Source organism: Myodes glareolus, chromosome 6, assembly GCF_982192425.1.
Source record: "Myodes glareolus chromosome 6, mMyoGla1.1, whole genome shotgun sequence".
In the NCBI taxonomy this organism is placed as follows: domain Eukaryota; kingdom Metazoa; phylum Chordata; class Mammalia; order Rodentia; family Cricetidae; genus Myodes; species Myodes glareolus.
In genome coordinates this window covers 98,963,094-99,106,653 of record NC_142031.1, presented here as the reverse complement: position 1 = coordinate 99,106,653, position 143,560 = coordinate 98,963,094, and the positions used below count along the sequence as shown (strand labels likewise).

Here is a 143,560-nt window from a genome sequence, read left to right as displayed (position 1 = left end):
AAAAGGCCTCTAAATGGGTCACAATGTTAGATAAATATACATAGGCTTGGGAGAGAAAAAGAAAAAGAGTATAGAGAGTTACAAAAAGAGGTAAATTGTTTTTAAAAAACATAAAACAGTCTTTAAAGAGACAGATTATAGATAGTCATAGATTAAAAGGAGTAAAGAAAAATAAGCCACATAAAGATGAGAAATACACAGAGAGTCTGGATTATATATATTAAATTATTGTGTTTTCTTTGAGTTTTTTGACTGTGAAGGAGCTAAGTACAGAGAGACATTTCATTGTATGGGCTGCTAAGCTAAACCAACCTATTTTATTTAAAGATATCTTGATTTCAAAATTTGGGTCTAAGAATTTTTTGCTTTGGTAAAGAGGTTCTTCTTTTGTTTCCACAGAAGATGAGAACTTGTGGATTAATTCCAGACTAATGTGGTTTGATGGCCCAAGAGCCCCTGAAAGGTTGCCGTTAACATCCCCCAAAATATTTTGCCCAACAAAAAGCAGGACGCAGTTTTAGCCAGGTCTTCCAAGATTGTTCTCACGGGCACTTCTATAGCCAAGGCCAAATTCAGAAGAGACAGAACAAGCTTGTGTGAAGCTCCCACGGGAGTTTTTATCTGTTATTGTTTTGTGTCTTTTGTTTTGTTTTATTTTTCAGGTGGAAAAAGTTGTTGGGACTGGAACATGGAATCTTGGAGGATTCTTAATGGCCTCCAGCCTCCACCCTGCAAGGGACGCTTACCTTTGTGAACAAGCCAGAAGTCTCAGCCTTGCCATAGCCTCAGACTTTGTGAATTATGTCCAATTTTCCTCCCCCTAAATCTCTAAAACTTATTTATCTCTTTACAAAGTCGTGAACAAAAAATGAAGTTTTTGTGTTCCTTCTGAGAGAAAGCATGCAATGAATAAAGTTCTCAAAGAAAAAAATAAAACTTAAAAAAAAAGCAAGCATGTAACGGCAGGTTGTATAGATGCTCATCACAGCAGTTTAATGGTGGCATGGGATCCAGAGAAGTAAACTGAGGCAGAGAGTAATTTGCCTATTGTCTCTGCGCTGGATCACTGACTCTAATGGGGAACCTTTCCAGTACCTTGGGAAAATAAATTGCACCCTGCTCTTACCCATGCCACCCACTCACACACCATCACATATGTTAAGTATTTTTCCGGACTGACAAACCTCTCTGCCGATGCAATAATCCAAATCAAATCAGATTTAGAATTAGAAAAGAGCCAGGTTTAACGGATGGCATCACTCCCAGGTGACCACCAGGAAAACACGGAGAGGGGAGCAGAGAACTGAAAGACCACAGACAACTGGGAGAGGACGTGTTCTTTCTCCGGGGGGGCAGTTTAAATAGCCTGTGGTCTTGACACTGTTTGGTAGGTTTTCTTGGAGGTGGAGTCTGGACTGTGGCCACTCCCAGGGAAGGGAGCTTTGAAATGGAGCTTGCAATCCAACATTCAAAAATGGGTGCCGGGGGGCGAGGATGAAGCCCCCTGCCAAACATTTCAGACTTTTTGTTGGATAAGGATATTAGGAACTGAGATGACACTTTAAACCAACATTCCAGACTCTTTTTTGGATAAAAGGGGCGCTGGCTCGAGTCTGGCTTCCTGCAGGCATAGGGCAACATGGGAAAGGGGAGAGCTGGGAGTTGGTGGGCTCATGCTCAGCAAGAAGTGTGGCTGGAGCAGCATCCAGTTTACTGTCATCCTGGAGACCTCAGGCAGCTGTTCCTTGAGGGAGATGAGAAGGCAGGTGGCTAGGAGAAAAAGTATATTGTTATTATTGGCCCTATGAATGGGGCTAGCCATGGGAGGTCATTAACTGCCAGAAAGAATGGGACAGAGAAGAGCCCTGTCTGTACAAGAGAGGCTCAGGTGAATAAGTGAGACGTGAGAGCAGATATGTCCTTTTAAAACTAGAGTTTAGTTGGCAGGTGTCCTTGATCCAGAAGAGTTGGTACCAATGGTGAAGGCTCAGGAGCTGGTGCAGGTGTTGGTATTGTCTTGAGGGCCCTTTTTGAGTTGGTCTTGGCCCAGACAGCAAGAGTGACCTATAAAATATGCTTGAAAATGGGTGGGGTTAAACTAGGCTCTGGAGACTGTTAGTTTTTACCAGACCTGATTTCTTGATACAGCAGCAGCACTTTTTCAGGAACCTGCAGGTATCTGTAAGACGACTGGAACATGAACACTTTAGAACTTTGGATCATTTTAGATACACCTGTTAATCCTGGACTATGAAGCCTGTGAAAGAGGCACACCCGTCTGTATTTTTAGCAGAAAACTTAACAAATGAGGAAATGAGCTACCAGTACCTTAAGTTATCAAATGCCATTAGACAGATTTAAGAGGGATAAATGAGCAGAAATGAGACAGCTTTTTTAGCTACACAGGCAATCCCAAGTCTCTCCTTAGTCTTTGGAGAACATCAGCCTAGAAGCAGTGCTTGCCATTAGCTGCTGAGTACAAGAGGCCTGAAGATTTTCCTGTGGGGGAGGAAGGATTTAGTCTACCTGTCTTGGCAGGATGAGAAGACAGACCCCTGGTGTAGAATCCAGGAAGCTGATGAGGTAGAGGGCTGCTTTTTGCTGTGTGGGTGGCTTTGCCATATCCAAAGGCAAGCCTTGAGGCAGATCTTCTGTAACCATGCATCTTCTTGGAGGATCTATAGGATGCTGCAGGAGCTGGCATGACTCTGTATTAGAAGCTCTTTTGTTAAATGCCATACTCTCAGATCTGTAAAGGTGCTTGAGAATTGAATACCATTACCTGTTAGTTATATTTAAACTAGACATATAAGTTAAATTTAGACATATATTTTATTCAGTTAGTTACAGCTTACCAATGCTAGTAAATGTAAGAAGATTAAAAGGGATATTTTAATAAGTCAAAGAATACTAACACACATGGGTACTCTTACCCAAGATGGTGGTGAGGTCAAAATGGAGGTTACCCACATGTTTGTATTTTTCCAGAGCTGTTGTAATCTGGAGTGTAAGTTTTACAGATCTTAAAACATGCACACATACACACAGAAACATGAAACAAGCATACTGTGGAAACAAACACACATACTCACACAGACATAAAACAAGCATACTGTGGAAATTATTTAAAATATCAATGAAATGGTTACAAAGCCTCCATTTATATGCAATAATGACAGAGTGTGAGTTCCAAGATGTTTTTAAAAGTCTTCACAAATTAAATAATTAAACCCTGCAGGCATGTGAATTACAAATCATTATCTTCCTGCCCCTTGAATCAACTTCTGGAAAACGGGAGCTGCTATAAAATGCTGTGAGGGTGGACCTTCACCTTTGTGAGCCTATGTGTGCAGTCTCTCTCTCTCTCTCTCTCTCTCTCTCTCTCTCTCTCTCTCTCTCTCTCTCTGTGTGTGTGTGTGTGTGTGTGTGTGTGTGTGTGTAGAGGCCAGAGGAAACCTCAAGTGTTGTCACCCAGATGCTATCCACCATTTTTTTTTGAGACAGTGTCTCTCACTGGTAAAGTTTGCCCAATAGGCTAGACTGAGAGGCCCAAGAATTTGCCAATCTCCACCTACCCAGTTCTAGGGTTACATATGAATGTTACTGCACCCGTTTGTTGGGACCCTTTGGAGTCCTGGCCTTCAACTGATCTTCCCTGCTAGTGATCTTTTCCTGCCCTTTTGATTTGAGCTTCTGAGAGCTGTGCCAAAGTTGTTTACCAACCCTGCTTCCTGAGCACGCATTGCCCTGTCCTTGACTGAGGATCAGGCAATGAGGTCTTCACCTGTTGGCCCACCTGGTTGGGTTAGGTATAAACACCTGTTGGTCCACCTGGCCATGTTAGGTATAAAACCTCGGTGATGCTGTTCAATAAAGGGCTTCTTCTACCAGCAGCTTGAGAGGTGTATACATGTTCAATCCTGACATCCTTCGCTCGGTTTTGGTTCCAGTCCATGCAGGCATGGCACCCGTTTGTGTTTCTTTTCTCATATGGGTTCTTGGAGTTGGTCCTCCTGCATTCAAGGTAAGGCCTTCCCAGAGCTGTCCCCCAGCTCCCAGCTTCCGGTGTGCAGGGTTTCTGAATAAATCTTTGCTGTGAAATGAGCCACCTTGGCCACACTGCGGAGGCATTATTGCTCCTCCAGTTGGATGGAAATCTGAAGTTTTGCTTGGTGAGCAGTATAGTGTGTGGGGCATCATGGCTTCTCCCCCAGCAGCTGCTCCTCCTTTCGTAGTATTGGATACCAGTTTTGATAAATGGGTGTTGAAGATGTGGTCCATGTACACAGTCCCGGTTTTGATGAATGGGTGTTAAAGATGTGGTACATGTACACAGTCCTGGTTTTGATGAATGGGTGTTGAAGATGTGGTCCATGTACACAGTCCCGGTTTTGATGAATGGTTAATGAAGATGTGGTACATGTACACAGTCCCGGTTTTGATGAATGGGTGTTAAAGATGTGGTACATGTACACAGTCCTGGTTTTGATGAATGGGTGTTGAAGATGTGGTACATGTACACAGTCCTGGTTTTGATGAATGGTTAATGAAGATGTGGTACATGTACACAGTCCCAGTTTTGATGAATGGGTGTTGAAGATGTGGTACATGTACATAGTCCCGGTTTTTATGAATGGGTGTTGAAGATGTGGTACATGTACACAGCCCCAGTTTTGATTAATGATTAATGAAGATGTGGCTCTTACCTCAACCTCAGTCTGAAATGGCAATCCTGCCTCCTGGAATCTCAGAATAAGACTGTGTCTGAGAGATGTCTCCCCAATCCCCCTTTTATATTCCTCTCTAGGGATTAAAGGCCAGTACCACTGGGATTAAAGGCATGCACCACCCAATTTTTATGGCAATTAGTGAGGCTACTGGGATTAAAGGTGTGTGTCATTGTGGTTCCTGGGATTAAAGGTGTGTGTTATCATAACCTGGTCTGTAAGGCTGACCAGTGGGACTGTTTTAGCCTCAGATCTTCAGGCAGTCTTTATTTATTAAAATACAATTGAAATGCCACTACATTTGTAGATTAATTTGCATTGAAAATCTAGCTCTGTGAATTTATTTGGGGACCAGAAACTTGGGCATAACATCAGGTGATTGGTTTATGTCTTTGTTCAGGGCAGTTTTATTGAACACTAATCTGAGTCAGTAGATCCTCTCCATTGGGCTGCAGAGAGGCAAAGCTTTCAAGTTAATTAGACCTATGGCCAGCCAAAGAGCAGGGGTAATTGCTGGAGAGGAGAGGGGGAGAAGGGGAGGGGAGGAGAGGGAGAGGAGCATGGGATGTGATGGGGGTTCATCAGAGGAGGGACACTGAGGAGGCTGGGGCATGGCGTATGTTTTTCAAGGATACAGGGTTCATTTACTTATTTGTTGGTTTGTTTCTTTATGTGAAGCTAGTTATCTGGGTGGCAGAAGAAATAGAAAGGAGAGTGTTCTCTGTTGAGAAAAAGAAAGGCTTAAAATGGACAGTGTTCGGACATGAGACTTCGGGGGGTAATGTAGGTAGAGGGTGCCACCCTCTATAATGGACCCCTTTCTAATGGTCCCAGTCTTTGGACCTGCTGGGCTGCCAATGAACACATTCTACTGGGATTCCGACAAGGTAGTCTCCTGAGACTAGGGTTCCCTTTGGTCTGTGGATGTGAATGATACCTCTGCTCAGTCCAACAGACAGGGTCTCTCCAGAAGGAAGAGGGATGCTCCACCTGCCCCATCTTGACCTTTGAGTTCTGTGGACACCTATTGTCACATCTTCTTACCAAGGACAAATAATAGGGGGCAGTTTAGGCCCCCACCTCCCATGTAGGAAGCCTCTAGAACAGTAGTTCTCAACCTTGCCAGTGCTGGGACCCTTTAATACAGTGCCCATGTCGTGATGATTCCCAACCATAAAATTATTTTTGTTGCTACTTCATGACTAATTTTGCCACTGTTGTGAATCATAATGCAAATATCTGTGTTTTCTGATGGTCTTCTGGGAGTCGTGGCCCACAAGTTGAGAACCACTCCTCTAGAAGGTAGACCCCATGTGCAGGAAGTGCCCCAAGTAGCCATCTGTTCATACGAGGACCAACAACATAACCATTTCTAAAGGGCACAGGCAGCTCCCTCTGAGGTCATTCGGTGGAGGGGACACAGGCAGCTCCCTCTGAGGTCATTCGGTGGAGGGGACACAGGCAGCTCCCTCTGAGGTCATTCTGTAGAGGGGACACAGGCAGCTCCCTCTGAGGTCATTCGGTAGAGGGGACACAGGCAGCTCCCTCTGAGGTCATTCGGTGGAGGGGACACAGGCAGCTCCCTCTGAGGTCATTCGGTAGAGGGGACACAGGCAGCTCCCTCTGAGGTCATTCGGTGGAGGGGACACAGGCAGCTCCCTCTGAGGTCATTCGGTAGAGGGGACACAGGCAGCTCCCTCTGAGGTCATTCGGTGGAGGGGACACAGGCAGCTCCCTCTGAGGTCATTCGGTAGAGGGGACACAGGCAGCTCCCTCTGAGGTCATTCGGTGGAGGGGACACAGGCAGCTCCCTCTGAGGTCATTCGGTGGAGGGGACACAGGCAGCTCCCTCTGAGGTCATTCTGTAGAGGGGACACAGGCAGCTCCCTCTGAGGTCATTCAGTAGAGGGGACACAGGCAGCTCCCTCTGAGGTCATTCGGTGGAGGGGACACAGGCAGCTCCCTCTGAGGTCATTCGGTAGAGGGGACACAGGCAGCTCCCTCTGAGGTCATTCGGTGGAGGGGACACAGGCAGCTCCCTCTGAGGTCATTCGGTGGAGGGGACACAGGCAGCTCCCTCTGAGGTCATTCGGTGGAGGAGTCTTGAGAAAGAGATGCTGAGATGGGAGAGGTCCCCCCTCCCAGGTAGTCAGATTCTACTGGAGGGAAGGGCTTTCCTCCTCTTCCTTCCTTAGAGGGTTTCTGGCCTGACAAATGGCAGGCCCTGTCTCAATCATGATGCCAGTTGAACCATGGAATGCCCCTGTAGTCTGATGACACAACCAGGCTCTAGGGCATTGACTGGCCAGTGTTCTGTCAGAGAGGAAGCAAACTGTAGATTACTGCCCCATGCGGAGTAAGTCCCAAGAGAAACCGCAGCAGTGAAAAAGTGGATTTCTGTGGATGCTGAGTCAAAGCTAAAGTTATTTATTTATTTACTTACTGAGACATTTCTTTTTCTTTACTTGCTTTCAAAAGATGTATCTCTTTGGGAACATTTTATTAACACGACATTTGTAAAAAGCCCTCTGCCCCTTGTAACTCATCTCCACTCTTGCTTTTCCGGGATGACCAGAGTTAAAAATAAGAGGACAGCTGGGCTCCGTACAAACAATTCACATGTTTGCTTTTGACTAGCTTTTCACTACTCCTCTTTCTTCTTTCTCTCCGTGTTGTGTGCCGGTGTTTGTGCATTTGTTTGTGTGTTCACACATGTATATATATATATGTGTGTGTGTGTGTATGTATGTGTATATGTGTATATATGTGTATATTTGTATGTGTATATACATATATCTGTATGTGTATGTCTATATGTTTGTATAAGTATATGTGTATTGTGTATATGTATATGTGTATATGTTTGTGTGTGTAGGTCAGAGGTCAACATTAGGAGTGTTCCTCAATCACTCTCCAGCTTATTTTTTAACTGACTTTTATTATTTTTTTCTTTTAGGTGTTTTGAGACAGGGCTTCTCTGTGTAGCCCTGACTGTCTTGGAACTTGCTCTGTAGAGCATGGTGGCCTCAAATTCATAGATTCACCTGCCTCTGCTGGGATTAAAGACACATGCTCTACCACTGTCCAGCATGATATTTTAAAGGATTTCTTTATTTGTGTTGTATGTCCTTGTGTGTTTTTTTCCTGCATGTGCTATGTGTAGTACATGTGTGCAGTGCCCTCAGAGGCCAGAAGAGGCGTCAAAGCCCCCAGGATCTGGGGTTACAGGTGGTTGTGGGTGCTGGGAAGGAACCTGGGTCCTCTGGAAGAGCATCAAGGGTTCTTATGCGTTGAATCATCTCTCTAGCTCTTCCACTTTATTTTTTTGAGACAGGGTCTTTCACTGAACATGGAGCTTGCCCAGTGAGCCTTAGGAATCCCCCGCCTCTGCTTCCACAGCACTGGAATGATTGGCACATGTCGCCCCACTCAGTTTTGTTTTTTAAACCTGGGTTCTGGTGGTTAAGACACTGGTTCTTCCGCTTGCACAGCGAACATCTCACAGGCGAGCCACCCCCCAGCCCTATTTTGCTTTTCGTGATTTAAAAACAAATGAAATCATTCTTTCTGGCAGCTTTCTATCTTGCCTTAGAGAATGAAATGTAAAACCCCAGTAGCCTTACCCCTCACCACGTCAGTCCTTGGAAATCCGCCCCCACAGGATTTGGGCATCATTTGATTTGTATAGTGGAGTGGTCAGGCTGGTGAGGTTGGAGTCATCAATTTCACGGGGTGCAGCTGCCTCTCTGACCTGTTGAGGCTCATCTCTGCTTATCTAGGCCCCTCCCTGTCCATGATCATGCTGAGGAATAGGAGGAAGCAAGGAGAGGCCACATGGCATGAATGTGAGGTAAAGCACTTCAAAGTCTGGAGCAGCTGGCAGAGGCCCTTCGGGGCCTTGGGCACCTCCAGCCACAGCGAAGGGTATGCTTTCTGGACTGGTGGCTCTTCATTTTCCCTAAGAAATACCTTTTGTGTACAAAAGGGGTACAAAGAACGGTCCCTGCCTGCACTAGGGATGGCTAACTTGCATGCTGTCAGAGAGAGGGGAATGTTCTAGAGCAGGGCTCCTCACCCTTTGTTATGCCGCCACCCTTTAATACAGTTCCCCATGTTGTGGTGACCCCCAACCACAAACTTATAGTCTTGCTACTTCATAACTATAATTTTGCTACTGCTAAGAATCATCATGTAACTATCTGTGTTTTCTGATGGTTTTAGGTGACCCCTATGAAAGAGTCATTTAACCCCCCCAAAGGGTCACAACCCACAGGTTGAGAACCACCGCTTTAGATAGAAGTTTTCAAAGGAGGTGAGCCTGCAGGACCTGAAAGCAAAGCCCTGGGGTAAAGGGTCCCTGCAGACTGCAGGAGGCAAGTGTGCACTCGGGACAGCCAGTCGATTGCAGAGCACACCACGCACCTCCATAGGTCGGGAATGGGAATGGGTTCTCTCTATTGTGAAGCTTAGGCAGTGACTTGACTCGGCACTCCCTGAAAAAGGCAAAGCAGAAATCAGGGTCAGAGAGCTGGGGGCTTGCGCCTTAACTGCTTGTCATCTAAAACAGGTGGGACTTGTGGAGATCGTACATGCTGGGAGGGACCTGGTCAGATGCGGTGGAGGAAGGTGTTCTGACCAGGATACAGCTGGGGAGAAGGCAGAGAGAGAGAGAGGTACCAGAATTGCTGGGTTAGGTCAAGGGGAGTTTTTAGTGTCTGAGCCAGAGAGCAAGTCTTGGTCATTGCGGAAGGCTTTAGGCAGAAAGGGGGATTAGAGAGGGTCTTGTGGTCCTACTTAGAAGGTCACGGGAGTCACAAACAGGAAAAGATTCACCTTGTGGGCATTCGGGAACCATGCCTGGATGAAGAGCAAAAAAGGCCAACCGAAGTAAGAAACACTGGGAGGTGATGCGGGAAATGAGGCATGTGGAGATATGGGCGGGGCCAGGAGGCAAAGGGAGGAGGAGCCTGCCTCTGTCACGTGGATAGTGGGGCATCTTCCTGGGAGATGCTGTCTAGAGAAACCTGTGCAGCAGACTGGCCCTCAGAGAGAAAGCAGCAGTGCCCACCACCGAGGAGGGAATCGAGTGGGAAGAGGCAGGTCAAGGTGAGAAATGAGCTTTCATTAAAAGCTTTGCTCTGGGGGATGGGGAAGGTACAGTGTCAGCACCACTCTTTACAGCTCTGTTTGTGATGTGTGGTGAGCCCATGTGTCTAAGTGTCTTTGTCTGTGCTCAAGTGACCCACCTGGGGACCAAGCGCTCACAGAAGATGTGTCCTCTATCACCCTGGCCCTCAGGGCTCCAGTCATATCCTGGCATTGGGTCTGTGGGCCACGCTCCAGCACTGCACCCATGCCAATGGGTCCTGTGCCCCCAGCCGGACCTGCCAGGCAGAGCCCACATCTGTCTGCTCACAGCTGGCTGCCCTGCTTTTGTGCACGTGTCTACAGTCAGATTTCCTCATTTCTTCAAAACTGGGCGTGAAGTTGACGAGCTCTAAGCAACTTCCCCCAGGGCCACCCCTCTCTCTGATCTCAGCAGCCTCTGCCCTTCTCTCTCCTCTTTGGTAAAGTTCCTACACTTTATTGTTGCTTGTGATTTCATCCTATCTCCCAAAGAGATGATGATAAAACCATGGAGGGTGGGGACCACGCCTCTCGTGCCCCCTCCAGGTGACACTAAAGTGGCATTGGTTCCCAGAAATCCCAACATGCACAGAATGTTGAGTGAGTAGGGAATTCTTTCCATTCACTTGGGCCCTGTGCCTTGGGAATGTGACACCAAAGCATACAGATAGGGGACAGGGAGTGTGAGCTGGGAGGAGCTGGAACTGCCCCATTCTCTGGAATGATGGCCAGCTTGGGAGGGACCTGGTGATGATGAGCCAGTCTGCTCCCTCTAGGGATATGCAGACAGGATGCGCAGGTGAGGACAGTTGCCCAGGGGTAGCAAGCTGAATTGAGGCTCTGAGGAATTTCACTGGGCTCAGCAGTGAAATTCCCTTTGTTAAGACTCCATTTTCCAAGCTTTAGATCCTTGACTCTTCTCCGTAACCAAGTCTTTTACATGTGTGTGAGCACACGCATGCGTGCGTGCATATGTGTGAGTACAAGCCTGGCTGTGGTCTGTTGTCTCTACTTCCTATCTCCCTTTAGGAGTCCTGGCCTTACAGACATGTGCTCTTGTGTCTGACTTTAAGGAGGTTCTGGGGACCCAAACCCAGGTCCTCACATTTCTGTGGTGAGCTCTTTACTCCCTGAGCCATGCGGTCAGTTTCTCTTCTGTCAGTATTGTAGATCTTTGCTTCACATCTGGGTCCCAACACAATAGTTCCTTGGGTAGCAGTTCTTGGTGCGTTTTGGTTTGCTCTTGTTTTTCCCCAGACAGAAACCACTGCCTGGATGGCCTCCCAAGGCTCCCAAATTGCTCTAGCCCAGGACACACATGCATGCTCTCTCACGCTGTCTCTCTTTCCCTCTTGAGACGGGCTAGTCTTGAATTCATAACTCCCTGTTTTAACCTTTGCAGTGCTGGAGTTAGAGGCATGAGGCACCACGCCTGGCTTCCAGGGCCCTCTTTTGAATCCCTGGTTTGTGTTCTGACCTGTCCCTGGTACCTCTCAAGGAAGAGTGCATGTCAGTGCCTGAGTCCAAGACTCTGGGGTCCCCACAGCATCCTCTTCAACACCCTCAACCGGTCCTCTGATCCCTACTCAGTCACAAAACGGTGTCCAGGTCAGAAATCTGTCCTCCCCTTGTACAGTGCACCTGTTTCCTGCTTGAACATCTCCACTGTGTCCATCTTCAGCACCGCAAACCTCCTTCGTGTCTTACGTGGTGGCCTCTAGCATCTGTGCTTCTCTTCCCATAGCCATGTGGCCGTCAGAACCCGAGGGGAGGCTGGGTATGTGGCTCAGTTGGTGGAGTGCTTGCCTAACGTTTATCCCAGGAAGCAGTTGTCTTGAAGGTGGCCGAGTCCCAAAGGTGACAGCAGTCTAAAGAGGACGGTTGCCTTTTGATAAAGACTCGGTGGCTCTCTCTTCCCTCCTTATCTCTCATATTACCAAAGAATGAAACTATTTTTTTCCTACAGTTCAAGGCTGAGTCCTGAGGTTTCACTTCTCTCTCCTCCTTGACACCTGATGTTCCAGGTTCACTTGAACCAACGTGCACCTTGCCTGCATAGCTCGGTGTTCTGAACCCATAGGAATCAGTCCGAGAGAGGCACAGAGGCCAGGAGTCAGCACACATTTTTCTCAGCTACCTGTACACCTGACCTGCATGGCCTCTGATCTCATGGAACTTCCATCTAAGCAGGGCAGGGAGACATTCATTAGTGTCATCTGCTTCCTGGGATAATTACACGGAGCTCAATGGCCTTAGAGCAGTTGGGGTCTTACTGACGGAAGAAGCTAGAGGGCCTAGGAGAGGAGCCTTCTACTTTTGAGCTGCACACAGCATGGTTGGAATTTGGTTTTTGAGTTCTTGAAGGAGAGTGGCTTGGGGCTGAGTGCTGCAGTTTTATGGCCTCACAAGCACGTGGGTGTTGTCCTGGACCTGTGAGGTGGACGGCTGCTGCGATGACCTTCTACGACATCTGAGTTCTCAAGTCTTCAAGTGAGATGAGGGAAGGAACCGGTTCAGAGAGGCTGAGCTGCAGCATGAAGCCATCAGAGGTGAGAAAGAGGCCAAGGCTTACCACAGCAGCCTTATGAGATGGAGGATACTAGCCCACCTACCCAGCTAAACAGAGGTAATCGTTGACTCCAAGGAGCTAGGTCTACAACCGAAGCGTGATTTTGACTAGTAAGTGGACGGGATCAATTCTTCCGCATAGGGGCAACTCCCATGTGATAAAATATCAAGCCGGTATGATACTGTGTTAGTTAGGGTTGCCTTTGCTGAGATGAAATGCCATGACCGAAAAGCAACTTGGGGAGGAAAGGGTTTATTCGGCTTATGCTTCTATACATGGCTCTTCATTGAAGGAGATCAGGATGGGAACTCTAACAGGGCAGGATCCTGGAGGCAGGAGCTGATGCAGAGGCCATGGCCGCTTATTGACTTGCCCTCTCCTGGCTTGCTCAGTCTGTTTTCCTTTCCTTTTCTTTCCTTTCCTTTCCTTTCCTTTCCTTTCCTTTCCTTTCCTTTCCTTTTCTTTTCCTTTCTTTTCCTCTCTTTCTTTCCTTCCTTCCTTCCTCCCTTCCTTCCTTCCTTTCTTTGTTTTTTGAGACAGGGTTTCTCTGTGTATCTCTGGCTGTCCTGGAACTTGGTTTGTAGACCCGGCTGGCCTCGAACTCACAGAGATCCACTTGCCTCTGCCTCCCTGAGTGCTAGGATTAAAGGCATATGCCACCACCACCTGGCTTTATTTTGCTTTCTTATAGAACCCAGGACCACCAGCCCAGAGATAGCACTACCCACGATGGGCTGGGTCCTCCCCTATTGATCACTAATTAAGAAAATGCCTTATGGCTGGATTTTATGGTGGCATTTTTTTTCCAATTAAGGTTCCATCCTTACAGATAAGTCTTGTTTGTGTGTTAAGTTGGCATAAAACCAGCCAACACAGAGAACTAAAGGTCCCGCCACTCCACAAGGCTGAGGGACCCTTGGTGCTGAGACACAGACCACTTTTCTCCTGTCCCTCCAGCTAGGGAGCCAGGAGTGGGGATGGGGAGAGCTGGAAGAAGGGGTTGGGAAAGAATGATCCATGTGGGGCGTGCCTGGCACTATTAAGCTTTTCACATAATGATCGGATGGAAGATGAGGAGTCTACTCCCAGGAGGGGGTGTCAGTGGTGGCTTTGGAGTTTCTCATTGCAGCGGTTTGTTGTCCTGTGTTTTTCTGACCCGTATGATGCTTTAGTCAGTTGGTCATGAAGAATCTCTCAGGCTCCTGATTGTCTTCACCCCCACCCTACTGGGCTCTTTCTTCTCCAGGGTCCACATCTTCAGATACGTCCTCATGCTGGCAAACCTCGTAGGTCTGGCCCTAGCCCGTCACTCACCATCACAGGGAGGTTCAGGGCCTTGGTGAGACACCAGTGTCCGTGTTCCTTGATGTCTGGGAAAGGGGTTTGATTCCCACTTTCATCATTTGGAGCATGTATGTGCACACTCATATATGCATACGTGTGTATGTGTGTGTGTGATGTGTGCTTATTATGCATGTGGAAGCCTGAGGTTAGCATTGGGTCCCTTCTTTGATGGTTCTACACCTTTGTTCTCTGAGAAAGGGTCTCTCTCTGAGCATGAAGTTTATCAATTTGTATAAACTAACTGGCCAACAAGATCTACTTATCTTTCCTCCTTAGACCCCCACCACTACTATCTACTATTTCTTCTTCTTCTTCTTCTTCTTCTTCTTCTTCTTCTTCTTCTTCTTCTTCTTCTGCTTCTGCTTCTGCTTCTGCTTCTGCTTCTGCTTCTGCTTCTGCTTCTGCTTCTGCTTCTGCTTCTGCTTCTGCTTCTGCTTCTGCTTCTGCTTCTGCTTCTGCTTCTGCTTCTGCTTCTTCTTCTGCTTCTTCTTCTTCTTCTTCTTCTTCTTCTTCTTCTTCTTCTTCTTCTTCTTCTTCTTCTTCTTCTTCTCCTTCTCCTTCTCCTTCTCCTTCTCCTCCTTTTCTTCTTCTCCTCCTCCTCCTCCTTCTTCTTCCTCTTCTTCTTTTTCTTCTTCCTTTTCTTCTTCCTCTTTATCTCCTCATCCTCCACTTCCTCCTCCCCTTCCTCCTCCTCCTCCTTCAGACTCATGTTTACTTCTAATTGAAGTAAACTAGGCAATCTCTGCTCTGAGACCTGACCGAATGGCTGGACACCTGGGAACTCAGTGAGTGATCTCAGACTCTTACAAGCAGAATGTGTCAGAGAAATAATCTTTCTGAAAGAATCACATTCTCAGGACAAGCCAGCAGGCAGAAAGGACCATTTTCTCTGGGTTTATTTGTCCTGAGGGGAGGGGAGCTAGTCTGAGGAGGTCAGCTGCCGAGAACCATGCTTGCGAACCATGCTTGCGTCCCACTTTATGATCCTCCTCTTGGAGACACAATGACACCGAGGACACAGGGTGAAAGGAAGGGCCAGCAAAGGCAAGTCATCAGGACACAGCTCCAGGGAAGGGTTACCCAAGCACAGATGCCTGGATTCGACAAGTCAGCACAGTAGTCAAGGAGCTCAAGGCAAAGGAAGGGGTTAAGTCTATTAAGCAGGGCCTGCAACCAGTGGAACACCAAGGGCTAGGCGATAAGCAGATGAAGCCCGATCCAAGTCGCGGTGTCAAGATTACAGCAAGAAATCCAGCCAACCACAAGATGATGTTAGCAGGTTAGTGGCGTGGATTTATGATCTTCCAGCCAGGAGGGAACCATCTGCAGTTGCCTCTAGATCTGCGGGAGGTCTAGAGTACCTGAAAAGAGGGGGCAGGGTCTCTACTGACAAGTGTTCTCTTGGGGTGGGAATTTTGGCACTGACCTGGCAGAATATTTGGCAGTCCTGCTGGGCTCGTTACCCACATTTTATAGGACGGGCATGATTACAGGTTTTCTTGGTTTTCAGGGAGACTGCTCGAAGAAATTTCTTTGGAGGACAAAGGGACATATTTGGGTCCAGCAGCTGCCAAGAGTATCTCTTCCCTTATAATGCAATGTATTACAATCGGTCTCAAGGGAATGTCTCTGAGGACTCTGTTTCTAGCTGGGTTGCTATTGTATTAGGAGCTATATGGGAATGGCACTGAAGAACGAAATGCGGATTCAGCCAAGGAGACAGCTCCAACTGGCCAGCTGTTGGCTCCCCATCAAGGCGGAAACAGGTGATGTGAGGGAGCCTCTAGCAAACTGCCAGAGAGAATGGACCAGGGTGGTTATGCCATCAAGAAGTAGAATTTGATTCTGCTTACTGGGGTCCCTGAGGAATGGCTTGAGTGGGGATGGATTTATACAATTAATCAGCAGTGACCGCCATCAGGCCTTATGCCATGTAGTGGGGACACAGCAGCCAATCAGTCTTTGTCCTCTTGGAGCTTAGGGTTGGTCAGACAAGAAAATCTGTGGGCAAACAATCACAGGTTGAAATATAAAAGCTCAGTTGGGTGTGGGGGGGGGAGCGTGTAAAACAAGAAGAGAGTATGGGACTTGAGGCTGAAGAAGAGGCACACAGAGTATTAAGGACCATGCTGAGATAGTTGGGCTTTAACTACAGGGCAATGAGAACTTGTTCAAGGGAGGAGTATTATACAGGATATGACGTTAAGCTTGTACACAGACAAGATTGTTCAGACTGATATAGTTAAAGAAAGGAAAGGGAGGCATAAGAAGCAGAGGTAGGGCTGGAGTCATTTGGCCAGCCCAGTGGGCAGTTGACAGTAGGCTGGGCCCAGCTTGGTCCAGGAACTGTGATCAGTTTAGGATACAGAATTGAGGAGACTCGGCAATTGGTGATCTGCTGGCTGGAGGAGACTCCAGGGACTCCGGGGACATTTCCTGGGTCTGTCTGTCGTGGCCACTGCTGTTTCCTGTAGGGTTGGAAACAATGGAGGAAGAATGATGCCGTCAGTTTTCCCCTCCCAGAGTCTGAAGAACCTACAGACTTCAAAGTGATGGTGTTGAGTCAGTGAAGGAGTTTATGGGGCTTGAAGCTCAGAAGAGAGGTATGGCTGGAAGTGGAAATGTGGGAATGATTGACACTCAAAATCAAGCCATGGGCTCCTTATGATTGTCCTGAGAACCAGCAGAGTGGGAGGGGCCAGGCCGGAGGAGGAGTGGTCAGAAGAAGTCAGAAACCCTAGGCAGGGCAAGTAGCTTAAGAATGTAGCAGAGGCCACCTGTGGAGCTTTGCGGAGATGCCCGGTAAGATAAAGTCTGAAGATCCTTCATTGTCTGGTGGATTTAACAAACTACTGACCTTCAAGAACTTTTGGTGGAGTGGTGGGAACAGAAGCCCAAGGACAGGGACAGGTGAGTGGAAGGTATTTTAGAAATGCCATCTGGCAGTGAATTGGGGCAGTCACCTACAGGGACTCTTCCAGGATTCAGGTAGCAAGTGATCAAAGTGCAAGAATTTGAAGACTCATAAAGATTCGGGAGACACGGGTTTCCGTGGCCAGAGAGAAATGAGGGAAGTTGGCCTGATGTAGCTCTGCTCTGAAGCAAAGAAGAAAGTGAACAGGAACTAGGAGGGTCCATGATTCTCACAAGGAGCACACTGAAAGTCCAGCCACCCTGGAGAAGCATGTCCTTGCATGTTCTTGTTCCCACATACCCTTAAGAGGTCCCCAAATGTCAAGTAAGTGTCAGACCCAAAGGAACAAAAATGAGGAAGTGATATGTCTCAGGTTAAAATAACTGGTCTTTGACGCAGAAACATTAAGACAAAACAAAAACAACCAAGCTTTAAGGCTGGGCACAGTAGCACACCACTGTAATCTCAGTACCCCTGAGTCCAAGGCTGGGAGATCGCATGTTCAAAGCTAATCTGAGATTTATCGTAAGACTATCTCCAAACAGATACAAATAAAATAAAATTTGCTTTTGCCACTCATGATCAGAAAAGCTTCTAAAAGTTCTGCAGATTTAAAGGCAATCCAAAAGGCTGGTGTGGAAGAACAAGGCTGAACCCCCAGTGCTGGGGTGGTAGAGACAGGAGGGTCTTTGAGCTCACTGACCAGCTACTCTAGCCTCCTCAGCAAGTTCCAGGCCAATGAGAGACTCTCTCTCAACCTCTCTCAAAAACAAAGTGCATAGTGCCAAATAAACAACACCTAAGGTTGTTCTCACACAGGTACACAAATACCCACACCCACACAACACACATATACACAGACACACAAACAGACACACGCAATACATACAGCTACACCACACACACTAAGGGGAGGGGATGGAGGGAGGGACGGAGGGAGAGCAGTCTGTTTTCAGAAATGCCTTAGTCTGAAAATAAGCTTAGGATGAAAAAGATGTAGATCTCGGGAATTAAATTTTCTGCAAGGAACAAGTCCTTCCTCCTGCATCTTTAAGGTGAAGACAGGACAGGTGGCAGGCTGATGTCAGTCAGAAGTGCCTGGAGGCAGTGGTGTATGGGCAGTCCCTCAGGAAACAAAACTTGAGGGAATAGCTTCTCCGTGAGCCACCCAGTCCCCAGCTCAGATGTCCTGACAGCTAGGCCGCAGCCCAGCTCTGGCTGGCCCCAGGGACCAGCAGGCCTTCTCCATCAGCACCTCCTCCTCTCTCCACCTACTCTCACACAGCCCTCTCCCCAGGTGGTGCCATCCAAAGTAAACAGGTGGGCAGGTCTGTAACAAGACTGCCAAGGCCGGTAACACCCACAGCTGCCTTGGTGTCCTGGGTGTTGGCCGCCCAGCCCTTGACCAAGCTGCTTACATAAAGTTCAGCAATCCCCTGCCCCACAACCAAAAGCTCAGAGGCCCCATCCTGTATCTGGTGTGCCATGTGGATAGAGGGACTTCCCAGCTGGCAAACCTATCCCAGTCAATCAGCAGGTACTGTTACCAGCATCCGGGTGAGAGACATTTAGGTGCAAGAGCTTCTAATCTTCACTCCTGCCCCCCTCTCTAATCCAAGACCGGGACTTGGATTGTGCTTTCTGGACAGATGTTCTGCTGTGAATGCAGGCAAGGGAGGGAGGTGGGGTCAGCATGGGATGCTTGGGGTTGTGGAATCCAGGGCCTTCTTGACATGGCAGCAAGCAGTGAGGTTCCCAGGGAAACTTTGGGGGTAGAGGGGTCGCGTATTCCTTTGAACTTGAAGGACAGACGACAGCTCCTGCAGGCAGTGAGGTAACGATGGAGCTGCATGGGCAGGGCATCAAACCTCACGCCATCTGGCTTCCTAGCCTTGCTCTGTGGAACCATGGGTACCACATACAGCATCTCAGTTCTGGGAGATCTAGGGAAGAGCTTCCCACACCAACCTTTTCTCAGGGACTCCATTGCTGTGGGACAATGGTTTTTACCCTACAAATATTTCTTTCTTGTACTTGTTTAATAAAATGCTGATTGGTCAGTAGCCAGGCAGGACGTAGAGGCAGAGCAACAAAAATTCAGGGAAGAGGGAAGTTTTGGTCTGCAGTCTTCACCCAGATAGAGAGGTAGTCAGACACAGAGCAAGTAAGATGTGACTACCTTGCCAAAAAAGGTACCAAGTCACATGGCTAACTCAGACAAGAATTATGGGCTAATGTAAGTTATAAGAGTTAATAAGAGGCCTGAGATACTAGACCAATCAGTTTATAATTACTGTAGACCTCTGTGTGATTTCTTTAGGACTTAACGAGTATGGGAACTGGGCAGGACAGAAACCTCAGTCAACACTCCATGCTAAAACAAAGGTGGGGAAGGTGTGGGCCTAAGGCTTTATGTTGGTATTATTTAGCATGGGTTTGTTTGTTTTGTTTTGTTGACACAGGGTTTCTCTGTGTACCCCTGGCTGTCCTGGAACTCTCTCTGTAGACCAGGCTGGCCTTGAACTCAGAGATTCTCCTGCCACTACCTTCTGAGTGCTGGAATTAAAGGTGTGTGTCATCACCATCCGACTTAGCACAGGTTTTGTTCTGAGTCTCCATAGCTTGAATTTGACCACTGCTGGCTGTGGTGGACATACAAGCCTTCTGGGATCTACCCTTAGTAGCTAAGCAACCTTGAGCCAGTAACTAATTCTCTGTGAGTTTTAAATTTCATATTGATAAAACTGGACTAAACTCACAATTGCTGTCATGGTCACAGTGATTCAACCCTGAGCAATTAGTAGGAAACAGCATTGAACTTGGACCTGAGAGTCCAACTCTTGGTGATGCTTACTCATGTCCAGACTTCACAGAAGCTTGTGCCTCAGTTTTCTTCTACATATGGTAGGGGTGGAGAAACCCTGGTCCAGGAAACTGATAAGGACCGAGTGCTTCCTGAACTATTCTTATGGTGTCCCACTTGTCCTCTGGGAGGGGAGAAGGATGGAGCTGGGCACCATCCTTTCTGTGATGGGCTATATGTCAACTTCTCTGATCCTTTTGAAGTAGTGCCAGAGAGGAGTCCTCTGGAGTCAGGAAAGGGGGCGCTGTACCTCCAGGTTCACCAGTACCTAATTTTCGGATTCCGCATCCAGGATAAAAGAATTGCACTGGTCCTCTGCCAAATTTGACGTAAGAGCCAAAGGCAACCCTCCCAGCACACAGGATCAGGAGCCTTCTTCCACTTCCCTCTTGAAGGAGGGCTAGGTGCTGCACTGAGCAGTCTTCCAGTAATACTGGAGAGAAATAAATAGGGAGGAGCCTTAGATCAGAACCCCTTTACTCATCAGGTGACCTTGGACCTGGCTTCTTCTTCTTCTTCTTCTTTTTTTTTTTTTGCGCCGGGAGGATCCCACTAGAACGAAATAAAACATTTATGAACCTGAATTACAAAAGGCTTGCTACTTAGTAGGTGCTCAGCTACTACTGCGTAGGTGTTCAATGGATGCTGTTTAACTCTGAAGCTAGGCATAGGTGCCTTAGTGGGCCCCAGGTGGGCAAAGACATGTTCTGTCTGAACTTACAGGAAGGTGGGTACTGGGTTGGGCTGTTTAAAATACATGACTGATCGTCTCAAGCTCCTTGCTGTAAAAACATCTTCATTTTCTGTGTGATTGGAGGAATACATGCTAGGAAAGCATGGCTCTGATAAATGTTTCTGTCTGTGCCATCAGGATGCTGGAGTCTAGAGGGCCTTCAGAGTCTGAAGGGGTAAGGTGTAGAGAAGGGGGGAAGACCCGTAGTTAGAGCATCCGTGTGATTTGAGGATTGCCAGGGCTCATACTGTGGAGACTCAGTCGCCCCCACTTGTGAATGGAGGTCAGCCAGCCCTAGTACCTTCTCTGCATTAATACCTGGTGTAGAAAGAGGGTCTCCTGCAGGTGTGAAGTGGGTTGGGTCAGCTCACCCCCCTCTTTCAAATACCGTGTGTCATGTGTAACTTGGCGCAGGTGTGTGGGTTCACGCGGGTCTGTGAAATGAAGTCTCAGAGTCACCTTGAGGATAAACAGCCTCTGAGGCTGCAGGGGTTCAGTCTTAACGAACTGAAACGCTTCCCCTTTGCCTCTTGGCATCTTTATTTTTTCCTATGTTTACACTTTAGCTAGTAGATTTCCGTATCTCAAAACAAACAGATGTTTCTGAAATTACAATGCCAGGTGCAAGTACCTGATTCATGAGGTACCACAGTTTTCCGGGTTTCCTCTAAACCAAGTTTTGCATAGGCTTTGTATCCATGGGAAACTCTCAGACAAGATTCACATAGGGCAACAGAAAGTATCTGTTACCCGAAGGATGGATTAGGGGCAGGGTGAAAACTCCAGAGCTAGGCCAGGTATAGTCCAGCACTTCAAGGCCAGTGGAAGTTGCTTGCTATCCCTCCGGCACCAGGCCAACAGGACATTATGCCACAACCATGGATGCTTCTGATGTGCTCACCACGGAACGGAATCCATGCTGTCAAACACCACAGTAAATGAGGAAGAAAAAGAGCCTCCAAGTGACAGCTTGGCGTCAGGCATCATAGCTGACCTGGAACTCCAGCTTACACATCCTGGGGAATCACAGACACAGCGCTTTTTCAAGCACCAACATTCAGCCCTTTTTCCATGTAACCCATGACCTCTGAGAAGTAAGCCCAGAATCTTGCCAGACTGTGTGCGCCAATGAATTTTCTCTCTAGAGGTCAGCATGTTTCGCCAACTGTTAATAGCCCGACCTCTTGCCAGGTGGACCTTTGACTTGTCTGATACAAATCAGAGTCATCTTGTCACTCAGCTGGCTGCCTGGTAGTTCCTTGAAATTCCAAAAGGAAGCCAGGATTGAGAACCACCATGCTGACAAATCATGGCACTGCCTTAGAGAGAAGCCATGATCCACCAACTGCTCCACACACACGGGACACATTCTCTTTGTCCTCAGCTCTCCGTCCTCAATCACGATTTGTATTCCTTTCATCTTTTCTAGTCTGTTCCGTGAGCTGATCTTTTTATAGTAGTCTTGGGCTCTGCTTCTTTCCAACTTTCACCCGTTTATTTATCCGCCCAATATCAAAGGATTGCCTGCTGCAGTAGCCTTGGGCTAGCTTCTGGGGATGTTGTAGAGATCAAAGTAGACCAGATATCCCTTCTCAGGGAATGTCTGTCTATTCTGCAGGGGTTTGCCACGTCAGTCTTTCTCTCCTTAATAAGAATGAGATATTTCAAAAGTGTGGCTTTTCTCCAGAACTATATTGTCGATCCCCTCTTTATCTTGAATGAAGTCTGTGTCTTCAGTATCTTGATCTTAATCAGTCTCTGTTCATGGGTAGCTGAATGACCCTATTTCCTAGCATAGAACAGTGTTTTGCTCACATGGCCTGAGTCTTGTACTGGAAAACAGGCACCAGTAGATCCCCATCAGACACTTCCTATCATATTGTCCCTGGTCACGCCAGTGAATCCGGTTTTTCTTATTGAAGAAATGGAGCAGTTTACCTGAGGTTCTGATCTTCAACATCAAAAGTCTTGACCCCACTTGCCCTTCCTACCAAGGCCCAGAACCGACCTCAGGCCTTGCTTCTAGCTGCTGTGTAACACGGAGGAATTGCGGCTCACTGCGTCGTCAGTCAGAGGACAAAACAGACCTCTATGTTTCCTGCTAAGATAGTGGTTTTCCAGTATTAACTGCGACCAACATTAGGAAACACACTTCACGACATATAGCTGAAACCGATTCCCCAGGTACCATGCTTATGTTCAATACCCTCGAATGGTCTATAGTCGATTGTTTTAAAATGGGATCTTCATTCATCGAATTAAATTCACGAGAATAACAATCACTTATATCCTGTAGTTTGAAAGGATATTAAGGGCTTTTTAATCTGTGTGGGCCTTGAGTCTGCAATTTGGTCTTGCACCTCCTAGTGGAATCTTGGGAAACAGCGACTACTTTGCTTTGTCTACAAGAAGTCTTCCACGCAGGAAAGGAATACAGGCTAACCCCAAAGACATTCATGGGCTTGTTTCTTTCTCAAAGGGCACACCTTAAGGCTTTGGCTGGAACAGGCAATGGGGCGCATTCACTCTTTTAGGACCTGTCTATCCTCTTTACACATTTGATAGCAAAAGCAAATGGGAGAAGGAAAGTTTACGGAGAAGTGACGAGGCTGGCAGCTGCTGGCCTCTGGCTGTAGAAGACTGCTCTTCCCTTGTTTCCTCGGGTGTCCCAGGCCTCACAGACAGCAAGTGCCACACAAGCTACCAGATGCCTTCACAATATTGGCCAGAGTGCCCACACAATGTCGCTTGCCAGTTGAGGGCTGATGGCTCACACCTGTAATCCTGTAACCCAGGAGGCCGAACAAGGCAACTTCTTATGAGTTTAAGGACATCCTCAAGGACACTGCAAATTCTGAGCAGCCTGGAATACAGCGTGAGGCCATGTTTTGCTCCAGCCCTGCACCCCCAAGAAAAACAGAAGAAATAAAAGAAAGGGAGGGAAGGAAGGAAAGAAGGAAGGAAGGAAGGAAGGAAGGAAGGAAGGAAGGAAGGAAGGAAGGAAGACATTTTGCTTCCCTTACCACCACACAGCTAGTGAGGGTTCCTTTGAGACACTGTTGGTACTCCAATATTTTCTCCACTTAAAAGGTCATCCGACTGTCCTATGCTAAAATGTCTCCCAGAGATCAAACTGATTAAGTCTTATCTCATTTTTTTAATGTGAAAGAGGTCATAGGACAGATAATGGCCAGCAACACACTGATGAGATCAGCGATGGGGTCAGATGATTCTGCCCTTGCCCCATCATGTTCCATGCCCTACCTCCTCTTGGCCTACACACGAGCAGAAGCTTATGGACCCTCATTGCCTTCAAGGAAGTTTGGCTATGCTCTTCCAGGCTGCTGGCAGCACAGAGTGGGTGGCTCTGGCATCCTGAGAGGGGCAGCATCTGTGAGTCTGAGGTTGGTTTGTAGGCTGTCTAATGATGGTAACAAGTGTCCAGGGAACATCTGTGCTCAAACAGCCCCTGCTGACCTTGGCACATTGGGTACACTTTCTTCTTCCTTTTCTGAGCACGTCACCCTCTCCCAGGCCGTAGGAGTAGCCCGTGGTCAGCAGGGTTAGTATGACAGTGTCTACACTCCACAACATGGTTCCACACCCATACAAAGTCCGAAGGCTGAGACCATGGTCACCGATGTCACGTTTTTCTGAGCAGATGAGAAGGGATGACAATATTCTAGAATCAGGACTTGATAAATGAGGAGCTACCTACCTCTTTATCACTTTAGATGCAACACAATAAAGTTATATAAGAAAAAAATCTAAGTCAGGTTTGAGTTGGGTCATGGGAACCAGGTCAGGGCTCCTAGCCAGACCCCCGGAAGTTAGCTCTCAGTTATCATCACAGGATGGGGAAGAGGCGAAGGTGTATTTGTGCGTATTATCCAAGGCAACCGTTCCTTGGTATTTGGGGAGAAAGAATGGGGGTATCACCTTCAACAGTTTGTGTCCCTTAGGCTTTAGGCTATAGCTCAGTCTGCCTGGCTTGGCCACAGCCCAGCGTCCCCCACTCCTTGTGCCCATGGAAACTGCTGATGGGTCAGAGTGAGTTCCACGGCTCACCTCTCGGCCTTTTGCCTCTCACCGTTCAGCATGCAGACGATGAGTGTGCCCTGCACTGCCTGCGACTTCTGGCCATCAGTACGTTTGGTAGCGGGGTAGAGACAACAGAAACAAACCTCCCCTCGAGGTCCCAGCTACAGAGCCCAGCGGCTTCTGAGACCTGGTGGCGATGTATTTCCAACTAAGAAAGCTCTGATATGGAGCAGGTCTGATGGATCCACAGTGGTCGTGAAACACTTCCATTCTCTGTGTCCTTATTTCCTGTAAATCAGGAAATAAAGGCAGATGTGGTCAAACTCAGGGATGTGCCCAAGATCCCAGAGTTTGGGCACATAGTGGGCTCCTGGCTCTACACGTGGGAAGCTAAGGTTTATGTTCTCAGTAGCTCTATCTCTGCCACTAGCCATCTCAGGATCCCTGACACCATGGAAGGTAGCAGGGAGGCCACCTAGTTCCCGTCTTTGGGTATCTATGACTAGAGCACGCTACCCTGTTGTCAAGCTTCTGCCTAAATGTTAATATTTATCATTTACAGCCAGTCGCTGCCCCCTTTCAAAGGTGAGCACAGTAAAATTTATGACAGGTGTACTATCAGATCCTGGAGAAGCATAAAAGCAGGAAGGCAAGTGGTAACTCAACCATCTGTGGAAGGAAGCCTCTTACTCAGAGGCCACGGACACCAGTGACATCACAGCATGGAGCTTCGGCCAGGTGTTTCCCTCGTGGGGCTGCTGCTGCTGCTGCTGGGACAAGGTAAGTGTGACTGGTGAGGGGTAAGAGTCACTGGTACTCAGTCCTGTCGGTGCCCTCCATTGCTTAAACAAGACGTCAAGGAGTGGAATGCACCCTTCTGTTGAGACAAAGCTCTGGATGGAAAGGAAAAACCCAAGAAGGCTTGTTTGCCTCTTGTGATGGGAGGCAGACACTGCCTGGTGAACGACTGAGCGTTAGGGACTCTGAAGGCTGGGGTGGGCCTAGGGAGAGGTCCGATGCACCCGTGAGCTGCGGATTCTGGTGGGGGGCAAAGCTGGGACTACAGAGTCAGCAACACGTCTGTTACTGCATGACCCTGGAAAAGTTCCACCCACCTGGACCTCACTTGATTTTTTTTTTCCATCTTTGAAATGAGGTGGTGATGGTTGGAGATGTGGGTCTGTGGTAGAGTGCTTGTTTTTCAGTACAAGGCCCTGGGTTCAATCCCCAAATTTTAATACCGCAAAAAAAAAAAAAAAACCAAAGAGAATAAAATGGGTGTATCAATATTAAGTCATGGTTATGGCTACCTGTGGCCTTTGCGTTTTTCTGTTAAGGACAGATAAATTCAGATGAGTGTGATAAGTCCTAGAGATTCTCATAGGCTTCAGTTGTATGAAGTAAGTAGTGAGCCTTGCTTGGACCACATAGGTCACGAGCAGGGCTTCACACTTCTTCCTTTGCAGTGACTGTGAACAGTGTACTCCTGCCGCACCCTCTCTCTGTCCCATCTTCCGTGGTTTAGGAAGCTGACAAGGGCCTTGAGCATGACCTCATGTCCTTTCCTCAGGAGAGGTTGGTTCTGGAGCCGAAGGCATTTGAGCCACCCAAACAATGCAGGAGGAATAGATAGGACAGAGACCATACTGCCTGGGACCCCAAAGCTCTGCTGGCTCATCTAGAATAAGGGCACGGCCTCAGTGAGCCTCTGAGGAGACCAGTAGTGCCTCCTCTGCCTACTGTACCAGATGACTGTACTTTATGGTTCTGATGAGACCCACGGGAGAATCTCTGGTGCTTAGTGATCACTAGGTTCTTTTCCTGTGCTGGGCCAAGTCCTCTGTTTTTCTGTAGTTTTCTCTTTCCCTTGGATTATTCGAGTTCCCTGTGTGTGCTGTCTACTGGTTCTTTGGTGGGTGTACATATATGGCAACTGTCTTTTCCCACCCAGAAGCTCTCTTTCTGCTCTCTTCATGGAGAGACGCAGAGTTAATATTGTGGGAACAGGTGGTGTGCACTTAGAAGAGACCTACAGGCTGTTTACTCAGAGTTCGCTAGAAGAAGCCATAATTTGCATTTTGTAGAGACTCAGAGGGAGTGGGAAGCTTAATGGTAGAGAACAGGAGGCTTCAGGTCTGCCGTGAGTGTGGGCTGTTGGCTGGAGGCCTGCTAAGAAGTAGGGAATCTTCAGCAATTGACTTGAACATGCTTGGGTTTCTGTAGTGCGGTGGTTCTCAACCTGTGGGTCACAACCCTTTGGCAAACCTCTACCTTCAAAAATATTTACATTATGACTCATTACAGTAGCAAAAATTATAGTTATGAAGTAGCAATGAAAATAATTTTATGATGGGGAGGTCAGCACAACCTGAGGAACTGTCTTAAAGGGTCACAGTGTTAGGAAGGCTGAGAACCTTTGCCCTAGCTGATCCTGAGTTGAAAGCAGTTACAGAACAATACAGACAGAAGGACAGTGTTTTGTGGCTGTAAATGATGGTCAGAGTCCTAATGTCTGTATATACCGTCTCAGTGCCTAAGGTATGAGTTCTTAAGTCTTTTCTATACAATTGACTCTCTGTGTGTCTTGTTTAAGAGTGCCTACCTGGAGGTCATGAAGAACAGCTCACATTTCTTTCTCTATTTGCTGTCCCGTTGTGGTTAATCTTGGTACATCTGGGATTAATTTTTGTTGTGACTAGTGTACAAGCGGAACCCAGTGTTGTGTTTGGTTATTTATTCCTTCATGCAGATATCCGGCTGTCTTACCACCATTTATTGAAAAGTCAATTGTTTCCCACTGCTCCAATAAGCCATTTGTTCCACAGGCTAGGGGTCATTGTGCTTGGCGACCTCCTTTGGCTATTTCTCTGCCTGCAATACATTTTTAACTATGTAGTTCCTTGGCAAGGGCTGTGATTTGACAAAGGAAGTTCCTATTTCTCCTTCCTTGAAGTGTCATGACTTTGAAACCTCCTGTAAGTCTATAAGCTTGTCCATTTTTACCTCAGAAAGCCTGTTGGGATTTTGATAAAGATTGCTTTCAAGGCTATGAATCGAGTTGGGAGAAATAAACACCCCTGCCTGGTGGTGGTGATGCGCCCAGCTTTTTCATGGGTGCTGGGATCTAAACTCAGGTCCTCATGATTACACGGCAGGCCCTTTACCAAAAGAATCATCTCCCCTGTCCCCAAACGATGGCTACGTTGAAAGCATATTTAAAGTCAGATTTTCTGTTTATTTATTTATTTATTTATTTATTTATTTATTTATTGAGACAGGGTTTCTCTGTGTAGCCCTGGCTGTCCTAGAACTCACTCTGTAGACCAGGCTGGTCTCAAACTCAGAGGTCTGCCTGCCTCTGCCTCCCGAGGGCTGGGATTAATGGTGTACATAACACACCCAGCTGTTTACATTTTTAAGTATCTATTTTAAGACCCTCCTTTTAAAATCTGTCATTATTATCATCATGACTCTTGTATATGTGGCGAGAGACAGACAGACAGACACACAGAAACAGAGACACAGACAAAGAAAAAATGTGTGGGTATATACTTGCCAAGGCATAGGTGTGGAGGTCAAAGAACAAACTTTTGAGAATCAACTGTCGCCTCCCACCTTGCTCTTGAAGCAAGTTCCCTCCTCTGTTTCTGCAGTGCTCTGGGGTAGCTGGCCTGGGAGAATCTTTGATCCCTTCCTCCTGTCTCACCCTTGGAGTGCTACATGATACATGTCGACATCATCTTTTTGTGTGAACTCTGGGGAGTAAACTCAGTGGCGGGCTTACATGGCAGGTGCCTTTTCTCACGAGTAGCCTGCCCTCTTATTTTCGGAAAGGGAGTTGACATTGGTTGAGACTTAATCCATGTCTTTTTCCTTGTCTGTTGTCAGTGCTGGGGGTTGAACCCAGGGTCTTGTGTATGTTAAGCATGTATACTTTACCACTGAGCTACATTCCCAAGCAACTCCCTTTCCTTTGATTTGTCTTATCAGAAGTTTGTCCATTCGAATATTTTTGGAGAACTAAGTTTTGGCTGTGCAGCCTTCTGTGTAACGGCTTTTGTTCGTTTTGCTGCGTAGCAGATTGCAGCACACACATCTCAGTGACTTGGTGGATCTGCAGCTTGGGAAGCTCTCATCAAGGACATGCTGTGTCAAGTCCCATAGTACCGTCTGCAGTTGATCTGCAGGGTCTAACATGACACGCCTGGGTACTTGACGCTCTTGGTACATTTCCACATTGCCTGTGTATTCTAATGTGCAGCTTATACTTTACATAGTGGCCCAAGACCCTTCCCCCCAAAGAACACAAATAAAATCTAAAAGAGGTTTCTAGTCTCTGGGCCCTGACATCACTCCTGCTGCTTCTGGGGGCCAAGGAAGATTTCAGAGCTGGTCTTGATTCAAGGAGAGAGAAATCAGCTTTGCAGTTGGGTGGAAGATAAAGTCACATCAACAAAGCAGAGGAAAAATACCATGACCTGAGTGGGGATATGGCTGTCAGTAAATTGCAGTCTGCTCAGGTATGAGGACCTAAGTTAGGGTCCCCAGAACCCACATAAAAAGTCAGGCGTGGTGGTGCTCAGCTGTAATCTTGTACCACTGAGGTAGAGACCTGGAGATTCCCTGGAGACCTGGGGCTTGCTAGCCAGCTAGTACTGGTTAAAAAAAAAATCAGTGAATTCTGGACTCAGTGAGAGACTTTGTCTCAAAATAAATAAAAATAGAATCATAAATAAATAAAAAGAGAAGGTAGAAAATGATAGTGGAAGATACTGGATGGCAATCTCCAATTTCTATATGCATCTACACATATACAAGGAAGTGCACATGTGTACACCACATACAAACAAGGTATGTATATATGCATATACATACTAAACCCATATTGTGTGTGTGTGTTTTCTAGTTCTTTAATTTCATACATTTACCTTGCTTGATCTTCCTGGTATGCCCCAAACTTGTGGCTTGATTGTTTTCATCTGTTTTAAGAATTCTCAGCCAATAATTCTTTCTACTCCTCTTCTGTGCCAATTAGGTGTTTATTTGACTTTCTCCTGGCACATACCATACCTTTTCACCTCTCTTCCAAAACCACCATCCTTTTAGATACTCACCATTGAGCAGTTTATCTCAACACATGTAGGTTTTTCATTCTCTTTCAGTTGTTTCTAACTCACTGTTAGAGCTGATTAAGAAAGATTTTGAAAACTACTGATATTATTTTTCAACTTTAATTTATATTCAGTTCTTCACAAGTTGATTGGGCTTAATACATAGTATGTTATATATGTTATATAATATCTTGTCTATATTATACACATTATTATATTATATATTATACATTATTATACACACATCGCATTATATATTTACATATCACATGCATACATTATATATTATTATATATTACATATTATACATTACTGCATTCATACCACACATATACATTATTATATAAATCATAGTATTACATATTATACATTATTACACATATCACATTATATATACATGTTTGCATATTACACATATATAATCATTATATAGTATTAAAATATTATACATTATATACATATATTACCTATACACACATATACATGTTACATTGCATAGACACATTATTATATGCTATTTAGCGTTATTACATTTACATACATTATATATGAATGTTATATGTTATGTACATAGCATGTTATATATGTTATATGCTATATTATATATAGTATATTAAGCTGTATTTTAATTATTATGTCAATATCACTTGGTAATTTTTGCTACCTATAAAAACCTCAAGTATGTTCTGTTTTCCAAAAAACAGTTGTGTAATTTTGCCTGGTAGTTTCAGCATACAAAGCTTTACGATATCTCTGCTCTATTTTCTCCACGCTAACTGTTACTCATGGGCACTTGTGTCTCTTTGCTTTGGTTATATTTCCTGTACCCTGTAATAGCCTCCTTGAACAGTCTACCTATGATATTCTTTGGGGTCTAGACCGAAGGAGACCAATTCAGAGAAAATATAAGGCTTCAAGCTTTCAGACACTGAGATCATTGCCAATAAAGAATCACTTCAAATTAAATTCACTGTGTGATGTTCCCTAAAAGAGGTTAACCCCATGCCAAGCATTTACACACATTTCTCCCTGGTTCTAGCAGGGAGTGAGTTTCCAGACCCCACTCATTGAAGGATACTCCAATCTGAGAATGCTCAAGTTCCCTGTACAATCCATGTGCAGGTTGATGTGTATAGATAGACATATGAATAGGCTCCAGTGTGCTTTAAGTCATATCTGGGTAGATTTTAATACAGACTAAATTGTAAATGCGGTGCAGATAGTTGGCACACCCGCACATGCTCAGTTCAGATAGTTTTTCAGATATTTGCAACTCGCAGTGGTAAGATCTGTGGACACAGGACATGCAGCTGCAGAAAGCTGGCTGTACACAGCAACCCACATGTAAGATGGACTGTGTCATTGTTCCCATTGTGCCAATGAGAACTCTGAGAGGCTTAGGGGCTTAACAAGAGTCATTCAGCTAGTAAATCAAGGAACCAAAGCCAGTCCCAAGTCCCAAGTCTGAGTTCCTTTGCCACTCATTCGTGTGATGCTAGAACCCAGTGGAGGACAGGAGCTAAATGGCTATTTAACTTGAAAATACCCTCAGCAAACCACACATGTAAGCACAGATCCCTGTTGAAAAACTCCCAAAACAGAAACAGCATTACCTCAAAACTGCCCCAGCAAGCTGGCAGGAAAGCACCATAGATAATAAAATACAGATTTTTGTTAGAGTTTTGTTTTCCTCAATGGATCACATAAGTCCCCAAGAGGCTGTCCGAACTGTGGATAAAATCTCATTTCCTTGGGCAATGTCTCCATGGTACGGTCAGTGCAAAGCCAGGGGTAGTTGAGTTTCCTGACCATGTATGTTCATACCACTGACGTGAGTGGAGTGGTCAACACACAGCTGCAAGACAACACAGTCCCTCTGGGAGTTTGCTTTCCCTGCCTCTTCCGGCCTTCTCTAGAAATATGATCATTACAAATTAAGAGTGAAGGGGGGCTGGAGAGACGGCTCAGTGGTTAAGAGCACTGACTGCTCTTGCAGAGGATCTGGGTTCAATTCCCAGCACCCACATGGCAGATCACCACTGTCTGTAACCCCTGTTCCAGGGGACCCGATACCCTCACATGGGGATACATGCAGGCAAAACACCAATGCACATAAAATAAAAATAAATAATTTTTTAAAAAACGAATAGGAGTGGAAACAGATCTTAGAGAAATTCTGTGGCCCGACTCCTGCAAATTATTGGTGCAAGGGAGAAGGGACTGGCTTCGGTCCCTCATCTGGAGTCAGCAGAGCCATTCCTAAGACCCTGAGGTCACACCCTCCCCTCTATCTCAGCTGTTTCAGTCCCTACCCCCTCCCCACTATCACACACACACACACACACACACACACACACACACACACACACACACACACGTCCCCACATTCCTGCTATGAACAGCCAGCACGGGTGGAGCGGTTTCTTTCAGGACTCGAGAGTCTCCTTTCCTGGAATGTCACCCGTATCTTGTAGATTTTTAGGACTTACTGTCAATCATCATTTTCCTCAAGTTGCAATTTTAGCTGCTGTCAATTAACTGTCTGAGCACCCCTGGGAGAGCCCAAGTCGGACTGAGCCTGGTTGGCAGATACTGAATAATGTGAGGAACCCTCTGGGGAGAGAGAGTGGATCTCACAAGGCACTGGAGGAAAATCAGGCACCAATACAGGCACAAGGAGTCTTGATAGCTGCAGTAGGATTCTGAGAACTGGGGGACAGTTGTGAGCTAGAGAAGTCTTGGGTGGAGTGCGCTAGCAGAACTAGCAACTGGCTTGAAATAAACCCAGAACAGACAAGGGGTGCAAAGGAAGGGAAGTGGACATGCCCACTCTGGGGCAAGGCTCACTGCCTTCCCCAAGCAGGCTGGTTGGGTTGGAGCCTGGTGTCCTGAGAGGAAGTGAGGAGCCAGCACACCTAGTGCTCTCCCACTGAGCTAAGTCCCATCCTGAGCCTGAGGATTGGCGGACTCTGGAAAAGGCCCTGCCTGAGGCTGCCATTCACTCTTGTGTGTGAGGTTTTCCCCTTCACACTCCAACCTTCTCCCTTATCTCTGGGAGGAGACACCCTCCATATCCTCTAAGCACACTTCCTTAAGATTTCTCTCCTCTTGGAGCTCCCTGAGTATCATCCTTTCCCCACACCTGGCCCTGAGAAATCTCCATGGCCTTTTTGTCCTGGCCCCAGTACCTGCCCACCCCCTCCCCCAAAAAATAAAATCAAGAAAAAATATAGGCCAAGGGCAAAACTACAAGTCAACTGTGTACATGCCCTGTCCTGTGAGGAGCGCTGCCATCCCTTAGAGTTCAGGGTGCATGATGTTGGAAGGGGTAGGCAGAAGATGGAGAACGTACTGGTCTCTGTCCTAAGTAGGTGATGTCTTCCTTTAGCCATTGACATTAGACAATGTTGGTTTAGGACTTCTTGAATCATCTCTGATGACTTTCGTGGCCTGTCAACCTAGATGTCTCCCCAAAGGGAATGATATTCTTCATGGTAAGTCATCTCTTGGGACAGCCTGTTGGCAAACCTATGCTGGTCATGAGGACAGTTGGAAGTTGCTGACTTGTAGGCATAGCCACAGGACACATTTCCAAAGGGGGACAATTCGGGGATGGGATTGTTAGTGTTCTTGTTGCTATAACAGAATGCCTACAAGAAGCAATTTAAGGCAGGGCTATTTATCTGGACTCAAGGTCCGAGATGATGCATTGATCGTGTGGAAAAGGGCATGGCAGAGTTTTATAGCAATAGGAATCCAGGGCTTGATCGCCTCACATTTCCATAGACCCGGAAGTAAAGAGCTCTCTCTGAAAGCAAGGTGGGCTCTAACTCTCCTTCCTGTGAGCCCCCTATATCCTCCAACTAGGCCTCACTTCTAAAGGTTCTGGAACTTCTTTTCATAGTCCCACCAGCTGAGGACCAAGTATTCAAATGTAGCCTTATGGGGCACAATTTACATCCAAATCATCATAATACAACCATTTCTTACAATGTTCATTCAAATAGCCTGTGGCCCAGGGCAAGGACACCAGACTCACTTAAAAAGAACTGAACACTATACACTCCTTCACTACTGACTTATTGAATGTCTTTGGCACATTTGCTAACTCATTAGATCACCATTTCCTGAGGCAGCAAATGAAGTAATTATAGTGACTTTCCCTTTCCACTATCCTATAATTCGGAGACAAATATTCAGAAGTCAGCCTCATCAGTCTCTCTACACTTCAATGCCACCATTGACTGACTGGCATTTGGCTCCTCATGTACCATGCTGGCAGAAGGATGCCTGTGCCTCCCAGCATGCCTGGAATTCTGAGGTGGAAGCCACAGTCAGGTGTGACTCATAGTTTCCTGACTCGGTGGGCACAGCTGCTCACAGGCAGTGTCTGTCGGGCCACCACAGCATCCTGTAAGGCCTGTGTACGAATGAGAAGTGCCAATCACCCAGGAGCTTAGAGTCACCCAGAAGATCTGTGTACAGTCAGGGAGATCCCAGAGAGACATTCGCGCTGACCCTTCCTTTTCCAGAGCCTGGCATAGTGTGATACTTAGTGATTGCAGCACAATTCAAGCCTGCATTTCCCTTCCTTGCTGGTCTGCTCTCTGAGCCTGTTTTGTTTTTTTGTTTTTTTTTTTAAAGTCTAGACCAATGATTCTCAACATGTGGGTCATGACCCCTGTCACGGGGCCCCATATCAGATCTCCTGTATATCAAGATATTTACATTATGATTCATAGTGATAACAAAAATGTGGTTATGAAATAGCAACAAAATCATTTTCTTGGGGGTCATCACAACATGAGGAACTGTATTAAAGGGTCGCAGCGTTAGGAAGGTGGAGAACCACTGGTCTAGAGGATCATAAATCCCGCCTCTCGTGTTGCTGTGAGGATATGATGCTTTGCGGAAAACCCAAGAACTTCATGCCCCCCCCCAAGCATGACCCCGGTTCCACTTCTGTTGCCCTAAGCCTGGCTCATTCCCATTTTATAGATGAGGAAGTCCATAGGCAGAAAGACTGAGGGCAGGATCAATGTCAGCACAGGGGGCTGTTTCTCCTCGAGGAAGAGTTCACTGTGGAAAACTGTGCTCCGGAGACTCTCTAAATGGACAGGCATCAAGAGAATCTGTGAATTGGAGCGTGTGCCCTTTAATTTGGCCAGTAAAACCATCCCACCTGCCTGTGGCCAGCTGCTGGACAAGCACCAGTGGGATGTCTCGTACAGTCGGGTTCTGAACCTGGAAGAACATGAGCACCACCCAAGGGGCTTCTGTAGTTGCTGCTGCCTAGCACATCCAGGCCCCATGCAATCTAATGAAACCTGGATCTGGGGAGTCGGATGGGTGGGTGGGTGCGGTGAGGCAGTGTCTAGGTAACGGAGGAGCAATGGAGAGCTGCTGCATTGAAAGGGGGCCCTCTGAAGCAGAAGCCTCCACAAGGCCTGGTGCTATAATGGGCCTTCTTTGGTTCCCAACCCCAAAGGCTGCATTCTAATTTGGCTGACTGACCTCTGCCAGGCCTGTCCTGAGCACACACAGGTAGTTTTCTCTTTCATTCCCAGCAGGGTGGAAAAATACATGTTTTTTCCCTGTCTGACCTTACTGAGGGGGGAGGTTTTCAGGGAGACGAGAGCCCTTTATGGATCCACAAGCCTAATAGTAATACAGACTTTCAGAAGTGAAACATTCCCTTTGGATCCCATGGCTGGGGGTCAGTGATGTCACAGGTGCCTTAATGGTTCCTATCACAACCCCTCAGGCACAGGGGGAACACAGAATTTTCCTTTCCACGTGCCTGACAGAAAGCGAAGGAGAAGACTGAGGCTAAGTCCCTCCCCGAGTCAGTGGGGACAGGACAGAGGGCTGGAACTTTCCATGAGGATCGAGAGGATTGAGTCTTACTATCTCTCAATCCAGGGCACAGCTTCGCTGACAGCCCCCGGCAGTTAGTTACACTGGGGACTCTACCATCACGTTGAAAATGCCAACCATACAACCTTTAGTTACATGGGTGATCTCAGGCTACAGAGTCTGGGGGTAGCTGAAGGGTTATGTATGTGAGGAACCAATCACAGCTGTTCATTGCTGCACCCCTGACTCCTGTCATATACACCTTTAAAAGTTACTTTATTTAGGGGGCTGGACAGATGAATTCCTGGTTAGAGCACTGGCTATTGTTCCAGAGGACGCTGGTTTGATTCCTAGCACCTACATAGGAGTTCCCAGTTATCTCTCACTCCAGTTCCTGGGCATCTGATGCCCTTTCCTGGCTTCTGTGGGTACCAGGCGTGCATATGCTGCAGAGGCATACATGCACGCAAAAGCATAAAATAAAAATAAATATCAAGAATATTTAGATTTATTTTTTCCTTGGCAATTTTATATGTGTATATAATGTATTTGGTCATTTTCATCCCCATTACCTTCTCTCATTCTCCTGCCATGCTCACTAAGCCCCGTTTTACCAACAGCCTACTTTCTGCTTTCCTGTCTGCTTTAGTTTTGTGACCCATTGACTTTAAATAGGCTTTTTGTTTGTTTGTTTGTTTTGTTTCTCGAGACAGGGCTTCTCTGTAGTTTTAGAACTAGCTCTTGTAGACCAGGCTGGCCTTGAACTCACAGAGATCCACCTGCCTCTGCCTCCCAGGTGCTGGGATTAAAGGTTTATGCCACCACCGCCCTGCTTAAATAGGGTTTTTGATGAGTAGGAGTGGGGAGGCTATTTCAAAGAGCATGAGTGGGTACCTTACCAATGTTGAGACCGCTGAAGAAAATGACTTGCCTTCCCAAGCAACCATACCTCTTTGGGCAGGAGGGAAACCTCATGTCCCTACCCTCTTAAATCTTATTACCATCGTACAAGGCAGACATTACCACGTCTATCTTATAGACAGGAAACTAAGGCTTGGGGAGGTAGACAAGACTCAGGGTGTCTAAGCTCCCAACCCTGTCTGAAATTCAAAGCTTCTGCTTGGGCCAGCATTCTGGATTGCCTCTTCTTGTTTGGCTATCTGCAAACTTGTCTCCCAAGGGGTAGCCTGTGTCCTTGTTCTGGTCTTGGTTTGGGAGCGATCTAGGAAGATCAGTTCTGATACCCTGCCCTGAACCTTACTTTGCTTTTTCCTCGTAGACTTCCCTCTGTGATTGAATACAATATCTTGCTGTGTTTCGGGGTACTCTGGCTGTCCTAGGTTCTCTCTCCTTTCTCGCCTCCTTCAATGCAGTATTTCTACTCCCACAGCCTCCACCTTTTTCACCTGGATGACCTCTTTTCAGGCCCAGTGTCGATCATGGATTGGTTGGCAAACTAGCAGCATTAGTCAAATCCAGCCTGCTCTCTGTTTCTGTGTAGCTGATGAGCTACAAGTCATCTGGGGGGAGTGTACCTATGGCCAGCAGGCCCAACATTGCTTTTGAAAAGACTGCAATTTCTCCACCTTGTTGTCTCTGTTTCTTTCTGAAAGAATTGGTTGACTCTATTTATCTGGGCCTCTCTGGCCTTCATTCTGTCCCATGGATCCCAGTGTTTTTGGTAGTGCCACACTGTCTAGATTACTGTGCTCTGCAGTAAGTTTTGATACTGGGTTGTATTGGTCCTCGGTATTGTGTTAGTTATTGGAGGACTTCGGCCTCTCCAGAGAAACTTCAGAATCCGTTTGTTGACACCCACAAACATTTCTGTACTCTTATATGGCTCTAACGTCTAAAAAGGAGAAAAGTATCTATGAGCCGTGAAAGCTACGTAGGATATAAACTGTAGCCTCTGCAGGTGAAGTTAGCGGATATACATACTGCCTGTGGCTGCTTTCCCAGGATTGAAAGCATGACTAGAACGGAATGGTCAGGCCAGAAAAGAGACCCTTGGGTCTACGGATCCTCGAATACGGGCGATCTGACCTCCATTTCCTCAGACCTGCCGTGGGCGTGCAGTTTAGACTCACTGTGTCGCTTCCAAGCACGACTGTGCGTGAGCTAGGCTGCCTGCTTTGAGTCCCTCTGTCACCAGTTGATAGCGGTGTCAACTTGACTGTAAGCTGAGCTGTCTGGATCTCACTCTACTGCACACGAGGTGCGATTGTGTCATTTCTCTCATACAGCGAGGCTGAAAGCGGTTACCTTATGTAAGTGCTCAAACTGGCACGGAGAAGCTCTATGGAGCGGTGACTTTATATTTGCTGACCTGGCCAGGGAAGAACATTGTCTGACGGTCTCAGCTCCCTGCCCTGATAACTCCACTCCTGTCATAACAACACCTTAAAAATCATCCCAGTGTTGGTCAGGGTTCCCAGTCACCCATGTTTAAGCCGGGCATTTGTGACTTTGAAGGCCAGCTCCTTCTGTCTCTCTGTGGCCCACTCCTTCCTTGCCCTCCAGCCACAGACCCTGTGTCCTGGCTTTTCCAGCACTCCATGCTTGTTCACACCTCACTGATTTCCCATCACTGGGCCCTTTCTGCTCAGAAAACCGGCTTCCGGGAATTCCCAGAGTCAATGAGATCTGGATGTGGGTTATAGCCACAGTTCGTGGAAAATGGTGTCTGGTCCCTCGGTGGGTCGGACTGGAAATGTACTGCTTCTCCCCCGTGTGACACTAGATAAATTGTTTTTGGGGTCAAAAGGTAAAGCTGCAGAAGAAGGCTGGGGTGGGAAATTAGTCAAGCTTGCTTTTCACAGTGTCTGCTGTTCTTTAGAGGTAGTTCCCCGGGACCGTACACACTGTGCAGAGAATCGGAAGGAGAAAAGTCAGAGAAAGCAGGAGATGTAAATCCAGGATCAAGTATCAGGCTAGAAATGTCCTGTGGTGCTCTTGAGACAGATCTCAAGATTGTGTTACAATAGGAAAGGTTTGCAGAGGCTGGCATACTGGCATGTGGCTTTAACGTCGACACTTAGGAGGCAGAGTCAGGCAGATCTTTATGAGTTGGAGGCCAGGCTGGTCTATACAGTGAGTTCCAGGCCAACTGGGGCTGGATAGCCAGAAGTATGCTGGGATGAGGAGTAAGCCTCTGTGGTCTCCCTTTCTGTCTTGTCTTCTCCTTTGCCTCAATTAGACAAGACCCCTTGAGAAGTATCAGCTGTGGCTAGGTACATAGCACAGTCGTGGCTGCCACGAGTCCCTGTGATTAACTCATTACAGTCTCATTCCCCTTCAGACCATTCCGGGATGCCTTTTGCCTTCCCTGCCTGGTCCCAGATCCCCAAACAATGGCAGCTATCTGTCCATCATTAAGATTCTAGGGTGTTCTGTTCCTTGGCAAGGAAACAGTGTGACAATCTAATAATGTGCCCATCAGGATATTGGATGATGGTTGCCCCTCTCAGACAACACCCTGTACCTTGATCAGGAGATTCTACCGTAATGCAATCTATTGATGGCATCATGGTGTCCCAAAGGGTGACAGCTAGAGAGACACAGGATACTACTGCTGTGGGCACATAGATAGGGTGGGGGACGGTTGTGGAGGGTACAAACTTGGGTAAGAGTAAATTTCAACTTTAAAGACCATCTCTTATACAGAGGCACATACATAAAACCAAACTATTTCTGCTTACTTGCTTGTATGTTTCTTTTTATTCATTTTCAGGGCCCTCCCAAATTCATGGCTCTGTTGGAGAGAACACATTGGCATGGCAGCCACAGCAAGTGGTAAGATTTCACCCTGGTGGGAGGTGTGTGTGTGTGTGTGTGTGTGTGTGTGTGCGTGTGTGTAGTGGGGCATGGAATGTGAGCTCTTATCTTGTAGGGAAAAATTCAAATTTCAGAGCAGGCTGATGGCCCCTCATTAAGGCCTTAACGGAACAGGCCAAAGGAGCTGTTTCCCCAGGCCAGCCGGGATGCCCGACAGAACATTACTATGGCTCCTGAGATTTGGGTCTCATTATCCTTGCAGACCAAGTGGGTAGTTCCCAGAAGAGTCGGCAAGCATTACAAATGGGTGTGTTATCACTGTGAACCTCGAAGCAGATGTTGTAAGTTATCCTACGGCATCTGGGCGAGGTCTTCCCAGAAGGTCCACAAGATAAGAGATGAGAGTAAAGGCTGTGTGTCTCTTACTGTAATCAGTAGTTCATGAGAAATTAGCTTACATTTGTGAGATGTGATGAGGGTTCCGTGTGCTGCCTGTTTTTCCTGCCAGTGTCCCTCCCCTGGCACTTTCCTTGTCCCAGCAAAACCACTCTGGATTCCTGGCACCAGGATGCTGAGGGGCCCATGGCGCCCTGAGGACTTGCATACTGGTCACCATGTTCCCCCTCTGCTCTCGGCGATCAGTTTGGGCTCGGGAAGCTCCAATCTGGAGGAGATACAGGAGGCTGCTGGGTTCGTGCTTGTCCGGTTTCCACCAGCAAGTGTACACCATGCCTCATGTTCTTTCTCATGTGAAAATAAGAGAGAAAGAATATTTAATAAAAATAAAGGAGGCACTAAATTAATTTTTTTACATTTAGTCTCAATAAACTAGGTCCTTCGAGTATTCCTTTTTTTAAAATTAGAATAAAAGTCCATAGCAAACATTAATATTTTCACTGTGTTTGTGTGACATTGGGAACACTGCCGTTGTGTATCCATGGCTGTCCATCCCCAGAGCATTTCATCATCCCAAGAGTTCATTTTTATTCCCCATCATCTGCTTTCTGTCTCTACCATTCTATTCCAAGACAGACACATGTCACTTGCTAAAATCCTCATTACTATGCCCTCTCTCACCAGGGAAAGTGGGTATGGAGGTAGGAAAATGTGCCCATGGGCAAGTGTTGCTTCTGCATTTTGAGCCTACATAACCCAAGGCAGGGACGTTGCTGCACCGAGTGTTTTAGCAGGTGGGCCTTCTGTGCACAGAAACTGATGTTTTGGGGGTTTGGTTTCAGTTGCGGGCCCTGAAGAATTTCCCATTCCCATGCAAGCCAAGGAAGTTCGGACTGAGTATGACTTCTAAGTCAGGTATGTGCCCACTGGTCATAAGCAGGAGAGCTCTGTGGTTCTTCTACTGCTTGGCCGCTTCATCCTCCCTCAGCCCTTCACCAGGCCATTTCAGTGCTTCTCAACCTGTGGGTTGGAGGGTGGCAAATCAGATTTCCTGCATGTCCGGTGTTTATATTGCAATTTATAACAGTAGCAAAATTACAGCTATGAAGTAGCAATGAAATAATTTATGGTTGGGGGTCACCACGATGTGAGAGACTGTATTAAAGGGTCGAGGCATCAGGGCTGTTGAGAACCACTGCTCTATGTCCTCAGTTATTCCTGTGGAGAGACCGTGACAGCCCACACTTAATGGATGAAACCAACTTGGGGACAAGCTCTAGTATCTTGACTCCCTTGAGGGATACCATGTCCTGGGGATTGTGGGGTGGAAGCTGTCACTCATGTGGCTTCCCCGCTCCTGCCACATAATCACACTTCCCCTTATTATGAGCTGGGTTTCTCTAAGATCTGGATGCCATAAGCCAGCTTTACATGTTAAGTGCCTGGCTGAGTTTAATGGATGTGCATGCTGGTGTGTGTGTGTGTGTGTGTATGTGTGTGTGATTTTGTACTGACTTTATTAGGGTTCCCAATAAGCTTATTTTAAGATAAGTAAACCGATGTACTTTTTAGAAAATGGTATCTTTAGCTGGGCGGTGGTGGTGCACACCTTTAATCCCAGTACTTGGGAGGCAGAGGCAGGCAGATCTCTGTGAGTTCAAGGCCAGCTTGAACTAGTTTCAGAGCTAGTTCCAGAACAGGCTCCAAAGCTACAGAGAAATCCTTTCTTTAAAAAAACAAATTAAAAAAATAAAAGAAAATGATATCTTTTAGAAATTTGTTTATTTATTTAGAACCCATGTGCAAGGCAGGGGTTCTATGTGTAGCTCTGACTGTCTGGAACTCACTCTGTAGACCAGGCTGGCCTCGAACTCACAAAGACCCTTCTGACTCTGCCTCCCGAGTGCTGGCATTAAAGGCATGTGCCACCATTGCCCTGCTTGAAGTTTACATTTAAATCCCCATATAACATGGCCAGGGTGTTTGTCCAGTGGTTTCCAGGGAGACAAACATGTAGGCCAAGGAGATAGGTATCATTCGCATAGAATTTGCATCCAGTGTTTCTATGTGGTCCCTGAGTTTGCGTGCTATTCTCTGTAATCTTCGAGCTACAGTTAAGCATTGTGCACCCAGGTGGCCCTAATTTTAGTTCGTTGGTCTGTTACTTATTAATGGTAATAAGTGCAGAGTCTTGAGTTAGTGAGAGGTGAGAGGTAGGCAGAGGGTCAGGTGAGAAGACACCAAGGGTCATAGGCTTGCAGAGGCCAAGTCCAGGTTTCGAGTGTGGCCTCCAGAGGGGAGGGAGCCTTGAGTATGGGTCCTGGGGTTCCCAGTAAGTGCAGGATCCTGAGCTTGGCAGCAGGCTTGGCCTTACAGGCTGTGTTGGGGCTTTGGGGTGTGGGTCTGCTCTGTGCATCCACATATGGCGTTCTCTGCCTACTTCGTGGGCCTGTCTGTCTGACCTTGCACATGGGTTTTTATCTTCACAGTCCACTCTCTGACCCCATCAGACATTAAACTTGTGGCAGCCATTGGCAACCTGGGAACTGTAAGTATTTCATATAGCTTGGCTTAGGGGATCATTTTGGTATCGGTGACACCATGAATAAGCTCCTAATGTCTTGGCAGAATGTTCCATTTGAGGCCAGGGTTGGTGGCACAAATCTGTTATCTGAGCAATTGGGAGGTAGAGGCAGAAGAACCACAAATTCCAGGTCATCTTCAACTCCCTAATAGTTTGGAGGGCTAGCTGGATGATGGTGGCACACACCTTAAAGGAAGGCAGAATCAGGCGGATCTCTGTGAGTTTGAGGCCAGCCTGGTCTACAGAGTGAGTTTCAGGACTGCCAGGGCTGTTACACAGAGAAACCCTGTCTCGAGAAAGTAATAACAATTTTGGAGACTGGCCTGGGCTGTTAGACTTCTGTCTCAGATAGTGTTCCATTTTGGGGGGAGCCCTGTATGAGTCAAAGACATCCTCAAATTTTAGAAGAAGAACCCAATCTTTGTTTTTTTTAAATCAAATAAATGTCCACAATCACCACAGGAAAGGGAATTTCTGGGTTTCTCATTAATAAGTTAAATCCACTGATAAGTATTGCCCAGAGCCTTTGCCATATGTTTTAAAATTTATTGACTCCATTTTCTACACATACTTACTCTGTTGCGCATATTCCGTTTATGTCGCGTATCTCTTAACATTTATTGTCTCTGTATTTCTCACCTCTCTTCCTGCCATTAGTCACCCTTGCCCCCATTTTCCCTTTTGCTTTCTCTTTCCTGTCATATAGTCATCATGATTTCTGTGTATCTATATAAGATACAGGAACTACAAACAAGAGAAAATATTTGACACTTCTCTTTCTGAAATCGACTTAAATCACTTAGTATGATTGTCTTCAGTTGCTTCCATTTTCTTTCAACAACATGACTTGATTCCTTATGGCGAGAAAGTTCCACTCTGTATAGAAACCACATTTTCCTTGCCCACTCCTCTGCTGTTGGGTACGTAGGCTGGTTCCATAACTGAGTTGTCAGGAACAGTGCCGCAACAGACAGCGATGTGCAAGTGTTTTAGACGCGCTGACTTTGAATCCTTTGGGTAAATACCCAGGAGTGGTGTAGCTGGGTCAGACGGAAAACCTATTTTTAATTGTCAAGAAACCTCCATACTGAATTCCACAGTCGTTACACAGAGTTGATAAGGCCATCTTTCAGGCTTTTGCTTTTATAAGATAAAGAAAATTCCATGTCTATTTGTGTGTGTGTGTGTTTTAAATCCATGGAAGAGCTGGAGAGTTGGTTCAGTGCCTAAGAGCACTTGTTGGACCCAGAAGACCCAGGTTCAATTCCCAGCACCCACTTAGCAGCTCACAACCATCTGTCACTCTGTCCTAGGCACCCTCTTCAGACCTTGACAGATACTTGGACCTTCATGTGATATGCAGACATACATGCTGCAAAATTCTCATAAAATAATTTTAAAATACATCAATATTAATAAAAATGTATAATTGTGATCAATATGAATTTATACAAGTTGCTATCTTAGCCACTTAAATATTTATTTATGACAGCTAATACAATGCAAATGTAGGGAGTGGTGACAAGAAAATATTGGTATTCAGCAGAGACAAGCAGCCCCTTGCATCCTCCTTCACTGTACCCCCCACCCTCCAGCAAGTCCTCCTTCCCCATTCAGATCTCATGTGTTCTCTTGCTTTCCCACCCTTTCTTAAAGCCTCTTTCTCCCCGCTGTAGCTTTCCTGCTGCTCCTCACGCTCTCCTGGACACAAGGAAGCTGCATTCTGCCGCAGAAACACTGCCACAGCCCTGTTCCCTGTTCACACAGTAGCAAGGACCTGGTACTAACCTGCTGTCCATCGACACATGCATGGATGATGGGCATGTGGCACATATACACAATGGAGTTCTCTACTCAGCTCCGAAGAAAAATAAAAATTTGAAATTTGCAGGAAAATGGATGGAACTGGGAACTACTAAGTGAGAGAACCCAGGTCCAGCATGACAGATATTACGTGTTCCTTCACGTACGCAGACCCAAGTTTCCGTATGAGTCATTTTTAAGTGTGCAGCTCAGTAGTATAAAGAATGTTTTCATTGTATAACCAGTCTCCAGAACATTCTTCATCTTACCAAGTAGGAACTCTTCACCCATTAAATAACAACGCATCTTGCTTTTTCCCAGCCCCCGAAAAACCACATTTCCACTTTCAGTGTCCGTGAGTTTGATAGAGACCTCACACCCTTGAAATCATGAAGTGTCTGTCTTTATGGAAACAGCTTATTTTGATCAACATTATTTCCTCCTGTGTCAGGTGCTTCCTTTTTAAAGGTGACTAATATTCCATTGTATGCAAGAACATACCATATTTTGTTTATCTGTTCATATATGGACATGAGGCTGTGTCATCTGGCTGCTATCAATCCTGCGGAAAACATTACATACAAATGATCTCCTCAAGAGCCTACTTTCCATTCTTTTGGAAAGATACTTTTAAATATGACACTAGATTACACAATAATTATACTTCTAATTTTTTTTGAAGAAGTTGAAAGTGATGGTGCATACTTATAATCCCAATTTAGAAACCAAGGCAGGATCCAAGCAAACTTGAAGTCAATCTGTGTTAGATAGCAAGTTCCAGGCCAGGGCAGGCTCAGCTATACTGTAATATTTTGTCTTAAAAAAAAAAGAGGTTAACATTTTTGAGGAGTTGTTGTACTGGTTTTCATAGAAGCTTCTGTACAATTTTCATTCCCATCAGCAATGCACAGGGTTCTAGTGTCCCATATTCTCAACACTTATTTTCTATTATTTTTGTTTGGTGGATTTGTTTCCTTTTTAAGGATTTTTTTTAGACTTTATGTGATGTGTCTGAGTGTGTGTATATACATACATACATGTGTGTGGCCTCAGAGACCAGAAGAGGGAATCATATCCCTTGGAGCTAGAGTTACATGTGGTTGTGAGCAACCCACCATGAGTGCTGGGAATCCAACCCAGGTCCTCTGGAAGAACAGTGAGTGTCCTTAACCATCAAGCCATCTCTCCAGATCCATGTTTGCTTGCCTTTTAACAGTCACGAATTGACATCTTATGGTGGTTTTGACTTTAATTTATCTAACGATTAATGGTGTTGAGTACCTTTTTCTTGCTTCTTATTTGTAAACTTTAAATAGCGTGTTTTATATGGTCACGCAAGTGGGTGGGGAAGGGACTGAGCAGAGAAAACCATCTGGGAGAGCCTAGAGAGTTAAAACACACACACAGGCAAAGCTAATGGGAGACTGAGTTTTTAAAGCCCTCGACGTTCACATTTTTGCTTTGAACTCCTGGGCTGTCTGAAATGAAGACACACTTATTTGGAATTCTCTAAAACTTATTAATTGCTTTAGATTTGGATCCCTCTCAGACATTCAAAACTAAGACTTGCAAATATTTACACAATTTATTTTCAGTTGCACCCGTGAGACATGTTCCATGTAAGAAAAATCCAAATGTACAGTGGAAGAAAAAGGAAAAGGTCCATGCCTAGCTGGTACCTCAGCCTCCCTTAACATGTATGTTCACTTACATGCACACATAATGCAGTACACTTGATGGCGGTATATAGGGACATATGTGACATGTGACGTCTAAATGGTATTATAACACAACAGTACATCTGGAAATCCCTTTTCTCCATGTTAACTATCAAAGACATCTCCATGTCAAACAATGGGAGCTTATGAGCCACTCTGTTGCATTTTTTGTGGGACACCCTATAGCTCTGGCTTGGGACCATGAGGTCATAGTATTGGCCAGGCATTCAGCAAATAAGATTAGGGAGAAAGAACACTGGCTATTCTCATGGTTTCGGGACCTCTGAACTGAGCTTCCTCACATCCTGGCCTGGTCCTCTTCTCTCTTCTTTCCTTCTTCCTTCCCTCGATCCCTACTTCCGCTCTGAGTACAAGATGTGCTCTTCATTAGCTAATTGCAGAAGAAGCAAATGTGTGGTCCTAAAACACTGTGTCTTTAATTCAGTCATCTGCCAACACTGAAATCTGGAGGTTTCAAATATTTTGTGTTTCCAGTGTCTAAAACAGGAGATCTGGCAGCCATAGGTTCCCTGCTCCTCAGGCAGCAATATGTTCAAGTTGGCAGACAGCACCCCCTGTGGTCTGACCCAGACTGTCCAACTTGTAGGGCCCAGGAGGTGTGCTCCCTTGACTAACCTGCAGCTCTGCTTCACAATCCCTGGCTTGCATAGTCCACGGATTTTTTTGTTCAACTTGTCACCTCTTTCTGGATGTTGACCTTCCCAAGTTCCTCTTACTGACAAGTGAGAGACGTGGCCCCCAGGGAGAGGGATTTCATGGTCACCCTACGCTCTCAGAGAGCTTTAAAGTCAGGACCCAGTTCCACGGGCTGGCCAGGTTGGAACTGATGCCTGGGACAGCTGTGCTCCTTAAAGCAGCCAGAGTTGGGACAATGAGGACATAACTATCTACCTGTGGCCACTCTACCTGGCATCCTGTTGTCTAGTAACTTTGACAGATCTAAGCTTAAATGTGTCTGAACTTTGTGTGTGTTTGTGTGTCCAAAACTATGAAACTACTAATACTGATATTTGTAGGATGCTTTCAATGTCCCGACCACAGTTCCTGGTCTGTCTGGGAGCTTGCTAAGCACATGGCCCTGTTCTGGGGGATGGCGGGGAAGGGAGGGTGAAATTGTCTCCCATTCTGCATTGTGATTAGGACTTCCCCAGAAAGAAATGCCCTGTGCTACCCAGTATTTCATCAAGGGGAAAACAGAAGTTTGCTTAATGTGTTACACATTCACCGAATGCTTACAATATTTCCGTCCCTGTTTCTGGGCCCAAGGAATACAGTCGAGTGAACAGATGAAAACACCTACCTTCGGTGGCTCTTACTTTCTAGTCAAAGGGGGAAGAGCTAACAAAGTTACCCCTAGATTTTGAGGGGCTACAGCAAATTAGTCCTTTGACTGTATAGAACATAGCATGTGTCTATATTCTCCGAGGAAAGCTCTCAGCCATTCTGTCGTGGGGTCTGACAGACAAGCTATGGGGAGCAGGGTGTGTCTTCCTCCCCATAGAGTGCACTTGGTCCTCCTGTGGACTTGTCCCTTCCCTGAGTTGTGCTAACTTTCCCTGGCTTACTTACTCACACCAAGTGTCTCTTCCAGCCTCCAGCCTCTGGCGTGGTCAACATGGAGAAAACTCACAGGTATCCATCCTGGCGTCCTGGAACACAGCAGGGCATCCCACACATGTTCTCCTCTAACTTCTTGCCCAACTGATGGGGGACACCAAGGACAAGAGAGTCTAAAGACTTTTGCTTCAGGCACAGGGACAGAGCAGTGGACAGAACCAGCCTCCAGCTTCCCAGCACCCTTCCAGAACCTTCGACTCCCCATGGTTCCTCTGGGTGAATGAGAAGTGAGAGAGGCCAGAAAGATGGAATTCTTGTGTCTGTCCCAAGGCCTCCTCCCTCTGCTCTTGGGTGACCTTGCAGTGTTTGGACCAGAGTCATTTTATACTGAACTGTGTCCCCTTCTGCTTCGGGCAGCACTAGAGAGCTTGGGAAGAGGCCCAGAGCCAGGGCAAACCAAAGCTTGTTAGGAGTGGCCTATGGTGGCCAAGGAAAGGGCTCCCGCGGGTGACAAGTGTAGTCTAATCTGTTTGTGCCCACCTCTTACAGCATCAAGAATGAGTCACAGCAAGCCTGCCTGGCAATCGTGACAGGTGAGTCCTGGGTTTCCGGCCACACTCCAGGTTGTCCCCAACCCTGTGACATGGCAGACATCTTGTTGATAAAGATGGTCTTCTCACCAGTGCCAGGGAAAGGAGGAAGGCGGATAAGGGAGGCAGGGAATGGAAGGTCGCCTATTCTGAATAGAAAGCATGAGCCATGTATGGGTTAAGATTAAGGGATAGGAAAGAGACCGAGATAGCTGGACCAAAGTCTTGTGGGTTCTTGCTCCTCTGGGACCTCAGAGATGGATTCATGGCACTTACCTGATAAAATGTCCTGGATCCTTCCTCCTGCCCAAGGGGAAGACCCTAGTCCAATCTCCCATTTATTTGTAAAAGAAAATCTCCTTCTCTAGTTTCTCTCTCCCTCTTGCTGGTCATAAAAACATATCCTAGGTTCCAGAAAGTATCAGGAATAATTGTGATTAACATGTTGGCCTTTTCTGCAAACAACCATGCGGATGAATCCATTCTCTGTGATCTGGGCTTCTTCGTTTGATGCCAGAGGACCTTTGTAATCCTATCAAGTTCTACCGTGGCGAGTCCCTTGATGCTGCTGAGCTAGGCTGTAGGGTAGGGTAGAGGTTCCCATGCTTGCTGCTTGTGAGATGAGCTGGTCATGCAGATGCTAGGCTGAGCTGCCACCCACTGCAGTGGTGAGCAAGGGGGTGACTGGGTGCCCTGTCAGCTGAGCCTGGGCATCGATATGAAAGACTTGTGATAATATTAGATTCTTAGAAAGGACAGAGATGAGGATCTCATCCCACCTTTGCCCATGGCCCAGCAGGGAAGGGTGAGGCCACTGTCCAGCCCTCCTGTCACCTGATGGACAGATAAGGGGCTAGTGAAAATTAAGGTAGTAAGAAGGTCTCCTGGTCAGGGGTCAGAGTGTTCACTTAGTGGCTGTCATAGAGGTCCCAAAGCCCTGATGTCTTTCCATTCAGTAGGGTATGAGAGAAATAAAATGGTCAATTTGGGAATGCCTGGGGATGTGCTCTGGGCTCTGCTAATTTGCCTGGCTTCTCATTTGCCTCCATTTCTCCCCCTACCCCTGCCAAGCTGAATCACCTCTTTTAGGCACATGGTGATCAGGAATCCTAGCTGGGCATAGGGTGGCAGAGGCGACAGGGAAGGCAGAGCGTGTGTCTGAAACCCTCAGCATCAGAATGTCGGATACCCCAAGTAGGGAGGGGCAGTGCCGTGTCTGAAAGCATTCCTGATAACCATGGCAGGAGTTCCACAGAGAAAGTGGTCCAGGGATGTCCCAGACCCCTTCCGTGTTTGATGGATGATGGGGTTGGTGTGGGCTCAACCTCCTATCCTCTGATTCCAGGGCTTTAGAACACTTTAGTGACCGGCACATCCAGCCACACCCTTGCCTGTCATGAGAGCATTTTTTTCAGGTGGAAAAACTGAATGTCGAGCAGATAGACTTTTCCAGGGTTGTATGTTCAGTAAGTGATAGGTCCCTGGGAAACCAAGGGCATCTACCCCCTTAGCCTTGCCTTTTGTTCTGCCCCCTAACATCATGGGACCCCAAAAGAAAAACTAAATAACAGTAGACTAGAAGCCAGCAGAGGAGAAAAAAATGATAGACAAAGTTGTGTGCAAAGCTTTAAGGTCAAGTTCTTCCAACGACTTTTTCCCGTGACCGTGTTCACGTGTTTTCATCGGCCTTTCGCAGCCATCCTCCCACGCAGAATGGAGTGGCCCCCACGAGCACACATACACCATTCTTACTATGTTGAACTGAGTTCAAAGCTCTGTGTTTCCCACCCATGGCCCTGGGATCTCGCCAGCTTGTCACAGCTGAGAAAACCAGACTTATGCGTCTGGGTTAAGGAGGGCAAAGCCAACTCACATATGAGTTACGCGGTCACCTGAGGTCACGAAGCCGACCAACCAGTTCCCTGGCCTTCAGCTCAGGTTTCCTTTCTCTCACTGCCTGTCACCTGTGGAGTGTGTCCCCTGTACAGAACTCTTCTGAATCCCTCTGGATTCTGCTTCCATGACTCCAAGGCTCTTGGGATGGGGCACAAAGAAAGAGAAGTGGAGAAAGGCATTTCCCTCTGCCTTCTACCCTCCCTGCTCTGCCCTCTCCTCTCTCAGGAGCAAGGCACAACTTAAGTACTCCTGACAGCGCTATTTTTAGCAGTCCTCTGGCTGTCAATTTGGCGACATGTCCTCTGTGTGTTCCCCGGAGCTTTCCTACCCTGCTGTCACTCACGGGAAGCAGCCCAGAGCTCTGGTTCTAATCCCAGTGGCTCCTGTCAGCTGGGAGACCTGACGCAGCTTGCTTGATGTCTCTATCCCAGTTTCCTCAGGAGTAAATGAGAGAATGCCTGGAGAACACTCAGCCTTGGGCCCAGCTATCTAGACAGATGCCCAATTTAGCTCCCTTTACTTTCCAGGGTCTGCCTCGGGTAGCTGGGGTGGGCGGGGGCGGGTGACCTCACAGCATGGGGCAAGGATTCTGTCTTGTCTAGGGACTATCTCATCTTTAGAGGTGACCCCTGGCTCTCTCTTTAGTCCTTTCAGACATCATCAGACATTTCAACCCTTCTGTTCTGATGCCCGTGTGCTCTCCTGGGAAGAGTGGGGCAGGCCACAGTACAACCGAGTAAGTCACCTTCTTGTCCCTCTCTGGCGTCGTGCACTCTTGCTAGCCTTGGGTACGCAGGGACAGTCAGAGAGGTTCCCCCCGCTGATTTCAGGTGGCTTTAATGGCAGGGTAGGTCTCCCCCTCAGAAGTCAGGGTGGTGCAGGGGCGCCTCAGGCTCAGAGACTGACAGCTGGCTGGGGTGACAGGGTCAGCTTCTTGACCATCAACAATGTGTTTTATTGATTGCTCTTTCTACTCCCCTGCCTCTGCACAGAGACTTGTGGATTCAGGCTAAAGAGCTGGTGAGACATTTGAAAGAGAACCCGGTAAGAGACTTTCTCACTCTGGTGTGGGTGGGCTGGCCAGGTTTGCTACAAGACAATGATACCAAGACACAGAGTGGCAATAACCCTGGGGCCAACTTGCATGAACACAACTCAGGTGTCTTGGCCTTTCAGAAAGTGTCCCTTGCACTGTAATGCCCTGAAGCTCACTAGAGGAAAGAGCGAGTAGCTCTGTTTAGAATGTTTTCCTGTATAGAAATGCAGAAAGTCAGCAGATGGACTAAGTGACCTTTCACATAGGGCGGTGGTTGGGTTTCAGAGAGAGAGAGAGAGAGAGAGAGAGAGAGAGAGATAGTCGCTTGAATGTGACCTGGACTTTCTGCTTATCACTGTGTGGTTCTGGGTAAGGCATCTTCTCCCCTAAACTTTGTTTTCCTAGTTGAGGAATGAAGGAGCAGCGAGAGAGCCTGACTCACGGGGTTGTAGAGGACTGATATACCTGGCACACTTGATGCTCAATAAAAGCCTGTAGTTATCATTGTCACTGTAGCAATGGTTGCTGCAATGAGAAGCTTGCAGCACTGGGGAGGTGGCTCAGTCAGAAAAATGTTGCTGTGCAAGCTCAGGGACCTGGGTTCAATTCCCAGCCCCCAGGTAATAACGAGGCAGAATGGTATGTCTGTAGCCCCAGCACTGGGGAGGGAGGAGACAAAGGATCCCTGAGTCATGCTGACTAGGCAGTCTAACCAAATTTGAGAGCTCTGGGTTCAGCAAGAGACGCTGTCTCAGAAGAATAGAGTGAAGGAAGATCCCTAACATCCATCTCTAGCCTGCACAAACACACAGTGCGTGCGCACACAGGGAGCAGATGACCTGACAAGAAACAACTCAGGGAGAAAGAACTTCCTTTGGCTCATGGTTTTTTGTGGGGATGCAGTCCGCCATGGCTGGGAAGGCATGGCACTCAGGGGGTGAGACATTTAGCTACCATGTATCCCTCAGGTAGGAGGTGGAGAGATGACTGTGTGTCCCTCTGGCTTTCCCTTCCTTCCTCTTTTATTCAGTGTAGGCCCCTAGCCCCTAATGGTACTAACCATAGTTAGTGTGGCTCTTCCTGCCCCACGCCTCTCTGGAGCTGCCCTCACAAGCAAGCAGAGAGGTGGGTCTCCTAGGTGATTCTGAATCCTGCCCAAGCCCGGGGTGGTGGCTCATATCTGTATTGCCGGCACTTAGGGGGGCGGTCAAGCGAGGCAAATCTTAGGCAATTTGGGACCAGTCTGAGCTAGACTTTGTCTCAAAGGGGAAAAAAAAACATAAATAAATAAATCTAGGCTCACTGGCAATGGTTAGCTATCATAATGATAATGAGAATGTAATTGTTCTGCATAATAGCTGGGCAGTCCTGATTCCAACCCTGTAATTTTAAAGATGGAGAAACTAGAATTCCAAGGAATCGCGTGACAAAGGCCAAGTTCACGAAATCAGTTAGAGTTAAACCCTAAAGAGCAAAATTCACAGTGTTCCCTGGCTACCCAGTGCTGCCTCAGAAAACGAGTTTGTATTGTATCCAAGTAATATGGTCACTAGGAAAAACTGAGAAAGCAAACATAGTAGTAAAGCCGCCCTTAAGCCTATGCCCAAAGATGATGACTTTGTATGTGTTCCCTTTCCTATTTTTTCCTAGTTGTGTCTATCTGTATAAAGTGGGGTGTTACTGGATATATATGCTTTCTGTAATCTACTTTTCTCAACTTTTCTGGTGACATTAACTACAGCTTCCGATGTCATTTTAGCAGCCACGAACGTGGCCTGGCTTACACAATAATATACCCCAGATAGTTATGCTGTCTGCTGGTTTTCATTCCTACAAGCAAGGCATCATTAAAGCTAAATCTTGTATGGCCCTTCTTTCTTTAAAATACCCTTGGAGAGCTAGGTCTGGTGGTATGGGCCTATAATCACAGCTACTTGGGAGACTGAGGCAGGAGGATCGCAGGTTTAAAGCCTACCTGGTTACAGAGTGAGGTTAAGGCCAGCCTGGGAAATTTTGTGAAATTCTATGTTAAAATAAAAAGAGGGTGTGTGTAGTTCAGTGGTTAAGTACTTACTTAGCATACACAAGATCCTGGGTTCAATGTGGTATTGAGGGGGGAAAAAAACCCGAACATTTTAACAAGGTATGCCCCTTAGTATCACAAGGTCCAAATTGCCTTCTAGAACAATTGTTCCACATTAGACTACCAAGTGGTACTTTTGACTAAATAAATAAATACAGAAAGGACGGAAGGAAGGAAGGAAGGAAGGAAGGAAGGAAGGAAGGAAGGAAGAAAGAAAGAAAGAAAGAAAGAAAGAAAGAAAGAAAGAAAAGTCAGAGAAAGAGAGAGAGGAGACGAACACCCAAGTCGGTGGTAACTCCTGCCTATAATCCTAGTACTCAAGAGGCAGAGGCAGGAGGATCCAATGTTTGAGGCTAACAAAAGCAAACCCATACCAGTGACTTAAGGTAGCTGGTGTGTGAGATTGAGAAACATGGACAGACAGACTCCTGGCCCAAGCTCTTACCACTGTCTCTTTGCTCTTGTGCTTCAGCAACTCGACTTTGAGAACGACTGGAAACTCATCAACGTGTTCTTCAGTAACACAAGCCAGTGTCACCTGTGTCCCTCTGCTCAGCAGGTAAGCTGCAGGCTGGGAGGCCGAGGGGTTGCTAGTGTGGAGGAGAAGGGGCTAACCCTGTCTGAGCACCGTCTACTGAACTGGGGATGAGACTCCTATTTCAGAATTAGGACAGGTGGATGAGTAAGTCCGGTGAGAGGGTGTATGGATGGATGAACAGATGGACAGATGGATGGATGCTCAGGAAAACAAATGAAATAGTATGGATTTGCTTTCCTTCCTCCAGTATTTTAGTGGGATAGCATACGCAGAACATAAAAGTCGACCATCGTAACCATTTTTGTGTGTTATGATTTGGCTGGGATAAATGCTGTTGGGAGTGTGCGCCTACTGTGCATTTATGACCATCACAAGAGCCAAGAATGCTTTTAACTTCTGTGTTTTAAATTTGTAAAGGAAAATTTATTGTTGTATTCATTGTTCAAAATAATGAATCTTGTAGTATTTTCATATATATATGCATATATATTATATATATGTACTTTCATTAAACCCCCCCACACCCATTACCTCTCTCCTTCTCTCTCCCCACTCTTGCCAAATAGTTCTCCTTTTAAAATGTTTATCTAATCATTCTTTATCAATAAAAACTCAGGAGTCAGATTTGGGGATAAGAACCTCAGTGATCAGAGACACCATGGCAAAGTGACCAGTGACCTTCTATCTCTTTCATTCCTTCAACCCAAAAGGCTAAGACCCTCTCTATGCCCTGCCATACTGCTTCCTGGCTCTCTATCTGTCCTCAGTCCTCCAAAACCTCTATGGTTAATTTTGGTCCGCGACCAGCTAGCTTTACCCTCTGATTCAAAGCAAAATTTATTGTCAGAATACAATCAAAGTATCACACATTGCCTTCTACGTATGTAGATCCTATCTTCACCCTGACATTCCCATTGCTGTATGGAAGTTTTTACATTTCATGTGATCCTACTAGGAATTTTTTAATGCCCTCCAAGCTCTCCTATGAGGAAAACAAATTCAGGCTTAGATAAACTGAGTTAATGATCTTTCTACACTAGCTTCCTAGTTAGTTAAGAATTGTTTAGCCTCTCTTCATCTGCCTTCACATGAGTGCTGAGTTTACAGAATAGTGTAGGATGCATACCCTTGTCTCACCCTAAACCTGTGCAGTCCAGTTTGGGCGAGAAGGCTAGAGTTTACCAAAGGCGAACAGCCTGTGGATTTTATCGTTCATGCTTATTGGCTTTTCTGGGACCAAAATGTGTAGTTTTGTTTAATATTTGTGTAGTCACAATTGCAGATTGTGACTTCAGTATTTATGGACGACCAAGTCCAGTCAGTGGAAAGCATAAGGGGTGGCTGGGGAGCATAGGGTGTGGCTGTGTAAAGGACATGTGGACTCTTCTTCAGGAGTCTAAAGTCCAGCAGCCACCAAGCCATCTCTGTCAATTGCCATGACTACCGACCCCTCAGCCCAGCTCTCAGGACCTCTCAGTCTCAGGCCATGGCTCAGGCATAGCTAAATTTCCTGATATGCACCTCCCCTGCCACATCTTTCCTTCTTCCAAACGCTATGTACTTCCTCTGATCCCTGGACTACTTTCCTTAGTGCTGTAGAACCCCAGGAGACACGTGATAAAGATCCCCCTTGCCTAGCCAGCTCTCATCATTCTGCAGATCGTCTGAGTGTATTGTGTACAAATTTCTGTCCACGCTCTGTTTGTTCTCGCTGGGGTCATTGCGTATGGCAACATTAACTCATGAATTATGTATCTCTGCACTGGACTAGGCAAGCATGCATTTAGACATTGCTGGGCTCCTCTTCAGCCTCTCACCCTTTATCATGCCCATGTGTAAATTAACCCTCTTACATGCAGACTCAGGCACACACTGTCATATCTGCAGTGAGTTTGCTCAGGCTGGCATTTAATTTTTTTTATGTGTGAGTGTGCCTTCATGGTTACTTACACTCATCCATGACTTCTTTTCTGCACTCTCACTTGCAGCCAAACAAGTGTACATGATTTCTTGCCTTTAATGTATTTATCCCTTCAAGCACTATTGAACACATGATACATTCTGAGTACATGCATCCCATTTATGTGACTTGTTTTTTTTATTAATTTTTAGTTCCACAAGTAATGCACATCTTTTTCAACTTTTAATATTCTTTGTTTTTTAAAAAAATGTATTTGGTATGCATATTAATAGATTCCTCAAGACATGTCCATATAGGTATGCACTGTGTGCCTTTCGTCAACCACATATTTTCAAGACCTTGTCATGTTGATACCCTAATCAGACTACCAAATCAGATACCAGACTAGACCTGGTCTTGCTGAGTGATTCCCCTCACGGTGTGAGTTTGCTGCCTCTTGTTTCAGCATTGATTTACTGACAGTCTTTTTTTGTTTTGTTTTGTTTTGTTTTTAGTATTTTAAACACATAAAAATGTTTTTTCTAGGTTTTGAGGTCATGCACGCTGGCACGTTAGTGAGTCCTCACAGATCAGTCAGGAAGGTTACAGCAGAAACTGCGGAGTGAAGGGAAGAAGGACACGGAACGGAATGAACTATAAAACACTTTAGTTTGTTGTATGAAGTCAGGGGGCTATGGACCCCTGATGTCTTTGCTATCCTTGTTCTGAATACCTGCACTGGGCTGCCCTGGGAAGCACGGAGTCATGGTGCAGGTAGTTTGAAGACACGTGTCTAGAATAGACAGTATAGGCGTATAACCTTTTCCACTTGGAAGTAAGCACCGTTGGTGAGCCAGGTGACCACCATCTGTGCCTGGGATGACAGGATGAGCCTCGCGAGATTCCCCCAAATAGCTACAGACAAACCCTAGACCCAGGAGTTTCTAAAGCAGGATTCACACTAGCTGGGCGGGGGGGGGGGGGGGGGGGGCGCTGCCATGTTCCTCCACATCCGCTAAGGAGGGCAGATATCTTGAATGACAGATGAGCAGCAGGGACACTTCTGGACACACTAACTAGGACTCTTCACGGTGGAGGGGGAGTGTGATGCTCCGAAGATTTCCGACAGAATGCTTCTCCCTGGCTCTTGCAACAGATGGGCTGGGCTGCCTCTGCCAGCCTCTCACCAAAGCAGGGCAGAGGAGAGACAGGGAGGGGCTTATTCCTATGCTGTGGGTGGCAGGCGGCCCTCCCGGCAACCCCCGGCTGGTAATTGGCAGCTGTCTCTAGGGCCCCTGCCCTTGTCCCCCCAGGTAATAGCACAGCTTCGTGCCCTTCCTTGTCTTGCCATCTGAGCCACGTTGCCTCAGGGGACAGCCAGTCTGGAGCCTGCTGAGAACTGTGTTGTCCTCTACTTTTTATTTGTGTTTCACATTGAAATGCTAACCAGGTCAGATGTGGAGGCCCTCTCACTTGCTCCTTTTCTCACTGGCGGGAAAGGGGCAGATGTATTTATGCATTCCAGTAAGGAGTCCTTCTCTCTGGGACCCTGGCACAGAGAGTCCTTCTCTCTGGGCAAACGTGGCACAGGGGAGCATCAGGGCGGGTAGGAGGAGGAGGGATCTGGCAAACAGACATGCTTGAATTTCTGGTCAGGAATCCAAAAGCGTTTGAGCATTTCAGGCTCAGGTTTGGGATTTTCAGATAATAAATGATCAGTTGACAAAATCTATGCAAACATCCCCCCCCACCTCATCTGAAAGACTCCAAAGTCAGAACACTTCTGATCCCAAACATCTCCGATTGAAGGCCCCCCCCATACTTGAAAGACCCCCATGTCCACATACTATGTTAAACTCTGCTGAAAAACTTAACTGAGCCATAGAAAAAAAGCCCCCAGGCTCAGCTAATGACTGTGAAATTTAGCTGGACCACAGAAGGAAAGTTTCCCCCTGCCCAGCCGATGCTAAAACAGGATATCTATGGGTTGCAGACTCACTGACCAAGGCATTCTATCGAAACTGTCAACTTGCTGCAGGGTTCTCTATCTAGCTTTGTGGTTTTTCGGGGAAATTCGGGAATAGACACGGGGCCATCCCGGGGTGAGCTAAGCCCACCAATTTGAGAACCAATGAAATGCTTGTTGCTATGCAGCCTCTTATGTAATTCTTAAATCCCTGTAAATACATAATGTGCCTTCAGCCCGGCATGCTCAGTAACTGGGTTGCTGTAGCATCCATAGACGTCTGTGTATATTCATCAAACTGTCTCTTGTTCTTGCATCCAGTGCACTGGTTCTTGGGCAGAGGGCTCCAAGTGAGAACCCCTTGACTTCTGGGGTCTTTCACGATAAGGAATATTTGGCTTGTGTCCTGTGGAAGTTAGGGGTTTTAAATGTTTTATTGTATTATATTTGCCTATTTTGGCCGTGTGTGTGTGTGTGTGTGTGTGTGTGTGTGTGTGTGTGTGTGTGTCTGGCACATACCATATGTGTGGAGGTAAAAGAACAGTCAAACAGGCCTCCAGGCTTTAGCTGCCTCTCAGTCATTGAGCAATTGTGCCAGGTCTCCTTTGGGAAGTTCTGAGATCTGTTTGGGTCCCTAAATCCAGGCTGATCATGTTCCTTCCTCAGATCTGATTTTTTTTCTTCAGATGAAAGCAGCTCCCTCAGCCCTTGGGAATGCGTCCCACCCCTTCCTGGGAGCATCAGAGCCACTGTGGTGTCTCTCATCCTGTTCCAACCTCAGGCTTGTCTGTCTCTGAGGTGGAACACCTCCCTAGTGGGAGGCTGACTGCACTCTGATGGAGGATGGGTTGGAGAAATAGAGACTGGACCCAAAACCCACACCAAAATGAAGTGGCTCGGGGGATCATGGTTTCCATTTGGCACCAGCCAGTCTCTGGGGAGTCATCTGGGTCTGGGTCCCCGGGCCTCATGCCCTCCCTGTTGCCACCATTGCTCAGCCCAGTTCTTCCCTCACAGAAAAGACATTTGATGAGGAGCATGGAAAAGCTGTGTGAGATACTGGATTACCTGCACCAGGAGGTGAGACAGTGGCTCCCCAACCCCTGGGGCCTTGGGACATGCAACATGAGGCATGCATCATTTTGGGTGCCCCCCTTGAAGCCCTTCTCAAGCTGAGGAGGGATTTGATTGACTCCCAATGGCACTTGCTGGAGTGGGAGAAATGGACTTCTTGTGAGAGAATAAGATCCTGAGTCATGGAAAGCTCTAAAGACCCTGCCTTCTTGCCATCTTACAAAGGGGTGCTCCTGAGAGGGGCTTGACAGCTCTTAGGGAAATCAGTGCCCTTGCTTTCTGACTGAGGCTGGCCTCTGTAGAAGCTTCAGGTTCTGAGCATCCAAGGATGGGGCTGTAGCTCACCTTCCCCTGTGCTATGTGCTTCCCCAGGGTCGGGGCTGCACTGAACACCGGAGAGAGGAAGAGCTGCATTTCTAAGATGCACAGCTGGAGGGTGGCAGCTTTGGGCCAACCTCATGCAAACCCTGAAAAGGGTGGCCCCCAAATGAGGCCCACAGGGCTGCAGAGAGCCCAAAGGTAGCTGTGGCCGCCACGGAAGCTCGGCAAATGCTCGTGTCCCTTCCTGTCTCTTATGTCTCTTTGTATCCCCTAGGTTCCCAGAGCATTTGTGAATTTGGTGGATCTCTCTGAGGTTTGGGACATGTCTCATCAGCATCAAGAGACTGGGTTCAGGTAAGAAAGAAAAGAAAAAGAAACAGAGACAGACTAGTTCTCATATGATGTACAGTTATGATTGCCACATGACGGTACTGCAGGGCTCTCCACATACATCGATGCCCTGGGAGACCCACGCCTGGAGGCTGGGGAGTTCAATATATCTAGCTCACATACTGACGAGGGCTGAGTCAGTGAGAATGTTGCAATACTTAATTTGGTTGATGCAGTGACAGAACCCACCCCTACCCTTGCAAACGATTTGCGAGTTTAAACCACAGTTGGTAGAGTGCTTGCCTAGCATGCAGAAATGGGGCTCAGTCTACAGCACGGCATACAACCAGGTGTGGTGATACACATCTGTAGTCCCAGCACTTGGAGATAGAGAGAGGGGCAGGAGGGCAAAGCTGTATGCAACAGTTGGAAGCAAGCCTGAGCCACTACATGAGATACAGTCTTAACCACAAACCCATGCGAGTTTGGCAAAATATTTCTACAACAAGAAGTATTAGTGAGTAGGGAAAAAAAATAACCTAACTGTATTTTAATGACTCAGAACTTGATCCCTGTGTATTTCTGAGATTTCTCTTAGGATTTTTGCTTTATCTTCAGAATCTGGTATTTGATTCTAAAAATGAAGCTCATATGAAAGAAATCAGAACAAGGACAGTTGAGAAAGGAAAGGAGTTTTGATGGGAAGGGAGGAATAAGGAGAATAGGGGAGAAATGATGGGGTGTGGGTTTCTGAGGTGGGGAGCACATGGCAGGGAGAGAAAGAACACCTTCATGTCCTGACCTTGTGAACAAGGGCTCCATGGGTACCTTCCACCCTGAGCTAATGATTTCTGTCAACTTGACACAAGCTAGACTCCTCTGAGAGGAGGGAACCCTAACTGAGAAAATGCCTCCATTAGATCAGGCTGCAAGCAAGCCTGTAGGACATTTTCTTAATTAGCGATTGATGGGGGAGGGTCCAACCCACTGTGGGTGGTGCCATCCCTGGGCTGGTGGGCCTGGGTTCTTCAAGAAAGCAGGGTGAACAAGCCACGAGGAGCAAGCCAGTAAGCAACATCCCTCCATGGCCTCTGCATCAGTTCCTCCCTCCAAGGTTCCTGCCGTGTTTGCGATCCTGATTTTCCTCAGGGCTTGAGGATTTGTAAGCCAAATCAATCCCTTTCTCCCCAGATTGCTTTTTTTTGTCATGGTGTTTCCACAGCAATGCTAACCCTAAGAGAAATCGGCACCAGGCTTGTTGATTTTTCATGTGAAAGACCTGACCATGTTGTTTTGGGGTGGGGGACTGTGGAAACACTTTGGAACTTTGGCCTAGAAGAGTCATTCAGTGTTGTTGAGAGAACATGGAGGATGAACCCAAGAACCGGACAGATGACAGAGGTCTGGCTTGTGAAGTTTCCAAAGGAAGTTTGAGAATTACTTAAAGGCACTATCGGGGTCATTGCATATTTTGAATTAAGAATCTGTGATTCAGGTCAGCTGGGCTTGGAGAATCAGTTGTGATTGACAAGCTATCAGAGGTGAAGTGAAATTAGAGTGATATCTCTGCTTTGCTTGGACAATTGATGCTGGTCGGCTGGAGCTGAGAAATTAGTGGTGATTAAGAAAGAGATCGGCATCACTGAGGGGACGTCTTCTGCGAAGTCTTGCTTGAGAGCACAGAGAAACTTGTGTTCCAGAGGTGGACAAGGTTGTACTTTGTGCTGGCAACCAAACTTGGTAGTGTTAAGAGTCACCCAGGTGGTGCTGGTTTTGAAGGCGTGAAGGAGTCACGGAGAGCAGCTGAGGTTTGGCGCCGTGTGGGAGGGATGGAGTGCCTGAGAAGAGCCTAGAAGGGGGAGAGGCTAATGGTGAAAGTGCAGCCCCGTTGCAACAAGAGACCCTGGAATTTTGGAGACGCCAAGAATAACAGGCCTTGGAGTGGTCCGAGCTTAGAAGACGATCCATGTATGTACTGCAGAGGGCAGAGCTGGGTAAATGGCCCAGGCCCTTTGGAGGACCCCAGGAAATTGTGGATCCCAGTGGATCCCAGACACTGGACTCTGAGTCATTTACACAGAGAGTGGTTTTGCTTTGTTCATAGGGTAGCCGTGCCCTGGTTCGCCCCTTCTGAAGTAAGAAAGTATTTCACTTACTTTGATTTTCCAGGAGCCCACAGTTGAGAGACTCTGAGCTCTTAAGGAGCTTTAGAAGTTTTATGGAGACATTGGATTTTTTTTTTAAAGATATTGAATCTTAAGTATTTGATTTTATAAAGTCTGTGAGATTTTTAACTTTGTAATTTTTTATAATGTGATATTGATTAATATAAGATTTAAGAGATGGACTAGAAAGGAAAGGTTATGGCTTAACAGTCATGTGATTGTGTGTCAAGCTGGCAAGGGGTCAATTGTGCTGACTAGTTTTGTGTCATCTTGACACTAGACTCGTCTGAGAGGAGGGAACCCTAACTGAAAAAATGTCTCCCTAAGATAGGGTTGTAGGCAAGCCTGTAGAGTATTTTCTTAGTGATTGATGGGGGAGGGCCCAGCCCACTGTGGGTTGGACCATCCCTGGACTGGTGGTAATGGCTTCCATAGAAAGCAGGCAAGCAAACCATGAGGAGCAAGGCAGTAAGCACCACCCCTCCATGGCCTCTGCATCAGCTCCTGCCTCTAGGTTCTCTCCCCAGTTTGAATTCCCACCCTGACTTCCCTCAATGGACTGTAATTCAAAATCTATAAGCCCAATAAACCCTTTCCTCCCCAAGTTGCTTTCATCACAGTACTGGTAACCCGAAGATACACCCCAACCTTCATACTCATCATTTGCCTCTCTTCTCCTGCACCCTCGAAGGCTGCGATTACCCCTCCCCTCTCCCTGAGCAACTCGCTGCACCCCAGTCACTCTCTCTGTTGGAGGTCCTCTGGGTAGCCCTATTCCACCAGGATATGCAATCATGCTTGGCTCATTTTGGTCTGCAGCCCTGCACCTGAGCTTTGCAATTGCTCGGAGGAGACAACGAAGTTGTCCAAGGCTGTCATGCAGTGGTCATATAAGGTGAGCCCCACTTGGAACCTGGGCTGTGGTTCAGGGGGACATGGGAGGGTGGAGAAGGAGAACAGGGAGGGTGGGGGGACAAAGAACTAACTAGCTATAGCAAGACTTAGCTGAGTTCAGGGCTTCTGGGAGCCAAGGCGAGGCACCCCCATAGTTCTTCCTGGGAGGGAATTCATACGGTTAGACTCACAGCTTGTGCGGGAGTGGGGGATCGTGCTGGCCACAGCTAGTGAAGAGTTGTACCCCTCCATTCTGAAATGTCTCTTTGCCACCATTGGTGCTGGCCCTGTTCCATGTGTGGTTCCCCAGCCTTTCTTCTCCAAGGCAGAAGCCCCCTTGGTGAACGAGCTATGTGAGGCCTTGAATATGTGGATAGTAGATAGGAAAGAAGCCTGGGCCATGCACCTGCCCCTGCCTCCTCCTCCCCAGAAATCCCCACCATACACACTATACAGATGGTGCCAGTATGGAGGCAAGTCACGGTTCCTGACGCCACACGTTTTAGTTGACCAAAGAGGCCAAGTAGAGTGTGGTGGGCTCAGTGGAAGCTGCTATTCTGGCTGGCAAACAGCTCAGAATACAGGGCCCTCTGACCTGTGCTAACATGGTGACATTCTGCCACAGTTGTAAGTTCACAGTTGTGTGGCACCGTCTACTCTGGGTATGATTGAGTGGGGGCGTGGGGACACTAATGGCACGTGCCTTTGCAGACCTAGCCTCCTCCACAATGTACAGGGCTGCCTTGCACTTCTTGAGTTTCCGGAGAACAGTCTCCAGGTCTTTGTCTGATTCGCCCTGGCGCTGAGGCCTCAGAGACAAGGGCAAACTTGGTTGCAGTCCTCAATAGCCCCAAAGTGTAAGGCGGGGTGGGGGGGGTGTCTTCCAAGCAGCACGTAGTTGTCAATCACGTGTAGAGGTGGTTGAGTTGAGGGTCTTGGTTTGGTATGCTAAACAACTTTGGCTGGCTTGGGCTCTTGAGTGGGCACTCTTTGGTCCCTTCTTCAGGAAACCTGGGAAGGTCTCCTGGCCTCCAGCAAGTTCAACAACTATGAATCCTTCGCAGTAGTTTTCCAACCTTTCTTCTATGAGGTCGAACCACCTTTGGTGAGTGAGCTATGCCGGGCATGGCAAGTATGGATGCTAGATGGTGAGAAAGCCTGGGCCACACACCTGCCCCTGCCTCCTCCCCTTCCCCTCTCCACAGAATCCACAGTCTTTCCTGAATACCGGATGTGCAGCCTCAGGAACAATGCTACCGTAGTCTCTCACCCTTTCCCTGCGGTTCCCTCATGGGGTTGCAGAGTCCCATGGGGCAGATTCTGAGAGGCAGGGCTTATTCTGATAGCCTGGCTTGAAGCCCTGCTTCAGGAATGGCCCAACTGTGTGACCTCATGCAAAGAGTTTGACTTCTCCATGCCTTGGTTTCACATCTGTAAAACAAGGACTGTTATTAATATCCCAGCCATCTGGAGTGGATGTCAGGATTCCATGAGCTAGGTTGTGGGAAGAATTCTGGGCCTGGGGCTTGAGGAGCCCTGGACACACACACACACACACACACACACACACACACACCCGCCACCTTTGTGATTACAGAGGTTGCCGTTTTTCCAGACCATTCCCTCCAGCTTTTCCTTCTGTGTGCTCCTCTACCTCCATCCCTGGAGAGAAGCATTTGCATCTTCCTCCCCAAGGGAGGAGGATTGTATAGCCCTGAGAGATGGACATGCCTGACTAATGGGGTCTCTGTAGCCCCTGAGCCTTCAGGGTTATGTGGAGGAACAGCTGCCAGCTCCTACCTGTTGGCCTCATTGTGCCACCTCCAAGACTTCCTTGCTGTTTAAAGTCGTGGTTCATAGTGGAAAGGACTCCCTGCCCGTGCCTCACTGCCCCAACAGAGTCACCTCCCAGGCACCCGCTCCTGTTCTGAGTTCAGTATTGGAGGCTCTATAACAATACAGAGAAACCAGAGATGCACCCTGTTCCTGCCAGCCCTGACCTCCAAACCCTAACCCCAGACAGTGCACCTATAATTGTGCTACTCCTTGAGGAAGGGCTAGAGGACAGAGCTGGACGGGCCATGGCCCTGTCCACATGGGTCAGTCAGTCTGTAGAGAGCATCATATCCTCGGGGTGGGGGTGGGGTGACAGAGTCCTTTCTTACCTCATTCTCCTTCAGGAGAGGTCCTCGCCCCAGGATCCCAGCACGCTCGCCCTCAGGATCTGGAACAACATGGTGAGTGTGGAGATGTGAGGCTCATGCCAGCCTGTGAGCTGGTTCACAGAGGGACAGCCACGGCCATTGCCTCTCTCTGGTCAAGCTCGACCCCAGAACCTTGGCTTGTCAATGACGAGCTGGTACAGAGCTCCATCCTGCTTTCCCCAGAGGCAGAGCCGTGCCCCTAGAGTTGGGTGGTTGACTGGCATCAAGTTTCATTCAGGCACAGGCTCCCTGTGGTTCCTACTTGCTTTCCTCTCTGAAGTGGCACCATGCAGGTTTAAAAGGTGTAGGTGGTACCTGGAGCCATCACGGTCTTCAGAGAGATGACCTGGGCTTGAATTAGATCCTGCCTTTCATGCCTGCATCAATTCAGGTATCAGCTCCCCACACAGGAAACACATCACCTCTGACCCCACGCATTCAGTGTATCTCCCCCTCGATGTCTTAGATTGTGTTGCTCTCCCTAGGGTAACAATGATGCGCTTTCCTGGGTCCCCAAAGGTTTCCCAGGTCTTTGGATTATCACTGGATGGGAGGTACCCCAAAACTTGGTGCCCTTTCAGGGTGCCAGGGTGCTTCTTTTGCCATTGTTTGCTATCCTTGCTGCCATATCTTTAGAATCCCAGCAACCTGAATGGGTTTTTCTTCTTCCTTGGATTAGAAGCATCTCATTCTTTTCCTCCAGCTAATGAGCTGCATGGAGTATATTGAGTTTCAGTTATTCCAAGGTGACCTGTAGAGAGCGGTTCAGGGAGGTTGGGGGACGGTGGTAGTGACCCCATGTGTGAAACACTTTGACCTTTGGCAGTGAAACCCAAGGCCTTTCCCAAAGGCACTTGCTGGTGGGGCAGGCACTTGAGGGGGGAATAACCCCTAGCCAGTGGTTCTCAACCTTCCTAATGCTGTAGCCCTTTAATACAGCTCCTCATGTTGTGCTGACCCCCAACTATAAGATTATTTTTGCTGCTACTGTAATTTTGCTGCTGTTATGAATTATAATGTAAATGTGTGTGGGGTTTTTTTTTTGGAGCTAGAGGTTTGCTAAAGAGTTATGATCCACAGGTTGGGAACCTTAGCCAGCCTTTATTACATGAAGGACAGAAAACAGACCCCGGGCTTCATGACCTCCTAAAGAGATAGGATTGACTGTGTCAGCTCAGTCTCGGGCCTCTGCCACACCATGCTTCCTTACCCAACAAGTGTCTGACTTTGCTCTGCCCTGCTAGTGCTAGAGGGTACAGGACTTACCAAGTGTGGCCTCTGTCTTCATACAGCTCAAGTTATAGCAGGGAGGGCACCAGTCATTAGAACAGGGCACAAGTGTCCTGGCCAGCAGGGCTGTGCTGGCAGATGGACCATGAGGTCAAGAGGGGCCCTGAGAGGGGATTTGAAGTGAGTTTGAAGTGATGTACAGGAGGAGGGCAGGGCAGGCACCCTTGACACTAGGGCCTCTGAGCAAAGGGTGTGGGGATAATGAGCCAAGTGCATCGGTAAGTGACAGGAGGGAGGCTGGCCTATCTGCGAGGCAGTATGGGAATGATGGGACCCAGAGCGCAGACAGACAAGCCCTAGACCTCAGGAACAGCTGAAGAGATCACAGCAGGGCAGGACCCTTTCCTTTCTCCCCTCCTGCTGTTGCCCATCCTCAGCATTGGCAGCAGTAGTGGTGACAACCACTTTTATCAGGCGGTCCAATGGCATTCCCTGGCTGCTGACCCAATTTCCTCTGGGCTTCTCAAGGGTCACAAGGAGCGAGTGCTCAGAGGGAGACAGAAGGTCTCTCTCTCCTTTAAGGTCAAGGCTTTGGGGTACAGCAAGTGCCAGGAGGACTAAGTGGGCAGTCACTGGCCTCTCTCCAGACCTGTCCAAACACCCGCAAGCCCACTAAGTTTCCCCCTAAGTCCCTCAAGGCGCCTGCAGCCCAGAAAGGGAGAAAGGAGTGTTTCAGTTCCCCAGTTTTTCCCGCTGGCAAAATACCAGGCCACCCACCACTCTGCTGGAACCCACCCACAGCTCCTGCAGGCTTGAATCTGCCCGTGAAGGATCTGGAATGTGACAGGTTAGGGCGAGGCAGAGGGTGTCAGAAAGTGGGTTTGGCTCCAGTCTCACTTCTGGCTGTTTCTTAACAGAGTCACGTTATTCTCTCCCCTGCCAAGAGAGTACAATGACCAGGGGAGCCTGCGGGCTCCCTTCATGTCTTTCAGTTCTGCGGTCCCTTTAAAGCATGGGGAAGCTGGAGTCCTTAGCTTATGTGTTTATCCTACCCCAAACCATGGAGGCCATACCCAGGATTACATGTTCTATGCCACATTCAAACACAGAGCCTCAGGGGGAGGGCTTTCCTCCTAGATAGGTAGCGGTGGGGGTGATCAAAAGTGCTGTAATCTCGGGGACCTCCATCTGCCATTCTCCTGACTACCCAGCTATGTTGAAAGGGATCTCTGCTCTGCAGCCCACAGAGCCACGTGTGACTACGCACGGGCCACATCAGCATCTGTCGTCTGTGCCCTTAGATGGCAGGGGTGAGCTCTAAGCGCCGCATATATGCAGAGGTGGTGAGTGGTTTTGTCTGCACATACCCAGACTAGAACTCTGCTAGGTTCATGATCTCCCTGGTCCCAGCCCTGGCTGCAGCTTGTGCCCTCTCTACCAAGCTGAAGGTTTGTGTCTGGGCAGAACTCATTCTCTCTGGGTCCTTTCTGCCGCTTCCTCAGCAGTTCCTGGAAATTCTTGTATCGTGGTAGTGAAGGGGCACACCCTTGGGGACATTCAATCCCAGGTCCTCCCAGTAATCACAACACCCTATGCTAAGTCTCGCAGTAAGATGCTAGTGCTACCAGGCAGGAGAGGAAACGTGAGAAGTAGTCGCACTTCAGAAGAACTCATTCCAGATCTGATTTCTAAAAAGTTATTGCTCTTATTTATTGAGGGGAGGGGTGCACTGAGCTACGGTGTGCATGCAGAGGCCAGAGGACGGCCTGCCAGACTCGCATCAGGCTTGGCGGCCAGTGCTGAGCCATTAACCCCCAGAGATGATCTTCTTACGATCACCCTCATCCGTCCCCATGTACTAGTTAATTTCACAGTTTTAGAGCAGAGTGAAGGAGACCAATGAAGAGAGTGGAAGATGAAGCAAAAGCAAGGATGAGATCAGGGACAGATGTTGGAGGTTGGGGAGTGGGGCGGGGAGATGGTGCCTTTGGGTACAGCAGCCCCGGGGGGCAGAAGAAGGAAGAGGGACTGTTTGAAGTAATCGGGTTTTTTCTCTTCTCCGAGGATTCAGAGTTGGAACCAGTGTAAGAAAACTGTATGACCGATATGGGAACATTTAACGTAAGGCTCGCTGTGGCCTTGGCCCTGAGACGTGATCTCAGTCTGTAGCCAGGCTGACCTCAAACTTAAGCAATCCTCCTACCTCGACCTCCCAAATATTGAGATTATGGGCGTTTACCATCATGCTCATTTAAGATGAGGTTCTAGACAGAAACAGGTTTATTGGACAGACCTATAAACTGCCCTTCTCTGGGGTCCTTGAAATGGTTTGCAAGGATCCGCTGAATTCAGCCGTCAGGATAGATAAGGTTTCTTTGCAGATTCTCTCTGGATTCTGACTTTCTTGAAAGACGGGGGGGAAATGCAGTGCAGTTGACCCAGCCATTATCCAGGCCCCACGAGCACCCTCTTTGTCCCTAGGACTGGCCAGCATCAAAATAAACCTGAAAGGAGTTTGAGAGTCCATTTCTTCCCCTCCTCCCCCAGGCCTGGAGCCACAAGCTGCCACTCCTCCAGAATTGACTGTAATTATGTCCCTTTATCTGCCTCCTCCCACCAGATCAGAACAAGCCACAAGTCCTGAACGTTCTTCTGGCATCCGGGTATCTGGGGCACAAATGCAGAATTACTAGATCTTGAGGGGCATCCGAATCTTCATGGTTTATCTGTGCGGCAGCTAGAGGGGGTGTCCAAGCCAGTAACCAACCACATCCCTGTCAAAGTCCTTGTCAGGGGAGGATGAGGGACAAAACCGCTACCAGGGCCTAGCACTGCAGTGTGGCAGGGCCGAGAGCAAAGAAGAAGGCTCCCATCAGGAGGGAAAGGCGTGGGCCAAAGACCCTTCAACCACTGCAGGTTTTTAAGTCCCCCCTTCCTCCCTCCCCTCCCTTCCCTCACTTTTTCCCTCTCAACCTCCATCCTTCTCTCCCCTCTCCCTCCCTCCCTCCCCTTCCCTCTCTCTCTCTCTCTCTCTCTTTCTCTCTCTCTCTCTCTCTCTCTGTCTGTGTCTGTGTCTGTGTTTCTATCCAGGATCTCATGTAGCTCAAGCTGGCTTTGAACTTGCTACGTGAGAACAACCTGGCGTTTCTGATCCTCCACCTCCGCCTTCACAGCCCTGGATCACAGGCATGTATGACCACACTGGGTCTTTAATTCAGGGCTGGGGATCAAACCAGGACTCAAGCACTCTACTGAGGTACATCCCCAGTCCATAAAAAGAAGTTTTAAAAACACTCGCCCACCTTGGGTTGGGGATGTGGCTCAGTAGTCGAGTCTTTGCCTGGCATGTGGAGGGCCCTGTTCTTGACACCCAGCCCTGAAGAAAACCAAAACACAACCCTTCATCTCATTCTTCATTGGCCTTCATTCCCCTTTCTCTGGTGCTTTTGCCGCAGTTCTGACCTGCCGGTTCCACCCGCTGCTCTCAGCACCCTCTGTCTGCTGTTAGGTGGCCTCTGTGGCTATGGTACGGATGCCATCGTTCTCAAGTTGCTAGTTAGTCTGTTGTCTGCGAGTGTGGGGGCCAAGCTGTGCTCCCTGTCACTCTGTCTCTGTGGCCCAGCCAAACACTGGGGCCTGTCTGACTTCATATGCAGCTCTGTAAACTTCAATCCAGACTTGTTGGTGTGTTTGGTTTATTTTATTTTATTTTATTTTATTGAACCTGGGTTTGTGAGCATGTAGACTGACGGTTCTCAACCAGTGGGTTGCAACCCCTTGGAGGGGGGCACATTTCAGATATCCTGTATGTCAGATATTTACATTACAATTCATAACAGTAGCAAAAATATAGTTATGAAATATTAATGAAAATAATCTTGTGACTGGGGGTCACCACAACTTGGGGAACTGTATTAAAGGGCCACAGCACCAGGGAGGATGAGAACCACGCTGTAGGGTATAGCTGCAAGAAGGGGAAAACTAGGGCAAAGGATACAGGCTTTTCCCATGCTGCTTGGGCTTGTCCTACCTCCCTGTCTCTAACTGTCCTTGACATGGAAATCTTTATCAACGTCCAGCCAACCGGACACTGAGGGGAGGACACAATGCCAAGTATGGTAACCACCCTAGGGAAGCCACTAGACCCGCTGTGATAATTTGGTTGGACTCTGAATAACAATGTTCGTCTGCCTTGGATACCTGCTCCAAACCATGTTCAGTTTCTCCTACTGCACTCCTGGGGAGGTGGGCTAGGAAGTCCCATCAAACACCAACACCCCCTAAAACCCACCAATCTCACACCGTGGTCTTCAAACGAGAGTACTAGCAAGTCCCCAGGAAGATGTAGGCCGCACTTCCCTGAGAGTTGAGCTGTTCACCTCTCAGTCTCGGACACAGCTGGAAATGCCCATAAGGGGCTACTGACCCAAGAGTCAGACTCTGAGAGCTCCTGGCTGGAGGAGCCCATCTCAGGAGTGCCACGGAGGGCTGCTACCTACACGAGGCCTCTGTTTCAGCTGTCGCCTTCTCTCCTAGATGAAGCCAGTGGGTCACAAAGATGAACTGTTTGATGCAACGGAGAGAGAGAGGCTGGAATGTCCATCTCAGGTAGGAGACACTGGGCTGGGTGAGGTGAGGTGTGGGTGGCAACGTGGACTTTACTAAAAAGTGAGGTGTTACTGAGACATTAGCCCCGAGAGTCTTGGGCCTGCCATTCTGGACCTGAGCACAGGTTGTCCTAAAACTGATTTCCTGTTGTCTGTGAGAGCAGAGTGAAGGCCCTTCATACCTGTGGGTGTCACAGGAACAAGACCACAGCTCACCTGGCCTCCAGTTATGGTCCGCTAGCCTTCTTGGGGCCTCAGGTGCCACATCAAGGCCTTCCTGTACCTTAGGAGGCAGAACTGATGAAGTCCTAAGGAGTCTTGAAGGCTGTATCCTAAATATGTGCCTAATATGTAATAATCATATAGATAATCTTTCCAAAGACATGGTTGAGGAAATAACCAAACATCAATGATGGGAATTCCTTCTCTAGTGGAATGCAGGTTGATTTGGGGGGAGGGTTGCTTTCTTGATAGCAAAATTAGTAAGTTTATTGTGACTAGGCAAACCTCCTTTCCTCTTTGTTCTGACTTCAAGAAGCCTAAAATGAGGTCCTCTTCTGTCTGAGATTCCTGTGTTTAGCTGGGCGATACAGACCACTGAGACAGAGAGATAGAAAGTATCAGAGATGACTAGCTTGCAAGTAGGCCATTTCAAAACCCCAGGGACCTTCTTCAGGAGGCCATCAGGGGCAGGGAAAGGTTTGGATTCACGGAGAAGATATATGTGAAAACGCAGCGTTAGAATCCAGCCACTGCCCAGGCCACAACACCCACGGCAGCCTTGTCCAAGTCACAGACCTCTGGGGCCAGGGTCTCTGCCCTGGGGAGAGAATTTATAGCCTAGGGGGTGGGGTATTATCACATGCCTTCTTCCCCAGCCCTTTCCCTGGCTCCTGTCTGGCTCACAGACTTCTACTGTGAAACCAACCCCCAATCTCATTCCACCACCCGGGCTCTGTACAACTCTTCAGAGACCCCACCAGGCTGCCTCTCCCTGGGCTCTCAGCTTCCCTTGGAGCCCTCACCATGAATGTTTTGTCTGTCTGCTTGTCTGCGGCACTCCTAACTTTTTAAAAATAAATAAATAAATAAATAAATAAATAAACTTACTCCCCAACACACCTCCTCGGTGTCTCTCTTGGACCCCGCCCCCACCTGAAACCTTTCAACATGAACACTCCAGTTAAGCATATCGAAGATGACTGGCCTGATTACTATGGGATGGAGAGCTCTGGGTCATGGCTATATGTTACCTTTCTCTGCAGGAGAGCCCCTATCTGTTCACCTACAGAAACAGCAACTACCAGGCCAAACAGCTGAAACCCATAGGAAGGCTTCAGGTAAGGAAAGGACGGACGTGAATCTTTGTAACCTTCCACTTGGTTTTCTGTGTCCTGAAAACTCCGCTGGCCTCTGGGCATGCCGAGAGCTGCGGAGTTCTGGAAACTGCAACAGGTACCTGAAATTCAGCCAGGGCAGACTCGGGGGGGGGGGGGGCAAAGGACCTCAAGTGTATGTGTGGCTTGCTCTTGGTGGCCTGGGTCAACACCAGCTTAGACCTGTCTCGGCAGCTCGCACAGCATCACGAGGTAGCTGGGGTTCCATGGCACTGTGACAGTTTGACAAGAGACCTTGAACCCTCCACAAATCTTTGGCTAGTCCTTGAACCTTTAATCTGAGGAGGAAGAAAACAGAATTGTCAGGGTAGAGGGAGAAGGGAGCTAAGGTCTGGAACCAGGTAGTTTGGAGACCAGATAGCCTTAAAGTCCAACCTGTACCTGCACTCTTCACATCTTGACTATGGTTTATCATCTCAGAGTCACCTGGATTCTTCCCGCTGAGATTAGATAGGGCACTTTGCACTCCTCAGGGAGCAAACACCGAAAGCCTGACGTCTTTGCTCTCAGAGATCCAGGACAAAGGTGGATAAAGATGACCTGGTCCTTCCCTTTCCATGCGAGCATTCACTCCAAGTGGTAGACTGAGCTTCTACTCTTAAGAAACGCAACGAGGAAGATTCTTGAGTTACCAAAAGACCCCATATTTTCTAATATCGTAAATGCACCTAGAAGGAAGCAGGCACAGTGAGATGAAGCCACTTGATCTACGTTCAAATCCAGAGTCTTCCAAATTTTGTCTGTGTGTGGATAAGAAAGGCCCTCAACCTCCCCGTGCCTTTGGTTTTCATTTGGGAAGTCATGACTATGATAGTCTCACCATGTGGAGTTACAAAGTGTGTTAAAGAGAAAGCACTTACTCCAGTGTCTGGAATGCAGGGAATCTTATCAAAGTGTTGCTATTGGTTTCTATATACTGCTGTTTTCCCTCGGGATGCATTAAGTCTCTCCTATACCTCTAGATCGTAAGCTCAGAGGGGCAAGGACTCAGGGCCAGGGCCGAGTTGTGATCTGTTAGGTGACGAAGATGGATAGATGGATCCTCGACATGAGATTTTTAAAACATAAATAAAACACACTGCTAGCCCAAAAGGACACAGTTTGGTAGAGAAATGGATACACCAGCCAGCAATTACAAACACTATAGTAACTAGAATTAAAATTTTGTGTTGGGTCTTCTGGGGATACAGAGGAAGAAAAACCAACTCAGAAAGTTAAAGACAACTTTCCTAAAGATGATCTCAATTTTGAAGGGTGACTAGGGGTGAACCTGGGAGGCAGAAGGGTAAGAAAATGGAAGAGAAGGAAAGAGTTGGAGGAATGGCTTAAGCAAAGACTCAGAGGTATGGGAAAGTATCAAGACTTTGGTCAAGGACAGACTAGAGTAGGGAGATGTTAGGATCGATGGATTTTATGCTGAGGTTGGTATATGGCAGCAATTGTCCAATCAACAAATAGTATTTCCTAGATGCTTGGCACCATTGTCATCTTTGAGGACACAACAATAGGCAACATAGACAGAACGGCCTGGCTTCGCTGAGAATTTAGGCAGGGGAAGGTCACAGTTACATCTTCCTGAGAGAGAGAGACCATTGCGAAGGGAGAGGAGGGGACCTCCAGACTAAAGGAGGTGACACTGTTGAGGACCTGCAACGCTGTAGACAAAACTATTAAAGGCTTGAGCTCAGGTGAAGGAGGAGGAGGAGACAGATCGGAGCAATGTGTATGGACAGTGAGCTATGAGGTTGAACGAGAGAGAGATCTTAACAGACATAGTTCTGTTCTGTTTTAGTTGTGAGTGGTCGTTTCCAGTTTATAGGGCCAACCCCCAATCCCCTGCCCCCAAGTTCTAGTCCAGATGGTGCATTTGTTCACCCCCTATGTGTCTCATTTCAGGTGAGAGAAGGCACAGAATTTCGCTGTTTGGACAAGGACCCCTCGGACACAGTCCCCACAACAGGTACATGGTTATTTGTTCAGTGGGTTGTCCCCTCACTTGAGGGCTGGAATTCAAGTCAGGGCAACTTTAAGATAGCAAGGACTCCCAAGATCAGGGGCAAGGTGGATGAGAAGGTCCAGGACAGGTGTTTATGGCCCTGCACGAGGCCATAAGGTCATGTTTATGCTTGATTATTCTTTAACTAAAATAATAGCATCCTTATCAGAAAGCTTTTACTGAGCATTGACCCCGTGTCAAGCCATGTTATGTAAGGAACCTAAGGGTTGCTGAGTGCATTGTTCATATCTTATTATCTTGATGGGTGAATTTATTCTTTTAAAAAATACTTTTAAACAGAAAGCAAATTACCCAGTCCATACTTATTACCCAAGGAATGTGCAGAATGTGTTCAAAGTCCGCACAGAACGGGGATGCCCAGCAGATTAAAACATGTGTCATTGCTCACTGTTTCCTTTCCCTTTCTTTTCTCTCTCTCTTTCTCTTTCTCTCTGTCTCTCTCTGTCTCTCTCTCTCTCTCCCCCTCCTTCTCTCTCCTCTCTCCTCTCTCTCTCTCTCTCTCTCTCTCTCTCTCTCTCTCTCTGTTTCTACCTCCCTCTCTATCTTCCTATCTCAATTTCTCTCAAGACAGGATTTTATCTGTATAGCTCTGACTATCTTAGAACTCACTCTGTAGACCAGGCTGGCCTCAAACTCAGAGAGCCACCTGCCCCTGCCTCCCAAGTACTGGTGTCAAAGGTGTGGGCCATCCCTCCTGCCTTCACTATATTTCTGAAATGCTGCTGGACTCTGAATATGAGCCTCACAGAATGTTCTAGGCAGTCATTAACATCTTCCTAAAGAGGAAGCTACTAAGCACTGCAGGTTTTTCCGCAGGTGAAGCAGCTTGGGAAACAATGTCCGTACATATGGGAAGTCACATGACAGTATCAGTGGGACCCCGGTGACTCAGAACCTTAGCTAAGACATTAGTGCTGTAAGCTCTCATGTTGGCCATTGGAGGATAATTAGATATGCTCATTTCTCAGTCCGCTTGCTTGATGATTTGTTGGGTATCTCCTGTAAGCCATTCAGGAATGTCTATCCTGGCTGATCTAATTTACTGAAAAGGATTTTTACTGGATTTACTGGATTACTGAAAAGGGAAAATTGAATTTGTAGAAGTCACATTACCAACAAGGAATCTTACATCTGTTGTAACATTGTCTCCTTGTGTTGTGAGCAGAGCAAGTAAGTACCATGGCTTAACTTGCCTTTTCTAAGCATCTTGCCTTTGCACAGGCAGATTAAGACATATAATTGTCAATTTAAAAAACCAGAGCCCAGATACAAAACATATTCTTTTTCAAAGCTGTAATGTAACAGAATAGGCGTTGTGTTTAATCTGGTATCTGAAGCACAACGTACCTGAAGCCAGGACCTTAAGAAGAAATCTATTTAGCCCATGGTTTTAGAGCCTGAATATCCAACATTAGATGGCCTGTCCCTTTGGCGATGCCTCTTGTGGCAAAGTTAAAACATGGTACAGAAATGGGAAGAGAATTGATAAAATGAGTCATGTGTTGGGGTCGCCTTCATTTGTAACCGCCCACTCTCATGAGAACTAATTCACCTTGCAAGGCCAGCGTTAACCCTGTCCAAGGGCAGTCCCCAGTCCCCAGCCCCGAGTGACCTAATTACTTTGCATTAAACTCAGCTCTTCAGTTTCTACCTCTTCCCATCACCATATTGAGAACCAAACCTCCAGAACTTGAGTCTTTGGGAGACCAAACCACATCCAAGCCCCCACATTAGTGGTGCAGGTCTTATGTGAAGATGTTTAGCCTTTGACTTTTTGCTCCTGTGTCTGATGGCCCTGCATTCCTATTGATTTACTTGCTGGGTGGACTTTAACAGCAGAAATAATCATCTTTATATGTGTACCCTCCCACGGTAAAAACCCTTATTCTAAGACATAGATGGAGGTATATGTACAGAGATATGCATGTATCTAAATAGAGATAGAATATCAGTTTGAAGGTTTTAATAGCTGTGTTTTAATCTTATCACTCTGAAAGGATGTTCTGTAAAGCATTTTGCAATCTCCCTGAATTGTGTTTCTGTCATGGCAACCATCCATCAGACCCTATCTCCACATCTAGAAACCAGATAGACAGTCTCTTCCTTGCTCCCTGACCCTAGTGACCATTGTGTTTATGAGTGCTTGAAGGAGTCAAGAGCAGGAGATCTCAAGACTTTACTATCTGAGATACCTTAGTGATAGGCACTGTTTAAGTACACAGATAGGTGATTCAAGCCTCCACTGAGCTACCCCAATGACGTAGGACTGAACCATGGACGCTTGTCCAGTGAAATTCACACTCATTGAAGAGTGTCGGGCTAGGCCTCCAAGTCTAGGAAAACGACCACAGATAGCGGACAAGAAGAAAAACATACTTGGGTTTTGTTCCACTTACCTGTGAGCATTCTAATCATATTCATGATGGGAGTATTTTCATGTTTAAAAAAAAAAAAAAAGGAAAACCTCAGCAAAAGACCATACTACTATTTTCCTTTGATTGTTATAATGTTTCTGGAAGGTTCTTCCCCCCTCTTCTGGAGACCATGATTGCTGATTGAAATGAGAGCATATGACACACATCCTGCTAGAGTTGCTCATTTCTTATGCCTACCCCCACTGGCTTAGCAAATGGGAGAAGCCACTAAATACTTACCGAGCAACTCTGACTGGCTGAGAATTTTAAATTCATCCAATGAATTCGCAGAGTCAGCCAGGCCACAGTACCACCACTCAAACATTGTCGCTAAGACTGCGATATAAAATAACTATTTTGCCTCTCAGATTATTTTCAAACTCCTTTTTGTAGTCACAGATGCACAGATGAAAACTGATGTTACACAAGAGGACAGTGCCTGTCATCGCAGGCCGTGGTCCCTGGCCCCTAGCTGCCTAGTCTCGCACGCCAGAGCTCGTGGGTGATAGACTGCATCAGCTGATGTATGGGGCTTCGGGGGTGAGAGTAGAAATCTGGTGTAAGTCACTTTTAGAACCAATCGGCATCTGAAATTCAGTAATAAAGGCCTGCCTGCACACCTGTAGGGTTTACAAAGCACTATGGTTTTATAAACACTGATATTCTGATATTAACTGCCCTTTCTTCTCATATAGCCAGGATGAATTAAACGTCTACCTAGGGGTCTGCTGCTGACTTAAGTTTTTTCCAAAAGTAAGTGGCATTGAGGAGTGAGAGGGGACATGGCTCCCTGGCTATCCATTGAAGACAAGCTGCTAATTCCGATTTCACTCAGCAGCAATAACCACAGGAGGCATCCATGCATTGCTGCCTGTGTGTGGCTGCAACCAGCCATGTGAAACAGAAAAGGACATTCACCAAAGTCATTGATTCTTAGCTCCCAGACTATTTGTTTACCCCAGTTGGCTACACTGAACTCTCCCAGAGCTAAGGTGAGAGATGACCATGTTCCAGCAGTGGGCAGTCGGTCACCAGACCTTTCACCTCATCGTGACCCAACAGCCAGTGCTCAGTGAGGCTGAGCCACCTACCTGTTCTCGGACTTGGTGTGGTCTGCCACCAGCAGGCAATGTTGCCCCTGGGGACTAAGAGCCTGCCTGTCCCTCAGTACAAGTTCTCCCCAAGAGGTTTCTTTATCCAAATGTTTCTTCCCAATGTTATTTTTTTTTTAAAAAAAATACATTTAGTGTTTTTAAACAAACTGAGGATTTGATGAAGGAACCACCAAAATGCTAAGGAATTGAGTGCAACTTTGAAATATGAAAATAGGATCATGAAAATTGGGACCCCAATTAGTATGGGAAAATAGTCATTAAAAATTAGGACCCCTGTTGATATGTAAACAACACAGACAAAAGAGTAGAAAATGAAATTAGTGAACTGGAGGGTAGGTAAGAGGACATTATTTGGAAGTCAGCATTCATTGAGGTGTAATAATTGTAGAAATGAGAAGGACTAACAGGTAAGTCAATGGAGCTAGTCTTCTATAGCCATAGTTTCCACGTCAGCAGATTCAAACAATAATGGCTCAAAGATGTTTGGGGGGGGGGAAGTCCCAAATTACAGGCTTTGTTTTTATTATTTCCTAAATAATCCATTATCATTTTTTTTAGATAATTACTTCATTTCTCCTTTCTCTTTTTCTCCCTTCAAACCCTCCCAAATATCCTTCCTCGATCTCCAAGTTTCTTATTTAAACTTTTGAGGTCTGTAAAATAATCATCACATAACCTTTCATTCAATCTAAGATGTTTTATTAATATATTTATAGCAAATACATAGTAATCATCCATACTTTTGCAGTGCAATGCAGCCTTTCAATACACGAATACAATATATAACAATCAAATCTGGAAAACTGGCATATACATCACCTCAGAACTGTATCATTTCTTAGTGAAATTAATATATTTCTCTCACTCCTCCTATGTATAATGTAACCATTTATCCCATATACTTATATTAAAATCTCCAAAGGCAGAAATGGGGTTTTATTCTAATGTCAGTAAATTACCACCAATGTAGAAATCTTTTTATAAAATCCCTAAAATTGCAGAACAAATGAATTGGGAATCCCAAGGTAACAAAGAGAGCAAATTGATTTTTTTTGTAAGATTATAGCACCAAGTGGTTCAAGTTGTTGGGCTACACAAGAATAAAACACCAAACTGTTAATTGCTACTCCTGAGTATGGCTCTTCATGTGCAGAGGCCTTTTCTCCATGTCTACTCTGGTGTGGGCTGCTCGCTGCTCATAATGCTGCCCCAAAGCTTAGCTTGGATGGCCTTCTGATAAAGACTCTGTAGAAATGTCCATAAAGTAATGATGAGTGTCAAACTTCTCTCGAGGCAGTGAACAGTGTGTTCCAGATAACATTTATCTAATCAGGCCACATAAATTTAATCTTATCTTGAAATAGTTGCCTTTCCAAAGGGAGCAATTGCTAAAATGTTTTTATTAAATTTCTGATTCTTTATCAGTGTGATGGTATTAATAAACCTCAAGCCAAGGTCTACAGAATATTAAACCAAAGCAGTGCCTGGGCCGTAGCACGACAGTAGAGTGTCAGATAAGCCAGCTCCCAGCGAGCCTCATATGGCTGAGAATACAAAGCGGCAAACTAGAGATGCCACTCCAGAAGCAAACTGTGTGCACACGTGCACACACACACACACACACACACACACACGGACACGGACACATGGACGGACACACGCACACACACACATGGACACACACAGTAGGGGAACAGAGGAGATCTGTATCTGTGCATATATTCTGTCTCATTTCTATCCATCAAATTTAAGAGGTAATTATGGTCTGTTTGAGTTGCTTTTTACATTTTTTTAAATTTTACATGCACATGTATAAATGTGGGTGGGTGTTCTTGTGCCATGGAGCATGTGTGGAGGTCAGAGGCCACCTTATAGGGATTCTCTTTCCACCCCGTGAAATCTGGGAACAAAACTCAGGCCTTTCAGCATGGTAGCAGGAGCTTTAGACCCACTAAGCCATCTGGACTTTTCCTTTCTCTCAGCCTATAACAAATGTAGGAACTGTGGTGGCAAATCTGCCCATCGCCTTCACATTTTGCCAACTCCAAAATCTTACCCTAACCTTCACATACCAGTTGGCATTCAGAGAATTCACTATGATGGCCCCGAGAATATAGTAATTGACTGTCGTCAACACAAGTTAAAATAAACCACTTTGGAGTTGAGGGAATGGGTCTTATTTTCTGGTGTGCTTCCCCCCCCTCCCCACCCCCTATAGCTTGATTTCTTTGGAAAGAGGTCAATTTAAAGTTTCCATGCTTAGCCCTATAGGCGTGTGTTAATGTGTGCAGCTGGGTTTGTGATTTGATATTGTTCTGCTAACCACACAGAGTAGCTGTGGAGAGCTGGGAAAGGCCACGTAGGCTGTAATCATGTAAAAGGGAATGTGCACGTGTGTGCACGTGTGTGTGGCGAATTCAAGACATGATGGTGGGGGAGGGAAGACTCTAAAGATACTTAAGTGACTCTAGGATCTCAAAACAAGAGCCACAGTTGTGGGAGCCAATTTGTACCTAGACCTGGAAGGAAACAGTTATGGTCTCTACTACAAATGCAGAAATGGACCCCTGCCCATGGCTTCAAAATGAAAAAGTATTTCTCAAAATGTGGTACCCAGACAGCACTGGGTGCAGCCATGGTGCCTGAGAATTAAACATGCAAATTCTTAGACTCACTAAAGACCTACTGAATCAGAAGCTTTTGGGAGGTGTGTGTGTGTGTGTGTGTGTGTGTTGGGGGGGTCATGTGTGATTTAACAAGCTCTCTCTCGTGCACAACCCAGTTGAAGGACCGCTAATCTGTGTAGTCTCACAGCCTACATTCATGACCGTACATGCGTTAGTTTACATCCTAGGAAACATTAGGGCCTTTTTCTTCCCAGTGCAAGTCCTTAGTGGGAATGGCAGCTGTCACTCTGCAAGAAGCATGGAAGTGGTAGAGGTATTTCCATGGAAGGGGAGCTGAGATGGCTCCGCGCATTCTGTCCAATTACTCAGTTACTGAGCTGGCTGCTGGTGGCAGCCAGGTTTCTAAGTTTCTCAGTCACTTTCCTGAGGCACAAGGAACCAGGTCCAGAGTCTTTCTGAAACCCTCATTCCCCATTCACCCGAGATTTGCTTTTCAGTTCACAGGCTGAGGCCGGCTGACATCAAGGTGATTGGAGCCCTGGGTGACTCTCTCACGGTAGGTGACCTCAATTGGAGAAGGAATAGGAGATCTCGTTTTTGCATTTTGTTTGTTTGGTTTGGTTTGAGTTTTCAAGACAGGGTTTCTCTGCGTAACAGTCCTGACTGTCCTGAAACTTACTCTGTAAACCAGGCTGGTCTCAAACTCGGAGATCCACCTACCTCTGCTTCCCAAGTGCTGGGATTAAAGCTGTGTGTCACCACTGCCCGAATTTGTTTTTGCTTTTGAGACCAGGATTCATGTAGCTCAGGCTGACCTCAATTCACTATGTAGCTGAGGTTAGCTTTGAAGTACTGATCTTCCTGGTTCTATCTCCCAAGTGCTGGGGTTACAGTTGTGAGCTACTGTATCCAGCTGGGAGAGGAGATTTTAGTGAACATGAAAATATGAATCTGAAAGTTGAGATTTTAATCCTAACCTGTTTCTGGTCCTAATCTCCAAGCCTACCATATCCCCCTACCCCCCTGCCCAATATCTAGTACATCTTACACAGTGTAATATCCACTCCAATCTCTGCATTCCTCTGTCATTGCTGGGGAAGGACTCAAGGGCACATGTCTATGGTGGGGCAGCGTCTCCTGCCATGAGTGTCACAAAAGACTGAGCCAGTCTAGAAGATTACTACTACTCAGACAGGCAAAAGAGATGATGAGCTAGGAGCTAGGACTGATGGGTATGGAGGTAGGGGTGAGAAGTGAGGGTCAATAGAAGAAGTAGAAGTTCCGAAGATGAACAAACCTACCTCTGGAACTGTCCCATAGTTTAAAAACAAACCACCCATTTAAGAAAAAACAAAAAACAATCCCATAGAGAGTCTCAGGGGTGGTCCCCAGAGGTTCCAAGAAACTGAGGATCACTCCTGGTGGAGTTCAGCTGTTTTCTCCAGCTTCTGTCCCCTGGATCAGTTAGAAGGCAACATCTCCAGGTTTGAACTCTCCAAGGACAATTGTGTCTTAGTCGTAGTGAAGTTAGCTCGCTCTGTAGACCCATGACAAAAGTCCTGTGAGGGCTGGCATTCCTCACGTTCGACCAATGATCGATGTGATGCAGTGAGTACCCAAGTCATTCAGCTTCTGGCTCTAAAAGCCAGGGCCAAGAACTCAGAGTCCTGAGCCTAGGATTCAGAGTATTAGTTATACTATAGCAACCTCCTCTGTGAGACCCCAGCCGGTGCTTATCCCAAAGGTCCTACTGTGTATAACCCTTGGAAGAAACTGGCAGGCTGGTCCTTGGCATCTTACTAACTGTGTATCTTAGTCATTTCCTGCTGAGGGAGGCCTTGATCTCACCCAGACCCCTTACCCTCCTCTGTGGTCTCCTAGAGGATGCCCTCAGGACAGAGAGCCATAGAGAATCACACAGACACTCAGGACTTCCTGGGGGAGGCAGCAAGTGTGCCATGGTAGCAGGTAGAAAAGGAACCAAACTGTAGTAAGCATAATCTGGGGATTTCACCTGGAGTTTAGAAATATGTGCTTCAGGGGAGCAGATACCCCAAAATAACATTTTTACACCATTTCCCACCTGTACATGCGTAGATGTGATGAGGCCAGGCTTAGTCAATGCTTCGTTTGATTATATGTTTCACAACTTTTAAAAAGTGGACACAGTACCTTCGTGCATGTGCTTTTGAAAAAATATATGCTATAAACTTGTGCATCTCTCAGTTACGGTCTAGACAGGGTTTCCCGGAGGATGGATTAGCTGCAGTTGGTACCAGGCTCTCCCAGTGGGAGCGCACACTCATCCCAGGAAGGACGGGAGAGGTATCCATAGGAGGTTCCATCTGGATTCAAGAACTTTCCTAGGCGTCCTGCCCAGGCTAAGGGCCTGGACATCAATAGGTGGACAGCTGTGGTGTCCTGAGAAAAAGCAGGGATGCCCACCCGCTATTTGCTTCCTCTTTCAGGCAGCCAATGGGGCCGGGTCCAAAACTGGGAATGTCTTGGACGTCTTAACTCAATACCGAGGCCTGTCCTGGAGGTGAGCAAGGCAAAGGCCCTTGAGCCTTCTAGAAAAACAGATCATCAGGTGGGGGTTGGGCTATCTTGTTCTTTTTATAAGAAACTTCTATGTTCAATTTATCAACCTCTCAAAAAAACTATAATCCCTAAAACAGGAGGTGTGGACAGGAGTTTGGCAGGTGTGGGGGGTGGTGGGGTGGTGGGGGGTGGCGGGGCGGTGAAAGTGCACAAATATTTTGTTCATAGAAGTCAGTGCTATCTCGAGACTTTGGAAGCTTGGGTCGGGAGACCCTGACACAGGTGCCCTTTCAAAAACAGCTTTTCCAAGCTAAGCAGGAACAGAAAGACCAGCGTAAGATAGTGATAGTAATGGAAAAGCTGCTTGGCACTGGGCTGGCCACAAAAGAAGCCCTCTGGATTGGGAAAGGCAGTGAAAGAGACCAACTTCATTCTCCCTGCTCCAACATGAGAGGGACACAAAGCTAAAACTACAGGAGCCACCGCAGCAGCGACAGTTTAAGTTCTAGTGTCTGTTTGTTTGCTCTAGTGTCCAGGGAGAGAGGGAAAATGTTGCGTTCTGATTTGGTTTTTAGTTCTCATGAATTAATGATGGGCGTTTTGAGTCCCTGGTGCTGTGATTCCGGAGGGAAATCTGTTTTGTCTAGGCTTGGCTGGCCTTTTAAACCTTCATTTTCTTTCTCCCTTCTCACCAACAGCATAGGAGGCGATGAGAACATCGGGACGGTGACCACTCTGGCCAGTGAGTCCCTTGATCCTTTGGGGCGGGGTGGCTACGCCTGAGCTCGCTGCGCCCCCTACTGGCGGCCGCCAGCCTCGCAAGGCAGCAGGACGCAGCTGCGTGCAGTAGGGGGCACTGCTTCCCCGTGGCTGCCATCCAGGCTCGGTTTCTGAGCTAATCAAAGCCTTGGAGGGTTTTGTCAGCTTTTTAGTGCTTCTCAACAGGAAGTCGTCTTCATCCAATAAATGAGTAAGAAAAGGAAAGAGAGCTTAGACCAAATCTTAGGACAATCTTTTAAAAGTGATCCAATATAGAAGGGTTGGACTGCCGTTCTGCACTCAGAGCCTATCTGGGGAACTCTCCACCTAGGCCTGGGAGTCTTGGGCATCTCTGTTCACAAGGACCTTGCTGTATGAACCCGCAGTAATTGCAGCATTGAGAGATGAAGTTACCTTGCACAGGCTGTGCAAACAGCCAAATTTGGGGCTCAACATTTTCCTTAAGGCTTTGCCAATAACCCACTCAGATTTTTTTTTTTTTTAAAGCCTGGCTACATTTTTTCTGAGAGGGAGAGTCTACCTTTAATCTTTCATGCTATGGCCATGGGCAGAGCTTCCCGTAATGCTATTTGATTCATTATCTTTAGTGCTGACCATCCCAGTGTTCATTCTTAAAGTGCACTTTCTTTTAATAAGGCATTAGACAATATTTATGGTGAAATATTTTCTTCTTAGATACCCCTAAGAATTTTGCCCGGGGCGGGAAGGGGGTAGGGGTTGGTTGGTTTCATTCTTACTACTTTTTCAGATACCTATCCCTTTGGTATACATCTTGAGCTACGACACTGAGTTTTAAGCTAGCAAGGCTAGACAGTAGGGATACTTAATGTCCACATTGGCACGCCTGATGCGACTTCATGCCTCTTATCTATTTTAGTTCCTGGAAAACCATGTTGAATTTAAATAAGCACAGTTCCGTGTCATGAGTACTTCCTGTCCCCTGTTGCTAGGAGGTGACTTAGGCTGCTTCTGAGAGTGTGATGCTCTTGGCTTTGAGGGGGCCTGACAAGATGGCTGGACGTCATATTGTTCAAGATCATCCACCAAAGTGCTTTACAAATGACTGAGACCGTGTCACCTCTCAGGCAGCCTCCCCTGACGCACTTAACTTATCTGTTCAGCCTTCTTTCCTAGCGGGAGGAAATAACCTCTAGAGTGGCGTGATTCGGGTTAAAACGGGTGTGTGGAATTGACTATGTACCCCCTGTCCGGTGCCCTGCCTGATTTAACTCACCAGGTGCTCCAGTACAGGGTGTGTGGGAGACAGATGCCTGCCCTGATGGCATCTGCCACTCTCCAGGGCAAGGCATGCCACCCTAAAGACAGACGCAAGCACTGATGGTCAGCAAGCGTGGATGAACAGGTCCGCAATGTGGGGGAAAGAAAGTAAGGACATAGAGACGTAGTGGGAACAGAAATGTCAGAAGTGAGAGTCTCGGTGAAATCAGAATCCATAATGCAAAGTATTGCCAATAGCCATAACCATAAAGAAAAATATAAGGGATGGAGGACAAGGTTGATGAAATCTTTGAACAAATAGCAATTTAAAAAAACCCAATATGACCATAATGTCTAGAAACTCTAGGATATGATCAAGAGGCCAAACCTAAGAACAGATAAAATAAGCTGGATGGTGGTGGCACACACCGTTAATCCCAGCACTCGGGAGGCAGAGGCAGGTGGATCTCTGTGAGTTTGAGTCAGCCTGGTCTACAGAGTGAGTTCCAGGAGAGCTAGGGCTGTTACCCAAATCTCGAGAAACAAAATAGAAAGAAAGAAAGAAAGAAAGAAAGAAAGAAAGAAAGAAAGAAAGAAAGAAAGGAAGGAAGGAAGAAATGAATAAGAGGAGAGATAAATACTAAAGGAATATAAAATTATCCAATCCAATTTATAGCATAAGATTTCTCAAATCTAGAGAAAAATACTCAAAGATGAGACATTTAGAATCCAAAATCCACCTGACCCAACAACCACAATGTATTATAGATAGCATATCAAAAGTTAAAAAGTAAAGAAACAATATTAATAGCTGTAAGGGGGACGTGGAAACTTGCTCATTAAGGGAAATACATCAGAATAACAACAGATCTCATTAACCACCATAAAAATCAGAAGAATGTGGAATTACGTATTTTGAGCCCTGAAAGTAAAGAACTGCTGATCAAAATTGCTATATCCAGCAAAACTCTCTAAAAATTGATGGAAAAGGACATTTGAAGAAGAAAATGAAGAAAAGGGTCAGAATGGGACAGACTGACTAATGAACTCTGCCAGACCTTTGAAGAAGAGCTAACAGTGGTCCTAACCATTCCATAAAGCAGCAAGGGCAGGAACGCCTCCTACCTCACACTACGTAGCAAGCATTGTCCCCACACCAACCCTGCTGAACACAGAGGAGCATAAAAAAGACCCATTTCCTTTGTGATTATAGATGCAAAAAAATTTCAATTCTTGCAAATTAAATTCAAGAACACATTGAGACCATATGCAAGTTAGTTTCATTCCAGAGATACAAGGTTGCATTGACATATACAAATTAGTAAGGACAGAAATCACATGATCATCTCAATAGATGCAGGAAAATACTTCAACAACCTTTCATGATAAAAAAAAATTCCTAAAGAAACAAGGACCTGACGGGAAAATCTTCAGTGTACTAAATTATTATGTGCTACACCTGATATAAAGCAGAGGTTCTCAACCTGTGGGTCATAACCCCTATGGAGGTTGAAGAACTTTTCACAAGGGTCACCTAAAACCTTCCTGCATGTCAGCTGTTTACATTATGGTTCATAAGAGTAGCAAATTTACAGTTATGAAGTAGCAACGAAAATAATGGCATGGTAGGGGTCAGCACAGCGTGAGGTCTCTAGGGTCCAGCATTAGGGAGCTGAGGACCACTGCTGTAAAGTCTGGGGCACCCAACATTATGTTCCATACTGGGCTGTGGGACCGAGGCTGTGCTCTGTCCTCCACACTCAGTGGCCAAAGGAACTTGAGAGTTGGCCATGTAATCCCAGCGCTCGAGAGGCTTCGGTAGGAAAATCACCAGTTCGAAGATAGCCTGGGCTATACCTAGGGGACCCTGTCACAAAACAAAAAGGGGCTTGGGAATATTGCTTTGGTACCGTTGGTAAACATGTCCCTTGTCTTTCCAGACATCCTCCGAGAATTCAACCCCTCCTTGAAGGGCTTCTCTGTTGGCACCGGGAGAGAAACTTCTGCCAATGCATTCTTCAACCAGGCCGTGGCAGGAGCCAAAGCAGAGTAAGCCTGAGTGTCCTGGGGGAGGGGAGTGCAAGGTGGGGATGACAGAAGCAGGGGTGCCTGGCAGAGCTTGCCTTGGCCTGGATTTTAGTGTCGGTGGAGAGTCTTGATCTGGGTAGAGTCAGGGTGGACAGCTGGAATGGGCTGTCTTAGGAGTGCCCTTTGCTGTCAGACACACGACTCTAGCCGTGGACACTCAGCCCTGCTCTAGGAACCAAGCGAATTCCTCTGATGCCCTGCATGTATTTCAAGTAGATCGCCTGGCCTCGTCTGTAAACCTTATTCCCTCGCTAAGCAGTGACTGTAAATAGGGAGTTCTCATTATTTGCTTGCTACTATTGCTTTTGAGTCTTCTGCTCCCGGCCTTCCTTAGAGGGGCATCTCGGGCTCTGCACTCTCGAGGCTTTCCTGTGTCATGGGAAAAACACTGACATGGGAAGCGAAGGCCTGAGTGTCTGCCACATTTCTTACTTGGTCTCTCCAAGCCTCTGAAGCAAAGAGACAAGACTATTGGAAGCCTCTTTCCACAAACCATGGAGGTTGTGAGGTTGACACCATCTTGGATGTAAACGCTCTAATGAGCTGTGCCCTCGCATGGATTGGGTGAGGACGGTGGTCTCAGCACTAATTCAGCAGGGCTGCCGGGCTCCCCTGAGGAAAGGTCTAGGTACTCAGAGATCATGGTGCGACTGACCTGACGGTCCCTAACAAACAGATCAGTATCCCTGGTCTTTCCCCCACCCCCATCCCTGCTTGCACACTATTCAAAGACTTGAGTGTTCCTTGGGGTCCTTTTCCTAGCCAATAACACACGAACACCGCATCCAGTTAGGGAAATGTACGAAAAGACCTTTTCTATTTTACCCCAATTTTTCTCCCAGATTTAGCGCAGACCACACTTCTTCACGTGGGTCTGAAGATTTTTTTGTAGTTTCATCCCGAAATTCCCTGGTGATTTCCTAGCTCTCACGGCTCTCCTTGAGCTGTCAGCCTCCTCTGAGTAACTTCCGCATTTATTCCCCATAGGAAAGACAGCTCATGCCAAGCCTAACAGGTTTGAGAATGACTCTGAAGGCCGCTTCTTTCTTGGCTGGCGATAGGGATGAAAGGCTAGTGACCTGCCACTTTCAAGCCAAAACTGGCTTTAACATTTACAGAATTTCTCTCCAGCTGGTAGCACCAGAAGAAGGGCAGTTCCACCATGATTAGATCAGGGAGACATGCAAGAGTGGACGGTCAAAATTAAGGACCTGAGTAACCACAGTAAGTGTGGCTCACACGGCCTTGAATTTGTGGCCATACTTTCCCCTAAGCCTTAGGAAAGACATCCGGGTGGCAGAGAAAAGCAGGGGCCGGGAAGTTGTTCCCATATTACACTTGAAACTATAGCACAAAAATATCTAGCCTGAACAGGTACTGCAAACTGACCCCAGGATCTGGCCTTGGGTCGTACAGGCCTTATCTTCAGCTTGGCCACACCCTTTCCTGTGCACACAGCAGTGCCCATGTAACAGAATACCTTCGTGGCTGTCATCCTTGTGTCCCACACAGTAACTCTAAGACGGACAGCACAGAGGGATTATTGCCTGTGACTCAAAGCTAAACCTGAGCCCTTGGAGTACCCATTCCAAACTCGGGTTCAAAGACAGAGGGACTGCCCTGATAGCATCAGATCCACAGATGAGAAGCAGGTTAGGTGACTGACTCCAAGCCCCCCTCCCAGGTCTCTTATACTCAGTGTTCTGGGGCCAAGACCAGAATAATTGGGCCAGTAGTTAAGGCAGAGGGTGGACAGTGAACGTTGCCTGGGGCATGGTGCCGGAGGAACTTTGTAGATGGTGACGGTACTAGTGACAATGGAAATTATTCTAAGGATGCTTGCCTTGTGTTAGGCACTAAATCCTCTATGTGACCCTCATTTGATTCTCTCAACGCTATGTAGAAGGCAAGGCACTGATTTGTTGTATAAAGGAGAGTACTGCGTTTGTCAGGTAAAGATTTCAGAGAAGTGGTCGTGGGTAGACCTGGGAGTCAAACCCATGCTATCCAGCAGAATAGTAGCTCGTACTCAAGGGGCTGCTGGAGTCTTATCTGCACCCACAATGACTTTCCATAAGCAGGTTGACCTCCATGTTATAGTTTTTGTTTTACAGTGCAAAGGAGACTGAGCCTAAGACCATTCATGCTAAGCAAACACTCTGCCACTGAGTTTATCCCCAGCTCTGTAGTCGTTTTAAACTGAGATCACCTTGTCGGGTGGGAGGGCCATGGCGTCTGTTAACATGGGCTTGAGTTGAGCGGCACATGACATAAAACATTTACGTGAGACCTATCTGCCTTGAACAAGCCTAGCGTGGAAGAGAAACCAGAAGTATATCATTACATACACCAACCTGAAAACTCACTGAGAGTCAACCCCTCAAACCTGCAAGCGTCTGTCCTTCTCAGGCCGTCAGTCCTCCCCAGCGGAGCCTGGGTCGAGAAGGAACTCCGTGTGGTGGGGCTGCCCTGCCGCCCCCCGAAGTTGACAGCCAGGTGCTACTGTCTCTGCTACGTTGCCCTTCCAGTCGCTGGTCCTCACTCAGCTCCTTACTGTGTGTTCCCACAGGGACTTAACTACCCAGGCCCAAAAGCTGGTGAGCCTGATGAGGGAAGACACGGTGAGTCTGGGCACATCCGGTGGGACTCCCTAGAGCAGGAGGATGGATCCATGGACACTGGGAAGTCAGTAGTAGGGTGAGAGGAGATGCATAGGATCCAGGTTTCTAGCAGATCTGAACCCCGTACCTCTGTCCCGTTCACTATATTAGCCGGCTGTACAGAGTAAACTTGTATTAGCGGCCAAGGTCTGCAGATGCGTGAGGACGGTACAACACAGTCCCATCCTCCAGGAGGTTTTAAGAGGAAATGAACACTGGAGGATCAAGATCATGAAACAGCGGGCTCGTGCTTTGTAAAGATGGTTATATATTACAGAGCAGAGGAGGGGATGATGGGAGAGGTCCCCTGCTTGGGAGGATTCGGAAGGGAGGTAGGTGTTTGAGCTGGGTTCTGATAGATGAGTGTAAGATCCTCTCGGCGCAGGCTCAGTGCAGACCTGGTTTGGGAGGTGGTCTCAGGAGGATAAAATAACAAAAGGGGGGGTCAATATTGGTTATTTTTATGTGATGTAATGTACCCCCAAAATTCCATCATCGAGAGAGTTTCAGAATGTGTCTGTGTCTCTTCTCAAGCTTCCCTGCATCTTGTATCTCCCCTCCCCGTCGTTCTTCTTCTCCTCATTTGGAAACAGAAGCCAGAGAAGTAAAGCATGTGTGGGCCAGAAGCAATGTCAGAGGCTGTGAGTGCCACAGCCACCTTTGGGCCGTGGCATGTGGCGTTGTATGCCCACATCCCTTCCGTGCAATCCTATGACTTCAAACACATCTCTAGCTCTCTCTTGCAGGAGGGTAGAGTCTAGAGGTGGCAAACTCTCCTGGTCATGTTCTTGGAACCGCCATGTTGCTCTGACCAGCTACCAGCTGGGACTTTTCTTTCTTTCTTCCTCTTTTCCTTCCTTCCTTTCTTTTCTTTTTTCTGTTTTGATCTTTCAAGACAGAGTTTCTCTATGTAGCTCTGACTGTCATGGAACTCTCTCTATAGACCAGGCTGCCCTCAAACTCAGAGATCCACCTGCCTCTGCTTCCCCAGCACTGGGACTAAATAAAGGCATGGACCACTATGCCCAGTCCAGTCCTAGCTGGAATTTTCACAGGCGCTTTAACTTTAATTTATCTGAATTAGGAACATTTCTTCTTAATGGAAGATAGTCTGTCTTCTGTGAAGCTAGATGAAAATCCCAGACTTTTAGAAGATTTAGAATATCCTTCCCATGTCCAGGACCTATTTTCCTATCTCCCACCTACTTCCTTGCCATGCTGAAGACTGAGAGCAAAACTCGGAGAGCTCCTGCTACTAGGGCAGTAGAGAACAGACCTACGTCCTGCTGTGCGAACAAAACCATCTGAACTCTCTGATGCATGGGGGGAGCTGCCCATTTGAGAGCTTCCTGCTGGACTCTGTTTGTGTTCTATTCATTTCAGACAATAGACTTTGAGAACGACTGGAAGATAATCACTGTCTTCATAGGAGGCAACGACCTCTGTGCTTCTTGCAATGACCTGGTAAGTCCCCAGCCCCAGACCCTTGGGAAGGATTTCTGTAGTTGGCCACCACCTCCTGGAACAGCATAGCTAGGTCAGGACTCCGTTCATGGCTTGGCATGGATCCAGTGAGGATTCATTAACGCTAAGACCCAGAGGACATTCACCTGGAAGACTGGGGGAGCCTGCAAGATAACCTTGTGTTGTTTGGGAAACTCTCACTTGTTTTCATAGCTAATTATGGGTCAGCTGCCCTCCACAGCACTTCCGGCCTTGCCAATGCCACCTCTGTCCCATCTCTAGAGAGAGTGTTTTCCCACAGAGGTGATAAGGCAAAGTTCAGGTCTGTGCCTCTTGGGGCTGAGGAAACTCACAATGGAGGCTGTGGATCTATGGTTGCAGGAGACCCCTTAGACCATACCATACCACCCGTGAGTCTCACACCCACACCTGTGCCACACTCTGTGCCCCGTGGTGAGCAGTGGCAAATGAGGTACAAGCTCTGTCCTTGGGGTTTCCCTGAGCCAGGGGCCAGAAACCAGCGACTCTTCATACCACAAGAGACATCACTGTGGGGTTCTGACGATATGGAAATAAGAGAGTCCACAACCAGAGTAGGCTTGGTGTACAGAGAACGGAGGTTCTCAGCACATTCTGCAGGAGACCGGCAGCTGGGACGCAAAGGTGCATCCTGGGCAGGGAGTGAGGGACCTGAGGTAGCAGGAGGGGGTGACCTGTTCCCCTGCTCCTTACAATGCACTTTCCTGGCGTCAGAGTCATCAAGGGCTAAGAACTTTAAAGCTGAGGTAAAGTGTATTTATGTTTTGGGGCTCCACAAGCCCTTCTTTCCCCCCTCTGCATCCTTGGGGCAAAGCTTAGATGTGACCGACGCTGCAGCCCAGGCTCTCTCTGTGACCACACAAGAAGTGGACAGATAGTAGGACCAGAGAGTAGTTTAGGTTGCAGAGCCTGAGGTCACCATCTGCCCCAACACCCCCATTTCTGAGGGGTTCAGAGAAGAGACATGGCGTAGCTAAGGCGCTACCTCTAATCAGTACTAAATCAATTCCGAGTTTTCCCTGGCTCCGAACAAAAGAAAGGACCCTTTCCTGAGAGCCGCGATGAACTCAAGTGTTGTAGCTAGGGCCCCCAAAGACAAACCCTGTGTTTCAATTTTGTCAACTCTGACTGAAATACAGAAAGAGGAGAAGCCAAAATAAGAAACAATCCTGCTTAGTAGGGAGGAGATGGGGTGACTCATGGGCCTCAGGAGATTCTCCCTCTGTCTGCAGGATCACTATTCTCCCCAAAACTTCACAGACAACATCAAGAAGGCTTTGGACATCCTCCATGCAGAGGTACGGAGCTTAAACCACATGGGGCCTCTGAGTAGCTCCGTCATAGCCGTCATCTGTGGCCTCAGAGAGAAGCCTAGACGCGGCTCTGGCTTCATTCTGAGACTTCCTTGGCCAAAGTCTGCCTGCACTGACATCCTTGGACAGCAGACATGAAAAGAGAAAGGAGCGGGGGAGGGGGGGGAGTCACATGATCTGAGCTCCACCCTCCCCGTGTGAGCAGCTAGTGCTGACCTACTGTGTTGACTTGGTGGCTTATTCTGTGTTTCTGCAGGTTCCCCGGGCCTTTGTGAACATGGTGAAAGTGCTTGAGATCATCGGCCTGAGGGACCTCTACAAAGAAACTAAAGTCAGCTGCCCGCGGATTATCCTCAGGTCTGCTGGCTGCTTCTCCCCTGTTCCTAAAGGGTTGTGGGGTTAGCAAATTCTTTAGGAAATTCCAGGGCAGAGTGTGGGGGTTGCTAGGACCACCCCACATTTTAACCTCATGGGGGACATCTCAGAATATTTTTTTAAATCAGTATCAGGCCTCAACAATCTCTCTGAGGAAGCACATGTGGCATCTCTTCCTGTTTCTGTTGCCATGACAGCCTCAGGAAGGGAAAAGAGGATGCTAGGAATGGGGTCAGGTCACAGGTAAGACTTGGGGAGCACTCAGCCCACTGCTAAGACCTATCTCACAGAATAACCAGAGCGTAGTTACCGCCTCCCAGAGGCCTGCCCCCAGGACAGTGGTTCTGACTGGCATGTGTGTGCTTCAGGCAGAACAGACACAGCTGTACTGTCACCCCTTAGAAGAGAAAGAAGGGAGATCAGAATCGACAGGGTTCCGAGAACAGTCTCCTTCTTCAGAAGGATGCTTCTAAGAGGCTCTCCTCAGCCGCCAGAACCAACCAAAGATGGCTTCTCTCTTGCTCCATTAAAAGTGCATGCTTTAGAAGAAAGCTATTCTAACTGAAGCATGACCATTCCCCAGAGATTCTGCCCTGAAAACCTCCTCTGCACCCTTTGCCTAGGTCACAGGGGCTGCGCAAACCTCCCTCCCCTGCCCTCCAGCTCTCTCCCGACCATGGCCCTGAGCATACCACGTGATCATTAGTCACAGCCTTGTGGTGGTTCTCCCCCACAGCCTGTGAACACTGAGTCACAGCCGGCACAGGGGACAGGCTCAGGAGCTGTTTGCTGAATAACTGAATGAATAATTCACAAGGGCCAGCCTTGTTCTTGGAAATTAAGGGGGCATCCTGACTGATCCCTGGAGAACTCTGCCAACCGTTCCCTAGGGGAGTATGGGTAGACAGCACAGGTTCCCTCGAGAAGGCTTCAGGGTGCCACGGAGCAGAAACAGGCTGCCTGCCAGTGCCGCGTGTCTATTAGCACAGCCGGTGTCAGGCGCGCTATTTTCAGCTGCTGACTCATCCACTGGCTCCCACTTTCTCCACTCACTGGGACATGCAGGGGATTCAGCACGTATATTCTCTCCATATCAGAGCAGCTTCCCCCAAAGTTCCCCACTACTGATCGCTATAAAGATTTGCAGGCCGCCAAAACTCAACGTTCGGAAAAGGCATTGGTCAAGCCTGTTTGGAGATGACGCTTTCAGAGTTGACAAAATCAAGGGCTTCCTTGTCTTGTGACCACATCCTCCACCTCTCTGCTGCTCTTCTCAGTGGCCAGGCTTCCTCTGTGGTGCGACATCTATGCTGAGCCACCCTGGCTATTATTACCTTATCCCCCAGGTGAAAAGTCCAGATTTTCTGGGTGGTAAGCCGGAGGGGAGCTGCAGACTGATAGAGGCAGTTTAGTTCAGAGACTGAGTAAAAAGTCCCTGCTGTAGTTGCCTGGCTGTGTGACCCTGAGAAAGTTATTTAACCTTGGTTGCCTCCTATTCCACCCCCTTGGTAAACTCAGGACCGCGGTTGTGCTAGGGAAGATCGTTACCACTGAACTATATCCCTAGCCCTTTTTACGTTTATTTATTTGTGTGCTTGTTCGTTAATTTTTAGACAACATCCTGCGTATCCTAGGCTGGCTTCAAACTTTCTCTATAGCTGAGAATGACCTTAAACTTCTGATTCTCCTGCCTCCACCTCCCAGAGCGCTAGGATTACAGACAGGGACCATCACACCCAGTTTGGGGGTGTGAGGGACAGAACCCAAGGTTTTATGCATGCTAGATGGGCACTCTACCAACTGTGCCACATCCCCCACCCCACTGTTCTTTTCTCGTTGAGAATAGTATCTTGTTAAGTTGCCCAGACTGCCTCCAAACTCGTGGTCATCTTCCTCAGCCTCTGAAACCACTAGGGTGACGAGCCGTGCCGGCTTCAGGTTTCTCACCTGTAAAACAAGGTCAATAGTGATTTCTGGAATGGCCGGGAGATTTAAACATATATTACATGGCGCTTGGCACCGTCACCATGCAGTGTGTACTAGCTGTTATTGCTCTGGTCACTGTTGCCGTTCAGGAGGAGCTGTGTCTCTCTGCACATGTTCACACAGCCAATCAGGTGACTCAGTTCCATAAGACCTCTCCTCCAGACCTCAGGGAGAAGCATCTGTTTCCAAGAGCAAGTCCATGGATGTCTCCTGTGGTTTGCTTTGACCCAGACTGAGATTCCCGATGCCTTCGACTGAAAAAGAAATACATTGAAGCCCAGGTCAGAGCTTCTGAATCGCTCATTCAGGATGATGACCCGGGCCACCTTTTTGGTTTTGTTGGCAGGTCTCTGTGTCCTTGTGTCCTGAAATTTGACGATAACTCGACAGAATTTGCTGCCCTGGTTGAAAGGAACAGGCAATATCAGGTAAGCCAGAAGTGGGTTCTGCCCCTGCATGGGGTTCTGAGAGGTCTGTGCCAGGCAGAGTTATTGATGCTAAGTATCTTGCCCTTGACTGAGTGAATGGTGGCAACAAGGACTGTGCCAATAGAAGTGCATTCAAAGGCACTAGGGGCCACAGGGCAGCTCCTTTGAAGCTACAGAATGAAGTCTGTATGTATGTAGAGCATGCTTCATGGGATCCCATTTTCCCCATCACCTCCCTGATGAAGGAATTCAAGTGTTGGTTGAAAGTGGATGGTAAGACATGAGACAGGTTTCATTGTGTTTCTCCAGCTGTTCCAACCCCTGTCTCTTGTCTCCTCTGGTAGGAAGGAACTGAAAAGCTGATCGAGAGTGGGCGCTATGACACCAGGGATGATTTCACTGTGGTTCTCCAGCCGTTCCTTGAAAATGTGGCCGTGCCAAGGACCCCGGTAAGAAAATGATGCATTGAGGGTGACAGGAGCCTCCAGAGGGTGTGCGGCCGCATTTTCTGCCATCTGTAACTGCTCCTCCCTTTCTGTCTGGTGACTAGGAGGGCTTGCCCGACAACTCCTACTTTGCCCCTGACTGTTTCCACTTTAATGTCAAGACTCACGCCCGCGCAGCCGTTGCCCTCTGGAAGAACATGGTAAGAACTGTGGTGTAAGAATTCTCTCTCCCAACCGGGCAGTGGTGGTGCACACATTTAAATCCCTGCACTCTGGAGGCAGAGGCAGGCAGATCTCTGTGAGTTCGAGGCCAGCCTGATCTACAAGAGCTGGTTCTAGGACAGGCTCCAAAGCTAGAGCAAAACCCTGTCTCGAAAAACCAAACCAAACCAAAACAAAACAAAAAAGAATCCTCCTTCTGAGTCCAGCTGCCTGCATCTCCCCCTCCCAACCTCTGCATCTTGACCAGTCCACCTGGTCCACATTCCCCATCCTCTTGCTTCTTTATTTAGCTGGAACCTGTTGGCCATAAGACGAGACAAGAGAATTTTGAAAACAAGCTCCCTATCATGTGTCCGAACCAGGTAGAGTGGACTGATGGGCAACACCCCCTGACTATAGAGACAAGAGAGTAGAGAAGGGTGGGGGGGTTAAAATGGAAGGAGGAGCTAAGGAAGCAGATCTTAACCAGTGGGGAAAACAGAATAGGACCCCAGTTTCCACTCACACATTGTCAGATTCATGGAGTTTTATAGCCTTAGCTCTCAGCCCGGTGACTTCCTCTGGGTCCCCAAAAGGGGCTCAGGCTTCTCACTGGGGACGACTGGACCTGGGCTTACATGGGAAGGAAACTGGAAGTGGAGGGATCTGCTTTTTTCTTGCTTAAGCAGGAAGGATCCCGGGCTGCTGTGGGGCAAAGTGTAGCAAGGCAGCCTGTTGGGAAGGGGCAGGATGGAGAAACAAGACCCAGCACACTTAGCCAAGAGGCTGAGTGTGGGAAAGAGGACACATACTTTCCTGGTAGCTACTTAAGGGTTCATTCTGAGTCTCGGGGCTGGGTTCAGGTTGTAGAGAAGGCCGTGGTGCATCCTGGGTGGGAACACAGGGTGGCCAGCCTTTCTGGAAGGGTCTGAGCTCTAACTGTGGCCCTGGGAGGATTAGGGAAGGACATGTGTAGGCTGACATGAATCCTGCCATGGTTCACTCCCCTTTTCCCACAGACCTTGCCGTTTCTGAGCACCTACAAGAACAGCAACCAGGTATCTACCTGAGTCCTCCTTTGGTTCACCAGGCCGTGGGGTGGGCAGCCCCTGCTGATGCTTCCTGTCAGAAAGCACAAGGACGGCTCGTCCCCTTCAGAAAATGATCTCTCTGCCCACACCTTCCAGTGGCGAGAGGAGCAGAATAAACTCCATTCCAATCAAACTGCAGCCCCTTCAAGCCAGAGCAAAGCTAGCCGCCCCTCTCACAATGGAAGGAGAGGACAGAGGATGGGGTGGGTCATTTTGGATGGCTCAAGCATGGCCCTGGAGGGAACAGAGATCAGAGTCAGATGAACAGACCCCAGCTTGGTTGATATTCAGAATTATCTAGGGTACCTTTTCCAGTGCCCTGGGAGGCCCCTCCCTAGGCATAGGACCCAAGGCTCTGTGTTTTTCAAGCCTGCTGAGGGAACCCGATGCCTGTCTGACTTCTCTGCCCATCACCCCCTTAACCCTGAGATTCTGGGATTGGTTCTTTGCATTTAGGGTTATGGAACCTGGACGTTGTGCGAAGACAGAGCCCCTTCTGCCTCACCACCAACCTCAGGTAAGCTCCTGTGATCCCCGGGATCCAAGACCCCTCCACAAAGGCTCGCATACCAATGAGCCATCTCTAAGACTTCATATGGTAACCACACAACACAGTTCTGGCCACTGTTTTCTAGCCCAGGTAGGCTGAGCTGGCCTTGGGCAATAATGATGCCTGGTAAGGCCCTTCTGGGCCAGGAGATGTTTCCCATCCTGCTCTCAAGATCTAAGCAGGGCCACACAGCAGACATGGGAGCTTGCCAATGGTTGGTCCAGCCCTGCAGGGTGGATGAGGCCAGGGAGTCCCATTAAATGAATAACTCTGTGGAAATGTGTCCTCAAACTCTGCCTGCAGGTCTAGAAAGTTCTCCAGGCTCTTCAGAAAGGACTTGAGAGTAGGGAAAGTCTGGCATGACTATTTCTTGGATTCTTGTGGAAATCTAGAACCCAGTTCTAAATAGGCTACATGTGGGCCAGTGTCTGTCTGATTGGGCGCTTAGGCCACCCTGACTTCTCACAGGCGACTGGCACTAACGTGATGCCTTGCGTCCTCCCTTTTCTCTCTTCCTCCCACTTCTCTATCTTCTAGCCCGATGAAAGTCTAAGAAATGTTTATCTCTTATAAGAAAGTGCTGTTATGAAACTTCTGCCAACAGAGTTTGGGCTCCCCAGCTCTACATGGTCTGAAAGCACATGGAGTCTTGTTTGGGGGTGTTGGCATGAAGCAAAAGCCGTAGACCGTGCCTGCAGCTCCCTCCCCAGACTCAAGCGTGTTCACTTATTTTTCAGTGCATGCCCTGAGACCTGCAGACATCCAAGTTGTGGCAGCTCTGGGAGACTCTCTGACCGTAAGGACTTTTGAACCCCTGGGGGCGGGGCAAGATGGGGGCATGGTATAGTGGGGGTGAGCGTAGGCCAGGGATGTGGTGAGGCCTTCCAACTCCTTGCCCTCCTACATCTAAAACCTGCGCTCCCACCTTCGACAATCTCTCTCCCTTCTGCCCCGGCTCTCTCTGTCCAGGAGAATGGCTACAATTTTATTTTTGCAACTGCTTTATCGAGTAGGTGTGCAGGGGGAAAAAATCTTTTTCAGGAATGAACTGAATATTCCCAGTTGGCAGAGGTTTTGAACACCCAACACCACATTTTGACATATGCAAAAATATGTCATTTTGACTCAAAATTCTCCTAACGATGCCTGTGTGGGTGCTACTCTCCCTCCCTTTGGAGCAGCCCAGACCCCCCCCCCCATCTGTTTCCTCCGCATCAACACAGAAGGCGGCTTTATCCTAGGTGATGGAGTAGGCTCTGCTCCTCACTCTCACTGCTGGGCTGAGCTGCCGGCCCAGGGCACCACCTTCTGGCAGCACGGCTGGGGCGTTAGAAATGCCTGCCTGGAGGTTCTCAAGGGAAACAAAGTGAGAGAAATGAGGGACTCTGTTGGAAATCTCCATATCACAGCGGCTCCCACCTAAGCACTTTGTCCGTGTCCATAAAGACCTGTGTGATATTACTTGGTAATATTATTGGCATTGGTCCCATTTGAAAGCACTTGAGAATTTTTCTGTCTTTAAAAACTGTGATCCCAGATTGGGCCCAAACCTCTCCTGCGGAAAAACGTGCCACAGTGAAGGAAGCCATAGCTGGGAAGGAGGGTCTCAGACTGGTCCCCTCGCTCCCTATCTTCGTACCATTCTTGCTTCCATGAGTGCACTGGGGGCCATGCCTTCAGAACCCGTGTTCACAGTCCCCCCACTTCTCTCTGACTCACTGGTTTTCTTGTGGAATTTGGTGTTCTCAAAGGCTGGCAACGGGATCAGCTCCCAAGAAGGAGACCTCTCCGATCTCGACACACAGTATCGAGGATTGTCATATAGGTAATGTTAGCCTTTGACCTCCTCTTCCCCAGAGTTTAGTCTGCTTGTTGTTTTGTTACCTTCTTGGTTTTGCGGATTTGTTATGTTTCGTTGCCAGGGTCTTCTGGAATTTGGGTTGGCCTTGAACTATATGTAAGGGGAGGATGACCCTGGGCTTCTAGCCCTCCTGTCTCTACCTCTTAGCTGCTGGGATTGCCTGCATGCACTGGCTGGGATGTAGGTTTAGCTCCTATAAATGCACAAATCTCAAAGAGCAAGGACCAGATCTAGAAGGGGCTTTCAGAGGGACAGCTATATTTCTGCAAACTGTGAACATTGACTGAACAGAGACTATACTTCTGCTGTTAATGATCCTTTTATTCTTTAAATTATGCAGAAAAAGTAAGCCAAGGTTCTTACCAAACTCCCGAGCCAGCAAATCCGTCATGAAATGTGCCCGAAAAGCACCCAATTCTTGAGTCTCCACCTGCTCGCTTGCATATCTGTGTTCGTATGTTGACGCTACTATGTTGGTCTTCATGTATGTATTATGTCTTTTGTAGTCACCCCTCTGCTTGTTTGTATGTGTACACATCTCTACAGAAAACTGCCAAGACCCAATACGCACTTCTGAGGCAGCAATGGTGGCAAGTTGCAATCAGTGGGCATCCCTGAGCAGCTCCTGTGTGCTGGCACAGGGGTAGAGCTGGCACAGGGGTAGAGCTGGACGGCTGGCTGAGAGGTCTGTGTGTCAGCTGGCTACTCACTTGGCTAGTGTTTAGAAATAAAAACTTCCTGGACACCATGGGATGGGAAAGGAGAGAGGGACCAGCCCTGCCAGCAAGGATGGAAGACTTCCCAGAGAAACTGGTACCCAACATGTCTTTAGACGAAGTGAAGGGGTGAGAAAGGGCACCCCAGATACAAACATAGAGAGGAGATCAGGCTTGGGATGCCACCTGAGTAGCTGAGGGTCCATTGTGTGACGTTTCTTTCTTTCCTAATAAAGTCTGAGGTTTTGCATGCTTCAGGGTGATTAGCCAGCAGTTAAGAACTTATCTGGGAAAACGCGACCACAGCCTGCCACAAGAGGGCAGAGCACTAAAGAGCAGCTGGCTGCCCAGAAGTGCGCTTGCTACTTCCTTTTTCGGGATGCATTCATTTCAAGCATCCTCTCTCTAAGAAAGTGGTTAGGGGACAAGGTGGGGTGAGAAGAGTCAAGGAAAGGCCCAGAAAGACTCATTTTCCAAGGTAAGAGAGAGGCAGGATCGCAGCCAATAGCCACCCACCGAGAAGTTCAAAGCACCCTCAGCATGAAGGCGGTCTCTCCTCTCCCAGAGCAAGGTAAACTGCCTTTCTACTCAAGGCCCCCATGTTACCACAGCAAGATCAGCGGATCTAGGGGACTACCTGGAAAAAGACAGAGCCTCCGCTACTTGGCACTTTCCTAAAGGTTGCTGAAGTCATGAAGGGAAAGGAAAGGGCAGCAGAGAGAGGTGTGGGAAAGGCCTGGCTTGCAACAGTGCTCTCCCTCTCCGCTAGAGGAGGCAGTGACAGCCTCATTATGTGAGGAAACTACACACAGGCGTCCGCTCCAGAGGAGCACCCGTTGGGAGCGGAAGTGACTGGCACAGCCTCACGGGGAGTAGAGATAGTGGGGCTTCCAGTCGAGGTACATAAAGCCTCCTGCGAAGAGATTTCTTGCACAGCCACACAAATGTTCAGCCACTTTCTCTTCTTTCCTAGGCGTGAAATGCCTGAACTTTCTAGTTATAATCCCAGTGGCTCCTAGCCAATGACCGCTGTCACTTTAAAAACCCTGGATTTATCTTAAGTATCCCAACTATCTTCCCCCGAGTACACCTGTGTTGAGGACAGACGTTCTAGGTTAGCGTCTAAGTGACAGTGGTAGAGCACGAGACGGGTGTTTCTCAGGGTTGCTCCATGAATATTACCTGTCCAAGAGGTGAGGTCCTTAGTGCCGGAGGTAAAACATTGCCTGCTGTTTCCTTCCTGTGCACACTGGCGTAGTAAGGACTCCGGGAGGTGGTGCAGCAAGGGCCTCTCTTTCTGTTTGTTTTGGGGTTTCCTTTAATACTAGAATATTTTTTTCTTTGAAATATCTGTTAGCATGGACATGGGAACATGTCCATGAAGTAGACTGATGGGAGAGAAACAGTGTTCTGGAGCGCACTACACTGGGAATAGTAGGCAATGCAATGATTCCAGGGAATCAAGAGAGCGCCTTGGACCTTTTTCTCCAAGGACACAGTAGGAAAAGTGAACCTTATGTAGACAGGGGAGAAGGGGCTTAGGACTCTGGGGATGGGTGGTTGTGAATAGGTTGGAAATAGGTTGGAAATAGGTTTCCAAGGTCCCTTGGCCCATGAGACTGTGCACCTATGGATGTCCTTGTCAACTTGCCAGTGGGTCGATCTGAGAGCTGTCTTTAGAGCATAGTTCTTTCTTTGGTAGAAAGACACTGGCTTGTTTGGGACTATTCTGTGGACCAAAATAAAATGTACTTAACCAAAGCAAAATGCATCTCCTTTTTTTTTTTTGTTTCCATTAGGACTTTAATCCCACATTTCTTTCGACATACATGTCTAAACACCTCCTGTACCTTTCTGCACACTGGATGACAGCAGATGGAGTCTAGCCATTGAGCTCATGTGTCACAGATCACATTTCCTCAAGAGTCCGATGTAGACCAGATGTTTGACATGAGTGTCTCCTTTCATGTTTGGGTAGTTCTGACCAAAATGGTGACTTCAATATCTTGACTTCTCTGTATTTATTTCTGTACTTGTCTTTTCTCTTCTTGGACATTCCATTCTAAAATGGCACTGGGAATACCTGCTGGTCTTGTTCTGCCTCCATCCCTCTTCTCCTCTTTTTTAAGTACCAAGGTACCTTTAAGAAATGAAATTAGAAAGGTACATTATCTATGTATGTGTTTGTATATGTTTTTTTCTGTGTATTGAGGGAAATGTGCAGAAGACAACAGTGCATAGATTTCTGATTTCCTTCCAAGTGTGAAATGCTTCAGTCTGGTGACTTTGGCTCAGAGAAGAAAGGACTCAGAGCTAGAAAAATACAGAGTAGTGAAAAAACCCAGCCACTAGGCCAGGCCCAGACATCTGATGAGCCATGAGGGAGAAAACGAAGTGATGTGGAGAGCGGAACTTAGCGACTTTAATTTGTGGCCATCTTTAAGAAGTCTCAACCAGTGGGTAGCTTCTAAGTGTGTATTCTCAGACTCCCCTGGCCTGGAGTAACATGCTGGGACTGAGCAAATGGGCACGGGGGGAAAAAAAACAGTAAATACCAAATATCTGAACATCTAAATTTTTTGCTTTGTTTTTGTTTTGGTTTCTCTGTGTAACAGTTCTAGATGTTCTGGAACTTGCTTTGTAGACCAGGCTGGACTCGAACTCACAGAAATTCACTTGCCTCTGCCTCCCGAGGGCTAGGATTAAAGGCAGGCACCACCATGTTCAGCTAAATGTTTCTTTTTAAGATAGGCATACGTATCTCCTTTCTTTAAGCATGTAGAAGGAAATGACCTCTTATACAGTGTTTTGAGGTTGGGCCAGATAAAATGAGATGGGGCATTGGAAGGCAGCAAGCTCCCCTCCTCTGAATCTTCCATTGGAATCTACTTGATACTGGGCAGGAAAAGCTTATCTGTGCTTCTCAAGGCTTCCCGCTCCAGCTGGGTTTTAGTTACTCTTAGCCACTGGCCTCCCAGCACCTCAGATTCCTACTCTGTCACATGGAATGTCCACAGCTACCTCCCGAACCTGGGACAGGAGAAAGAGCCATGGCCCACAGTACAGTGCATGCTGGGCACACAGTGTCCTCTGCTAAGTGTTCCCCATCCAAGTGGGTGAGGGACATTCTTTTACCTTCAGATCCTAGACGAAGGGGAAAATAGTTCACAGGTGAATCTAGAATGTTCTTAGGATCCTGCAAATTCTAAGAACAGTTGAGGATTGATCTTTGGTAAAGTTTATATACTGACTTGGGTTTTTTTCCTTCCCTGCCTTGCTCACACCCTACAGTGCTGGTGGGGACGCATCCCTGGAGAATGTGACCACCTTGCCCAGTAAGTAAATTCCAAGGGCTTGGGTCAGACTGCTCAAGAAAAGAACAGCACATTCTCAGGGACTAGCCCTGACGCGAGAGAGGAGACCCCCATAGTCAGCCTGATGGGGTGGAAAGGACATCAGATGCCTACAGATCTGAGTTTAATTCCTGCTCTTTCTATGATCTTGTGAGGTGACCTAGGGCAGACCACCAAATGCCCTAGGCCTTGAGCTTTTTCACCTTGGTCCAAGAAACACTGAGGCAAATCTATAGGGGCCTTCACTGCATTGGAAGCTGGGCAGAGAAAACTGCTGTGAGAAACTTCTGGCCTTACCTCATGTTATCACCTCATCCCAACCCAAAGAGGCCCTAGTTTCTGTCAGGCATATGTGCAACCCACTTCCTGGCCCCAGAAAGAGTGAAAATTATGGTGCAGCCCATGGTGAGCCCCTAGGACCCTTTGTACTGAAGAATATACCCTGGTCTTCTATCTTGAGTTCTGTGCCTTGAATCTGCCTTTCCTGTTACAGATATCCTACGGGAGTTTAATGGAAACCTCACAGGCTACGCAGTAGGCACCGGTGACGTCAATTCTGCGAACGCATTCTTTAACCAGGCTGTGCCTAGGGCGAAAGCTGAGTATGACATTTGGGGGGCTGCAGAGAGGGGAACAGAGGCATGCAGTCAGTCCCTCAGAGATCCCTATAGAGTCTACAAGGGGCACTTCACCCTCCTGCAGCAATGATTATGAGAGCGCTCTTTCCTGTCCCCGCCCTCATAACCAAAGTTAACATTTGGAGTTTAGAGTAGCCTAGGACATAGGAAGGACTCATGTCTCTACGATTGCCAACTCCTTGGTTTGGCTTTTAGACATCTTGACATCTAAGAGTTGAACTGACAAAGCAGTATTGACAATTTTTGAGGCTCACTCCAACATAATGCCACGAGAGAAATCCTCTCTCCCCAGAGCCTCACAAGTAACACTTACCCTTTATGATCAGGGAAGGCTTACTGCATCCAAGCAAAGATCTCCAGCCTGAGTGGGAGGCCTCTGGACAAGTCTCTTTCACTCTAGTCCTGGAATAGAGCTAAAAAAAAAAAAAAAACCAGACTGGAAATGTCCATGGGGTTGCTGAGGCAGAGCTCCCTAACCTCCTGGTATGGTCTCGCAAGGAGGCACTAACTCTTCTAGAGACCCAGAGGCCTTGAGTTCCTGCTTCTCATGGTTCTTGGCCCACGTACTGTTCCAGCCCACACCTCTAGTTGACGGGTGTGCCCCAACACCTGTTTTCTGGGCTCTACAATAGCAATAGCCTGTGACATACAGTTCCACTCTCCTATCCAAGGAGACCGTCACGCTCAGGCTTCTACCGGCAGCTCATGTGGTGTTGGGAAAGACTGGAGTGTGTAGGCCCTGTTTGGTAGGAGGACAGATACGGACATGTTTTCCCAACAGAAGGACTGACTTTCTCTCCTCAGGGACCTTGTGAGCCAAGTCCAGACTCTGGTTGAGAAGATGAAGAATGACCACGTGAGTCAGATTGATGGTTATTGATAAACGTTAGCTGTCTAGCCCACTAAAGTTTTCCCCAAATGAAGTGGTCTGCCGTGAAAAGCAGAGAGTGCCCTTTTGCTAGAAGCATTCAAGCAGAGATAGGAAAGGCCCCTCGTCTGAGACCTTTTAGAGGATATTTTACCAGGAGGGGGTTGGGGGGAAAGTGACCTTGAAGGTTCCTCCTGGTGCTAAGATTCTGGTCTATAAATAAAAATGCCACCAGCTCCAAGGTTCTGATTGTATTGTTTCAAGTGGACAAGGAAGTCACAAGGGACTGACTGGGTTTCCTAGAGCTATGAGGGTTTGTCAGAAACGATGAGCATTTTCCTCCCTTCTATGTAGAGAGTGAACTTCCTCCAAGACTGGAAGGTCATCACAATCATGATCGGGGCCAGGGACCTGTGTGACTTCTGCACGGATACGGTAATCAGATAGGGTTTGGGCCTGATCCTGACCTTGAACATTTGGCTTTGGAGATCGAGGTCCCTACAACTCACCCCAGGGGGCATTTAGCTCCAACCACGTTGCTCACACGTACACATAACTCACACATACATTCACACACGCATGCTCCTTACAGTTGACTTTGTGGTGACTGGCACCACATGCATGTCCCAGGGCGGTGAGGGGCCAGGTAGCACGTGTATAGTGGCTGCTTTTACAGCTCTTGAAAGAGAAGAAACTATAGACCCCAAAGCATTTCGGGAGAGCCTTCTCCATTTTCCACTCTGGTCAATGGTTCTGATCTTCTAGCCGGCTTGTCACTGAGAACAGTGAGCTGTCAGGCATTCAGCTCAGATTCTAACATGATGATATGCTCACGGATGGTGGAGGGAGGGTAACGAGTCCTCAGGGCTGAACCCAGAAGGGAAGCCCACACCTGCCCCTCTACCCTCTCACTGGAACCAACCCCTCCCTTGCCCTTGCCTTTCTTTTTCCAGAATCAGTACTCCCCAGCCAACTTTTCTGACCATCTCCGCAATGCCTTGGACATCCTGCATAGCGAGGTGGGTAAGGGCTTCGGTAACTTGGTTACAGCTCTAGAATGGTGGAGGAGAGGAGAGGAAGGATGGAGCCAGTCAGGGGCATGAGCTCTGTCCCTGTCCAGAGGCTCCAGTCTTCTTCCCAAGTCAGCTGCATTCTATTTGGAAGAAGCCCCAGAGATCTCGGGTATCAAGAAAGAAAGGCACTGGGCATCAACATCCCTCTCCAGGATATTCCTTGGTCTTAGCAGCTGGCCAGTGCCCAGGCTTGGCATTGCGTTTTGAACACAGAGTGTGTCTTAAGTAAGCCCCTTTATATATATATATCCAGCCTCACTCCTTCCACCCCACTGCTACCTTGTGGGCAGCCACACAGTGCTGGGGAAATAGCATTCCAACCCCCAGATGTTCTGCTGGGTAACTGAGTCCCCATGTCTACTCTGAAGAAGTTGGCCTGAGTCAAGCTGGCAGAAATTGGTCAGGAGCCAATGGCCTGGCACACAAGTTGCCTATCACGCCATATTTTGGGTCACTAGATGATAGCCGAACGGAGCTGAGCTCCTAGCATTTATTTCCCCATCCGAGAGGTACCATCTATGCTGTGGCTGTGCAGGACGCTCCCCACTGCCCGCTAGTAGAGACTTGTGTCGTGCTTGGGCTGCAGCCCTCTGTGAAGTAGTCTGGTACAGACTCAGCTCTTGACCCCAGGGATGAGCTGAGCTGGAAGTGTACAGGGAGCCTCTGTCCAAACCCTGGGAGCCCTTGTCTCACCTGCAGCCTTCTCTTTAGGTACCCAGAGCCCTGGTCAACCTTGTGGACTTCATGAACCCCAGTGTCATACGGCAAGTGTTCCTGAAGAATCCAGACAAGTGTCCAGTACATCGGGCCAGGTAGGCGGGCGGGCACCTGTCATCCCAGCCAAGAGATCTGCTAAGGCTTGGTCTGGCCTGCCCGTTTAGCCATGACTTCCCAGAGGCTCGGCGGCTTAGTCCTTCCTGTCTATCAACAAGGACTTGTGCAAGCCTTATTCTCTTCTGGGAGGTCAAGAGCTTTGATCCTGTTCCTTACCCTATCTCAGGTGCCAGGCAGGAACTTCTATTATAGCAAGAACCGTAGGGGCTACTATCCGAGAGACTGAGTAGCCCAAACTGGAAAGAGCCACACAAAATGGTATTTCTGGGTGGCTACACTACAATTGAGAGCAAGAGACAGGACACTCAACCCAGGCACCATGTCAGAAGAGAGGAGTTGGGGGAAGGGAAAAGACTTTTTGCTTCTGTAACTGGGTGATTGGGTACACAGGTGTGTGATTCTTCATGGCCCGCACCTCTCCCATGCACCTATTGACTTAACAAATCTCTAAGGGCTGGAGAGGTGGCTCGGCGTTAAGGGCACTGGCTGCTCTACCAGAGGTCCCGAGTTCAGTTCCCAGGAACCGCATGGTGGCTCACAACTATCTATAGTGAGATCTGGTGCCCTCTTCTGGCCTGCAGGCATACATGCAGGCAGAACACTGTATATAATAAATAAAAAGAATCTTTAAATTAAAAACCTCACAGAATTGACTGCGCCCCAGGCACTGTTTTGAAGGCTTTATACAGATGGTCTTGACTTGGGATTCTGACCTTTAGTATGGTGCAAAAGCCATGTGCATTCAAGAGAGAACATACTCAGAATACAGTCTTTTCCTGGACTGGAAATATGTAGTCTCACGCTCTCAAGTGACTCTGGAAGCCCCCAAGAAAAGCCCCCCACCCCAAGGGGAAACAGTCAGATCACTATGGTGTATGGGCTGCTATGATGTACTAGTTGGTAGGTGAGTATAGCAAATGATTTATTTTTTCTTTTTCCATTTTTTGAGGATGTGGCGCACATGTGTGTATGCATGTTTGTATGGGAAGCACACCTGTGTAGGTGCACATGCACATGTTTGTGCATGCCTGTAGGGCCTCAGGGTGATGCCAGGACTCATCCCATGACTGCTCTTCCACCTTATTCAAGGAGACAGGGTGTCTCAGTCAAACCCAGAGCTCACTGATAGGGCAAGACTCACTAGCTGGCTCGCTCTGGGGATCCTGTCTCTATCTCCCTAGGGTGTACTTATAGGCAGACCGCTATGTCCGCCTGGCATTCCGGGGGAGTCTGGGAATCCAAGCTCTGTCCTCCCACTTGCACAGCGTGCACTTAAACCACAGGGCCCTCTCCCCAGCCCGGAAAATGAATTTTAACAGATAGTCTTATAAAGTTACCATGAGCTTATTGGGATGTGACTGCCATCATATGTCAAAGGTCATCTTTAACATTCCTCTTTATGTTAAGCACATGTGATTGAAACTAACTCTTAATCAAAGAAAGACATTGGGATAGCATTAGAGGAGGGGGGTCTCAGAACATGAGTATCAGAGTCCTGGTGTGCCTGCTCCAATCCCAGGATGCTTTGCCATTTTATTTTTTAATGAAACATTGCATTCTCGTTTCCTGAGTTAATTTACATGATAGAATGTGCCAGGCCTAGCCTCTGAAGTTCAATTCTGGAGCTTGTTAAAGTAGATTCACTCAAACTGCAGACCCACCCACCCCACACTAGTCGCTTTCTCTAGGACCAAGGACAGGTGCCTCAGAACCTTCCGGCACTTGTGCTCCCAACCTAGGGCTCGACTTGACAAGACAGCGAGCCTTGCTACCCCACCCAGCTCTGGGTGGCCAGAAGCAGTCCTGAATGGAGCTTCATCTATGGCTCTTCTTGCCTCCCCTCTTTGTACAGTGTTCTGTGCAACTGTGTTCTGACTCCGGGGGAGAATTCCCAGGAGCTGGATAGTCTGGAGGCCTTCTTCCAGTCCTACCAGGTAAGGTAGAGAAGAGCCCCTTTCATGTCTTCCTCCTCTGCCCTTCCCATGACAGCCCAGAGGCCCCACCAGGCGGGGGAGGCATGAAGAAAATGGAACAAGACATCAGCCATCCTGGGCCCCTCACTTTGCTCCACCTGGCTGAGGGTCTCAGTTTCCTTGGTTGAAAAGCCCCAGTAGCATCCAGGTGACATTGGTGTGGCCTAAGCAACTTTGGGGGTGAGGGATGTGAAGCCTCCTTCTTAGTCAATAGGCCTGGGGTGTCCCATGAAGCCACACTGGAGACCAGCTTCTCCCCATTTCCCTGGACCCCACTCTCACACCAGTCCCCACAGACAGACCACAGGAAAAGGGATTACAGGCTAGACGGTCTTCTCTGGTTTTTGTTTGTTTTCTTTCTTTCTTTTTTCTTTTTTCCCCCTTGTGAGACTTTCTGCTAGCCCTTTAGAGATGGCATGTTTAAAAAACAAAACAAACCAACCAACCAAAAAACAAAAACTAAAAAACTAAAACTAAAACAATACATTCATTTCCAAACTCTTCAGAATGGGATTTGCCATCAGGCTGAGTGAGCAACCTTGTCTAAAGGGTCTGGAGACAGGGACGGAGACAGAGATGCTGTGTGCTGCTTGTCATTTCCCACCGCTGTGCTAATGACTGCTGCTTGCATGTATGTGTGTTCCCAGAGTAGCATGCTGCAGCTGGTTGAATCAGGCCGCTACGATACCCGGGAGAACTTCTCGGTGGTGCTGCAGCCCCTTTTCCGCAATGCCAAGCTCCCCATCCTAGAGGTATGCTCCCCCCATCTTGAGCTCGAGTGGAAGAACTGCTCTGGGCATCTGGCAAGCGAGCCATCCAGGCAGGAATGCATGAGACTGGGAAGGATGCCGAGAACCCTGCAGATGCTCCGCTAGTAAGCCCACCTGAACACGGGCATTCTGCATCCCACAGATAAGGTTGCCACAGTTGCCCCTGGGGATACTGTGAGCCCTGCAGAAAAGAACAGAAGTGAACAGAAATGCTGTCTCCTTCCTAAAATCAGATAAAGCATAAAAGACAGGCAAGACTCACAGATATCCACACACAGATAATATCACAGATATTAGTGACTTGCTTGGTCTCTCTCACATGTGGCTCACCCCGGGGCCATGCTCTTTGTGGGACACAAAGTTCGTGTACCCAAGAGCTCTGTGGGTGGAACAGGTAAGGCCTCTATCCCAAGACCTCAGACAACTTGGGGAAAAGCTGGAAGGAGAACAGAGTGGTGTATCCAGACCCTACAGTGAGAAGAGCTGGCATCAGGTGACCTGCTGGTCTGTTGTTAGCTCTGGCCAGGCCCCCTTGGTGTGCCCTTTAATCCACTCTGCCTAATTATGGAGGCTATGGGTTAGGGAGGTGCCCGTGCCCCTGCCCCCATCCCCCACCACATCCTAGCTAGTTCAGTATTAGCTCCTTTTCTTTTCAGTGTGATAAAACGCCTGACCAAAGCTAGCGGAGGAAGGAAAGGGTTTGTTTGGGCTCAAGGTTTAGTTTAGGAAGAGACACAATGTATCCCGGCAGGGGCGGCCCAGGCAGGAGCATGAGGCAACTGGTCACATTGCGTCTACTGCCCGGAAGCAGAAAACTAGAAATGCTGGTCCTCAGCTAGCTTCCTCTCCCTGAGCAGTCCAGTACCTCAGTCCATACGGTGTGGATCCTCCCACCCCCAATTCACCTACCGACATGCCCAGATGATTGTCTCTTTGGGGAGTCCAGATCTAGTCGGGTTGATGTTGATATTTACTTGTCAGGACTCCCCAAGATTCCCTGGGGAACTAAGAAACACACTTTTCCACTCCCAGCATGAGTTCGGCATTATACAAATGTGCTCAAACAGGGCACTTTTAAAATAAGACATGGAAAATATGGAGGCCGGAGAAGGTACGGCTTGAGGTCCCCCAAAGCTACTTATCTGTGGGAATGCCATTATGTCTCTGGCATGGTCCCAAAGGGAAGAGAGTATGTTGTGATCATTTCCGAGGATCACATGGCCTATGGCTCCCTCGAACCCCACAGGACCTTGAGGAAGTATGCTTGTCTCTTTCAGAATGGGCAGCCAGACACATCCTTCTTTGCCCCAGACTGCATCCTCCCTAACCAGAAGTTCCACACTCAGCTCTCGAGAGCCCTCTGGGCCAATATGGTAAGATAAAGGACTGCTTCTGGGCGTGTAGTCTTACCCCATGACCCCGAGGAACTACAGCTGGCACATCTGTAGCCGTCTACAGCTTGGCCCTAGAGAATTCTGGATGACGTGGCCAGGTTGCACTGCCAGCCGTACTCTGTGTTTGTCAGCTGTATACATCAGAGAGCCCCCCGGGGAGACGGCTGAGTTCAGGTCCTTAGGGCTCATGTAAAAGCCAGGTTTGGGGGGGGGGGCATACCTCTATAGCCCCAGTGCTGAGGGACGGAGATCCCAGGAGCTTGCAGGCCAGCCAGTCTAACCAGAACAGCACACTCCCAAGTTCAAGTCGGAGTCCCTGACTCAAAAAATAAGGTAGAAAGAAGTGTGTGAAAACCCTTGACACACTGATCTCCTACCTCCATACAAGCACAGGCACCAACTCATAAATCTGCACACACACACACACACACACACACACACACACACACACACACAACAGAAACCCCTCATTCATTCGCCCTTTCCGGTACACCACTACGTATGCTAGGCGCTGAAACCATGTAATCAGTCTCCTTCAGCACCTCCGCAGTCACCCAGGAAGTGTTCTGAGTTCCCAGGGAGCCTAGCTGACTCTGGAGCCTACTTGCCAGCGCCTGACAGAGCCTCAAGTCAAAGCCACACCCCCTAAAATGAAGTTCTGATGGTCACTTGAGCAGAAACGAACGAACTTGGTGTGTTTCTCTTTTCTTCCCTGATCAGCTTGAACCTCTGGGAAAGAAAACAGACACTTTGGACCTGACAGCATTCATAGCCATGGCCTGCCCGACCCAGGTAGTAAAGGAGAGACTGCTCAGTCTGTCCTCAGAAACTGGCCAGACCTGCCCCTCCTCCTCATCCTCCTCCTCCTCCTCCTGTTTCTCTTTTTCCTCCTCCTCCTTTTCCTCCTCCCCCACCCCTTCCTCTTCCTTCTCCTCCTCCAACTCCTTCAACTGAGTTTGCTCCGTCCCTAGGCTGAGAGATGGACTTGGGGGCAGGGGAAAGGGAGATTTGGCTGAGCTGCTTCTTAAAGATGGGTGATGAAGTTGGGTCCACACAAAGAAAGAGGAGCCTGGGTAGCAGAAGCCAGGAAGGCAAGAGAGTGTGGAGCGGATAGGAATGTCTGGATGTGGGTGAAAGAGCCAAGAGAAGGACCTGGGAGTCCAGAGGCTGGGCTGGGTGTTCTCCCCTTGAAGAGGGCCCACAACAGGGGACACAGAGGGAGAGCTGGAGCTGCCTTCAGGCAGGGCTCAGGAGAACCAGCCTGAATTGGCATGAGGAACAGCTCAGGGCTCCTTTTAAGGAGGAATATGTTAACCGTGATTTCAGGCCTGGAGTGGGGGCAGGTTCACGTTCCCATTGCCTTCAGCTCCTGTTTCTGGTCTTGTCTTATGGCTTTTTAACCAAATAAGGCCAAGGCTAGAGAGCCCTTGGTGGCCATAAAAGCAGAGTGCCTGACCTAATGTGGGAGGCTGGGTTTCCAGTCTGGGTCAGGCTGCAGCCAGCCTCCTGCCCCACCTCACCCCCCAGCCCCACCCACTCCTTGCCAGGCAGAGCCTCAGCCATGGCTTGCAACTCCCTTGGGATATCTGCTGGGGATCCCAAGAAAAGGGGAGGCCCCGATCCTGCCTCATGCTCCCGTTCAGCTCTTTTCCATCTGTCTTTAATCGAATATAATAATATAATCGAATATACCATGATCAAGAGTGGCAGGAGGAGGGGATAAGAGCAATGGAGCAGAGGGCTCAATGGCTGGATCTAGTGCCCCAAGCAAAGAAGAAAGTCAAGTCACGTGATTATCAGTGTGCCTGGGAAGCTCGGGTGCCAACGATTGGTCAGATGCTGGGTAGAGGGGCTTGGATGAGGCCCCTCTATGCCATGTGCGAACATATTCACAGCCACTTCCTGAGGCTGCCCACGGGCATTGAGGTGGAAGAGCCCCTGGGCAGCAAGGGGCATTTGAGGACTTAAAGCAGTGATCATACCATAAGCATTTCATTTTCCTTCTGTTTGTGCGCTCTTGTATGCATGGGTGTGTATACATGCGTTCACTGAGGCCAGAGGTGGATGTAGGATGTTTCCAGCTGTTTTTCACCTTAGTTTTAAGACAGGCTTTCCTAATGGCCCTGGAGCTAACAACTTGACTAGACTGGCTAACTAATAAGTCCCATGATCCTCCCATCTCTACCTCCCCGGGGGTCTAGGACTGCAGGCTCAAACTTTGACATCTGGCTTCATGTATGGGTTTTGGATCCAAATCCAGGTCCTCATAATTCATGTGGCAAACACTTTACCAACTGGGCCATCTTCCCAGCCTATAATTGAGTTTTTCAGCACTTTAATAAGCTATGAAACAACATTGAATATCAACTACAAGAATCCTCTCCAAACTGTCAAATCTCAACCATCATGAGCTCTTCTTCCCCACAAATATTATATGCCAAATTGAAATCCCAGTCTCTGGGTCAGGGAGAATTCCTTCACTGTGAACCCCAAGACAAATTATGCCCCTCTCTGTCCCAGTTCTGGCAGGGCGCCCCTAAAAGGAGATGCTATACCTAGAGTCTCAAGCTTACCTCCTCCATTCTGCAAAGAATCTAACCTAACTATTGATGAGGTGAGGTAAGACCCAGCCTCCTAGAGCCTGGAAAAGCCCAGCCCAGGAGAAGCTGTTGCTAAGCAACCCTGGAGCCAGTTCCAAAAGGGGCCCATCTGTTGGCCAGCCCAGCTTCACTGCACAGTGTCTCAGGTGCCATCTGCTTGCTGCCATGTGCCTCGGAGCCATGCAAAAGTCCACCCATATCTCAGTGTGAGCTGATGGGAAGCCAGGCAGTGCATATTTTCATCCAGGCTGTATCTAAACATAGAAGCAACAAGCAGGACCTGGGGGATGAAGGCGGGGCAGAGGCAGCAAGTTGGGAGTGAGCGCTTCAAAAGTGCCCTGTTTCTCCTCCAACCCCAGCCTCATGGCTACCACCTTCTGCTGTGCCAGGCAGGGTGACATCACAGCGCACCGCACTGTGGTTTGGGAATGGATTTGCAGGTGGGGAGAACTGTGGACTGTTCGCCACTCCCTACCGTAACTGTCTCCCTGCCCCTTCTTTCCCCTATTCCAGAACTGAGCCATCTGGAAAATAAGCTCTGTCCTTATTTATTAACCTGTCACAGTTAAGTTCCTCTTCCTTGGAATCTGTTTCTCCCTGACTTAGGAAGGCTTAGGCACCTTCTTTTTTTTCTTTTCTTTTCTTTTTTCTTTTCTTTTGCCTGGTTGTCTCCTGTCCTACCTCTTAATGGCATTCCTATCTCTAGCCCTGAAAACGAGACGCCTCTCAGACTTTCCTGTCTATCTTATGGTCTTCTCTGGGTATGTGGGCATCCTCACTGGGAAGCTGATCTATTTCTAGAGTCCCGCCCCGCCCCCCTTGAACGTCATAGCTCCAGCTTCCTCAGTCTCTCACTCTACCTCTGTTTTTTTAATTTCCCAGACACCAATCCTCTATTTCCAGACCCTTAAAACACATTTCCTCATGGAAACTACATATGGTATACGATTACTGCTCCTACCAACAAAAAGCAGGGAGGGGATTGATGATGCATCCATAGCCCATCAGAAAAGCCCCCTTCCTTCTCCGCAGACTCTTCCATCTAGCCATGTAGCAGCCGAGTTCGCCAGCCCCTGATGGGACTGCTGGCTCTTGCCTGGTCTCTGCCTCCTTGGCAGCCCACGGAAACCGCCAGGCAGCGTCCCTTCTACCTGTCCAGGCTGGCAGCCAGGAATCTCTCACGTAGTCGGCTCCACCCCAGGCCTTTAAATCAGCCTGACTCATGCACACCAAACAACCAAAAGCCAATAAAAGCAAAATTCCAAGGTCCCTTTGTTCTCAAATCCATTCAGCATTTTCTCCTCTCCCCCAACTCATGACTCCTGTGGTCAGATAAATAGTTACGGGACTCCTAGCTCTTCCCGAAGGATAGAAATGGGCTGTGTCTCTGCTCTGTCTATACTGGCCACCCTGGGACCAGATCCAGCCAGGACTTCTCTGTGGAGGGAGAATCATAATTAGCACCCACGCCCAGTCTTATCCCCAGGGATGTTCGTCCCCACATCTTGCGTCAGCTCCCTCGACAAATTCCACACTTCGAGGTCTGCCGGTCTTCAGTGCCTAGGAGAGTCTCATGTCCTTCTCCCTTGTGCCCAGGGGACAGGTCTTCCCTGCCCTCCTCTCAGTACTGCTCTGGCTGCAGGAGCTGGACACCGGTGTGGGTCGGTCTTCTGTAGAAGGCACCTAGGCTGCGCTCCTGGGGTGACTGTTGAGGGGGATACTGACGATGCTGGTCTGAGACAGCTTAATCAACTATGCTGCCTGCCATTACAGGCTTCTCTGTCCTGCACTGGTGACACTGCCTGAGTGCCCCTGGTCTCTGTTTCAGATCCGAGTGCTGAGACTGTGAAGAAAAGGGGAGACAGGCCTTAGTATCTGGGGAGAAATTCAAGACAGGGTTTCTCTGTGTAGCCCTAGCTGTCCTGGAACTCGCTCTGTAGACCAGGCTGGCCTCGAACTCACAGAGATCCATCTGCCTCTGCCTCCCTAGTGCTGGGTTTAAAGGTGCCGGCCACCACCCAGCTGGCCCCAACATTTTACCCTTCCTCCTTTTCTTCTAGCCTATCTCTTCCTCCTCTTCCTCCAGCTACCCCTCCTTGGACCAAAATAAAGCCTCTCCTACCTGAGTTTACAGTGGAGAGTTGGTTTGCATCTCCTGAAATTGATTTCTAAAGATATCTTTTCCAACAATCTGACTTTCCCCCACTCATCTTCCCAAACCTCTTCCATTTGTTTCCCATTTTTTTCTAAGCCTTGGTCTTTCTATTCCACCGGCACGTCCCGTGATTCTACCTTGCTGTTTCCTGGTCCAGACCTTAAGCTGACCTTGCTTCCGCTTGGTTTTATGTTTCTTCTCCTGGTTCTCTGCCGCCTCCTCCCTTCTTTGATTGACCCATCACCTTCACCTGGGTGGACTGGGGGTGTTGACAGGGCTTGTATCAGCACTGATCACAGGACAGGGAGGTGAGGAGGGCCTGCCTGGAGAGCGGGTTAGTCGGGGGTGGGGGAGATGGCTGGAAATACAGGAAGCCTCCTTAAAGGAGGTAACACATGCAACACAAGGACAGGTGATAAAATACACTGATAACCATATAACCCTTCTTCAGAAGGAAAAGTGCTGAAATGTGAGCCTTATGCCAGAAAAAAATAAAAGAAGAAGAAAATAGGTCAGACAAGGACGGCGGAGATGTGTGATTGCTCCGGGTCTTCATGAGGTCATGGAGCCCAGACCGCAGGATGTGTAGAACTTTCTCTGAGTCTTTTATTTGTGTCTCCCTGGTTAATAAGGGTTTACAAAACCCCTTCCAGAAATGACTGAAGTTCTGTCTGTGCAGCCCTTTGCCCTTCAATGCAGAACCCTGTTAAATAAACCTAGAAGTCAGGGCGGTTAGCTCATGCACAGCCTCCATGCTGTTAGATAATCTCTCAGTGTGATCTCTGTTTCCTCCTAGGATGAGCCCTTCCTGAGAACCTTCCGGAACAGTAACTACACGTACCCTTCCAAGCCAGCCATTGAGGTAACCTCTGACTCATGTCTGTGTCTCTCAGACACAAGCCAGTCCCACCTGCCGGGGACTCGGGGCGTGGTGCAGGCTTCACTGTTAGCTTACGCACAAATATACCCTTCTTACATACTGGGAATTGGAATGCACAAAAAAGGGTCCGGAACTGAGGCCCCAGGATGCTCCCGACATGTTCTCAAGTTGCCTACCTGACGTCAGCGGCCAAGCAGAGGAAGTGCCTTGACCTTTGCCGTCCTGGGCTCAGCGACATTGTTTTTAATTAAGCATCTCAGCCTCGCAGAGGTGGACAGTGGAGGTGGGGAGGGGTGTCAGGGTGGGGCAGAGGGCATGAAGTGCCATCAATGTCTTGAGTGTGGAACTCTAAACCAAGTGGGAAAGAATCTCTCTGCCAGGGGTGGGGCCTGACAGGAAGTTGACGCATATCCACACACCCCCTCCCCCAGTCTTAACTGAATACAAGTCACTCAGACCTGCTCTGAACTTTCAGAGCTCTGTGGCTTTCAGGATTGACACTCCAAAGCTGACTTGCCAGATCCTGGGCTATACCACACCATACACATCACACCCTGGTCCACCGGGATAAGCATTTCACGTTCATACAGAAGGCTGGTGGGGATGTAGAGAGGCATGTAACACGGTCCTGACCTGGGTAGTTAGAGCCCAACAGAGTTCACACCTGTTATACTATAACAGGTGTACAATATAAGTATATACTATGTGCCATACGCTAATCTCAGGGAGTTAGAAACTGATGGGACTCTACTCTTACAGAGTCCCATCCACTGAGTTGAGACGTCTAGGCCATAGTTAAGTGATTATTACAGATAGGGACAGCCATTGCTCAGAGGAGGGAGCTGGGACAAAGACCCAAAGACTGAGGGACCAATTCTATTGCATCGTGATTGCTGAGTTTGTCTGAGAAGGGGAGACTTGAGTTGAAACATGCAAGTCAAAAAGATGCCACCTGCCTGGAAGACCAGAAAAGGCCAAACCAAAGGGCCAGAAAGCTTGGAGGCTGGGGGCAGGATGGGGAGCACGTTGAGTGTAACGAGGAAGAGAAGGAAGGTCAGAGTGGCTGGAGTCAGGGCATGGGAAACATGGTGAGAGAGGGATGTGGAGGATGAGATCAAAGCAGTGCTGGAGGCCAGATCACAGCCCCAGTGACTGGGCATGAAGGCTGGGGTTTGGATGAAGAGCTAAGGGAAGCCATGGGAGGTTGGAAGATTTGGTACACACCTTTAAGAGACGTCTCTGGCTGCCACATGGAGGTTATATCAGACATCAGGGACTGGTGGGGGGGGGGGAGACTTGCTTTTTGAAATAGAGTGATGTGTAGTTCAGGCTGTCCTAAAACTTACATAGCCAAGGATGATCTTGAACCCCTAATTTTCTTACCCCACCTCCCAAGTCCTGGGGTTACAGGTGCGCACCACCACACCCAGCTTTTGCTTAAGTCTTTGTTTGGTTTTTGAAATATGATCTTGCTCTATAGCCCAGGTGGACCTTTAATTCACAATGATCCCCCTGCCTCAGCCTCCTAAATGCTGGGATTACAGGTGGGAACTGCCACACCTAGAAGAAAGATCTTTTATAAGCCAACCAAAGCACTGAGAATAGACTGTGTGGAAGCAGCCAAGGAACTGTCAAGTGTGATGTCCTAGTACAGCCGTGTGCCTGGGAGCTGTGTCATCTTCAGGCTCCCTGAATTCTCTCTGACTCATGTTAACCCCAAGGGAAAAAAGTCCTGCTTGGACCAGTGACTTTTCACTGTCCTGTGTGGCTGAGAAACCTTGTCAACCAGGCATTCATCTGCTCATTTTCCACTTCTTTACCGGATACTAAGAGGAGCAACCACTCTGTTAAGCACCAGATGGGCGGTAGTGAGCAGAGTGGGGCTCTGCCTGTTCTCTTGGATCTTTATTCTCAGGATCTTTTCTTTCTCTGTTAGAAGAAAGCTCAGGCTAGAAGGGTATTGCTTGTTTTAGCAGATTCCTGCTTAAAGTGGGCAACATCAACACAACCTTTGTTGCAAAGCCCTGGTGGTATCCTGGACCTACTCTGTGTACATATATCAAGATGGCAGGACCCTGGGCAGTCCTGGTTGAGGTCACGGAATGGTGTCCTCCCCCTTGTAACAGATGTACACACTCGGATCTAATCTGTATGTGTCATATAGAACACGCTTAACTCTCAGAGATTGCCATGGCGGGGTAACTCTAGAACCACTTTTCCCGAGTGGTTGTTCTTAACTTCATAAAACGTCTAAACAGATGGGTGAAATCACTGTGACCCCGTTGAGGAGGCCCTTGGGATAAACAGATCTACTGGATTAAGCAAATGTTTAGGAGATAGTTTGGTGAAGCCCCCCTCCTTTCCCATCCCATGAAAGCCACACTTATGTCAAAGGTCCTTCAAGGTTGATTGATGAGGATTTCATGAACGTTACAGATCCAGAGCCAAGTTGTCATGTGCTGTCTTTAGTCCCCTTAGTAGCTGTTCATTGTCCAACTCTGTGCCCAACCCAAATCCTTGTGACTATCAGGGGAAACTTTTTAAAAATACATTAACCAAACAGATGAACTATTAGCGTCCATCAATGCCAAAGCTAAAACTGTCACCAGGTAGCATCAGAGAGGGCATTTTCCTTCTCTCTTGTAACCCGGATACCTGATGTCTCCATCAAAGGATTTCTTTTGTTCCATGGCTATAAAAAAAAACCTCACAGCACCATTTCTACGTTGGAACAGATTATCCGGGGAACCTAAATCTATGTTCCTGAGCCACGGGCACTCTTTCATTTTTTTTCTGAAAAATCAACTTTGTCTTTCTCTCCCTTTAAGAGGGAGTTGTGTTTTGAGTGACAGTTTATCCTCCCTCCCACTGAGGTGAAAACTATGTTTTGATTGACAGTTCTTGCTCGCTCGGGAGGGATGTGAGAAAGTTTGTTTTTGGACAACCTTTCCGAGGCTCTGGCAGTTGCTCACCATCAGTCAAACCATTGGGGGGAGGCGTCCTGCACCCCCAGTGCGCTTCTGTTTGGGCAGCGTTAATTCTTCACCAGTCCTCTTGAATTGTCACTTCTGTGCCTTCTGCCTCCCACCCCACCCTGACTCTCCCCTGGCACCTGGAAAAGCTACCCTTTATTAGAGACAAGGACAGTTGGTCAAAAGTGTCCAGTGTGGCAGATGTCCGTTTTTGCACGTGGGGGGTGGGGTGGGGTGATGGCTCTGAGTTAAATAGGCCAAACAGGAAAGATGTGCAGGAACCAGAGACTTTGCAATTACGAAACTTGGGTATTTTCGTAAAAATATTTTAATGGGTGGTTGTTTAGACTCTAGCGTCATAATTAATGTCAGTCAGCTTAGTGTTAACAGCACACACCAAACACCCCAAAGCACGCCTGCGATCGCTCATGTTAGCTGTGTAAAACCTGTATCCTATGCAGAACCAGTTGTAAAAATTCCCCGTTTTCTCTCCTTGTCTTATGGCTGCTGACTCTGTTCAATTGTAGATGAGTCGGGAAGAGAAAGGCTGTGCTGTGTGTTTGTCTGTCTCTGTGTGTGTGTGTGTGTGTGTGTGTGTGTGTGTGCGTGCATGTACACACATGCACAAAAGCCTACCTCTCTCTAATTTCCTTTTTCCACACAGTTACTATGCCTACCCTTCTGACTCCCCCCACCCCATACATCCGGCCAGTGATGTATTTCTAGGTTCCTGGGCTCACTCTTCTTGGGTGCACCTTGCCTGCATTTGAGTGACTGACCCTCTGTCTTTCCTCCTCCTGACTCAGAACTGGGGCAGTGACTTCCTGTGCACAGCGCAGACTCCTTCCAGCAGCGTGCCCAGCTCAGGTAAGTGCAATCATCACACCCTTCACAAATCGGGTGAGAGACCTATAGGTGCACCCTAGAGTGGTCCTTGCTGGTCTCATTGTAAGGCAGAGCTTCAGGCTCGGAGACCCCGGGAAGCAGCTACCTTCCATGTGGAACGGCTCAGGCCTCCTCCCCCAGTAATACTTTCAGTCTTTGGAGTTTGAACGCTGCTCCTCAGGCCTCCCTGACTGGTGAGACAGTGCAGCCAGGGATGTGGCCCTCGCTGCCTATTCCATGTGACCCAGGCTGGAACTCTGCTAGGCCACTCATAGGGCGCCTGATGGTATCGCAGGCACCTCAGAGCCTTGGTGTTCTGAATGAATGGAAGAGGCTGTGCTGGTGAAACCTTGGGCTAGAAACAGCCCAGGAAGTTATGGGCTGTGACGAACTCACTGGTCTTGTTTACTTCATACTGTAAAAGGCCAACACCCACCTGCTCTCCTTTTGCCCGTCTCTCCTAGTCCATGAGCTTCGACCAGCAGACATCAAGGTGGTGGCAGCGCTGGGTGACTCTGTGACAGTGAGTACTAAGCCACGGGCCAGGGTGGGCCCCACAGGGTTCAGCCTGGCTCTGCAGAGCCGGTTCTTCCTCCGCCTTCAGTAGGGAGTCCCTTCCAGGCATGAAGCATGGATCCCAGCCCCCCATCTTCCTTAGCCCTACTTAAACTTCACCCCATGTACCCCCACACCCCACCCCGCTCCCTAACATCCCATCAGTCCAAAGTTGCCTGAATTCAACTCCCATCAATATAGTCCTAAAGAGTACCAGGTCTTCTCTACACATTACCCGGAGCTCCCCGCCACACTTAAGGGCTGTTCCTTAGGGACAGAGGGAAACACAATTCAGTCCTGGCCACTGGCATTAGACCACTGGTTAGCTACTGCTCTGTGCACCATGCTCTCTCAGCATTTTTAAAAAGGCAGCGTCAAACAGTCATAGCCCTCTGGCTAAGGCAGCAAGAAACTTATGGGGGAGGAGCATCTTGAGTGAATAGGTGACATATGGGACTTTGAAAATGCATGTCCGTTCCTGTGGGAACAAAGCTACCCCACAGGGAAGGAAGTGAAGGAGTTTTCATTGTGGTCCAGACAAGGGAAGGTAATGAAGAGCGCAGACCAGGCCCCGACAACCGTGATGTCACCCGGGGGGGGGGGGGGCGGTGTGCACGTGCAGGGGGTGGGGTGGGGAGGGCATGTGCGCATGCAGGGGAAGGAGGTGACAGAGTAGATGAAGGAGACCATCAGGGCCACGAGTCTTTCAGTGTTGCTTTGTGTGTTAGGATCACAATAAATAGCCCTGACTGGCTCCAACATGCTCTGTAGCCCAGGATAGCCTCAAACTCTCAGCAAGCCTTAGCTTTTCAGCTGCTGGGATTATAATAAAGCATAAGCTACCAGGCCCCGCTGAGGTAATATTGGTTGCTTTGTTTTGTTTTATTTGAAAGACAGTGAGTAGCGCTGCCTAGGCTCAGACTTCTGAGGATGACCTTAAGCTCCCAGTCCTCTTGGCCTCCGTGGCTGGAGTGCTGGATTATGGGTGCACACCACTGAACCCCGTGTATTTGGCTCTGAGAACCAAAGTCAGGTCTTCATGCACTCCAGGCAAGCACCTTACAGACTGAGTTGCATCCCCAACCTTGGGGCAAGATTCCTGTGCTGATATTAAATTGTTTTGCTTTCTTAAATTTTTTTTAAAACTCATTTATTTAAATTTGTCTTATGTGTATTGGTATAAAGATGTCAGATCCCCTGGAACTGGAGTGACTGACAGTTGTAAGCTGCCATGTGGATGCTGGGAATGGAACCCAGGTCCTCTGGAAGAGCAGCCAGTGCTCTTAACTACTGAGCCATCTCTCCAGCCCACTATTTTTTTTTTAAGTCTTTGTTTAATTCACTGATTATGGCAAACACGTTACTTTGGTAAATGTCAAAGATAGACTGATTTTTTTTAATTAAGAAAAATATAAGATGGCAGCTTCAGAAATCTTCATAGAAAAAAATTGGAGACAAGGAAGGAACACGGGGAAGTAACTACAGGGTATGATGTCCCCATGGGGTAGGGTTTGACCCTGCCTTGGAGGGGATAGCAGGGAGAATGTGGTCAGGGATGGATGAGAAGGAACTAGGGTTCCTGGAGATGATGAGGAGGAGGTTCAACAGTCTAGGAACGGGGTGAGGAGAGGCAAGGACAGCAGAACAGCTGAAGGCCTTCGGGCTCCGTAAGTAGCAACCGGTCAACATGCTTCTGTCTGAGGTGTTGCGTGGTCAGAAATGCAGGAAGCAAACGTTGGGGTCAGAAAGTGAATGCTGGATTATGGCATCCAGCACTGAGGTCTAAACACTGAAGGGGGAAGAGAGACACATGGAAGTGTCCAAGTCAGAGGCAAATGACAGAGGTGCAGAGCATTGTGGCCGCCCTGGTGGCAGGAAGGGAACATGGTGGCACCTATGAGGTCAGATGCAATACCAGTGCTGTCCATAGCAGGCACATGAGTGCCTCCAAGAATATGAACAGTACAAATGGAAGGCCCTTCACTGGGGAAGGGGAGGGTGTCAGAAAGGATCGGTGGGACCAAGTGAAAGTCTAGGAGAAGAACTCAGACCTTAGATGTGGAGAAACAGAAGAGTGGGCCCCTTCCCTAGAGAAGGCCACGCTGAGTATTGGCTGCTACACAGGGCCAGAGGGCCTGCCCGAAGGCCCTCTAACTCATCGCCAGGTCTCAGCCCTTCCTAAGCTGCTCTTGGCTTTTCACAGACAGCCTCGGGAGCGCGACCAAGCCAGTCCAGCAAGCAAACCGCCTCCTGGAGGGGGCTGTCCTGGAGGTAAGAGTGTCCGTGGCTCACGCCCTACAGATCATATTCTATAGGGGCATAAGAAGTGGACTCCCTGCCTCTGCTCAGGGGTAGGTCTAGATCCCCATGGCCCAATTCTGATATCCAAGGAGACTCTGTGATGTTTGTATTAGCCCTGAGGGTGGCAGGAGCAATGCCCCAAGGACAAAAATCTCTCTGGCCTGACTCTACCTGTGACAACTCAGGAGGCAGCAAGTCTGTGTGACTTTGACCAAATTACTTTTCTCTTCCCCAGCATTGGAGGGGATGGAACGCTGGAGACCCATACCACTCTGCCTAGTAAGTAGCTCACACCAAGAGATCCCGGCACCACGACCATCATAAATAACCCTCACCGAGGCCAGGGCCTTTTGCCTAGAGTTGGAGAAACAGGAAATTATCTGCCGGGAAGAGAGTTAACTAGCACCAGAAAGATAAGGACCCTCCAGCCACACACTTACGACTCCAAACCATGGGCCCACCTCAGTTCCTTTCACCTGTGTTCTCTGCTTTGTCTTTCTTTAAAGACATACTGAAGAAGTTCAACCCTTCCATCATTGGATTCTCCACCGGTACCTTGGAAGAGACAGCGGGATTAAATATGGCCAGAGAAGGGGCCAGAGCTCAGTGAGTTGATGTGGGGACCATCAATGAGATCAGGGTGGGAGACAGGAAGTGAGAAGGGGCACGGTGTCTAGTACCCAATTTGTCTGTCAGGGGCATGAACCACCTATGCAGGATGGCTCTCGGCATCACAAACCACTCATTTATCTTCCTCCTTCGCTTTTCTCTCTCTGTCTTGCCTCATATCCTTGAATCTAAAAGAAGAATTTTTTTAAAAAGCTGTGTTTTGACACTAGAGAGTTAGATGTCAGAGCCCCTCACATAGCATGGCCGTGGTTTGTTTTCACTGGGATCTCTGTTGTTGACAGCAACCCCGGTAATTAAGACTGAAATGCCTGACCGGGTTCATTGATTTTCTGCGCGGAGCGTGCTGGGTATTTAGTTTGCAGAAGGGTTGCTGCGTTCTTGTCACCAGGGAGACGGCACAGGCTTGACTCACACGCCACTTACAGAGAACATTCCTTTTGAAAGCCTAAGCTAGGCCCAGGGCTCAGCTTGAATCCTGGTGCTACAGAAGTGTTGATATCCAGTGTCACAAGAGGAAAGACTTATTTGCCTACAAAACACTGGGCCTGTGTGCCGTTGGGCCAGCACCTACTTACTGCTAGGATTACTGGAGTCCAGGCTTTGTTTATCAGAAGCTGGCTCCTCAGTCTCTTCCTCCTCCACCCCTTCGTGGGGAAATGGGGGTATGGACACACGTGTGGGTGTGTGCATTCAGGTGCATGTGCACACATATGTTCCTCCAACTAGAGGCCAGAGGACAAGGTCACCTTTTGCTCAGGAACTCGTCACCTTAAATTTATGCTTTAAAGATTTACCTTGTGTATGTGCATGCGTGTGCACACACCCGTGCCCACAGAGGCCAGGAGAGAGGGCTGGAATCCCTAGAGCTGGAGATTTAGGTGGTTGTGAGCTGCCTGGCATAGGAACAGGATGATTGTCCTGTGTAAGCATTTTTTTTTAACTCTTGAGCCATCTCTCCAGCCTTGTAATTTTATTACATGTGTGTGTGAGAGAGTGTGATGTGGGGTACACACGGGAAGAGCATGTGTAGAGGTCAGAAGTCATCTTTGAACAGTCAGTTCTCTCCTTCCATCATGGCTTCCAGGACTCGGAGTCAGGTTGTCTGCTCACGTATAGCAAGCATTTCTGCCCACTGAGCTAACTAACTCGCTGCCCTCTTCACCTTGTATTTTGAAACAGGGTCTCTCTATGAACCTGGAGCTCACCAATATGACAAGATTAGCTGGCCAGTGAACTCTAGGGGTGCACAGCCTGCACCTCAGTACTGAGATTACAGGTGTACACTGTCATACCTGAATTTACATGGTCGCTGGGAATTCAAACTCGGGTCCTCATGATTGAATAGCAAGCGCGTTACCCACTGAGCCATCTCCCCAGTCTCCCGCCTTTCCCTTTCCTTACTGCCTTACTTAGCATCTCTGCTTGAGCAGAGGCAGCGGTAGGAGATGCAGCTGGCACCCTCGGGCATGGCTTGTGTCCAGTGTTGAGGGGAAGCCACAGGAAGCCATTGGCTTAAGTGAGGTTTGAGAATTGTTCTCTCTTTTTCTCACTTTGACCCTGTCATTTGTCAGTGTGGATAAGTGGAAGTTCATCTGAAGAGAAAGATAACACGTGAGAGACTCAAGTGTAAATTCCCAGCACCCATGTAATTGCCAGGTCCACAGAGATCAGACCTCCTGTGTTCAAATCTCTACTCAGAAACGCACTGGTGGTGTGACCTTGGCAAGTTGCTTAGCATCTCTAAGTTTTAATTTTCTTCTAAGGAGGTAATCATAGAACCTGTCTCTGAGCTGTCATAGGATTAACGGAGATAAATAAGTCTTGGAAAGATTGCGTATGGCATATAGTCTGTGTGCATACGAAAGTTTGCCATTCTCTGGATATTTAGTTTCAAAATTTTATTCAGTAGTTCATTAATTATCAAGCAAAAATGCATTCAGTGTCTGCATTACTGAGTGATACCCACAGACTCAAAAGGTGAAGTCCAGGCTCTGGAAGAGTTAGTTCAGCCAAGGAGCGAGACAAAGAGCAGCTAACTTTGGGGGAAGGAGGGGTTGTGTACAGCAACACTGCAGACTGGGACCAGCTGCTTCTCCTAAAGTACTCAGGGAGCCAGGATGATGTCAGGACATGTGTCTCGGGCCTGGGACCTGTGGAAACAGCTGCAAGGAGAGACCCCAGACTCTGGAGGGAAGGGAGAGACAAGATGGAGGACTTGTGGCTAAGGAGGCAAGAAAAGAGGAGCGTGGTGAGGGCCTGAGAAGTAGGAAGCAGCAGGCTGTGTGTAGGCGTGGAAAAGGCGCCTCCCATGGAACCTGAAGGCCTCATCTCTGTTTCACTCCTGAGCCTGGCTCGGGCCTGTCAGGAGTTACAGCATATCTGTGGTTGCCTTTACTTTATAACTTCTGTCCCTGTCACTATAATCTTGGGTGCATAAATTATCCGTGAGGAGGACAGGGATGGCGTCACATGTGCTGGCCAGTATCTGCCCGCTGTGTCCACGCTCAGCCTGTAACCATCTCTTGTTGGCTCTTTATGATGTCTGTGTGTCCTTTGCTCACCTAACTTCTCAGATCAATTTTATTGTTTTGTGGCGGGGTCTCGGATAGCCCAGGCTGGCCTCTCAGTCACTATGTAGCCAAGGCTGGCCTTCAACTCCCAATTCTCCTGCCTCTACATCCCAAGTGCTAGGATTGCAGGTGTGTGCCACCACACCTGGCTCGACACATACGTCTTTTTAGGGAAGCAGCGTCACTGAGGTGTATCGACCCACAGTAAACCACACGTATTCAAAGGCATACAATTTGCAAAGCCTGGATACCTGTCTGTCTATCTGCGAGATAATCACCTCTCTCATGCAGTGAGCATGCCTGTCACTCAGAGTTGTCTCAGGACCATCCACGCTGCCAAGTACAGCAATGCCTCGTTCCTTTTCGTTGCTGTGTGCTATTCCCCTGCCACACATAGCTGAGTCTCTAGAACTTAACAGTGTGCCGTTATTTGCACCAAACAGTGGGGAGACAAGGAATCCCAATCCTGCCCATATTGTCTCTCCTATCCTGTCTTGTTGGAAGGGAGGGGAAAAATAATGGTGTCGAAATCCAAGTAGCAATGGAGAGGACTACAGGGATCAAAGGATTGGCTGCTGGGGCTCAGATGTAGCAGAGAATGGAGCCATCAAGCCTGGAGAGGAGAAATCCAGGGACTAATTTAGGAATGTGACTTTTTTCAAAAATAAAAAAGATTATTTTTAAAACAGGCAACCGAGTAAGAATCAAACAGGCTCAGCTTGTAGTGAAAAGACTTGTAGATAAAAAGAGGGGGGTAGCTGAGACTGTTGTTCAAATCCTAGATAAGAGACCAGAGACCAGCGAGGCCTGGTCCCTTCCCAGGGGCAGCAGGGTCTGGAGCAGTACAGACTCAGGTTCCTGATAAGAACAAGCCTGTGACGTCTGCAGAGCAGAACCTCACAGGCTGACTGGGCACAGCGGCTTTAGTGGAGTCCAGCTTCAGGCCTCCGTGCCGAGCAACTCTGAGAGTGACGTGTCTCCCTTCTAGGGACATTCCAGCCCAGGCCCAGGCTCTGGTGGAGAGAATGAAAGCCACACCTGTGAGTACAGACCCCCTAAAAGGTGTTCCTCCCTCTAGCTGGGGAGATGCAGGGCCTGATGATCCCCTCAGCTTGTCTTCGGCCGATCTTCAAGGGGCTCACAGGCGCTCTGCCTGGCACCCTGCCCCGGGGCTGGCTGCAGGAGGACAAGGTGGAGCGGGGAGTTGGCCAAGATCACAGGCCTTGGGCTCTTTATCCCAGAGTTGGCTTCCCAGAGCCCTCTTATATAAACACAAAGCACTAAAAATAGGCTGCCCGTTCCAGTCCCTCCCCCTCCCCAGCCCCTCAGACTCTCGCTTGCACTTGCCCTGTTCCTGCGCTGTGGACTGTGGCCTCTGGAGGACTCCTTTTATGGTGGAGGCTGAGTGGGGCCTTCCTGGTATTCCCCACCATACTACCCTGCCGGGTTCTCCCTCCATGACCCCAGGCCGTAAGAGCTCCGACTTTGTCCCCAAGCTCTGTCTTTTGACACAAATTCCTTTGGAGGAGCATGATGATGCATGAGGCCTTTCGAGAGCTTGGGGCAATGTGAGACGCAATCATTCTAGCACTTTAAGAGGACTGGTGGTGGGGAAAAAGTAGCCTGTCACCTGTGTATGAGAAGAACCCCCGCCACACACACACACTCACACTTCTCACAGAGGAGCGCCCATCTTCTCACGGCACCATGGTGATGGAGAAGTCTTCAGACTCTGTGTGATACAAAAAAGATTCCTGAGGAACTGACTACGTAGCATGGCTAGCAGCACCAGCAAGTGTCCCCAAACCCTAACCTCAGGATCTGTCCCCTCAGACAATCAACCTGAAGGAAGACTGGAAGCTGGTTACACTCTTCGTTGGGGGCAATGACCTGTGTCATTACTGTGAGAACTCGGTAAGTAGCTGACGAGCCCCACTGGGCATGAGAGTGAAACTGCTGACCCCCATCCTCCGCACCTTGGGCTCTGACAGAGGTCCTTCCATTTTAAATGCCATACTAGTCTGGGCTCTGAGCATTTGATTCCACCCCAGCAGCCTCTGGTTAACAAAGAGCAAATGAGACTTAGCTTTGCCTAAGTGGTTCCCCACTCAGAAGAAAAATCTAGAAGGACCCAATGTTCACGCGCTGGGGGCAGGGCCTCCTTGGGACATACAGATGGCACTTTCTGGTAGGTAGGTGGCCAGTGATTGTCTTGTGCCTGCTTAGAGTCTGCCCTCTCTCGGAAGGGGAGGTAACACAATCTTCTAAATGGAATCGAAAAAAAATAGAACCAAACTTGAGAGTGTCCTTGCTGTCCTTCAGGACCATGATAAGTTAACCAGACAACCCCAGCCAGCTGGCCTGGGAGCTGACCCCATTCCTGATGTGTCTCTGTGGGGACACATGTCTGGACTTACAAGCCTTTGGAAACTTTCCCTTTTAGAATACATCTTGTTCTAAGCTAGGGACATCCTGTATTTTATTTGGCTGGGGAAAGGCAGCTGCCAGTACTTGGAGGATGTGGTAGAGTGTTTGATGGTCACTGTCGGGGGTGGGCGGGCAGCTCTTTGCTCCTGGTGGATCACAGAGAACGACTATTCCAGACACCAGTGTGATTATCTTCCTCACACAGGCTCTGCTCTTCTAGACTCTTCCCTCAGTCCTTTCCCAGAACTAGAGACCTGGGGTACTCGAGAAAGACTTAACCCCTGGGGCTTTGTAATCATACTGTTTTGTCGGGGCGGCTACCACAAATAATGGAGACTTATTATAAAAGCTTGGTCTATAGCTTAGACTTATTCCTAATTAGCTCTTAAAAACATAACCTATTTATAGTAATCTACATTCTATCACGTGACATGACCTCTCTTCCATCTTGCACCTTGCACCTCCTGTTTCCTCTCCATCTGACTGACAGCTCCACCCTTCTTCCCAGAGTCCTCTCTGTCTCCAGAAGTCCCACATAACTTCTTCCTAGCTGTTGGCCATTCAGGTTTTTATTACACCAATCACAGCAACACATTTTCATGCTGTGTATAAATATCCCACAACAGGGATTTCGGCATAGCTGGGTCCTAGATTGTGGGGCTCCTTGGAAACCAGAGGATGGCAGAGCTGCCCGTGGACACATGGTGTGAGAAATGCCCTCATGTAAACAATTTCGTCTCTGCTCCGTAGAGCTTATGTTTATGAAAAAGAACACCACCAGGTCTCTTGGGCATGCAAGAAGGCAGGAGTTTTGGGGACAGGAGTAGCTCAGTTCACTCTCTGATTCTTCCTCCCAGAATAGAAAGCTACAGCGAGCCTCCTTTTCCCTTACAGGAGAACCAGTTGGTCGATGAGTATGTCAAGCACATTCAGCGGGCCTTGGACATCCTCTATGAGGAGGTAGGAGTGCGTAGCGAGCAGCCTGTTCCCTGGTCCTGCAAGCAACCCTGCTCTCTTTCCCACTTCTGCCATGTGTGGAGGGTCCCTCCTTGGTTAGCATCTAGGAAAATTGTACACAATTCTCTGCAGGACAGCTTCTAACTGACTTGGAAGCCAGATAATGCATAGCAAGGAGCTCCTGCTGGAGCCGACTGGCCTGGGTTTGAAGGCAGACACTGGGGCCTTCATCCGTGCTGGGATTTCTCTGGGTCTCAACTTTTCTGCCTGATGAAGTGAGGCACTAAAGAGTCGGTGCGATTACACAGGCCCCTCCCTGGGCATCCGTTTCTCAGATGGTAATATCAGGTGGGCCAGGTTAGATTGAAGACTGTTCTCCTGGCTTCCTAACCCCCACTACCTCGAGCTCATGAAATCCATGCCTCTGCCTCCTGCAGCTTCCCAGGGTTTTCATCAATGTGGTGGAGGTCATGGAGCTGGCCGGCCTGTACCAGGGCAAAGGTGGGAAGTGTGCCATGCCGCTGGCAGTTCAGTAAGTGTGCGGGGCATGGTTCCCCGGGGTGGGCAGGGCCGGGAGCCAGGGACTTAGAAAACACTTGGAACTGACTGTAGAGCCCAATGCCTACTCCATTCCCCAGATAGTAGTTTCCTTTTTCTATACAGTGAGACACACCAAATAGCCCGTAGGCCTCCCCAGCACTTCTGATTCCAAAGTCCACCCCTCCCTGCAGAGGACAGTGAGCTTCCAGGACACCTCCAGTGTTCTTAGAATCCTGCCCCTGCTGCTGGGGAACAATTGGACCTGAACCCATGAGTACTTGCCTGTAAAATAAGGGTAACTCCTTCCCCAAAGTAGCATCAACAGGAAATATACTCATGGGCTAAAACAGGCTCTCGGAAGATACCTTTTCCCCCATCCTCAAAATCAGAACTTGGAGGCCAGCTACTCATGGGCATGAAGGCTCAAAGGATTCATCTCAGGGACCCAGTTTCTGCAGCTGTGACTGAGGGTTCTGTCTGATGACAAATAGGTGCCTTCTAAAGGTAGCTAAGGAATCAGGTCCCCAGGGGGAAGAGCCATGTTAGTGAGAGAAGTCCCTCCCGCGCCTCGGGTGCTGGTGTCACATTCCACCTTGTCAAAGGCGTTCCAGGCCTTCCCATAGCCACCACTCAGTAGACCTGAGGGAGCTCCCCAGTACTCAGCAGTAGAACTGAGAAGCCTCAGGACTGTGGGGAGTGAGGCCGAGCTGTCAGTCTTCCCAAAACTCTCCCCTTCTCCACCCAGGCCTTCTCTGAGAGTTGAGAAATAGTCATCTTGGATGACGGAGGGCCTCTATGACAAGAGGAAGAGACCTTGCCATAGGGGCCAATCCTTCCGACTATAAACAAGTGTCTTGTGTTGATCCCAGTACCTCAAAATACTTCATACAATTTATGAGAATAGAGTTGTCTTGGCTGTTGGTCTCAGGGTTTTCAGTCCATGGTCTCTTGACCTTTTGGTGGGAGTATATGGGGGAGCATGACTGCTCACTTCATGGAGGCTAGAAGGCAAAGTGGGTGGGAGAACAAAGGGCATGACCTCTGTGACTACTTCCTTCAAGTTGGCTCTACCTCCTCGTCGGTCTACCACCACCCACAGTGCCAAAAGTTGGGACCAAGCCTTCGTTCTGCACCCGAGATTTTAGGGAATGTTGACGGTCCCAACTACGACACAACGTTTTTACCTCATTCCTGAGTTAGGGCTCTGTGAATTGGATGCAAGTAACGTAGGGATACTAGTGTGTCAAGCCCCACACCTCCCCAGCCTTCCATATCCATTAAGGAGCACAGGCAGCTCCCTGTGCACAGAAACTCCCGTGGGGGTGGACACAGCTGGGCCGCCCCCAAGGAAGCCTCAATGCAAGATCTTTTGTCTCTTAGGAACTGCAGTTGCTTTGAGCATATTCACAACCCCACAGCAATGCAGGAGCTGAAGAAAGTGAACTGGAACCTCCAGGTGACTTGACGCTCTCTTCTTCCCGTCCAGGATGGGAGTCCGTGCTGTGCTCTCTGAGGGCACTCAGAACGTGTGTGTTCACCAGGGGTTGACTGATAGGACCTGCATTTGAGGGAATCACTGGCTATCTCTCAAAGTATTTAGCCAGGCACATTGGATGTCACGGTCGGGGAAAGATGGAATAGCGATCCCGAAGGGACAGCCGGAAGGAACCCTGCCTCCTGGCTCAGGCCCGAGCAAGTAACAGTGTTAGTCATCAGAGTAGATGTCACATCACAGAGCCTCTTTCCTTTCCTAGAACCATTACAAGGGGAACAGTTGGTGTATCTGGTTCCCACATCCCCCTCCCTATGAGCAGAAAACTTAGCCCCACTGGCTTCTGCTCCCCTAACACTCATACACATCTGTGCTGCGCTTTATGATCAGCCCACCCAAAGCCTTGTTGCAAACTAATCCCTCTTCATGAGGCCAATGATAAAATAATAATCCTCCTCAAAGCCCCTACAACTCCCTCTTCCTTCACCTCGGCAACCTCCCCAGATCATATACATGTAACTAATTTAATTTAATCCTTTTTTGTTTTGTCTTTTTTTTTTTTTTTGAGACAGAGTTTCTCTGTGTAACAGTTCTGGCTGTCCTGGAACTTGCTTGTGGATCAGGCCGGCTTTGAACTCACTGAGATCTGTCTGCCTCTGCCTCCCAGGTGCTGGGATTAGAGGTGTGCGCCACTACCGCCCAGCTTGATTTAATCCTTTTACTAGCCCACGTTTTGGTACTTAAGTCCCAAACCCATGGGCTCTCTATCCCTGTCATCCTACATTCCTAGGTAGTCTTGAAGAACTGATGTGATTCTCCCCATGCAGTGAGGGCAGCCAGACCTGTGGCCAATATAATGTCATCAGCGACTCACATTTAATAAAAGCAATAGAGCCTGTGAGCGGAGAACTTCTCTAACCAGGGCCCTTGATGCGGGAACTCCTTCCAAGCAGGATGAATCCATGTGTGGGCCAGCATAGCCCCTTTAAGTTCCTTTTGTCTAGGGTGGGTTCACTCCTGTCACAACCAACCCATAGCAGCTAACGTAGAGCCTGTCTAGCCTTGTCAGTCGGGTTGAGCAGCCTCTTCATCCGCAGAGTGGCATCTCCAGGCTTTCCTACTGGCCCCAGTACCTGCAGCGCGAGGACTTCGCGGTTGTTGTGCAGCCTTTCTTCCGGCAAACCCTCATCCCGCTGAATGAGGTAAGCTGCAGCTGGTTCTAGGCTAGGAAGACTCCCAAAGGTACTTTTTTTCTTATGTGGTGTGTGTGTGTGTGTGTGTGTGTGTGTGTGTGTGTATGATTAGAACTTAGACATTCTTAGAAACGGTAAAATGAATAGTGACCAAATGTACCCCCACCAAGTTACCTTCCGCCCCAGAGGAAAATCATCACCTCTTCATTTCCAGGACAGGGATGAACTGGGAAAGCTATAATTCATGTTTGCTAGGAAGCAAATCCAAAACCTAGGAGGTTTTCCACAGTGTCTGAAGCCGAAGGAAGCAGAATGGGAAGGAGGGGAGGGGAAGTGCTGTGTCACCTGCTGGGAAGGGAATCAGGCAGCCCCATCCCAATGATAACCTCCCTGTCTCTGGTCACAGCAAGGGGACATGGACCTCACCGTCTTCTCTGAAGACTGTTTCCACTTCTCAGAACGTGGGCATGCTGAGATGGCCATTGCCCTCTGGAACAACATGGTAAGTGGATAAAGGGGCAACCTAAGGCTATTGGCTAAGTCCTTCACGAGGACAAACAGCTGAATTTGTATTTGTGTGTGTGTGTGTGTGTGTGTGTGTGTGTGTGTGTGTGTGTGTGTGCAGGTGCACAGGCTAGAACACTGGCTACCCTGCTCTATCATTCTCTGCTTGTCCTCCACAGTGCTGGGGTTACGGGCACAAACAACCAGGCCTGGAATTTGAATTTAGGTTCTCGTGCACAGCATGAGTTAGCGGAAAGTTCTTAGCCACAGAGCCATCTAATATATTGGGGTGTGGGAATACGTGAGGATCAGAGGACAGATGTGGGTGTCAGTTCTGTCAAGTTCAGGTCGTCAGACTTGGATGGAAAGAGCTTTTCTTGTCCCTGAGCTATCTCACTGGGAAAAAAAAGTTTTATTTATTGTGTGTATGCACAACATACCACAGCAGTATGTGGAAGTTAGAGCAACTTGTAGGAGTCAGTTCTCTTCCACTGTGTGGTTTCTGGGCCACAGGCTTGCCAGTGACCATCTTTATTTACATACACACCACCGTGTATACATACCTTTATGAAGAGTGTATATATATATATGTGTGTGTGTGTGTGTGTGTGTGTGTGTGTGAGTACACACACACACACACACACACACACACACACACTTGTATACTTACAACTCTTCCTAGGCATTGCTAAGAGAACAGCTTTGCAATCAGACTTGAGCCTGAGTGGGAGCACCAGCTGTGCATCCTTGAGCAAAGGGTCTCTGTCCACCTGTCTCAACATCTGTGCAGTAATGATAGAATCAGTACAGCTGTGCATCCTTGAGCAAAGGGTCTCTGTCCACCTGTCTCAACATCTGTGCGATAATGAATCAGCATAATACTCAGCTTAGGCAAATGTCAGCCCTAATACCCTTTCAGTACTCAGTCTTAAGCATCTCCAACAATTATTTCCTTTTTTAAAAATTGTTTTTACTGAGCTATATATTTTTCTCCACCCCCCTCCCTTCCTCTCCTCTCCCATGGTCCTCACACTCCCAATTTATTCAGGAGATCTTGTCTTTTTCTACTTCCCATGAAGATTATATCCTTGTATGTCTCTTTTAGGGTCCTCTTTGTTGTCTAGGTGCTCTGGGATTGTGAACTGTAGGCTGGTTTTCCTTTTCCAGCAATTATTTCTATAGACATCAAAAAGACAACACCACACAGCCTGTTCTCCCAGGTGGAGGCCTACTTCGGTCCTTTCTGCTCAAGAAGGCAAGACCCTCATAAAATGGACATGCAGTCCTGGGCTTACAGGGGCAGGTGTCCTTGTACCTCACCCATCACCCCTGATGCCTACGTCATCTAGCTCAGAGCAAATGAAGTGCTTTCCCAGCCTTTGAGCTGGGCTCCACTGCAATTCAAAACCCACCTGGCCTGCATGTTTCCCATGGTTTCTGAACCATCTACACCCCTGCTATTTATTGAAGTCTCAAGTCCAGGATGGCTGTGCCAACCACCGTGGGCAAATATTCCCACACCCGTCAGCAACTCGACACTGCATGGTGCCTTCCTCAGCTGGCTCATAATATTGACTTTCTCCTTAGCTACATCACCTCCTCCTCCCTAGCAGCCGGAGCAGCATGTAAGCAAGCCTATTTAATTGCAGACTCAGCTTTCTTCCCCTCCTGCTGTCTTGGGGGTTTTCTCCCATTGACATCATCTGTCTGCCCAGTTCCAAAACTTTCCAGCATACTCTTTTTCAGCACAGGACTCTAAATTGCCATCGAAGATATCTTTGTGTTTCCCTCAACCTGTTTCCTCAGGTTATCTTGATTTTCTTGGTTCTCATAGCCCAGGCTGACCTGATAATCTCAATTCAGCCTCCCAAATGCCAGAATTGCAGCTGTGTCTGGCTGTGTGTGTGTGTGTTTTATTGTTTTCTTACTGGGTGCTGAACCGAAGGCATCATATATAGAGAGATATATCTATATCTATATCTGCCTCTGAGCCCCAGGACTCATCTTTTATTTTAAAAATAATGTCTCACTAGGTTTCTGTGACTGGCCTTGAACTGACAATGTCTCTGCCTCAATCTCCCAAGGGCCTGCGCTCTCAGCCTGGACATTTGTACAATTATTTTTTGAATCAAAGTTTATAGGCCATAATCCTAGTTGTTTCTTTGGCGACTTTGTTATTGAAGGTCAGCTGTCCTTCAATGACTAAGTCACATGACTTTTTTCCTTTTAATATCTCTCCATGGAATGGGAATCTGTTTCCTGTCTCATGTCCTCCAAAGAGGAGAAAGCAAAGTTCCATCTCTTGCCTTCCCAGCTTTCCTATCAAGCTACATCTGCTTACAGCTGGGTTCTCCTGAGGCTCAGTAGTCAGACTGGTGCTTACACATGACCAAGTCCATTGGTGTCTGTTGTGAGGACCAACAGCATGGCTCGTACCTTTACTGAGGGCTTTATCCCATGAAGGCAGGAGGGAAGGGATTTAAAAACAAAAGCTAAAAACACCAGTCATACTCCAAATTTAAATAAATAAATAAATAAAAACACTAAACTCAGCCAGGCGGTGGTGGCTCACGCCTTTAATCCCAGCGCTCAGGAGGCAGAGGCAGGCGGATCTCTGTGAGTTCGAGGCCAGCCTGGTCTATAAGAGAACGTTCCAGGACAGGCTCCAAAGCTACAGAGAAACCCTGTCTTGAAAAACCAAAAAGAGCAACAACAGCAAAAAAAAAAAAAAAAAAAAAAAAAAAAAAAAAAAAAAAAAAAAAAACACCACTAAACTCAAACCACCCCAGTGTCAGTCCCTTGTCCTGTATAATTTGTGGAAATTACAGAGTCCCTCGTCAAACCATCTCAGACATACGGCTCTACCATCATGCCAACTCTCCAGTCCGTCGTCTTATTGGAATGTCACCCTAGAGGCAGAGCAGATAAATATGCTGCTAGAGCTGGAACAGGTCTGCGGGGTCACCCAGCCAGAATACTGTGTCACTAAGATCTAGAGACGTGAGCCAGTTCGCCGAGCCTCGCTCAGCAGAAACAAGAGTTCCTATTTTCCATGTCTTCCTCTGGTGGCCCAGCCATAAGGCCAACCTTCCTCCCTCCTGCTCCTGGCCCGATAGGCACATATACAGCCAGTGAATTCATGTCTCATAATTAGAGTCCTATGACATAGTGTCTGCACTTTGGCTGATGGTCCCACATACACTTTAAGTCACGAGACCTCTTGCCTCTCCAGACTTAATAACCCACACTTCTTCCTCTGGAGACTTATTCCACCGCTGCTACACAAAACCCTTCATCTACAAACCCTATGCAAATAGTAGTTGCATCTTTTCCTACTTAGCTGCCGTCTCCAGACTCACAGCCCCAGTACAACAGCTTCGGTCCTGACTGTATGTGAGAATGCTCCAGAGCCTTTCATGGCTGAGCCATCTCCCCAGATCATCCTCCGGTGACTTTTAAATATAGTTGAGCGTTTACAACCACTTGGCAAGCTCTTGTGTATCTAACAATGCTGAACCTATGCACTTCCTGAGGCCCAACAATTCTATACTGGAGAGAAGAGTAAACAACACTACACATGGTTAACCCCAGGTGTCCGTCAACAAACTGTTGTACATTCATAAGCTAGAGTATTTCCACACACCAAGAGTAAGCAAACGTCAACAGCATATGTTCACACTCGTGTGTGTGTGTGTGTGTGTGTGTGTGTGTGCCTCAAAGGCAAGCAGCTAACTGTGAGCTGTTAAAAGTCAGTGTTGTCTTTCTTGATGGTCTCTCTGGGTGAGTGGGGTTCGGGGAAGGTGTGGGAGGAGCCCCTCTGAGTACTGACCGTGTTCTTTTACCCAAATGATCAGCTGCTTATCTGTAACGTATTTGTTTCTCTCTTTGTTAGTTTCCAGATGTAGCACTTGTAACATATAGCAATGGGACTGGGGACATCTTATTGTCTGTTTATGAGTGCACACTGCTCTTGCAGAGAACCCAAGTTCAGTTCCCAACCATGTTGGACAGCGTCTTAGGTTTCTATTGCTGCTATAAAATGTCATCCCCCAAGAGAAACCTGGGGAGAAAAGGGTTTGTTTGAGCTTATAGTTCCACAGCACAGCACAGCACAGCACAGCACAACACAGCCCATCAGTGAAGGAAGCCAGGGCATGAACTCAAGCAGGAACCTGGAGGAACACTGCTTACAGGCTTGCTCAGCCTGCTTTCCTATATCATCCAGGGGCACAGCTCACAACAGGCCGCCGACATCAGTCACTCGTTAAGAAAATGTGCCATAGGCTTACCTGCAGTTCAGTCTTATGGAGGTATTTTCTCAATTGCGGTTGCCTCTTCTCAGATAACTATAGCATGTGTCAAACTGACAAAAACCCATCCAATCCAGAGAGTTTACAATTGCCTGTAACTCCAGGGGATCCAATGTCCTTCTGGTCTTTGAGGGCAACTGTGCACACACACACATACATACACATACACACACACACACACACACACACACACACACACACACACACACACATATATATATATATAGAGAGAGAGAGAGAGAGAGAGAGAAGTCATTTGTCTGGAATAGGTCTTTTCTTTCTTCGTTTTGAGATAGGGTCACTATATATCCCTGACTGACCATAGAAATCAAGTTAGTCTAGAACCAACAGATCTGCCTGACTGCTAGGATTAAAGTCATGTGCCATGCTTACAGAAAGGAAGGAGGCAGGTTAGACCCCTTTGGCATAGCATATAAGGCTTTTGGGGACTTGGCCCCAATCTCTTTCTCTCACCGCTACACTAGGGAGCCCCTGCCTCTACTTTTCAGTTTTACACTGGCCTTTTACCTTGGATTTTCTTTCTCAATTCCTTGCCCAGTCTAAACACTCAAGGGGAAGCTACTCTAGAGATCTCTTTTACCTCCCAGGGCCATGCCAGTGGCTGCCAGCCTCACTATACCTTGCCAAGGCCTGAGATTGGCTGCATCATTGGTACCCCCACAGTGCCTGTGTTAGGAAGGTTGGTTCTAGAAAAACAGCTCCACTTCCTGGGGCTGTGCCAAGCCTTTTTCTCTTCTTAGTTTTTTCCATTCAAGCCCATTCATCAACCAACCATCCAGCACTACTACATGGTAGGTACTGTTCCAGATGCCAAAAATGTAACCATGAAGAATGAGAATAGTGTGGCCAGGAAAAGGCAGGTGATAATCACGTTAGACAGATCATCACGAGGTCATATACAACTGACTACATTTGGGCCTTACAAGACGTAAAGCAGGGAGGTAGGGACAGCGGGTGGTAGTGAGGATGGCAGTGATGGTGTGCGAATTGAATGTCAAGAGGTCGCCAGGCAGGCAGAGGTCTGGGCCACGGTGTTCCAGGGAGAAGAAATAGGAACCATGTGGCGTGGAATCAGGAATGAGCTCGAAGCTTCAGAGGCGCATACAGGCCGGTGGGATGCTCCAGCAGTCAGGAAACAGAGTCAGAAAGACAGGCAAGGGCCACGTCCCCAGCTGTTTTAAACAAGGGGCTGGCATGTTCCCATCTGTTCTCTAATCCCCGATACGAGAGAAAAGATAGCACGATCGGAATGTGGCCAGGTCCAGGGTGACAGCCATGGAGGAGACCTGTGATCACAGGATGTATTTAAAACTGGCTGAGGGAAGTGATTAGGGAGGGGCTTCGGGGCTTGGGGTCTAAGACACTGAGCAAATGGTGAGATAGCTACTTGGAAACTGTGTTCTGTTTCGGGCATGGGAAGCGGGAGCTGCCTCCTAGACATCAGGGTCTGCTACAGGCAAGAGCTCAAATGGGAACGTCCAGCTGAGATTTGACAACCGCAACAGCGAAGTGACCTCAGCATACCAACACAGGATTAGAAACCACAGAATCCACTGAGGAGCCCTAGGGAGGAGTAGGTAGCAGGGATCATAGGGCCAACCACCAAGGGGCAGGTCATGGGAGGACTCACCATGAATTTAATATAGCTGGCTGGAAAAAAAAAAATGTTATAGAGAACAACAGCCCAGGTGATGGAGGGGTGAGGATGGAGTAGATGCACTCTGGTGGGAAGCAACAGGAAGAGGAAATTGATAGAGGCTCGTTGAACCCACAGGGTCACAGTTGTCCCCTGTGCCAGTAAGTTCTTAGGACAACGCTGGGAATCAGCCAACCTGACCTTTAGCGTCCATTCTGTCTCTGGCATTTCTGTTTGCTAGAATGCAGTGGTTTCCTTGGCTCTAAGAAAGCAGAAATAGATCTACATCCATAACCTATCCCAGTTCATGCCTGCTTCCCCGTCATCATTTCTCTGGAAGCCCTAAAATAAATGTTCTCAAAAATATACCACAGTCAGTACCAGTCATCCCGTGGCCTTGCCGAAGGCAACTATCTGCCCTGCATGGTCATTGTTGAGCAAGCAAAGGTTCGGATATGTGCTCTTGGTATCCCTCCCAAGCCCAGAGCCATTCCCCTTCCCCTGAGTCCCTAAGATATGGGTGTGGAAGGCATTTAGACAGAAGACAGTGAGATCAGGGCCCAGGCCTGTCACCAACATGGAGAGAGTGTTTACTTCCTGCATGGTCAGGGCTTGGTGGCCAAGAACAGACCTGAAGCAAATGAAGGCCAGAGTTCAAAGTGTCCAATATTTTCCTCCCCATGGGGCACAAGTCCAGGACAGACTACTACCTAAAGTCACTGGGGATGAGGGTATATCGTATTTCTGCTACTTCTCCCAGAGTCTGAAATGGAAGCATTTAACAGCACCCCACCGAGCCACAGCTGCTCCCTGGGATATTTCAAGTAAATGTTTTCCTCTGTGTGACAACCCATAAAGCAGTTCCAGTAAGATTCCAGTTTCTTAAGGTTGGCAAGCCAAGTGTAGTAAGGATGTCATGGTAACCAATATGCTTTTCAAAGTTCTCCTGAAACTGACTAGCCGCACACACTTGGACAAGTTGGTAAATATGATCACCATTTTATCAACTTGAAGATACAGTGTCTGCAATCACTGCCACCCACGAGTGGAGAGGCAGTGGGCATTCTGGTCCCCGATCTTTAAAAGATTCGCTATGGACTGATGGTTCTCTCCTGGGGCCCTGGTGTCTTTTTCTGGGTAAGTCTAGAGGCATCGACTCAGGGGTCCTTCCTGATTCAGACAGACTTTTCTCCCTGGAAGTCAAAAGTCAGCTCCAGCCAGTGCTGCTGTGCTGTGCAGCAGATCTTAACAAGTGGCTGATTTGAACACACCCTTCCAAGAGAGCATCCTATGTAAGCCAGATCCCAGCCTTCTTTATAGTCATCGTATCCTTTTTTCTCTTTCCAGCTGGAACCGGTGGGCCGTAAGACAACTTCCAATAACTTCACATACAGCCGGACCAAACTCAAGTGTCCTTCGCCTGTGCGTGAGCAATGAGTATCCTACCTGTCCTAAGTTGACCGGATGTGTGGGGGCGGGACTTAAACACACTGCCACTCAGTGCCTCACCACTTTCCCTTCTGACTGCCACAAAATAGGGGAAGGAGAGGAGTCATGCTAGGCAGCATCAGCTAGATGCCTTAAACTGCTTTACTTCAGAAGGATTTGAGGATCTTGTCACGCCCAACCCGACACTAGAAGCTCGGGGATGGGAGGTGACAATAAAGACACTGCCCCAGCCTGTCCCTCCAACTCTCCAACATCCTCCACTTGCTTCTAGACACTGAGCGACTGTCCTGGAAAGTAACTCCTTATCTGGTCGCTACTGCCAAGGAGAGAGACCTACCTCCCACTATTACACACCTGACACCCTAAGGAAATGGACCCACTTCCCAGAGGAGTTCCCCTAGTGTCCATGTGGGTTGTACTTCTGTTCACTTCTGACTTGGCCTGTGAAAATGTCTACCTCCTTCTGACCCCACTGACCCCTTATTCCCTGGGCTTCTCTCCATCTTGTCGTGTTCTGCTGCTCATGCCTCCAAACATACCCCTGTGCTGGGCACCCTCCCCTTTATACTGTGGTTGTATCTGGGCATCTTCTTCCTGGACAATGCGAGAATATCCTCAGTCCTCAGTACTTATCGGAGCTCCCAACCCAGGACCACAGAGCTGTGCAAGATGCTTGTTTACTAAGAGAGCAAGCAGTAGGGCCCACGGAAGCAGGCTCCAATGCCCGCCCTCCCATCCACTTCTCACTCCGGTGCTTGAATCCATTGCAAGATCAGGGCTCCTCTTGCCCTGACTTTTCCTCAACCCTAGGCACTACTGGGATGGAAAATGACCAGAAGACCCAGAGGTGGCAGATCAGCCAGCACCCCAAGACTCTTCCAACAGTAGCTTACCAACTCCCCACCTTTCAAAATCACATTTGAAAGGAAGTGCTGGAGAAAAAAAAATAAGGAATTGTAGCTGGGTGGTGACCCCTTGACAGACCCATCCCCACAGGAAGATTCAGGTACAATGTGAAGAAGAGAGATTTACAACAGGGACATGCAGTAATGAGGTCACTGCACTCTTTTAGAGATGGGATTTGGGCCGATGGATGGGTGGAGAGAGCCTTTAACCTCTGATCATCCTGCCTCCTTCCCTAGGAAAGCCCGTTCCTCTACACCCTTCGGAGTACTCAACTTCTCCCGACCCAGCAGGTTGAAGAATCCTCCAAGGTGCTGAACTGGGCAGTGCCAGTGGCAGCAATAGGTGGACTGGTAGTTGGCATTCTTGGCATGATGCTGTGGAGAGCCATGAGACGCCCCCGGAAGGAGGCTTCTCCCACAAGTTTGAACACTACCTACTTATAGGACCCTGCCTGAGTGCATGGATCTTCATCCAGATTCCAAGCTACACTCCTCACCAGGCCTTCAGCTGCCACCACCCTGGACACTGTGACCAACCTTGTTTCTATACCTGGTGCCCTCAGAAGCCAAAGGGACTATCACAACTTCTTGGGAATTTGGCTGCCCCCAGGTTTCTGGAAGGCCAGAGCCTTTACTGAAAGACTATTTTATTCTTAGCTTAGCCTGGTCCCTGCCCCCGCCCTCCATCTGATGCACATCCAGGGTGGGAGCCAGAGTGTGTTCGGTCCTATACCAGGCAAGGTTGCCTGGGGAGTAAGACCAGAGTCCAGGCTGGCCCTGACCATCTTCGTCACAGTATTATGACAAGTGTATCTTGTCACACACCAAACCCACAGTTTCAAAAGAAATGAAAATACTGGTTACCTGGTGGTGGCTGGAATCTGGGGCTGACTGGTCACTGTGCTCTTCCGCTCAGCACCTATTTTGCCGCATGCCCAAGACAATGAGAGCTTTGTGGTGGCTCCTGAGCTGCGCATGTCACAGCCTGGCTGGGAAGACAATCTTCTTCCAACAAAGAGCAGGCTCTTTGATAATGTAGATGATTCCTGGTAGATATGTCTGATTGCTCCGGGAGTTTCCCCCGAAAAGACACATGCCATTTTGGAAGAAAACTAGATTGGGATATGAATTATGTCCCCTCAACCTGATTTTCAAATGACACTAATTTTAGGTAATTTCTAGCTCTATATTAGCTGGTATCCGAGAGAAATCTGAATTAAATCTGAAAATCCAGACCACTGGTCCGGGACAAGGCCAGAGCTGCATGTCTCAAATGCATTCCCTTTCATCCTGCATAAAACCTCAGGGAAGAACACTCTGAAAATGGTGGTGGTCATCACTGAATACACTAAATGCCGATGAGTTCTTTTTAAAAGTGATTATACGCCATGCAGATCTTACCTCAAAGGAACCTAATAAGAATCCAGAAGTCCTGCGTGATCATCTTTGTGTTAAGCATCCCTATAATTCCTAAGCATGGGGTGACGATGCATGTTAGAACCCCATATATTCAAACCCTGTTCTCACGCTCAGCTTCTCAGATTCTACATCAATAAAATTGGAATGCGAACTCCCCTTTTCCTCGGCTCACGACACTTTTGTTACTCCAGAACACTGCGCAGATGAAAACCTGTTCACTGTGGCATTTTTAGTAAAGGGTTGAGGCAGAGCCCAGAGATGGGCCCTTGGTGCTGGGCGGTGCTCTCAAGGGATGAAGACTGAGTGCATTTCTCTCCTGGGAGTTCCTCTCTTTTCGGGAAGCTCCACAAGCGGGGCCGTGCTCAGTGTCTGTTTCCTCCTGGGCTTCCAGGTCTGAAACTATGAATAGTGCCTCATGCCCTGCTCATTCCGCAAACGGTGTCAGCACCTCCCGAGGCGCTTCTCATCTGGGCTGACCTCACCACAGAGACAGCCTAGTAAATCTAGGAATTCCATCCCAACCCCAGAGAACACCTGACACACCCAACACCAACATGGTGGTTCAAGTGGAAAATTCCATACCTGACCCCCGTATGATGGATGCATTGAAACCTGTGGAGTTACCTGCAGAATACTTGTAGTTGTTTGTCCAAAACAAAAGTGGGTCTCATCTTTAGACTTCGGTTTCATCCTTAAGGTATCTCAATTACATACATACAAATATTCAAAAAAATGAAGAATCCAAAACACTCAGATCCCACGTATTTTGGATGAGGGACTCAGGACCTGTGCACACTGAAGGTGTACCGTGTCCTTTTAGGTAAACAGTCTCCTTAGGACTACGCCCAAAGCCACACCATGAACATAGCCAATAATTTCCAGGGATGCTCCCTCTGTGGTACACCCCAGAGAGGCTTTCAAAGTCATAAAGAAAAGATTAGGGTGGATTAAACC

At 48.0% G+C, this 143,560-nt stretch overlaps 1 protein-coding gene across 1 annotated transcript; it reads left to right on the top strand.

The window, feature by feature from the left end:
• Nucleotides 1-24,939: 24,939 nt before the first annotated feature.
• Plb1 (phospholipase B1) lies at nt 24,940-142,766 on the top strand. The gene is made up of 58 exons (XM_087907381.1): nt 24,940-25,098; nt 39,019-39,080; nt 40,301-40,373; nt 41,948-42,006; nt 47,176-47,216; nt 47,691-47,734; nt 50,273-50,363; nt 50,620-50,671; nt 53,219-53,305; nt 58,168-58,230; nt 58,820-58,899; nt 61,860-61,935; nt 62,941-63,039; nt 64,115-64,171; nt 69,905-69,976; nt 71,241-71,315; nt 73,269-73,332; nt 80,043-80,101; nt 82,014-82,087; nt 82,785-82,828; nt 86,025-86,133; nt 88,742-88,793; nt 90,216-90,296; nt 91,568-91,633; nt 91,905-92,005; nt 94,356-94,437; nt 94,782-94,886; nt 94,988-95,083; nt 95,396-95,467; nt 96,104-96,142; nt 96,632-96,692; nt 97,463-97,521; nt 98,477-98,550; nt 102,594-102,637; nt 103,149-103,257; nt 104,098-104,149; nt 104,516-104,596; nt 105,115-105,180; nt 105,946-106,046; nt 107,921-108,002; nt 108,689-108,793; nt 110,089-110,184; nt 110,926-110,997; nt 115,757-115,822; nt 119,619-119,679; nt 120,162-120,220; nt 122,456-122,523; nt 122,789-122,832; nt 123,060-123,159; nt 126,742-126,793; nt 127,587-127,667; nt 129,075-129,140; nt 129,575-129,669; nt 131,058-131,133; nt 132,267-132,371; nt 132,769-132,864; nt 140,181-140,255; nt 141,425-142,766. The coding sequence occupies exons 1-58, from the start codon at nt 25,041-25,043 to the stop codon at nt 141,629-141,631; spliced, it is 4,386 nt and encodes a 1,461-aa protein (XP_087763507.1). The 5' UTR covers nt 24,940-25,040; the 3' UTR covers nt 141,632-142,766.
• The last annotated feature ends 794 nt before the right edge of the window (nt 142,767-143,560 follow it).

Coding starts and splice junctions, on each gene's coding strand:
- Plb1 (XM_087907381.1), top strand. CDS start 25,041: ATGGAGCTTCGGCCAGGTGTTTCCCTCGTGGGGCTGCTGCTGCTGCTG. Junction 61,936..62,940: donor TCATGCAGTGGTCATATAAG/GTGAGCCCCACT, acceptor TCCCTTCTTCAG/GAAACCTGGGAAGGTCTCCT. Junction 69,977..71,240: donor GGCTGGAATGTCCATCTCAG/GTAGGAGACACT, acceptor CTTTCTCTGCAG/GAGAGCCCCTATCTGTTCAC.